This window comes from Populus alba, chromosome 7 (assembly GCF_005239225.2).
Source record: "Populus alba chromosome 7, ASM523922v2, whole genome shotgun sequence".
Lineage (NCBI taxonomy): Eukaryota > Viridiplantae > Streptophyta > Magnoliopsida > Malpighiales > Salicaceae > Populus > Populus alba.
In genome coordinates, this window is record NC_133290.1 from 4283482 (window position 1) to 4425804 (window position 142323).

A 142323-nucleotide genomic window follows, 5' to 3' on the forward strand; every position below is an offset into this window, starting at 1 on the left:
TAAATTAATTGTGTTTAATTAGTGAATAAAAATCACATTTAATTATTAAAATATTCTTTTTCTGTGGAGAAGGAATGTTTGGTGAAGGGTTCCATCTCTCAACATCAAACTCCATCTTGATTGCGCAAACAGAGAGCCCTCAATCATTGCCCACGCGCGGGTATAGCAGAAAACGTGGCCGCACGATGCTCAATGATTTTCCAAGGGAAATGATGGCAATCTGGGCTCTACCTGTGAAGGAAGGATAAAAAAAAAAAAAAAAAAAGGAAAAAAAGAGTCACAATCTTTGACCAGTGTCTCTAGCCTTTGTGTGCATGGTCTTTCTCTCCATTTTATTTGGCAGCAGCCAAGTGGATCTTGGAGGGCCTCTCTAAATCATGGTGTTTCTCGGAATAACACTCCTTGTCCTTCTCCTGGCTTAACGCAGGGCCATGCTGACATGACAAAGCTAAACATCTTAAGAACACTCAGTTATTGTAATGGTTGGGTCATTAAAGCACTCGAAATGGATCGTTTACTCTCGTTGTAATGCCTTAAACTTTAGCTAGTTCATGAGTTGACCCAAATACTTTAGGGTTGAGGTTTATTGCTGTGTAATGCTTAAATGGGACTCAAACTCAAGCCCTGTCTCTCTTGATTTGCAAGATTAAACAATGTGAAACCTTTATGAATTGTGTGGTAAATTAATGACCAAAGGGGTTGCAGGGAGTAATCGCATCTGTCACAGCTGTTCCATCTAGAGTACCAGACGTTGCCTGTGGTTTTAGATTGAACAGTCAGGACATGCACGTAACGGCTGCTTGCGCCAGTACTCAGGTGGCCACAGGCGGTGGAAGAACCTCCCTATAAGCTCATGTCGCGGTGATACAAGCAGCAAGTGAAAAACAACAATGGCTGGACGACATTTTCTTGGGAGGTTCAATAATATATAATAAAAGCAACGTCCATCCTGCTGGTTTGGCGGTGGCCTGAGAGTCACGTGGTGCTTGCTACCTTACCTTCTACTGGTCCAAAATGGTAGCTTTTCCTTTAGCAACTCGCAAGAACCAAGGAAACACAGGCCTCCAAAATGCGGCAGGCAAGAGAAGTCAAACAAGGGCAGCCCTGCCCAAGGGCAAGCAAATATTCTAGTGTGGCCTTCCAGGACAGTGAACGGCTTACAGAGTGATAAAATACTCCGACGTCTCACTTTCCAGTGTACCAAAAGCTAGCTTTCCTGAACATCGAAAGCGAAACATCTAAAGTTTTAACTTTGAACATAAAAGAACAGAACAAATCTAGCCATTTTTATTTGGCTGTGGAAAAACCCAGTAGGGCTCCCTTTCCTTTCGGCTTTCGGCCGTGTCGCATCAAGACAGCAATCACCCACCGACAAATGGTTGTTTAATGCGAAGCTGATATTTTCTTGCATCCAGGATTCTGCCAAGACAGAACCATGCATGCAAATCTTCACCTGTTCTTGTGTGATTCACATGGATGGCTAGAATCCACCATACATTGCATCACACAGCATCACTTGCCCTTAGCACAGCGACTGGATCAATTCATATTATGCCTAATCAATAATATTTTAGCACAGGAATTAAAGGCTTCCATGATGGCACAAGGACAAATGTGAACCTTAAAAAATACTTAAATTTTCCAATTATTTGAACTTAGTGGAAGAGCATTGATTGATTGGCCGAGAATATAGGCCTTTTAGGCAAAAGTGAGGATATATTGCCTTGTCTTATCAGCGAATAAAAGCGATTTTGCGGCAAATAAACCTAATTTGGATTGAAAAGATGACTCGTAGAACAGTGTTTTCCTCTTCTCTGGATAGGTCTCCAATCAACATCTCAAAACTGATAAGAGACTTGATAAAAGATAGAGAGACCCGGGGATTATATAAGATCAGCAGCATGTTTCCCGCAAAATCCTTCATCGCCTTTTTTCCCGGATCTGGGATTTTGTTGGCACGCGAATCTTGGATGCAAGTGTCAAAGAGGAAGGTTTAATGATATACGTGCCCTACAAATAATTCCTGAGGGCGTGCGTGGTTCATAGAAGCAGACTAATCCACGATTTTTGGAAAATCTAGACATCAAAACAAAACCCTAGCATGGTCACATTATTGCGCAAGCACAACTCCCTCACTTCCAACCAAATCATGGCCATCATTACCTGCCAGGCACACCTTAATCACTTCTTCTCACCGACTGCAACATTACATTATCTCAAAGCGGGGTGAAAAGGAAAGAAAAATCATCCATGTAATCTATAGTGGAAGAAACTGCGGTTCATGCAAACAGCATGTTTCACAAAGGTACTTTCTGGTTCCACTAACATCAACTTTTTGACAAACAGAACAGATCCCATGCGCCATTAGTATGCAGCAATGAAAGCTGACGGATCCTATCATAATGAGTCACTAGTATGCATAATATATTTATACCATTGACGACTACAATATCCTGCATTCAAAAGGTAACTCCTCGCTGCTTTTTATCCAAAAATGTGAGACCTAACCCACTCAGTTGACAAAGAGAAGCACAAAACCTGCCAGTTATCCAATCAGAATTATCACATGGTAACTCGAAGTTATGGCGGAGAGCAACTAGTGATGATCCACACTCCACGCTGTCTATTAAGCAACCTATGGTTAGAAAAATGAATAATAGACCCGATGAAACAATCAATCATTGATAGACATTATTGGGTAATTCAACTAAAAGCATTGTTACCTATGACAATACCGAGGAAACAGACCAGAATGGTCCCGCGGGGGACCATGAGAGCATTGGTTTGAAGACCACGAAAAACTATACAGGCACAGACACACCTACTTTATTCTTTCAATGCCAATTATGCTTCTTATATTCCATCTAGTTTTTGTTCAATTGATTTAAAAGAGAGCAAAAGGAGTTAATATTTATACAATATCATGTGACAGGATTGAATTGAGACAGTGGTTAATGGTCTAAGCACAAAAAATGCAGCATAATTAATAAATACAATATCATGTGACAGGATTGAATTGAGACAGTGGTTAATGGTCTAAGCACAAAAAATGTAGCATAATTAATAAAACTGACTCAAACGGTGAACATGGCTTTGAAGCAAAAGTATCGACGAGAGCACAAGGAGTTAATAATTATACAAAATCATGTGACAGGGTTGAATTGAGACAGTGGTTAAAGGTCTAAGCACAAAAAATGTAGCATAATTAATAAAACCGATTCAAACAGTAAACACGGCTTTGAAGCAAAAGTATCGACAGCATGTAAACCTAATACTTGGTAAACAATTCGATTTTTTTTGGCACAGCAAAAGCAAATGAAAACAATCAAAGTACCCAATATCTCACCTGTTCATTAAAAATCAGAAAAGAAGGTACCAAAGTTAATATGTTCCTTTGCACTTGCATTTGATAACAACATAAAACTTTTCAAACTGAAGGTACCATATTTACTAACATGGTCTAGACATTATCTTCCAAATTATAGAAAAAAAGTAATACCACATGAGCTGTATTCTACAAATTATCCTTATACATATGAATACTCAAAAGTCCCATGAATATATACAAAGGACTCTACTATCACTGCTTTAACACCTTTAGTTGGGCTTCTAACATTGCACCAAGTATTCCTCAAGTAGCATACTAGAAATGAAAGGGCTTTTGGGGTAGGGGGAGGTTCTGTCATAGGGAAAGGGAACAGCAAGAACACCAAAAATCCAACATGAAGAAGGATGCACAAACAGCATCAAGAAGTCGCTTCGCAAGATGAATTTTACCTATTATGGTTTTTTATTGGATCCCATCCTGAGGTTGCAGGTAACATCTGCCAGAGGTTTTTGGACAAATAAACCGCACTAAAACCTCCAATAAAATGGACACAGAACTGAAACAAGCTCTTGTCTGTAACAATGTGAACCCAGATTAAATTGGTAATAATCAGTTCAAAGTTCTATTTCCTTCCTAATCCAACAATTCCCTCCTTTTGCAATCCATTGACCCAAAAGCAATCAAAAACTTTTGAGTATCATCAACCATTCTTTTAACAATTTCCATGCAGATGCTAGAGTTTCCAGATTCTTATATTAATCTATCAGTTTCACTCCACAACCTTGACATAAAAACCAATATAAAAAAAAGGGATAATCATCTCGAGAGGAGGAGAGTACAAGATAGAGAAAATAGGAGGGAAAGACAATTAATAGTGGTCCTAATTGGCTGTTGATAAATAGACCTGCCACAATCTTGAAATGAGCATGAGAGGTGGGGGAGGGGGGGGGGGATTGATGGACAAGTCACATGAGTTGTCGCATAAGATGTCCACGACAGGTATCCAGTGTGCCACACTCATTATCATAAGGTTCAATCTGATATAAATTAAACACATGGCGTTAATTTAAGATAAAGGTAGGATTGCCCAATACGCCTACCCAAGAACTGACACAAGCTTAGAAAATACCAATCCCCCAAACTGAAGAACCAAGTTGCAGTCAGTCCAATTCAGATCAGTTTGGGTCCCAGTACCAACTTGCACCCATAGCTGCAAGTACCCAATGCCAGTTCCTCCCTCCTATTCGTTTGAAAGGCTAGGGCTTTGGCTTAAATAATAAAGCAAGGAACAGCCTTGGAGTATTCTAGATTCAAGCTTAATGACAATCTTGAAACGAGCAAGAGCGAGAGAGAGAGAGAGAGAGATAGTTCTATTAGCTTTTTCTATTATGTAAATAGCTTATTACAAAATCTTGACAGCATGCTGTGATAGTTTTTTCGAACAGGACTAAATTTACAATGTAACTACTCAAAAGATTAACAGGTAACTGCTCCTAAACTTTGCTCGGATGTATAGAGTTTCACATTTGTTAAAAAAAAGTGTTATGAAAAATCTCATAGCTTCTGTGTATGGTTATGAAGGATAAACAAAAGAATCATACCATCTATCTGAGAGGGCAGGACAAATCCGGGTTGACCAAGATCAGTGCTCGGAGTTTTATAATTTTTTCCAATAAGCCACAGAATCAAATGTGAACAATAAGTTCCAATTACAAAGCTCTATGGTTGAAATGCTTCAATGCCATAGCATGTTCACGTGGACAAAGGCAATACCAATCTTCTCTCCCTATTCTGGGCCCTTGAACTTCTCAGATGTACGGGAAGAAAAATTGCAAGACATATTATGAGAAACAAAAGCCAGAAATGTCAGAAATAAAGTGCCTTGTAAGATGATATGACAAGCATGCTTAATATCAAGGCCCAAAAGATTGCTACAGTGACATCAACCCTGCATGAAATTAAGGGAAGATTTTACACTTAATGTCAGCAACACACAGTGATATCTAATACACTTAGCAGCTAAAAGGAAACCAATAAGGTTGCAATCATAAGTTGTGATGACATATATAATTACAGAGTTCCTAAAAATTTTAAGTCCTCTGAATTCGCAGCAGAAACTTGAATGAAGGAGGCTGTAACAAATCAAAAAAATATTTACCCTGAAGAAGAATCTTGTTGCCTCTTACGCAGCCAATGATTATCAGGGTTTGTTTCATTTTAATTCCGTTTGGACTGGAGTTGTGTGGCTCAACAATATTTTATCACAGCATGTAACTGGATCAACTTTTGCCTAGTATTTATCTAATGGCTTGCCCCAGAGCCCTGAAACATGGCAAAAAAAAAAAAAAAAAAACCTTTAGGGATCATCTAAATTGATGGGATGTGGTCATGGAAAGAAATAATAAACGTGGAAACTTGCGAGATAGAAGACAATAAAACATAAGGACTTCTGTCTTAATTACAAAAGAGTAAAGGAAATAACCAACTTCTTGTAATGAAGACTATTCTTCCTTTCCAAGAAACAACACACGCAAGCATCACACAGAAACTCTGAGACCAAGTAGTTTCAGCCATGCTTTCATTCTTTAAGGAATAGTGCAAAGTCTTGTTCATTTTGAACAACAGTTTGATAACAAAAAATAGACAAGCAGAAAGCATCATACTACGAAAATGTATTATAACTAATTTCATACAATTTTCCTCCCTATGATATCTTCTGTGTGATCTTTGAATCTTTACAGCATGGAGCACGACAATTTCAACTTTTGAAGAGAAGTCAAAAGAATGAAAAATAACAACTTTGGTATCAAGAACACGATTCACTAATTCCATGATTTAGTAACTAAATCAAATACCATTTTTATACAAAAGATTCAGGTCTATTTGGATAGAACACAGCCTTCGCTCTCCACAAAATCAAAAGAAAAACTAAAAGCTGCTTCAATAAAAGTTGAAGACTTCTCAATTGTCGATTACAACTACATATTGCAAAAGCTTAAAATACAATTTTTCAAAATGCTCGATCTCGATATATATAACCCTGAAAAAGGGTTTTGCACACTTGACATACAATGTCTACAGTCTACACCATTATCAAAGCCTGTTCAGGTCTGTACTTCTCGACGAAATTGTTTCAAAACTAAAACTTGTCTCTATATTCAACTAATACACAGTGTAAATAAATTTCCAAAATTCTCTGTTTCACAATAATAGCAATACTAACTCTAAGAAACTACAAAGACTACAGTTTCCAATCAGTATTCTCCTAATGACAAATAATCATAATTTACAAATCCTAATTACTATTCCACTAAAAAAGCAAACTGGGGCATTAAAAATTAATCAAAAATATAAAAAGCTTAGACAATAATCATAAATATTTGGAAAAAAAGGGAATAAAGAGAGTAAATACCAGGAAGAGATGGGGGTTTAGGAGAAAAGATGATGAGAGAAGAACGCTTGTGTTGGGATCGGATCTGGCACCCCCCCCCCCCCCCCCCCCCCCCCACTCTCTCTCTCTTTTCTTGTTCATCAAAAATTTTCGAGTTCCCAATTCAATTACTGTTTCTTGTTTCGTTTAGCTGCTTTGTCAATCTTATAGTTCGAGTAAATTATAACTTAGTCACTATATTTTTAAGCAATAAATAAATTAGTTCCTCTAGTTCAAGCAACCCCATGTTTATTTTTTATATTTTCATACCCATTTATAATTTAGCCTCTCACACACTGCATGTTTTGCTTGATTGTCCTTGGACTTGAGCTCTTTTTGGCTCCGTTCTAGGTTCTGAAATAGTCCAAAGAGTTTTTTCATTGGAGCTTGGGGGAGCGGCTGAAGAGGAAAGTGTTTTTATCCTCTTATATTCTGTATCATATTCGGTGATTTTTTTGTATTTGATGGACGAAGAAATGATTAAGGATGAAATTATCTCAAACTGTTCACAACAATACCTATCATCTCCTTAACATATTCTGACCATCTCATGGAGTAAAAACAAACAGAAATCGAAATATTTTGGACCTTAAAATTTTAATTTTAATTTTAATAAATTTTCATAAAAAAAAACACAACTTTAATAACTCCAATTTCAACTTTAAAACACTTATAAACCAGTTCAAAAACTCAAAATTAAATCAAATCAAAATAAAATTTGAGGATTTCAATTATGGATAACAATTTAATACTAACTCGATGAATATTAATCCGACCTGAATGGATAAATATTTTTTTAATTATTACCTTACTTAAAAAAATAATTGATAAGATATGTATATTGTCAAACCTTGTCAAAAACTTGTCAAAAACCTAACCCAAAATATATATTTATATTATATAAATGTATTTGTAGAACATTTGCATTATTTTAATTCACTATGATACATATATATCTTAATATGGATATAAAACATGTATATACTTATAATATTTATCATTTTATCATTTAATATATATATATATATATATTTATATTTTAAATATATACTAATTATTTTATTTTTTATCAAATAATAAATAATAATAGATATTAGATATTTATATAAATATCTGAAACTCTAGCTTATAAATATTTAAATTTTTTACTCTAAGAATAGTAAGTAATGTCTGACTTACTGATATTCATTATCATCTAATTTCAATCTAGTTTTTTCAGCAGGGTCAATGAACAAAATCACACCAAGATCGGCTTCTTTTATGACTGGATTCCATTCTTCCAAAAAATTTGTCTCTCGTCTCTCAAGATTTAGGGATTGAAATACAATAAAAATGAAGTTTTGTACCTTTAATGCAAACACCTAAAACCAGAGGGATCTGAAGAAAAAAGCAAATATAAGGGGACTAAACCGTACATTTCTGTGCCCTATCAACAATAAGAAAACGCACTGTGGATGAACATTCAGTACACCATGTATGGGTGTGCAATGTTTCTGCACATGAAAAATCCGTTTTAGTTTTTTCTTATAATTGTAATTGTAATGATTTGGGACATGTGGCGTTGATCGAAATTTGAAGCCCAGTTTGGAGCCAGCAATTGTTTATTCGAGTCAGTTAAAACTCCCGCGTGTCTATGCAGGTTCTTAAGAAAGAGGACGCATTCTTTATTCTCTGCTTGCAAGAGAGAGGAGAATCAAGAGGAGAAAAAACAGAGAGAAATGACAACGAGAAACAGGGATCTTGAGCGTTTGAAACCCATTCAAGATCCTTATAAAAATGTTAAGAATATCACTACCAAAGGAGGAGGCTCTAATTCTTCCTCGGAATCTGCTTCTAAGACACTGTCTTAGAAAGAAATGGCATTGAATTTTCCCAGGCCACGTAAATGACAGTGTCTTAGAGATTTTCCGAGTGCATAGGCTAACTGTACTAACCATGGATATGACATTTGACTTAATTTGCAAAGACTGGCACTCAAGCAAGAATGCAGGGGACTAGACGAGATAAATTCGTGAGGGAAGACGAAGAAAGTAACCATATATATTCCAGATAGTTAAAGAATTAGCAGAATGGAAGACAAACATATTCCTTCCCGCCATATTAGACAGAATCCATGACTATCTCTGTGCATACATGTCATACTGTAAGCCTTCAACTGCAATCAAGAACTGTAGATATTAACGCTTCACATTATCACATGGTTCCGCGTGTTCTTTGGAGGTTTCTTGAAAAAGTTCATTAAGTTTTTATTTCCTTGGTGCATTTCAATAATTTGCTTTGCTTTGCTTTTGCAGTGCCATCCTGCTTCCTGTAGCCATCACAGTACGCATCACTTGGTGGTTTATTAGTCTTGTGGACGGGTTCTTCTCTCCGATCTATGCTCATTTTGGAGTCAATATATTTGGTTGGTGTCAACATTCCTTCACTCTATTACACAGTTTGCTTGCTTCTATCTTTCTGTTCTCTTAGATACCTGCATTTTTGAACATTTATTTAATGTTAAAGGCACAATCTGGACATAGTGGATGCTCTTTATATAAAGGGGGCAGTGCAATTTTCTCAAAACAATCAGTTGGAAGTATAGTGCCACCCCAGCTACTGGCAGTGGGATCATCTGTTTTGGCCCAGCTGCTAAAATACTCGGTGTCATTTCAGCCATGCAGAACCATAGCATCAGTTGAATAGATTTGAAGGATATTCAATTTGAGCTATTAGAATCAACTGTGCTCAGCAATGATTCTGTCATGGCTACTAGAGCATATTTCGTTTACTTAAATGAGTGAAATTATTGTGTTTTTTGTGATTCTTGTTGAGGATATAAATAAAGTAAAACCAGTCCACTGGTTTTATCTGTGTCCAAGCTGGCTAGAAATTCTAACTGTTGACATGGTACTATAGCAATTTAACATGGGCTGCGAAAGTAATTATTACTATATATGCCTTCTCTGTTCTGAAAAATACTTCTTTCTGACTAATTTGTAGGCCTTGGATTTGTGACCTCCATCTCTTTCATCTTCCTGATTAGTGTGTTCATGCCCCCATGGTTGGGAGAATGGTTTATCAGGACAATGCCTTTCGCTAGCTATACTTGATCTGCTTCTGAAAGAATTACTCCAGCAATATCCCCAGGTTTGGATAATCAACTCCCTTTCTGATATTAGGTTTCTCAAACATGGAGTTTAAAGAGAAACCTGGATTTTAGTTCAGAGCTCCAATGCCTTCAAGGAAGTGTCCATCATAAAGCATCCACATCATGGGGAACATGCATTTGGATTCATCATATTAACATTAATTAATTAAGTTCATTATTTGTTTTTTTATGGGTTATCCTAAATATTATTTGCAAGTTTAAAAAATTAACATAATTAATTTGATTTTTTTTAAAAAAATTATCATTCAATATTTTATTGAAGTTTCACATTTTATTTTAATTTGTTTTATACAAGATTATATCAGTCTAATAGCCTCAGTCACGAGTTTGACGAATATATTTTATTGATTAGAAATTAAGTTTTATAATTTATTTTATTTTATTTTTTTATGAATTATCTTAATTTCATGACCCCAATCTCATGTTTGGAAAATAACTTGGGTTGAATTGTGTTATTTTTTAAGGTTTTTTTAAATTGATGACAGGCAATATGACGTTAGCTACCAGAGTAGACGTTATCATTTAATATATCTAGAGTATTTATATTAATGAAAAACAGGTACGAACAAATAAACATTCCGTTGTCGTCCAGCGGTTAGGATATCTGGCTTTCACCCAGGAGACCCGGGCTCGATTCCCGGCAACGGAATTCCTTTTAGTTACATCAGTAATGGCGCCTTTTACTGATTTACCCCCGCTTGCTTGGATATTTGTTGCTATCTAGAGAAGTCCTAGAACAACTTCTAATTAACCTCACATTCTATTCACCAATAAAAGGCAATAGTCCAGGCGAAGCTCAGAATCAGCATTTTAGAGTGAAATCTTTCCTCGAGGAACTTCGTTACGAATTAAGGCACCTAAAATGGCCCTTTGAAAATTGTAATTGGTATCCTCCAGCAGCTGGACCCTCTCATGGCTGATTCGTTCTCAAATGTTCAGTCCATGAAATTAGAAACAAGAGATCAAATTATGCCATTGCTATTTGCAGCATTCATATGCTTTTACAGTTAATTTTGCGACTTGCAAGTTCACGTTGCATCCTACATAATCACCATTCATATAAAGTACGATGATGACATAATTAGAGGACAGATGCATCACTTGTTTTGAGCTTCTGAAATCGAATCAGAAGACGAGGATACATCTGTCTGATAATGAGACATTACAAAAACAGCCTCTTTCCAAGTGTTCCCAAAATGAAAGAGACCCATCCGAGAGCAACATGCTGCTCAAAGATAACAAGGGCAAATTCCGAGTAACCCCACCAAAAGCAAGACGTCCAGATATCATGGGCACGTCTGCACCGCATCCTACAAAGCAAACCGCTAGCTGTAAAGGGTGGAGAGCATGCCTCCATTTGCATTTGGTATTACCACCTCCCAGCCAGGCCCTTTCAGGGGAAATGAACCACTAGCAGCAATACTTTCTGTGTCATCATCTGATGTTCCTACAACCAAATCACTCCGATCCATGATCCTCTCTAAATCTTCATCACTGATATCTGTCTGTATCAACTTGTCTTCTGCAGTTTCTTCATCTCGAAGGAGCGCCAGTATATCCTCTTCCTGAAAGCACAAAGGAAATGAAACAAGATGTGCTAGTCATAAATGAGTCACATCCAGCATTACCTAACCACAGGTGCTCGGTCAACAATAAATCAAAATTTGCACTATTGCATCACAGAATTTTCAGTTTTTTAACATGCTGCGGTGGGTCAACGTATTAACAGCCATCTGGGTATTGCCAAAGGTCACTGTTTTCACCATTTAACACCAGATTAAAAGGATGTTCAAAAAGAGAGAAATAAATGAGGTGCAAGCCCCTGCTGAATTGCAATGAGCCAAGAAAGAAAGATGCCATTGCTACCTGTAAAGGCTAAGTGATAGAAGAGGTGAAATAAACAAAGAAGATTAAAAAACCTCCATGACTTCCGTGCCCTTAGACTTGGTTTGCTCTAGATGAAACTGCCCTTTCCCAATGACCACGTGCTCAAGCTTCAACTTACTAAAAGCCCTTTTCAAAATACGACCCTGTAAGCATATGATTTGTCAATGATCTAACAACCAAGCAAAGCATTAAATGAAAGCAAAGATCAATATTGAGATACCTCGATTGACTGAGCTGTTGCAAGCCTGTAAACATGAACAGGCTTGGTTTGCCCAATTCGGTGACATCTATCCATGGCTTGCAGATCCATTTGAGGGTTCTGAAAAACACAAGCATATCAATGAAATAGCACAAAACATCAAGAGTTTTAGTGGATTGAGGGTGGAATATGGAACACAAGATCAAGAAAATACCCAATCACTGTCATACAGTATACAGGTATCAGCTGAAGTGAGGTTTATACCCAGTCCACCAGCTCTTGTGCTGAGAAGAAATACCCTATACTGGCTGTTCTCATCATTGAATTCCTCGATCTGTTCAACATAAAACAAAGGCTTGTCAAGACTAGAATAATAACACACTTTAATCCTCGGATACATTGACTGGAAAAGAAACGAAGTGACGATAAAATTAGCCAAGATGCGAGCCTGATTATTAAAGACAGATAGTGGAAACAGGAGTACATTGCGTCTCCAAGATCTTGAAAGAAGCTTTCAAAAGTGCATAATCAAAACAAGCAGAAAGGCTTTGATGAAAAGCAGACACCAGGCATAAGTGAGATTATGTATGATTGGTCTAGCCGTACCAATTGACTCAAAGACAGTTGCAGAATCCAAAATTGGAAACAGATTCAATATTCATCAATAGCGAGCAACCTTTCTTACATGTTTAAACCTCAAAGCTGAAAATCAAAGTAAGGCGTAACAAACCTGTCTCTTCCTTTCATCCAACTTCACACTGCCATCAATTCTACAAACTTCAAATCCTTTCTCACTAAAATAGTAATCCATTATGTCCAAAACTTTAGTCCACTGAGAGAAAATCAGAACCTGTTTACAAAGCCAGCGGGAGATGAGCATGTAGCTAAAATAAAGTAGAAAGGGTAAAAACTCATGCATCATACTTTGTGCTTGAGTGCAAACAATCGATTCAACAATTTGTCCAGCAATCGGAATTTGCCGCACTGCTCAACTATCTGTTCCACGGGTGGATAGAAATCTGTCCCAAATATCAAAGGCATTAGTGAATCTGGCAAGCCACAAATTTACATTACATTAGTAAAATGTGCTGCAAGGCAGATACATGATCCATCAAAGGCAGACTCTAAGAGGTCGGGGTGGTAGCAATTTTTTCGAAGTTGAATCATCAAATTGGTAAGCCTTCCTTTCATACCACGTCCTGCAATATCAAAAGCCACAAGTCAATACAGGAAAATGCGTTGTGTGGCTATGTATTCTATTAGACCAGTGCTTGCTTACAATGCAAGACATGATGTATGGCTAAAGAAAAAATCACTTCTTTTTGCTATCAGGTAGAATAATCTAAAAAAGAACTACATAAGATTAAGCAAACAAAGAGTATGGCCAAGTGATATTTTGATTGAGCTTCTGTTCAAGAAGAAAAATTAATTATAACATGAACATTAATGGACCAGTGCTTCACAAATCATAGGAAAAACCACAGCCAGGATTAAGTCAAGGACCCGCAACCAAAATAGGGAGAAATGGACAATACTATGATCCAAAAGCAGATAATGTTCATTTTTAACTTCAATCAACTATTCAGGTTCTAGATTCACCATTTTCCTGTGACATCAAAAAGGCATAAAGATCCGTACAGCTAATTGATAAACAGCAAGTATCCTGAAATTCTCACTTGGAGCTGTCATACTTTGATAGCCAGCAGCACCAGTGCCCAACATCAGCCAGAAAAAATACCAGAATGTCCAGGAAAAAAATTGCATGAAATACAGCCTCTTTTCTTCATTTCAAGCCTGATTTAATATCAATAAAAAAAATCGATTGAAAATAATCTAATACCTGTATCCATCTTCTCTCGCAAATAGCCCTCCAGGGTCTTATTAATTAAATGATCCTGGAATTTCTTCTGATGCTCGGTCAGAGTAGCATATAAAATAATCTCCTTTTTCCGGGGGAGCATCTGCTCCACATCAGTCTTCAATCTTCGAAGGAGAAATGGGCGCAATATTGCATGGAGTTTGACTACAACCTGACATTGATTGAAAACCCAGTGTTGATACCATGCCATTTAGACTGTTTCGTAAAAAAGTACAATTACATCAGTAGGAAGGGTGCATACCTGAGCCCTTCGCCTTTCTTCTACTTCTTCCTTCATTGCTTCATTACTGCACTTTCCTGACAGATCAAACCTGAGAAAGAAAAAAAACATTGTTAGTTATAAAAGCTCAGGCAAAAGCAGTAAGCATCATCACAATAGGCTATGCACTTTCTTCTTTCTCTTGAACAAATCAAGATTTAAGCTAATTGGGGCCATGCAGATTGCACAAAAAAATAGAGGCTTAACCAAGTTTTATTGGATTCTCTTGGTTCAATCCAGCATCATATGCAACATCTACTGGTGTTTTTTTTTAAAAAAAAAAAAAATAGGCTTGAACAAATTCCTAAAGATGATATAACGAGCCATAAGAATTGAGAAGGAAAAAAACAAATAACATGCACATGAATTTAGAAGATTTGGCTCAAAACCTACATCAGTAGACAAATGAGCAGAGATTTCATTTGTGAACATAGGGGCACAACAGAAAGGACCAACAAATGGGAAGCTTTTATGTTTGTAAAGAAGAAAATGTTCAAGTGGTGTTTTCTTACCAATGAAACAAAACTTTAATCAACTATAATAAGCCAACCCATCCCAACAAACTGGTGGCACCTTCACTGACCATACTTAAGACAAACAAATGTTTATAATTTTCTTGTCATGAATGCGGAAAGAAACAAAATAGTTCACCCTAGACTGCCAAGTAACATATCAAACCAGAGAACAGATCAGATTTTTTTTCCCTGGCTAAATATATGTTGAAATGCATAAGGCAGTAATGTCAAGCATTGCAGCAAAACTACATGATTAAATTTACGATGCCATAATCACTGGAAAATACATGGGCAACTTCAAAAAACAAATGAAGTTGAAAGGTTACCAGGACTGCATAGTAAAAAAAACCACTAGACAAAGCATACTGACCAGGACTCAAATTCTTCATGGGATTGGAAAATATCAGGCAAAATGAAATTCAGCAATGACCAAAGCTCAGCCAAATTGTTTTGCAGGGGTGTCCCAGTTAATATGAGCTTATTGTCCACACATAAGTATTTCAACTCCTTCAGCAATTTGCATTTTGAATTTTTCAGCCGGTGCCCCTTCAGTAAGAAAGTTACAGTTTAGAATAGTTAGGTAAATCACTAGTCCTGCAAATTAAATATTGGCATGTGAAAGAAGAAGGGTCCAGATTATTAAAAGTGCAAAAAGCACAAACAAATGCAAAGGTATCTCGAATCCTATGTTCAAACACAAGCATGGACTAGAAAGCTTGTGTTTTCAAATTGCAGTTTAAATTATTAACAGAGTAATAAAAAAAATCTAAAAACTACCAAGATAGTAGTGCTTAGTCAGTTAGCTCAAAATATTAGAGCTTTGTGCAATTGCAAGATCCAAGAGACCATGGTTGCAAGCCTGCATGGCAAGTCTAAACTTCATAAATCCAAAAACAAACAAATGATACCTGTTATTTTCAGGTTCCTAAAAAAATGTATAAAGTGATCAAATCTAAAGTGTACCAGAAAAGACCACCAAAGGAAAGCAACTTTTAGAATTCCAGGCACTTGAGATCCTAAGTGTTTTCTTGCATATAATAAGAAAGTCTCGCGTGCAGTGCGGTTGATCTTGATAAATACAAACAACACTGAAATAGTTGAACCACTTGTAGTATAGCAGAAAACATTGAAGTGCATATGACCACCCCTAGGTGAATATTCTTTGTTTGGAAGGGAAAGAGTACTTCTCCCTTGTGGCTGCCTAACCTACAAACTACCTTGTTGAAACACTCACCTCATCAACCACAAGATACTTCCATGGGTAATGCCTCAAGTGCTTTTTCGCGTCATATAATGCAATCTCATAGGAAGTAACAATAATTGGAAATTTGGGGCCAATTGATTTGGGCATGTGCTTCCTCCTTATCTCATCCCTCTGTTTCTTGTTACCGTGGTATATAATTGCATCCATAGAAGGAACAAACCTATTAAAGGGAATTTACAGAGAATCAGATAGAAGTGTGGATTAAAAGATCAAGGTGGGCAGTTTACATGAAAAATCAAGTTAAAATTTTACCTTGAAACCTCATTCACCCAATTTGAGAGAGTGGAAAGAGGGGCAATAACCAAATAAGGCCCATTTAAGCCATTCCCTATTAAGTGTGCTAGGAAACCAATTGTTTGGATAGTCTTTCCAAGTCCCATTTGGTCGGCAAGGATCCCATTAAGCCCATTTTGCCAAAGAGAGATCAACCATTTCACACCTTTAATCTGATAGGATTTCAACCTGCCACCAGTCAACAAAGGTACAAGTTCTCTCTGCTCTTTCTCAACTCTTTCTTCTTCAGTCAAATTTGCATCCTCAGTGTTTTCAACTTCCTTAGACCTTGTAAGCATTGCAGTAACTGCTCTCTTGGCTTTCCTCTGAAGAAAAGTTATGGCAGGTTGTAAGTTTTTAAGGCAGTCTTAAAATGGCATCGTTTCACAGAGAAACACATACACTATCATTAGATACAAGAAGATTTAAGAGGTCGGGCACCAAAATTCCACCAGGTTTATTTATACATTCACTTTTTTTAATCAGTTCTCTTACATTTTCGTATTTTCATCATTTACAATTATCTCTGGCAGGTGGACTAAATGTTCCTTTATAATAATTTTTCCTATTAACAGCTCTATTGCATTAAGAGCTAACCATGGAATATATACGATGAAAAAATTATTGAAAATTAGTTTACTTCCTTCTGTTAGCTGAATAAACCATCTACTTCCCAACTGACTGTTAGAATTGCCATGATCTGCAACTAGTCAAGTCCCAATAAATTAACTTAACATTAAATTTTATAGAATAAAACAATGCCACCCACAGCAGCCATCCCTAACCTTAAATGCAAAATACTAATATTGATATAAAGGAAAACATGAAGAAAGTTCGAAGATTACAGAATTGTATAGTGCAGCAGCTTTTCTTTTTGATCCCCGACCTCTACTTTGCTTCGCAGGTTCATCCTCTTGCTCCACTCCATTCTAGCAATGCAGTTTAAATCATAAGTAAAGCAAATAAATAGATAGAAAGGAAAACAACCACCAACCAAACAAAATTCATTAAAAAAAAAGGCATTTGAGAAGATACAGTTGTGATTTGATCCATCTGTTCCAGCAAGAACTCCGAATAGAGCTGAGTTTGAGTTAAGAGGTCATCCAATCTCGTATATTGACTCTCATTCAAGCGAGCTGCCTCCTCCGGCACTGTTTCTTGCACCTCTTTTATCCGAGAATTCAAAAGTTTGTCTTCCTCCTCTGCCATAGATTTTGATATGAGAGACGAGTCCCCATTTTTTGCTTCTACAAATATCACTTCCTCCAATTTCACTTCCTCTTTGATCTTGCATTTCTCCTTCATGATTGTTTTTTAAAAAAAGAACAGAAACATAAAATCATTAAAAAAAAAGTCATTTTCAAGTGCTTTTCGCTCTTCATTTCTACTAAAATCCTTCATTTTCTCAAGAACCAAACAGACAAATAAAGTAAAAATTTACAATAATTTTTCAAGAAAAAAAATTAATCTAGAGAACTAAATAATACCTCATCTTCAAGAACCGAAGTAGGAGAATCAGCAGGAGCTTCATTTTCCACTTCGCTCCCCATTTCAAGCCATGAAAAAACAAACCAGCACAAAAATATCACCTTAAAAACGGCACAAATTTGTTGCTTTCACACAGCAGGAGCTCAGACATAATAAATGAGCTGGTTGATTAAAAGAAAAAAAAAAAACTAGGGCAATGAAAAAAATGGAATTACCGAGATCAATTGAACAAATCAACGATTTTAAAGTGATGTAAGAGTACGAACTGTAAAACGAAGAAGAAACCGGTGCTTACTGTGGGTGTTTCTGAGTGAAAATTGCAGGAACCGGACCGGAGGGCAGAAGAGCAGAGAGGATGGGAAGTTCTGAATTTGCAACAGCAAATAAAGTGTGTTTAGTAATTAAATAAATAAAAATGATATATTTATTATTTACATTTATTGTCTTCTTCGAGGTGCAATGGGCGGGAAATGAGTTTTAAATATGCTCAAGGATGCACGCATAATTACCTCGAGACCCTATGTGGTTAGGGTAATGTTTGTTAAGGCGGTAGTAGTTCTTTCATACATGCATGAATATAGTTTATTATTTTTATTTTAAAATAATTTTAAAAATATATAAAAAAAATCAAGCAAAAAATAATTCAAAAAATCATGAAACCGGTTTTCAACCACAAAAATAAACAGCCCATCAAGTTAGGTCAGATAGATTTTTTTGTAGTGCAGGGAGTTCCATAACTTTTATTTTTTTACATGTTTTTAAAAAAAATTTCACTTGAAAAATATTAAATAAATTATTTTTAATATTTTTATAGTTTTAATATATTAGTGTTAAAATTTTAAAAATTATTTTAATATATTTTCCAAATAAAAAATACTTTTAAAAATTATTATACAATTATTGTAGTAGTTTTTATAATTATAATTAGAATATGTTTACAAACGAAAGTGTTTTTGGGTATTTTATGAAACTATGATTAGAATCTAAAGGCATTAAATTGTTTTTTTTTTAGTGTTTTATAAAATTTTTGATGTGATGATGTTAAGAATAAAAAAAATATTTTAATGTATTTTCTTAGTCAAGGTTTCAATATAAAATTTTTAATGAGAAAAATACATAATAACGGTATGATAATTAGCCAAATGCTTTTAATATATGGTTAAAGCAAGACACAAATCGCACCATTTAAATAAATAGAGTCTTATAAACCCATTTTGGTATGTCAACTTGAAAACCTAATAACTGAGGCGAGTCAGTAAAAAAATATAATTTTTATTTTATCAAAATTACATAATTTTATAGAAAAAATCATTAAAGTTTAGGTTAATTTTGATCGTCTCACTTAACATGACCCCGGGACCAAGATTAAATCGAATAACTATAATAACTTGCTTGGTATCTAGTAATTTACTATAAACTACCATGCATGGCTTACACCCAAAACAAATTGTTAAGTAGATGTAACTAGTTTGTGTGCTATGCCTGCACTATTGCGTGGGAGATTTAAATTTTTTTAAACGTGAAAAAAAATCTAGATCTCAGAAAATTATTTGTATTTATTATTAAATATGAGAATACAATTGTTTCTATTTTTATTTTCATAAAATAAATCCATATTAACGTATTTCTCATTTATTTTGGTCAACATAATTTTTTAACTGGAAGCATTATTTTTAAACAAATATAATTGTTAAGGCAAGTTAAAAATAAATATTAAAACAGTATGTCTGTATTTTATATAATTAAAAATACAACTGTTTTAATTTTTTTTATAAAGATAAATTTTCATATCTATATATATCTCATTTATCTTAGCCAATACAATGTTTTTAATTGAAAGCTTTGTTTTTGTCTTCTTTTTTAAATATGATTGTTAAAGCAAGTTAAAAATAAATATTAAAATATTATATCCATATTTTGTGTGGTTAAAGGTTAAAAAGGTTATAAATTTTAAAACCTATCTAAACATTTTAATACTAAACAAACAATTTTAATTGAGTTTTAATAGAGACTTTACTGTTAGTAATGTTATTTTCAGATTAAATATATAATAACTGAAAAAAAAATATAATATTTAATGTTCATGTCAAAATTAAAATATAAAAAAAATTAAGTAAATATTTTTTAAAGTATAAAAAAATAAAAATAAAAAACCAGCCGAGAATAAAGCCTAACATCTAACCATGTTATCATCCTCGTAATTTATTTATACGTTTTAAAAGTGTTTTTAAAAAAAAAATAATTTTTTTTATTTAAAAATTAATATGTTTTTAGTGTTTTCAAATCATTTTGATGCGCTGATATCAAAAAACAATTTTTTTAAAATAAAAAAAAATATCATTTTGATGTATTTTAACATAATTTTTTTAAAAAAAAAATAACCACAATTATTTTTCCAGAAATACACCTCCCATCCCTTAAACATGAAACCTTTTGATTATTACACGTGTTAATTGACTAAGCCTTAGGCTCCGTTTGTTTGCAGGAAAGTGAATTGCGAGGAAAGTGAATTCCTGAAAAGTGAATTCCGAGAAAGTATTTTTCGATGTTTGGTAGTGTTATGGAAAATAAACTGGAAAACACTTTCTAGTGTTTGGTTATGTTATGGAAAATGAGCTGGAAAATAACTTATTAATATTTTATTTTTCTCAAGTTTATTAAAATAATGAGGAACAAATCTTACAATTTAAAAAGTTGAATGAGAATGAAATTGAAAAAAAGATATATAATTTTATAAATTATCTCAAATAAAACAAATAATAATCAAAATAATAGGGAAACTACTTTTCAGAAAACAAACAAGGCCTAAGATGCTTCAGTGATATATGAACCGGAAAGCATCACAAGAAATCTCATTTCTTATAGTGCTATAGGTTAAGCAATTACATCATATGTAAATTATATGTATTTTTATAGATTCAGTTAATAAAAACAGTAATTTTTACCTTGTTATAAATGTCTTGTATTAATTAAGCTGACGTGATAAAATAAATTTATTTAATTATTTTTTTTAAGGACGGGGTTGTGGCCTATGGGATGACTGGAGGAACACGGACGCTTTGTTCCATGCCACTTTTCTGGGAACAGCACGTTTTCTCTCTGGATCCCTTTCTGCTATCCAGAACTAAGAAAACATCTCCTGATTCCTTATGCTTTCATTACAGCGCACGCACCACCTGTGGTTTGATGGTTTTGTCGCATTGATGGTTTGAAAAAGATCAATTAAGTCCTTGATATCTGAGAACATAGTCAAATTAATACACTTAATGAAAATAATTTTATTTTATTTTTTACCGAGTCAAGTTTGTAAGTTTCACAAGTTAATTCAAATGTTTTTTTTAATAAAAAATAAAAATAATAATGGTTTAAATTGGAGATACAAAAACTAGCCCCAAATTTCAAAAACCAAATTTATTTTAATTTATCAAAATACTCTCGAGAATGAAATTACATCATCATCGTCTATAATTAAGCTAGAAATCAAAATAAATTAATCTCGGAACTAAAAACCTAACTAATTAAATCAACTCAATTATTGTAAAAATATGTTTAACCAACACCTTCTGATTAGTAACAAACATAGAATTTTAACTCCTAACAAATACTTCTTTGATTTTTCAGCTGAAATTCTAACATGAAAAATCAAATTATATTTAATTAATCATTTTGAAAAGTCTCCACAACTCAATTATTGTCAAAAATTGTTTAGAAAACACCTTTTGATTAGTAACAAACAGAGAATTTTGACTCGTAATAAACACTACCTCAGTTTTCCTACCAAAATTCTAGCATGAAAGATGAAATTACATTTAATTAATCACTTTGAAAAGTCCCCATAACCTTTGATTCCAAACTAATACATGGTTAAAGAAAAATGTAAAATATATAATACATGGCACATCCCAAATTCACGATAATTTTTACTTTATTCAAATGTTTATTTTACTAGTTTTATTTGACAATTTTTTTTTGAAAGTGGTGGGTATTTTCTATAAACATGCTTGGAAAAGAAAATCAAGTTTTGTTTTGATTTTTTGGATTTGGTTGATTTTGATTTTGTTGGGTGATTATAGAATACTTTGAGGTTATTATGTGATTTGGGACTTTTACAGTATTTATTATATATTTTTTTTTAGTAAAAATACACTGAAAACTAGGTTTTCTACCAAAAACAAAATAGTAACTCCATGATTTTTCAACCATATTATGAGCTGGGCAGTAGAAGTAAACTAGTATTTTTTGTATTTTATTTGAAAATGTGTAATCCATCATAGATGGAACATGTTTTTCTCTTTTTTCTTAAAACTATCATACATATTATCTCCAAGTACTATGCACGCTTCACTAATGAACAATTAATACTCTTTATAGTTAATAATTTTCTAAAAATGTGAATAGAAAAGATAATATATTTACTGTATCTAAATTGAAAGAAAAAGTTATTTATCAAACAAAATTGATTAATTAATCCTTATAATTCAAAAAATATTATTTAAACCTTCTATTTTTTAATCAGTCCTTTCACCAATTCCATTTTCTTTCTTTCTTTGAAATGAAAATACTAAAAGCTAAGTAGGCGAGAAAGGAATATTTTTTTTATCATGAAGGAATGTATTTTGAAAAAAAATAAAAACCTACTAGATTGAGAATTGCCAATGCTGACTAGAATCACTAGAGGACCATCCAATCATTTTTAATTATATATATACTAATTAATCAATTCCAATGAACTACAGGGATTAAGTTATAATTAATTTAAAAACTTTTGCCGTGCAGACGATGTGGGTACCAATATAGCACTTAAAAATCTCGTCGTTTCATGCCAAAAGCATTAGAGTGCAGCTGCCGCCGAGGAAAAAAGTGCAATTGCTTTTGATGGGGCATCATGGGAGAAATTACGGGATATGTGCAATCCGACAGCATTGCAATGTTAAAATATATTACATAGGCATGTGACAGACATAGTTTTGAAAGTGGATATTATTAAATATGTTCTGATTAAATACTAACAATATAGTTATTTACAACCAAAGTTATTAAATTTTTATTTACAAGAAAAACTTTATTTTTTTCTAAAAAAACTAGATTTTGATTAGATTATGAATCCTCATCGAGAAATTCTAGTTTATTTTTGTCACCTCACATATATTAGAAGTGGTCAAAAATACTGAAAAACCGATTAAACTAAGAAAACCGGATAAAAAAATAACAAAAAAAATAGAATCATGAAAAAAATTTATTAAACCGATTAAAATTTTGAAAAAATCAACTGATTCTGTTTTGATTTTATAAGCGAAAAAATCAAACCGAACCCAAACTGGAAAATCGAGCCGAACAAAAAAGCCGAGCCAAACTGGAAAACTGAGCCAAAACCGGTTTAAATAGATTTTTGCTATAAAAATTAAACCGAACTAAAACCAGTTTCGGTTTTTTATTAAAAAGATTTGGTTTGATTTTTTTTAAAAAAAATTGAACCAAGCAAAAAATGATTACCCTTAACGTATATTTCTAGAAATCTAAATCAAATTAAATCATAAATCAACACACTATACTAATTAGTTTTAATAACATTGTTATTAATAGAAAATATTAATATTATACTCATTTTTATTTGAAAAAAGCTTTAAATTTTCTTCTTCTTTTTTTCCTTCCAACTTCAATTTAGAATATTAGAGTTTCACTAGCTTCCCAAATTTTGGCATGGCGTCTAATAAAATTGGAAGAGTATGCAGGGGAGATTAGCACGGTCATGCATAAATAAATAAATAAATTGTTCAATTTTTTTTTTTATATAAAAAAATTATTTCTTCCCTCAAAAACAAAACTTCAAATCAAATTATTAGAGTTTCACGGGCTTCTGGACTCGCGCAAGATAATAACATCATGAAGTTTTATCTGAGAAGTTTTACAACAAAAAATACATGTCACTCTAAATAAATGTCCCGTGACATGTATATAAACCCATAATAATTTTTACTTGAAAATAATAAATGTAGAAATTGAAGACAACGTGGAGCTGATTGCCGGTGTGACGGCTGCCGAGAAATCCCACCGCTATTCTGCTACAGAACGTAGCTAAGATTGATAGCAAAGATTTTCAAACCCCATGTACTCATCATTCTCCAGCTTCTCAACCATGTTTGCTATGCCAACTCCACCTGCAGCAAAACAGTCATTGTGAATATTACCATCTTGCCCTTTTTTCTAGGGTAGGAAAAGAAATGAATCACAGGTTTCCTCTAAATCTTGAAAAGAAGAGGAGATTTGAGCACCTAGGCTGATTGCGCTCACAAAAATTGTCAAAGCCAGGATGAAGATGATTATTGATGCTCTTCCAAGAATTGCAATTATCCTCCTGATCACGTGCTGGCCAGCAAAGGCAGCAATTGTTGCGACTAAAACAAAGTAAGCAGCTGCAGCAAAGAAGCAGAAAACAGACGCAGAAGGTTAGCTGGGTGATTGGTGACAGCTGTCACTGCTGTAGAGTTGATATCCATGGACACTGCTGCTACATACCATATGGGACCGGGAATCGATTGAGGAGGTAATACTCTACTACTGACATTGAAGATGAGAATGCCATTGCAAAGGTTGATGTTGCACTTGCTACCTGCAAAAAAGGCACCGAGAATCTCTGATGAATCTTGAGGCTCTTCGAAAGATCACTTCACTGGTGCGTAGCAGGGCAGATTGTAACAAGAATTTAACATCATAGTTTGACCACTAATAGTATGTTTATGTGTGCCTCAAGATGCCTGTGACCGGACCGTTTCTTTCCTCTGCCTTTACTGGATTAATTCTGGATTTTTAGTGATTTTGTAGATGCATGAAAGAGGTTAAGTACATTACCTGAGGAGGGATTCCTAATTCAAGGAAAAGAGGTCCCAAGATGAAACCACCTCCTAGCCCAAGCAGTCCACCTACTATTCCAGCTATTATTCCACATGAACAGTAGAGGAGAACCTGGTGTAACTTCCAATTTGTGATTTCCTTCCCTTTGGATGCTATCACTCTGGTCCCCTTGCACAAGCATATGGCTTCGAAAAGCGTAACTGAGGCAGCAATTGGTACCTGTATAAAGTCAAACTATCATGGTCAACTGCTTCTACTCCCCAGAAGAGCAACACACAGTATGTTTCCAACAAGGGATCCTCAAACTTGCTAGGTTCAAGTTCCCCTTGGATTAGCTGTGCCTGTAAAATATGTGCGGATATGTGCCTCAACATTATATGGAAATCTATCAAAGATAGCAGATTATCAGTAGTGTTGCAATATTTCTAATCCATTTCATTTCATGGATTAGTTGTAAATAGATGAATTCTTGGTTCTCCTTGGATTGCCTATAGGCTCGAGGTAAGAAGCTAAATCTAGTTTTGGATTTTCTATAGCCATGTAGACTAGGATTATTCCATTTGAACGCATTTAAGCTAAAAATAGTTGTTGGATCATCTTGTGTGTGCTTGCTTGCGAATGTCAAAGGCAATTCTCTTTAAAAGATTATTCATGTTCTCATTTTACCTGCAATGAGTTCAGGATCCAGTACATGACTGAGCAGGTTGGAACATTTGTCTGCATAGAGATTCATAAAGATAACATATTTAGTAAATCTTTACCGCATAAATTTAATATCCAAGGTTACAACTCTTTAAGATTGTCCTAACAGTACAGAATTATGATTGCATGAAACTCTTCTAAGGCCTAGGAAAGACTAACTGAAATTCGATATATGGCCTCAGAATGGAGTATAATAGTTCACCTGAACAATTTGAACAACAAGAAAGGCCACCCAGACATAGACAAGCAGAGCTAACTCTTTCCAGCGAATGTTTTCCCGTAGAGATACCTGATTGTGAGAACAAACAGAAGAATAATGAAATTTAGACTTCTAGAGACAGCATTGCTGTTACAAAAAAGGTGACGTTCTTGATCTCACCTCATCGTCATGTAGAACAACTGGACCACTTGGAAGTGGCTGGTATTCTTCTTCAGCACCGTCTGCAAATTAATCAATTTTTACTCAAACTCTTTTCATTTGTACATTTCTTCAAAGACATTTTTCTCGGTAGGATTATGCGATTTACTGCCCTGATATTTGAAGGAGGAATTTACCTTTTTCTTTAGAAATGATATAAGACTCTTAGATTAAATGATAACTTCTGGTACAAATTGCAGTTTCTTGAAAAATAGGCTGTTGATCTAATAATAAGTTGGCATACAATATAAGAGACTATATGGTCTTAAGAGAAAGTTGTTCAAATCCATTGTTGACTGATTGTCATATGTTTTCTTCCAATGTGCTACGACTCAAGTGGACTTTCAACAATGAACATCAACTTATATCTGTTTTATAATCCTATTAAGACTATTATCTTTCCATAATATGAATCTTTACATGGAGGGGAAAGCACAAGCGCTAACCTCCTGGTTTGGACTCTGATTCTAGCTGCTTGGCTGCTTCCTGAGTGTCAATGAGAATCTCAAATTAGCCAGAAAAAAAAGAAGCCATTATAAGCTCGAGAATTAGTAAGTAGAAAACTTTACCTTTTTCATCACACTCTCTTTCTTCCATGTATCTATCCCTTTGAATAAAGCTTTGGTAGAAGTACCTGAAATTAGCAGTTTTTATGGTGGCTTGCATCGGTTTCATATATCAGAAGAAATAAACATCACCTTGTTAACAGGAAAGTTTCATTCTTTTTAATGTATGGGATTAGTTAAGAAGTAATCAAACGTTAACAGCCCTGAATTGCAAATGGAATGGGGATGCATTCTGAGTCGTGTTCTAATTCCTCTTTCTGAAATGAAACCTATCATGGAGATTGATTAACGTGAAGATGCTTCCTTCAGTATTTTCTTTACCTATGAAGAGGATAATAAGCAGAACGGTAACCATCCAATCAGCAAACATGACATTGAAGGCAACTCCGATGCTGATTCCAAGCATGAGCATAGGCTGAAAGAGCAAAGCCAGGTCATAGTCTATTATGGGCATGTCCAGTGTTGGGTGCCTAAGTCTCAGGTTGTAATATACAGTTGCTCCTGCTGCACCCATAATCATACCTACAATCACGAAATCATAATTATTAACATACTTGTTACTGAGCATTGATAGAGTTGGAAATAGCTGATGTCTATATACTTACATTTGGAAATGGCAGTGGAGGATTTCGGATCGAAACCGATGATCAAGGTGAGCATCGGTACAAAAATCCCACCGCCTCCAACTCCTCCGACGCTACCCAGAGCTGCACCAAAGAATCCTACTATTGTTCCAACCACAACTCTCCAATCAAACTTCATGTCCTGCACAACCAAATTCTCTACTGTCAAAACAAAGGATCATAGCATATAGAATATGATAATAATGTTTGACTACCAAAAAAAAAACCGTAACGATTCAATGATAACTCACAGGCCAAACAGGCTCATAAGAAGACTTCCCACCCTGAAATAAAAAATGAATCATTTTTACTATATAGCCAGGGCTCATTTCTTTCTTAACCAAGGTTTCTGCTTCTTTATCTTTCAGCAGTCTCTCTGCGCTGGCCATGTTGGTCATTAAGACTTGAACCAGAAATATCAAACATGTTAGCACTGCTATTGTTGCTAAAGCTCTCTGGCTCACCATAATTCTAGCCATCGAGGGAAGTCTAAGAAAGAGGAACCCTAAAGAAAGAGAGTGTTGATGACTTTATTTCAAAACAATCTGTGTGTTTTCTGGATTTGGTTGCTAAATTTCGCGTGTTTCTCTGCTATGAAAACAGTAACACACAGTTGAGGAAGCTTTGAAACAAATGAAGAGTGCACCTCTTGAGTACCTACCTGATGTCTACATATATACTCTCCCTTTTTTCCCTCTCTGTGGTCCACTAATATTGATTGCATTTCTTTATATATATTTTTTAAAAAAACTAAAATGGTTTTATGCATTTTATTCATTTCCCTGCTTTCACCATAATTTAGTAAACATATCTATTAAAATTCCCAGAAGGGAGAAAAGTAAATCTCAATTTGTTTTATCTTTGAAATTTATCGTACTCCTTTGGCCTCTTTCATGAATTTATCTTCATTCAGTAGTTGGATTCCCTTTTCAAATTACAGAAAAAATATGATTTGAAAGCAAGAAAACCTCTTGCTGGATCGAATCTTATGTGTCGACTCTATTCTCAGAACATGAATTGTACATTCGTCTAATGGCGCATGCTATCCTGTGCACAAGGTCAAAGCAGCTTATTCTCGGAGACTGAATTATTTGCATTTCAAACATTTTCTGTGCCATGCAATTTCGTGGAAGCTGAAGTTAAAACATAGGTTTGGCAAATGATGCTGAGTTCAAAACTCTAAAAGGGTTGCTACTGTGTTTAATTATGCCCCTTAAATCATGTTTATAAAATCTACCAGGTGAACCAGGGCAAAACTTGAATTACAGAAGTAGAAAATTAACCCTAACTAAAATTATATTGTTTTGATTTTTTTTTAAATTAATAAATATTAACTGGGTTAATTTAGATTTTTAATAAAATCAATTATATTTTTTTAACCCAAACTAGTTTAACCCGAGTCGGTCGATCCGGAATTTATAACCTTGTGATATCCGATTCCTAGAATTACACTAATCTCCGATCATGTCACTTCCATGACAAGTAAACATCTTTGATGATTGATACTCAATAACCTTGTACAAATCACATCTTTTCCTTTGTTGTTTCTAGCCTTATAACATCAGACATGAGGCAGGAAAAAACATGGAAACGGGATTCCTATGAAATTTCTCAGAACCAGCAAAAAGTTCAAAACAAAGCAGTACGGAGTTTTTTTGAGCTCTAGTGTAAGTTGCAAGAAACAAAGAGAGAGAGAGACTAAACTCAAGCCATTAATTTGACGAAGCCCCAAGAAGTTTCATGGCTCATGGATGTTTCTTGGTTTTTCCTTCACCAAATCTTATCCCTTGCACTTCCATACAAAATCATGGAACATCTCTCTCTCTCAAGCCATTATTAATTTTTCAATTTATAATAAGAGGCATTATGTGATGATTAATTTTTTGTTTAAGGATCAATGCATACGAGAAATTTTTTAAAAGCGTGGAGACAAACGATGTAGGTTTAGTAAGCACGATCTAGTTTTTGATGGATGGATTATTAGGATTTATTATTGTTATATATAGAAATATATACCAACCCAAATTAGCGTTTGAAACTTGGCACATGACAGCATTTGAAAAAGCGGATTAAACCTTTTTTTTTTTAATTTTTAGATTGTTTTAATATGTTGGTATTAAAAATAATAATTAAAAAATAAAAAAATATTATTTTAATATATTTTTAAACAAAAAATACTTTAAATTATAACTATTACTAAATTTCTAAACAAGTCTGAATTCATAGATTAATTAACATGTGTCATGTTCTTTTCGAATTGAGCATGTAAAGAAACTTAATTGACTTTGCAGGTAAATTTATAATATAGATAACTTAATATTTTGTTTTTTCAAAACAATATCATTAGTTCTTTTTTTTAAAAAAAACAAATTGTGTAATTGATCTTTTTTTTTTCTCTAGAGCAACGTTTAGTATTGCAGTAAGTGGTAATAATTGATTTTAAAATATTTTTTATTTAAAAATATATTAAAATAATATATATTTTTTATTTTTTTAAAATTTATTTTTAACATCAAAACACTCTAAAATATATAAAAAAATAATTTAAAATAAGAAAAAATATTAAATTTTTATTAAACAGTATTTTATCTGCATCCCAAAAACACGCTGCTCTAAAACTCCTTTGCCTGATTTCGAGCTTGTTTGACAGTGAGGTTGTGGTTGCTTTTCAAATAATTTTTCGTGTTAAAATACATGCCAATGATATTTTTTTTTTTTTTTTAAATTATTTTTGACATCAAGCACATCAAAATGATTTGAAAATACTAAAAAATATATGAATTTAAAGTTAATAAAAAAATAATTTTTTTTTAATTTTTTTAAAAACACTTTTAAATTACAGAAACAAAGATATACTTTTCATTTTCTAGCTTTTAACAACGAATGAACTTGTTTTATAATCAACCATGGTGGTAACTTTTGGGATACACACGCAACCGAAGGCGGTGCGATGTCATATCTTTAAGTTAGTTTTACCCCAATTTAATCCCAATAAAAGCTTGCCTATTACACTAATGGCGCTATTTCTTTTTTACTTAGTTTTTGTTCTTGTTCTTGCATGTTTCGCCTCCCAATCAATCGTTCAAGCTCCGTTGCTGGATCAAAACAATGTGACTTGTAGATGTATAGACTACACTAAGCTATCACTTTTTGTTTATTGTGATATTGAACCAACCAATTATTGGATTTAATTATCTTTTAACATATGATTGTCGAATTTCAAATCAATTAGACTATTGCTAGTCAGTCGCTACATGTTATGCTACGCTGTGAGATGGAGTAACTTTTTTTTTTTTAATGACAAAAAAAATATTTTGTATTTTCACTAACCACAACAAATTGAAAAAAAAAAAAAAAAAAAAAAAACTAAGACAGTGTTATTTTATTGAACCGAAAAAAGATCATGGATAAATACTCGATATCTAGTCAAGACGGTCCAACTTGGCTCCGGTGGGTGCGTTTTCTTCAAAAAAAATTCACCTTTATGGTTCTAATTTCGATAATTGGATGCCTGCGTTTTGATTTGATAAGCAAACCAATAATTACTCTGTCCATGGTCACAGCTAATAATCCGTTAGTTTAGACTTTTAAAAAATAGAGGGACACATGTCATATTTTTATTGATTCCTATTTCAAAAAAACAATATATATTTTTGCTAATTTTATATTTATTTATTGCTTTTTTTCTTTCAATTTTTTCACTCAAAAAAAAAAAAAAAAAATACACACACACTTCTGTTACCATAAATTAATTAGCTAATATATATTATAGTGATTATTTAAGCCTTGCAAATCATAAGATGATCGGATAATATTCAATAAGGAATAAGGTGATCGATATATTGATGAGATAAACTTGATGGTTGTAAATATATAGTTTTTCATAGACATGATTTCTGATTTAATTTGTAATGAAAGTTTTGATTTTATGTTCTAGCTGGTCTTTTATATATATATATATATATATATATATATAGAAAATTTATTTATTTTATAAGGTTCTTCATTGTGCTTTTAAAATAAAATTAAAAATTAACTAGAAAATAAAAATGAATCATCTATTTGACCTTTAAACTAAAGTAAAGGATTTTTTCCAAAACAAATAAAAATGAAAGAAAAAATATTTTCCATGGGTAAATAAATAAATAAAATAACAATTCTTTTTACTGTTTTTGACATTTTAAAATAAATTAAAATATTCTCTCCAGATGCAAATATACAATAGAAAATAAATAAAAAATTACCACAATTTTTAATAATTTTTTGTTTTAATTTTTCCTTTTCGAATTCCGACACATGTTCCTTTTCTCAAGTTAAAAAAAAAAAAAAATTACAAAAAACAAGAATGACTTGATCATAGATTTGAGGGAATGTTGCTGGCTAACGGACCCAGCCATTGGTATCGAGCTGATTTATAAAAAGGTGTATAAGAAATTGATTCATTTCAGAATGCAGCCAATGTGCAGTTAGTTTCCAGTACCCATTACTATAGTTAAAAATCCAACCTAAAGAGTCTATTATGAACTGCAGAGTCGTTAACAGCAAGAAATAGCCATCTATCTAGCTCACTGTAAGAGCTTGACCTTCAAGGGCTTGAGAACTGAAATACAAAATGCAGGATACAGATGTTCCGGCTTGTCTGCATATTTGAAACACAGATCAAAACAAGTGCAAATATCCTTGATTCATTTCAGATGCAGGCACAAAACTAACCAAACAAGAAAGTTACTTCTGTCCAAACTAGCACATGATAATGCAAATCCATCAGCGATACCAGATAGCACAGACAGCAAACTACTCAGAAAGTCGAACAAACACACTCATACAGTTCAAACCAAATAAGGGAGAAAACAAACGACTTCAGTTTGTGAGATAGAAAGGTTTCTAGAGACCTTGATGAAACCTCCCCCAGTAATGGCACGACAGACCTTCAACCAGACCACATTCTCAGTTGTCATAATCCCGGGAAACTGACCTCTCTGATCTTCTATATTCACGCTCCTTTTCACGTGACTCGGATGTTCCACGATCATAGTGGTAATCATCATCCTCCATTTGATCATACCGATCATGATCACGGTCTGGATATTGATCATAACGGTCCTGGTCACCTTGAACATCCATGGGATCGTACGGTCCCCTGCTTCTATGATGCTCATAGTGATCATAACGCGGGTCATTTTCTGCATCTGGCAGCCTTTGCCCCTGCTCAGGTTGTTCATACCAGCCACGATCATCCTCTGGCTCAGCATGATCATAGTCCCTTTCAACAAGTCGATCCCTCTCATGTTTTGACTCATCCCTATCATGGGAACGTCCACGGTCATGGTCACTGACTTCATAATCCCTCTCCCTGTCCCGGGTGCGATCACGATCCCGACCACGGTCTCTCTCTCGATCACGCTCATAGTCCCGACCACGGTCCCGACCTCGATCACGTGTCCTATCACGGTCACGGTCACGACCTCGTTCTCTCTCCTTGTCTCGGTCTCTCTCTCTTTCACGATCTCTATGATGCCTATCTTCTCTGTGGTCACGATCCCGTGGCTTGTCATGGGATCGCTCACGTGACTTCTCCCTGTCTCTTTCCTTGTCCCTTCCCCTTTCACGAGACACTTCCCTGTCCCTGGGATACATCATCCAAATAAATCAAACATATAACTTGCAAATATGTAAAATACTCATGAATGCCCTTGTGATGTTCCACATGTCCTCCATATAATCACTGTTATTTTCAGGTAAAAACAACAGTGTGATAAACATCATTTGAGCTTCCTCATCCAACCATCACCACAACATGGAAAACATATTATACCAGCATGAGAATTGTACTCTTTTGTTAATCCTCTTTCATACAACAAGTTATGCAACAGACTTAGAAAGTGTGGAAAACTTTTAAGGGTCATACCGTTCAGTTTGCCGATCTTCTCGTGTCCTTGGCTCCTCAGACCGAGAGGATCCTCCTGATTGCTGAACCTCTCTGAGAAAGGAAAGGAAAACATGTTGGATTGTCCAAAGTAACAATCATTAACTCCAAGAAGACCAGAAGCATTCAGCTTTTGAAGCTTAGCATTATTTTAAGTTATCAAAAACCCACAAGGTGAACAGAAGAAGCTAAAAAACAGTGTCATAAACAAAATAAGCAAAGCATGTCAAAAACAGACTATCCCAATGCACATGATAACTAAATATAACTATATAGCCCTGGCTCAAGCAGAACTTAAATAATTCCTTGCATTGAAATTTTATTTTAAACAATTGCCATCATTAGTCATCAATAAGCACAACAGGAAAGACATTTAATTAACAATATTTGGTGATAGAAAGATAAAAATATAAAGCCAAGATGTAAAATAGTTGAGATCAGGGAAATTACCTCCCAGAATGCTTCTGATTAACTTCTTCACCCCCGACTCTGGTAGTTCCAAGTCCACCACCAAGTCTGCGAGGTCGCCAATTTGGGACAGTCCTACCTCGTTCAACATCGACTAGTACCCTTCTTCCATCAAGCTTCCGCCCATCAGCTTGCTTATAGGCAGCTGGTCATGTTGACAAGCAGCAGTTAGAACCACATGACATGGAATGCATATTCAGTAAACAGTGCAAAACAACATATCAAACCTTTCATGTCTCGTGTATGCATGTATTCGATGAAAGCATATCCTCTAGGCTTATTTGTCACTTTATCAGCTACCATGCGAACCTGCAATTCTCAAAGCAGAAGAATAAATAAAATGCCACTACAGAGTCAGACCTTCAAACAATATCCATCATATCTTTACTGTTTATTTTCCATAACCAAGTGATAGCTCTACAAAAAGTTAAAGCAGTAAATCCTAAATGGCACGGCAGGCAGGCATTATGCCTAATTGGCCGTGCTCACCTTTTAATCATAGGGCTTCGAATCGCGAGATGCATCACCACCAGTGCTAGAGTTGCAGAAAAACTGATATATTGAGGCAAATTTACCAATTCTTGAACAGACTAGCATCCCCTTACCAGGGAATAAATTTTTTAAATTAAAAAAATAGTTATAGATAAAATAGGAAATACCAGAGCATCTTCTCAATTGCTGATATGTTTTGAGAAGCCTCTAAAGCCAAAAATAAATTTTTTAGCAGCAATGGAATGCATTATGAAAGATTCCAATGGAAAGAAAGAGATGCTAATACTCCCAACATATTTTACCCAGTTCAGGAAAAAGAACAGATGCCAGTCTCCTTTTGTTGCTCGAAAATAAAGGCCAAAAGGCACAGTGCATCAATGCTCTGCTCAACTTAAATCCAGCTTTGCCGGCAAGATCTTTGGAATTGGACAATAAGAAAATTGGGAGAGAGAATTTTCCATTTGTAGAATGATGTGAAAAGCCCCCTTACCAGGGATCTCTTTGTATGAAGAACTTTAATACTAAAACAATGCCTAGAAACTGGAACAACCTTACCAGGGCTCTCTTAGATGAACTTTAAACTAAAACAATATCTAGAACCTGGAACAATAACTGTTCCATTAATGATTTCTAAACCCAACTACATTGCAAGTAGAATTGTCAAGGGATCAGCAGAACAAACCTATGTCATTACCAGAAAATAGGCAGTGATACCTGTGCTATTAATTCCAATTTGCGCACTCCAACAATGTGATGGTGTTCTAGCTTTCTTTATTGCAATAGATGTGGAACAAAAGATGTGCCACAAATTCCTAACTACAGTTACCAAACAAGTGAAACTATGATGCATCACCACGTTCAAGTTCAGTTCAAAAGTAAAGAAAAGGTTAACACTGATTTATAGTACAACAAACAAATTAAATCAGCTACACAAAGGAGCACATGGGAGAAATTTTTTCATTCCCAGACATTTTTTTTTGTTCATTTAAAATTATTGAAATCAAAAACATAATCCACAAATTTTTAAAACATATATTTTTGAAAAGAATATACAGATTTTTTGCATGGCATGTTAAGGAGAAAGTTGTTGCATAACCTCTTACCAAACCTGCTTGGTTATACTCAAAAATACCTACCCGTTTTATTGGTCCATAAGATTCAAACTCCCTTTTAATTCTACTCTCGGTAGTCTCGTAATTCTGCAACAACAAAACAACAAAAACTAAGACACCAGTGCAGAAAGTAAATCATAAACCTTGAAATTTATAAAGGATGATACAAAATACTTACAAGCCTAGCAACGAACAATGTCTTGTATGGATCTCCCGACACATTTGGATCGTTAGTAGGATCATCTGCAAAAACAACAAGGATCCAAAAAATGTTAAAACCTGCATAGATCAAATCTTAACAATGGAATTACTACTAGCAAAGAAGGTAATCTAACATTTTTGGAGCTCCTCGGCAGCCTTTTCTGCACCCTTCTCTAGTCGTGCCGCATGAATCCTAGCCTTTCTTTCTGCCTGGAGCCATGGAAAATGCACCCACAAAGTTATAGAACATAAAAAAAACTGCTTAGGAAAAACAAAAAACAAAACCACAAGCCACAAGAAACAATCACAAAGCTTGCATAAACCTTAAAGAAATAAACATGTTTAACAGAAACTAAAGAATCTTAAATAGAAACCACAAAAAAAGAAAAAGATAAGTGAACAGGTATAGCAAGTAGATAACCCTACAGGAGTTTCAGCTTCCTTGATAGGAGGAGCATACTCTGCATCTCCAGGCTCCGCAAAGTGACTCACAAACTGAGCCATACCTGAAAAAAAAAATGAGGCATGAAACAAAACTCCTAACATCAATAAATAAACATCCAACAAAAGGAAACCCCTACAACAATAATATACCATAAACAGATACCTAAATATGGCGGGCATTTTCTCTTCTCAGGTGGGGGTTTAAATTCCAGAGGAGGTCGAGGCTCAAAGAGCTTCAAAAGATTTGCTGTTAAACCCGTCGGGTGACTTTGCCCAATCTGCAAAAGCCAGCATATCCAGTTCACTCCTAATATTAAAAAATCTCACAACTCGATAAATTTCACCACTCTTTAGCAAAAACCCATCAAAAATAGAAAAGCCTGCCCTTCTCAATTACTAGAAAACGAATTCTATTTTCTCCATCCCTTCAGCGATCAAAATTACACAAAATTTAACTCTTAATATTACAAAGAACCCCTAAAAGTGCCACAAAGTAAAAAGTTCTCATAGTTTATTAGAGCTAAATCAATACCAAAACGTGACACAATTAACGATCCTAAACCCTAAAATTAAAATTTATAATCGAAACTATAAATAAGGACAAATCCAAAGAAAAATTGAACAAATTTCAAAAGTTCAAAAACTAATAAAACCAATCGAGTCATTATAGGAAAAAAAAAACCCTAAAAAAACCCTTAAATCTTAAATTAAAATCAACTTGAAAAAACAAACAAAAAAGCTTGAATAGAATCGGACCAGTTTGAGCTGGAGAACGTTGGCACGGTTCTGTCCTTTAGCGCTGCCACGAACGGCGGCGTTCGGGTTGCGCATGAAGGCATCGTTGTAATCTCCCATGGTGGCGGGATAGAAGCTGCACCAGCTAACTAGGGTTTTCGTGATTTTATAGAGAAATCGAGGTTTTAACAAGAGAGCAAGAATAAATTAATAATAACGTGCATCGATTTGGATATACAATTTATTTAGATCGGGTTTTAGAAGTCCGATTAGAACCCGGAAGCGGCAGCAAGAAACACTGGAGAAATGTTTGGCTACCTTTTGTATTATATAGCCGAGTTGTGTGTTTGTTTGGTCAATGAATACGGTGCCGTTTCTACGCTAAGGATGAAAAAACAATTTCTCTCATAACCTTCTTTACTATTTTACCCAAAATAGTGGAATATATTCACCTGCTATCCATCCAAGCCATGATTAAGATTTGTGAAATCATTTATAATATGTTTGAACTTTTTGAATTGATTCCAATTTTTTAATATTAAAAAATCTAATATTTGAACTATTTTGAGTGTTAAGAATTGAATTCTAAATTAAATTTAATCTAAAAAATAATATAAAAATAAATTAGAGACTAATCTTTTTGATTTACAATTTTAATTAGAAGAAATTTAATGTTGAAACTAGTGTAAGATAAACTTTTGGTCCAAATTTGAATTCAAGTCAGCCCAAATCTAATCTAAATTAAACTAAATATATAAAAAAAAGTTGCAAGAGAATTATCTCTTTTCTAATTCTTGTACCTATCATGATCCTTTCCTCATGAAACTAAAAAATTTAGTATTTTATCTTGTGTGTTTTGCTTTAAAAAATATGAAAGTAACAAATAAATGGTTTTCTCTCCTATTATTTTGAATCATAAATTGTGTATGAAAGAATTAAAAAAAATATTAAGACTTATAAGAATTTGAAGTTAATATTGTTAAGATTTCTTTCTTCTTTGTATCTATCTCTGCTTTAGGAATAAACATAAATAGTTAATTAAAATTCAATAATTTTATAGAAGCTTAAAAAAAGGTACAATTTGGGAAGCAGAAACAAAACTATCATAATATTTAGCACAATATCAAAGGAGAAAACAGAATTTACAAAAAGAAGGCCCTTTGCATAACATTTTTACAGAATGTACAAACGAGGAAGAGGTAAAAAGCAGGAAAAAGAATTTAACAACACAGTACATTTTATAGCAGAACAATAACAAAGACAGCTCACACATACAACAGAAGCTAGAGTCCGCCCCATTACATGAAATCCATGCATGACCACCCTTACAATATCACATATGATGAGAGAAACAAATTCAATTAGTCAAAAAATTAGGGTTTCTTGGTGAGTGCCATCAACATTTTTCACATGGATAGCAAGAATCATTAGCACCACCTAAATACTTGGTCTTTCCTCTCTGAGTTAACCCTTGAAAAAGATACCAAGATCCTGTTTGTTTGCTGGAAAATAATTTTATTTTGAAAAGTGAATTCTAGGAAAATGAATTCCGAGAAAGTATTTTTTGATATTTGGTAATGTAATGGAAAATAAGTTGGAAAACACTTTCCAGTATTTGATTATATCATGAAAAATAAGCTGAAAAATAATCTATTAATATTTTATTTTTCTCAAGTTTATTAAAATAATGAGGAACAAATCTTACAAATTAAAAAGTTGAATGAGAATGAAATTGAAAAACAAATATAATTTCATAAATTATCTCAAAAAAAATAAATAATAATCAAAATAATAGAGATCAAATCTAAAAAATTAAAAAAAAAATTAAAAGATGAAGAAATTAAAATAATAATAATCAACATTTCATAAATTATTTCAAATAAAATAAGTAACAATCAAAATAATGATGACTAAATTTGATAGATAAAAAATTTCAATAAAAAAATGATAAGGATAAAGAAAATAACAATTATAAAAATAAGGACCAAAGTTAATATAAAAATTAAATTTTAAGAGATGAAATTAAAAAAATAAATATTCAAAACAAAATATATATAGCAATCAAAAGTTTGGACATCAAATTTGATATAATCAACAAATAATGACATTTCTAAATTTTCACAACTTCCAGAAAGTGTTTTCCGCCAAAAATTTTCAGGAAAACATTTTTCCTGAAAACTAAACCAAATTTTTCTTTAACTGAAAAGTATTTTTCGTTGACCAATTTTTCTAATGGCAAATAAACATAAGAAAGTTTGGAAAGTGATTTCCTAGAAACTACTTTTCGGAAAACAAACACAGTTAAAAGGGAAAACATTTTCCTGGAAATCTAGCTAAATTTTTCTTTAATTGAAAAATGTTTTTCGTTGACCAAAAAATATTTTTTGTTAATTAATTTTTCTAATGACAAATAAACATAAAAAAATTTAAAAAATAATTTTATGAAAACTAGGAAACAAACATGCCAAAATGACTAGTTTCAAATCAACAGAATCACTTGAAAGAAAAATAATGACCATTTAACTATATTTGTATGTCTGCGATCGTTGTCTGTTCTTGACCACCAAAAATGGCTCATAAATTGGCTTTTAAGCTTTTTGTACATTTTTGTGGCTAGTAATTGGACTGGCTGTTTCATCGATAATTCCTGTGGGTCCCTGAAGGGTCCGTTTCTCGGGAGTCATTGCTTGATGTTCCAAGCTCACTGCTCCCTAATTCCTGGCTACCTAACGCCACCTGCCTGAACCTTTTCATATCTGCATTATACAAATTTGTATCGTAGTCTGATGAGCTTCCGTTCGAGCTGGAAAACATCGGGCTCCGGCCAGTCCTTGTACCCTCATTCAAGACATCCAGTGATACATCTCCTTCTAATGCACGTACTATCTATTTTGCAGAAAAATTACAACATGTCAAATAGCGTCTCATGATAATTATTAGAAATTTACTTGTGGAAGTGAGGTTCTTTGGATACCTGGCTCATTTTTGGGCGCTTTCTAGCAGAATGGCGAATGCTGGCCGCAGCACAAGCTATCATTCTTTGCATCTCTTGATGGTTGTACTTGCTCTCCAACAATGGATCGACCAACTGGATGAAGTTGCCAGTCTCCAAAGCAGAAACCGTAAGCGGTCGAGCCTGTCCGTTACATGCACAAAAAAATATATTTACTTCCACAGAACAGCAGAAGATGGCAAGTATTTCAAAAACTTTGATGAAAGGTTTATACTGAAAAGCATTTTAGTCAAACTTGGATAAAAATAGAGAAGCCACAAACCCAGTCCACCAAGCTATCTTGCATTTCACTTGAAGGATCAACAGGTTTCTTCCCGGTTATGAGTTCCAAGAGCATGACTCCATACGAGAAAACATCAGATTTCTCAGTCAGCTTGCCGCTTGCTGCATACTCAGGAGCCAAATACCTGCATTAGCATCAAGGGAGTTTATTAGCAGCAACCTTTTCTAACTGCTCATCATTTTTGAATAAGAAAGTAGATGGTTAAGACCTTGCCATGCTATGGAAAGAACTTTGAAATTGATTCAAGTCCACCCTTATCTAACAAAAGAATGGCTTATCATAGCTTTACCCGAAAGTACCCATGACACGGGTAGATACATGCGTATAATTGTCAGAAGACAGCTTAGCCAATCCGAAATCAGCAACCTGAATAGGCAAAGGAGCGTGATCAATTAGCTTTGTCAACATCAGCAATATTGTTTTGATGGATCTACTGCTATGGGGGCCGGTATCATATATGTGTGTATGTATAGGATAAACTATAAATCTAGTTCCACCAAGAGAAGGTACCATGGCTTCAAAGTTGTTGTCAATAAGAATATTGGCAGCTTTAATATCACGGTGGATAACCCGAGGATGGCCTGCACATATTTTTCAATGAAGTAACATAAGTATGTGATCACTGCGTGCATGTGTGTGTGTGTGTGTGTGTGTGTGTTGGGGGGGATAGAAAGGAGGGGTAGAATATCTTACAATCTTCATGAAGGTAAGCAAGCCCTTTGGCAGAACCTAATGCAATACGGAGCCTAGTCGTCCACTCCAGGACTGGAAGACCTTTTCCTGCAACCGACAGTTTGAGGTTATCATCCTAAGTGGATTTTTTTGCTGAATTTTTATAATATAAGAGGTGGTGCTGGTGTGTATCAAGATGCCTTGAAGCTAGAATGCTTGACATAGTACTGTCTGTATGCATTCTTTTGACAAATCAAGATCTATCGATGGCTTAAGATTGGACAGACTTCTCTGTAATCTTAGAAAGTCTACAATTAAGGCACCATGACATTTCTTTTATCGTTCAACAAGAAACTTTACAATTGAGAGGTGCCTTAGAAAACGAAGCAGAAGCAGAAACAGAAACTTGCCACGAAGGTGATGTTCCAAGGTCTTGTTGGGAACAAACTCATAGACCAACATTCTTCGCTCTCCAGCAATACAATAACCAACAAGTGACACAAGATGGCGATGATGGACACGACTAATGATATCAACTTCAGCCTGGAATTCTCGTTCACCCTGTCCAGTACCTGCCTTTAAGCTCTTAACTGCAATCTCCTTCCCATTAGGCAACACACCTTTGTGCACATAACCGAACCCACCTTGACCTAATAAATTGGCTTGATCAAATCCACCTGTAGCTGCTGCTAGTTCATCATATGTGAAGGTACTTTTGTTGAAACCAAGAGCAATATTTGGCGACGGAGGCAGCAAGGGGGGGCGGTAAGGGCCAGAGTTAATGGAGCTCATATCATCACTGCTCCCCATCGGTGGAGGTGGAGGTTGTGCAGGGCAGGGAGACCCCATTGCACCTGGTGATTGGGATAGATTCACAGCATGTTCTTTTGGGGGACCATTTTGCCAGTTTGATTGCTGTGCGCTGTAGTAATAAGAAATTTGTTCGCTCCCTGCGCGTAAAAATAGAACATTATCAATGAAGGATCAAATTGATTTGGAATTGTTAAAAAAATGAATCACCTGGGATGCCAGATACAGAAACAAGATTCAGCAATAATCTCATAAGTATTCAACCTGAAATTTACTTGAACGCTCTTCAAAAATATTTAGCAGAGATATCAAGACATCTTTTCCGTCATTTTTATAACAGGTTCAAAATGAATTGAAGCAACAGAAGAAGCTTTTCTAGCATAACCAGTTTCTGAACATAAAATCAGACTAACGAAGTTACAATACAACTCCCTTCTCTCAAAACAGTGATTGAAGGAAAGAAATAGCTTGAACCATTCTGAAATCGGATGAACCATTTGAAATCTACTTAATTTCTAAGTTATATAAAAAGGAGGGCTTATACATTTTGTATTTGAAAAGAAGGTATACTATAACAAAACATGATATTTGTACATTAGTTGAGATAATGCAATCCAACCATGATGATCGGTGGTGTTATAATGTAATTGTTGGGTGCCCATATTAGAAGTAATTATCTTATACTTAGAGATGAACGGAAAAAAGAGGTCCTTTTATATATAAGATTGGCTCATGACTCAACATCTTTGTGTATAAGCTCCTTGACAAATTGGTATCAAAGATGATGGTTCGGATTGGGATGAGTGGCGATTGTGGTTAGACTCTCGCAGCTTTGTTTACTTCGCCGTGATTGAGCAAACGAGCTAAGCTCCAAGCTCTAGATTTCATACTTAGATGTCATGCCTGCGTGTTGTCGCAAGCTTGTAACATGTATGTATATTGTTGTGGATTTATAAAAAAAACATAAAAAAATTATATAGAGAAATATTATTGTAATTTATAATATTTTCAAAAAAAAATTATAAAAATAATTTTAGAAAAAAAACCATGTAGAGAAACACTATAGCAATCTATAGTGTTTCATAAGAAAATATATAGTTGTAATTCTCAACCAGCTCAATATTAAAAAAAAAAAAATTGATAAAGAAAATTTTGAAACAATTCATAACAAAAAAAATATATGAGGAATGACTATAGCAATCCACAGTATTTTAAAGAAAAAAAATATAAAGTAAAATTCTCAACCAGTTTAATATTAAAAAAATAAAAGCAACAAAGACAATTTTGAAAAAAATCATATAAAAAAAATCATAAAAAAAAAGAAAAAAGACCTATGTAGAAACACTATAGCAATCCACAACGTTTTGTAAGGAAAACTATATTTGTAATTCTCAACTAACTCAATATTAAAAAAAATAAAATAGACAAAGATAATTTTGAAAAATTCATAAAAAAACATAAAAACCATGTGAGGAAACACTGTAGCAATCCAAAATATTTTTTTTTAAAAAAACTATAAAGCTAAATTCTTAATCATTTCAATATTATAAAAATAAATTCAACAAAAATAATTTTAGAAAAAAAAATATGTGAAAAACACTATAGCAAAGCAAAAATCATGTGGAGAAATATTATAGTAATCGACAATGTTTTAAAGAAAAAAACTATAAAGCTAAATTCTCAATCAGTTTAATAATAAAAAAAATAAAATTGACAAAGATAATTTAAAAAAATATATATAAAAAAAGAGATAATTTTGGAGAAAAAAAAGCATGTGGGGAATGGAAAAAAAAAAAGAAAAAACATGCAGAAAATGAAAAAAAAAAAAAGCAAAAATAATTATGGAAAAAACTACGATACTTCTCCCCACCCCCCGTTTAAAAGTATTATTAATTAGGAACGTTAAATACTTCCACAAGAGGAGGAGTTGTGTTAGAAAGGGTCTGGCTTACATGTGAAGGTTTAGATACCTCCACAGGAGAGGGAGTTGTGTTAAATACTTCTACAAAGGAATGGGAAAAAAGAGATGCTTATCTTATATTATAAGATGGATTCATAATCCAATAGTCGAGGACCTAGGTTTTTGGATTGGAGATGAGTCTTGTTTTATGTGTAAGCTCTCATAGTGCAGACACAAACCCGACACAGATGCGAGAGCCCACACATCTCCTCAAACACAGACAACTCCCTAACAGTAATCAATGGTGATAGAAATGATTTACAAAAACATAAGGTTTGGTGAAACAACATATGTACCTCCTTGAGGATTTTCTCCATGATAATGCCTATTTTTTCTTTTCTTCTTGCGAGAACAGTATGCACAGATGAAAATCAAGGCAATAAGGAATATACCGAAACCAATTGCCACCCCAACTACAATTTTAATATGATTTGAAGTAAGTCCTCCACCATTATTTGATGAATCTGAAGGTGTTGGTTGTGAGTTTTCTGAACTTGGTGGAGGAGGGGGTGGAGATGGTGGAGGAGGAGATGGTGTATCTGGTGGTGGAGTATCCGATTGAGGTGGGGGTGCAGATGTTGGATTCTCAGGTGGTGGCGGCGCTGGTGGAATATCCGATTGAGGTGGGGGTGCAGATGTTGGATTCTCAGGTGGTGGCGGCGCTGGTGGAGTATCCGATTGATGGCGCTGGTGGAGTATCCGATTGAGGTGGGGGTGCAGATGTTGGATTCTCAGGTGGTGGCGGCGCTGGTGGAGTATCCGATTGAGGTGGGGGTGCAGATGTTGGATTCTCAGTTGGTGGTGGCGCTGGTGGAGGTGGTGGAATATCCGATTGAGGTGGGGGTGCAGATGTTGGATTCTCAGGTGGTGGAATATCCGATTGAATTGCGGGTGGAAGTATTAAACTCATAGGTGTTGGTGACGCTGGTGAAGGAGGGGGGGAGCCAGAATATGGCGAGGGAGCATCAGGGGTTGAAGACATTCTTCTTTTTTTCTTTATTTCATGAAGAACTTCCGGCCAAAAGGTTATTTAGCGTTACACGCCGGAAACTCCACGAAACCCCCAGACTGCTCGTCTCAAGATTTTAGGATCCCTGAAAATATTAATGACAGGATCAGAAGCAATCAAGAGATGAATCACAACATGTATTCTAACATAAGAACTATAACAAAACAGAACAAGGATGTTTATTTTTTGCAGTACAGTATTATTAGGCTGCTCCGACAAAGCATGATCATAAATATTCTCCTTCAAGCATGCACCTTCATGACTTCATAATTGTAATTTTCTCGTCAACCCTACTTGCATGTGCCATCACGATCATAAATTATCAATAATAATAAACTCGAAATAATTATAAATATTATCCTTATATATATATATATAAGTTAGAGACATTTTTGTTTTTATGGAAAGGTATTCTTGACTTGTTTTATTACATTTCAATATTAAATATATTTATTTTCAATTGAGTAAAAGATATACCATTTATATTATTAGAATGAGAAGACTAATCAATTTCTCTAGTTTTCTCCCTAATTATAATATACATCTGGTTTTTCAAGTCTAGGAATTTATTTCTTCAAATTAATGCATTAAACAAAATAAAAATATTTTTTTAAAATTAAAATAGTAGTAAAAGTAAATTTAGTTTTTGATTGAAGTGTAAACCAGTGGTAAATAAACAAAAAGAAACTTTATTGATTATCTAATGAGTACTTCTCCAACCAATATATATATATAACAGAGAAATTGTCGATAATATATCATTTTCTTATCTCTTGTATCATATCTTCCACAAATCTTAAGTAATGGACTTTTCTAGTGTGTGGCATTTTGATTTTTAAACACAACCAATAAGAATATTAAAAATAATATTTTTTTGGGTGCAACACACAAACCCGAATACCCATATTAATAATAATAAAAAAAACAAGCCATATTAAATTACACGACAACCAATTACCTTATCTTGTGAGAAAAAGATTTTAAAAAATATATATTTTCTTAGGTCTGTAATGATAGTCAATCTTTCACATTATAACATTTAATGACTTCATAATTATACTTTTCTCGTCAACCCTACTTGTATGGTGTCATCACTATCATAAATTATCAATAATAATAAACTTGAAATAATTATAAATCTTATCCTTGTGGATTGTGTGGCTACAATATTATATACAAAAACTTCAAATACATAACATAACATAACATACATATATATAATAATATATATCTCTTTCTTCTTTGGAATATAATAATTACATGATGCAAAACTTAAATCTGACATGTATATGATGATTAAATATGTTATTGATAAGATTAATGGATAGTGAGTTTAAGGCCACATTTATATGAGTATTGGTTGCATAAGAAAAAAAATCATAAAACTTGATAATAATTCATTAAATAACTCTAAATTATTCATCAAACCACTCTGAAAAGGCTAATATTACAACTAGGAACCAATCTAGATTTTTAAAGGTCAAATTAAAATTTTGTTAAATTAATAAAGGACCAAAATGAAAATGTCATAGTCATAACTATACTGGAATTTTACCCATAATTCTTTTTTAATTTTGTCCAGAATTTCAGATTATGCTTCAGGGACCAATCTGGAATTTTAGCAGATTTTTAAAAGTCAAATTGTAATTTTATCAAATTTGAGAACCAAAATAAAAATATCATAAATTAGTAACTATACTGGAATTTTGCCCATAATTCATCTTTAGTTCTGTCTAGAATTTAGGATTATGCACCAGGGACCAATCTATAATTTTTTCAAAGTTTGAGGATTAAACTGAAATTTTCACAAATTGAAGGACCAAACTAAAATTTTATCATCTTCAACCTTAAAAACCAGATTTTCCACATATCACCTACTAATATATCAAGATTTCTAACTCAAATTCATTATTTAAACAAACTATAACTCAAAATCCTCATCTTTACCTAAAATCTTCCAAAATCAACTAAATAACTCATTACTCATAACAATTAACTTTCTAAGTTATTTTTGCTTCTGCTTCTTCTTTTTTATAATAATTGAGTATTATATATTATAGAAAGGTGCTAGAGCCAAAATTAGAGGCTAGCTAGCATAAAAGAAAAACAGAGGTATATAGAAGACATGGGGAGGAAGTAATAACACACACACACACATATATATTAAAAAAAAACGTGAGTTAGCCCATCAAGTCTATGAACTTGGATCATGAGATTGGGATAAGAAAACTCAATATTAAAAAATAAAAAAAAAAAAAAATATAAAAACATATATGGTTTAAACAATATTAATCAATTATTAAAATCTTTCATTTTATATATATTAAAAATAAATATTAATAACTATTATATCAATTTGTAAAGAGTCTATGTATTCAATTTGCAGTGTGAGACTATATATTGCCATCGCAGTAACGTGGGATGGTCTATGAGACCATTGCTAGCAAGCATTTTTTCTACGAGATGGGTCCATGAGACCATTTCCCCGTAAGCTTGGGTTCGAATAATATGCTTTAATTTTCAATTTAGTTTAAAAAAATATATATATTAAATGCTTGAGCATAAAAAATAAATCTCAAGTGTTAGAATGCAACCACCAATTAATTAATGGACAAGGGACCTTGGATTAATATATGACACATCTTTCAATGAAAATATACATTTTCTCATTTTTTTTATATATGTATTTGTTTTCTGGTTATATTTACTTCTTTTTTCTTTCTAAAGTACATATTAGTCTTTTTTTTAACACAATCAACGAGTAAGATGATAGGAATTTACAAAGTGAGATGGGTCTCTGAGACTATTTCCATTTGCATTTTTTCCACCATATAGGCTAGTGGAATGGTCCATGCGACCATTGCTATCAAACGTTTTTTCTACATAAAATATAAAATAGGTTTAAATCTTGTGGTATATTTCTTGTCTTTAAGAGCCATGAATTTATATCTCAAAACTTGAAAACTATTATAAAGTTATTAAGTTATCATTGAGTGTGTGTGTATCCTTTTCAAAAACAAAAGGATGTTGATGGAGAGGGCATTGCAACAAATTATCCACCACGAGATGGGTCATTGATACCATTGCAATTTTTCCCACAAGATGGAGTCGTACGCTTGGGTTTCTAAAAGCTATGGTTTTTAATTTTATTATGTAATTTCTAGAATGGCAGGTGTGTGTATATATAATTTTTATTTCAATTTAAAAAATAAATAAATTAGAAGATATTTCATCTCGTTTAGAATCTTATTTCAATCCATGAATTTCACCTAAATTCTGGCCATAATATTTTGATTCTATTCCAGCCATTTTGTTATGGCCAAATAATATTTTGTTTTTTTTTTTTTATTAAAAATTAAGATTCATAATTTTTTTTTTTTAAGGTTATTATAGTCTCTTGACCCAGGTTATGGATTTAAAAAGTTAGCCAAGATTTACTTGAGTTAATCTAACATATTGTTGTCTCAATACTTTTTTTTAAAAAAATATATCATCTTGAACTTTTTTAAAGTAAAATTATATTTTTAGCAGTCATCCAGGGTATTTTTGAACTCATCGAATTAATTAGTTTATATCGATTCAACTTTAATTTTTTTACTTATATTTGAAATTTAAATTATATAATTTCAAGTTAGTTTATCTTTAAATTTAAATTTAAATTATATTTGTTAAATTAATATTTTGAGTTATATAGAACAATATAGTCACAATCAAAATAACACGTCAAAATACTCATAAACCAAAATATATTGTTACAAATTAAAATTTAATAAACACTAATTTATTTTTTTTTATTTTAAAAAAATATTCAAATAAAAAAATAAATTAAAATTAAAAAATGAAAAAAATTAAATAGATAAGATGTGGTATTTGAATAAAACACATAAAAGAATTGAATAAAATAAAAAGAGATGCAAGTAGAAATAAGAAAATAAATTTCCTTTTATTTTCAAAATAAAATATCTATGCAAAAGATTTAAAAAATAAGTGTAAATGTAGGTCCACATTAATTTTAAAAAATAAAAAATATTTTTTTTTCTTAAACAAAAAAAAAGTGAACAATGTCGTCCAAAGTAAAACTTGTGGGGTGAACCCGAACCATGAACTCAACCGAGTTTAATATTTTTCCCTTTAAATTTATAGCAAACCTAAAAAAAGTAAACGATGTCGTCCATGGTAAAACATGAGAGGGTGAATAATACAACTACACGGTGTTCACCTTACATATTGTTTTTCTTAAATTTATAGCAAAATAATAATAAAAAAAAAAACAATGACCAATGTTGTCCATAGTAAAACGTGAGGGGGTGAACAATGCATCTGCATAGTGTTCACCCTGCACGCCTTAGCTTATTTAGGGTGAACCCGAATCATGAACTTGACTGGGTTTAATATCCTCCCTTAAATTTATAGCAACCTAAAAAAAAAGGACGAACAATGTTGCCTATAATAAAACATGAGGGAATGAACAATACAGATGCACAATGTTCACCTTATATATTTTTCTTTTAAATTTATAATAAAACCTAATAAAAAAAAATAGTGAATAGTGTGTCCATTGTAAAACATGAGTGTTCACCCCACATATTTTAGATTATAAGTAACTAGTTTTCTATTAACGCTCCACAGCGGGATGATTAATTTTTTATAATTAAAAAAATTAATAAGCAGGCTATTACAATGCGCTTTTTAATGATGACAATATTTGTAGCAAAAATTTCAAAGGATTTAATACAAATCCAAGCCAAAATATTTTACTAGATTACTATCTTATTATCTTCTTAAAACTTGGGTTTGAGATTGTCATGTTGAATCATCTCTTCTAGAATCCTTTTTATCGTCTAATGACTGCCACTTATGTTTGTGCAATTTCTTATTTACTAGTAAAATTTTACAGACGGGGGCTTGAAGCTGTTAACTTTCCCTGGAATGGTTATATCATTTATTTATAGGTCTAATTGTATACGAAGTACTATTATTGAGGTGCGTTCGATAAAACTCTAGCCGATGCTGTTTAGGGGTGTGTAAAAAAATCAGAAAATCGAATAAACCAAGAAAATAAAAAAAAAATTAACCGAAAAAACCGAACCGAGAAAAAAACCCGATTATAATAGTTAGAAAAAATCCCGGTTTGGTTTGGTTTGGTTTTCGGTTTTGTAATGCAGGAATCGGTTAACCCGGACCGAACCGAACCGGTTCAAAAAAAACAATAGTACTATAAATACCTTCCAAACCCATCTACAGTTCTCATTTCAGTCTCTTCTTCTAAGTTTCTAACCTAGCCGCCGCCCCCCCTCACTCCCTCCTGATTAAATCTTCATCTCCTATATTCTCTCCCACCTTCAGTCTCTTCTTCTAACCTAACAAACCTAGCCGCCGCCCCCCTCACTCCCTCTTGATCAAATCTTCATCTCTATTCTCTCCCATCTACAGATCTGCTTTGTAGTTTCTTGTTCTAACCCTAGCAAATCTAGCCGCCGCCCCCCTCCCTTTTGTTCAATCTCTCGTTCAGATCTTCATCTCTCCCATATAAAGATCTACTTTTTAGTTTCTTCTTCCAACCCTAGCAAACCCAGCCGCCCCCCCCTCCCTCTTGTTCAATCTCTCAATCAAATCTTCATCTCTCAATTATCTGTCTCTAAATCAAAACTAGCAGTCGTTCCTTCAAGTTCTTTGTCTCTCCAAGTTGGATGAAAATTTTGATGCTTTCTATTCATTTTTTTTTTTTTTAGTTTTTATCAGTTTATATTAACCTATTTTGTTAAACTTTTCAGGTGAACTATTCAAGAGAACAAGATGCACTTTTAATGTCTATGCTTGCGCGCCTTAATAGTTGGTTTTTTTCTTTGCAGTTTCTTCTCACTTGGTTTCTGAGAAAATACAAGCAATAAAATGTTGAAGGCATTTGGTTTACTTAACAATAATATTAAAACAACAGTATCTTTCCTTTTGTTTTGTTTTTGTGAATGTTGTGAAAGAGATAGTTGATGCGTTTTATTTCAATTTCAAGGACTCCTGCAGATTGTATTTCTTTAATTTTATCAGAGGCATTGTTTTCTTGGTTTGTGTTATTTGATGTGTAATTTTATTTTGGATTTTGATTAGAGTTGATTGGTTTGAGAAAACCACTGGGTGCAAATTAAAAATATTTCTCCAGTCATTTGAGATAAATCCTGGTAAAGGAAAGTAAAACAATGAATATAGGTTTTTTATATCGATTATAAATTTACAAGCCTTTTAAATGACCCCATCAAAAGTCATAAAAAAGCCAAAAAAATTGAACTGGTTTTTCTGGTTTTTCTCTTTAATTAACCGAACCGAAAACTGGTCGGTTTGAACCGGTTTCGTTTCGGTTTTTTTTTTTAAAAAAAAATAAATTTAGTTTGGTTATTTTTTTAGAAGAAAACCGGACTGAACCGGAAATGCTCACCCTGTTGCTGCTACTGCTTTGCAGTTACAAAAAAAAGGTATAAACGAATTACATGTAAAGACAACCAGCCAATCTTTCAACTTTGAAGCCCACAGGAACTTCAGAAAACAATTTCAGGATAATCGCTGAACTTCCGTCAGGAAAATCTCTTAGCTTTCTTTTTGCGTTCTTTCTTTTTCTATCAAATAACAAAACTCAACGATTTGCAAAAGGGCATCATCAAAGATTAAGGCAATCAGTAACCATAACCCTTCACAACAGTGACAGCAGATCAAAATTGAAAATCATTTGCATCATTCAATCATGCTTTAAAAGCTCCAGCACAAGGTCAAAATATCCAACGGAAGAATTGGAATTCAAAAGGAAATTCTATGTTTAGCTTCCACCGTATTCTCGGTTTGAGCAGAAGTCATGTTTAATACTTCACAAGAACAGAAAGAATATTAATAGACGATAGTCCTGAGACATCCATCCTGGAATCAGCAATCCAGGTTCAGAAGGTCTTTGTGGAAATCTCACGGATACAAAGCTGTTTTGCGCATGAAAGGGCCCACGGGTGCAAGGCTGTTCACGTATGGCAAATACCTCACAAAACCATCAGTCCTGGCATCACTTACCCGTTCCATCTTATGTGCTCTTACATGATAAGCAATCACTTTCATCCCAAGAGCAATGATAATTGTGTCATCATTCACAAACGCCAAAGCCCGGCACTGTCCATCTACAAGATGACCCAAAACCTCAGAATGAAGAGGAATTACACGCCTCAGGCTCATGTCCATATTTCCGTAGACCTCAATTGACCATGCGTCATCATCTTTGTGAGGCAGAAGGTAGCACAACTCCCCCCGCAACTCTGTCAAAGCACCAGTCGGGTTGCTGCTAGGTGGGAGCCTGAGAATTCCATACTCTTCCTCTTTCAAATCGAAACCCAGAACTGCACCTGATTGGGTTTCCCAAAAGACAAATCCTCTGATGTAGAAACCATCGCCATTAAGAGGCAAAGCATCCAGCTCCAAGCACATAGCTGTGCATACTCTCCAAGAGTTTGTCCTTGAAGAGTATATTTCAAACAGAAGAGCTGCCCTATCTGGTAGAGTGACTGCACAGACAAGCTCATATTGCGCTCCAAATTTGAGTACATCAGGTTCAAAGGCAAGTGCTATGGCTGTTTCAGGTCCATGATATAAAGTTGGCTTTGGAACCACCCTCCATTCCTTAGTCACAGGGTTGCAAATGTAGTAAGCATCATCTCCAAGGCGGCTTTGGCAGCCAAGTAATCCATTGCAAGAGGTTCGGACGTCAATAGGTTCAGGCAAGAAACAGAGACTGGGGCTAGAAACGCCATAAGCAACTGGATTGAATGATATGAAGGAGGGACTCTCGCCAGGAAACTGACAGAAAAGACCAGAAACATGCTTGAAGTGGTTGGTCTGCTTGTGGGAAAAAAAAGGACTGTCTATCCACTTAAGCCACTCTTTAGAAACAGTTTTGAACCTGCATATTGACTTGGCTGGAAGGAAACAAAGAGCATACTGCCTAACAACATCTTCAATTTTTATGTCCTCCTGCTTTATGTGACCAGGAAATTGAGCACAGCTTTCTGAACTCTTGTAAAAACTGGACTTGTATGAACAACTTGGAATCTGCAAACAAAGAAAAGAACAGTTATGAAAGGATTTGCGAATGACGATGGAAAAGCTGAATTAATATCTAGTCTCCATAAAACCACCACAACGACAAGCAACATACAAAAGAAAGCCTTTTTTTTTTTTTTTTGTAACAATTAAGCATAAATGAAGAGACACATGTCAAGATCAGGAGGGACCACAAGGCTCAGGTAATGTAATCATACAAGAGTCGGGTGTTACTGTGCTTTTCATTTTTTTTTTCAAATTAATTTTTTTTTATGTTTTTAAATCGTTTTGGTTTTGATTGCTGATATTAAAAAAAAAAAATAAAAAAATTAATTTATTTTCAAGCAAAAAACATTTTAAAAAACAATTCACTATCACATTAACAAATACTATCTAATTATGACATGGAATGTAAAAATTAACTAAATTGATCACATGTCCAATTCCTTCTGACAGAAAAATAAGTTGAAACTCATTTTATGCCCGAATCGGAACATTCAAATATAAAAAGTTAGCAACGCTAGGAAGTTCAAACTACATGGATTGAAATGGAGCACTTATGAATCTATAGGGACTAAACAAAGCTTACTCTTTAGCCCCATCTCATAGCAGCAAATAAATACCCAAATAACCATGAGGGGTATAACCTAACTGGTCAGGTTCGAGGTTTGCTTTTTAAAGGTCATTAGTTCGAGTCCTACAAACCTCAAAGTCATTGAAGATTTACATGGTCATTAATTTTAGGGCTCGTGGGATTAGTCAAGGTGCGCATAAGTTGGTCCGAACACCTACTTTAATAAAAATAAATAATAAATACTCAATCGAACTTCATAATATTTCATGCACTTACCACATCTTTTACCACCTACTTAACTCCCATCAGTATGAAGTATGGTTTCTTAGCTCATCCTTCGATTTATAATGGAAAAATTTCCATGTATCATTAGTGAAGTGATGGAAAACAAAAGGCCCCAAATAACCATGAGGGGTATAGCCTAACTGGTCAGGTTCGAGGTTTGCTTCTTAAAGGTCACTAGTTTGAGTCCTACAAACCTCAGAGTCATTGAAGGTTTACATGGTCGTTAACTTTAGAGCTTGTGAGATTAGTCAAGGTGCGCATAAGCTGGTCCGAACACCTACTTTAATAAAAATAAATAATAAATACTCAATCGAACTTCATAATATTTCATGCACTTACCACATCTTTTACCACCTACTTAACTCCCATCAGTATGAAGTATGGTTTCTTAGCTCATCCTTCGATTTATAATGGAAAAATTTCCATGTATCATTAGTGAAGTGATGGAAAACAAAAGGCCTCAAACCAGGGCTTGATATTGAAAAATAATTTATGTTTATCTTTGTAGCCCAAGACAAAAAAAATTTGTGACTCCGCCCTTGATGACAATGACAATGCACTATTTCAAATCGATACTAAGCCCAAAATACTTGAGTCTGAAGTAAGCTACACTGTTTCAAACCATGTCTCCAAACTAGTTTAAAGGCCTTTTTTATCTCCACCTTCTAGCCAAGGCAATGTTAACTTTCTTAAGAAAACAGAAACCAAAAGAAAAGAGACACAACAGAAACCACGCAATTGTCATCAAGACATTACCATTACATCTAATAATAAGCTCAATGGAACATACCATGTCATGTGTGCCCTCATCATCTAGAAGGATGGGGTTATCATCGATTTCTTCCATGTGGTATTCCTCCAAATCAGCCATTATCTATGATCAAATGAAGCAGCCAATCAGTTCTACGAAAAAGGAAGAAACAAATAACATATACATTCAAAAATATAAACGATACCAAAAATATAAGAACTTTTCATTCTTCAATACAAAGATGGTCTAATTTCATAGGTTTTCGTGTTTTTTTCTCATCACAGCCAGACCTTGAGTTAAACATCATCAATAACTTGCTTACGAATTCCAAAACTTCCTTCTGAGTTGAGCATATCAAAAGACAGCAAATTTTAAAGAAATATTCAAACAGTGATGCACTTCAGAAGAACTTCTATTAGCATGACTTTAATTTAAAATCCCAAATAACAGTTTAGCAAATCATTGAAAAATAATTGAAAGAAAATAAGATCATCACAGTTGATCAGGGATTCTTGATTTTTGTTTCTTAATATAGAATAGAAAGGTGACGGAGAGGCAGCCGACATGACTCCAATTTTTTGCCTTTCATCACAACTAAGAAAAATAAAATAAGGAGAAAATGAATTTATCATCTTGAAGTACTATCAAGGAAACAAAATCAGTCAAAAAAGTGAAAAATAACTTCACATACATTCACAAATCATATCAAGAAACTCCTACGAATTATCACAGTTGCTTTCTTGAATCCCGAGATTCCTTTCATTGCTCAACTAATCACGTTACAGACACAAATTTCAATTTTTGTCATTTCTTTCCCGTTCACCTGTTTTCATTTCTTTGCTTTTCTTTTTTTTTCCCAGAATCCAAACAGATAATAACAAACAAAAAAAAAAATCAAGAAACAAAACCCACCATAAAAACCCTAAAACTCTAAAAAGAAAACCCGTAAAAGCAAAAAATCTGCAAAGGAAAGATAAAATAAGAAAAGAACAAAGCAAGTAAAACGCCAAAGAACAGAACTTGCCAAGTAAAGTAGTATTACAAAGTCTTTGAAACCCAAAAGAACAGTATCGATTAAACCCTTAATGTGTGTGTATCGCACTTTCACATTACACACCAATGAAAAAATAATCATAAACAAAAGAGTCGAACTGATCACAAACCAAAAACACCAAAGAAAAAGTAACGTTTTACGGGGGAAAAAAAAGAAACAGAGCATCTAGAACAAGAAAGAAGTCGCACACAAACTAGAATCTCAATAAAAGAAAACAGAAATCGATTTATTTCAAAACCCTAACACGAAACCACACACAAAATGGAAAAAGAGAATCGCATTTTTTTCACATTGTACACCATTCAAAAACAAGATCACTATTGAAAACGAGAACCAGAAAATAGTTAGTGTAAAATAGTAAAAAATAAAAAATAAAAGAAAAAAATATCATGATTTCTTTGAAACACTAAAAAAACCACACACAAAATCTAAAACAAAATTCACGAAAAATCACTAAAAAAATCACAAAACAAAGAAGATTGACCTTGGAAGCAAAGATGAATCGAGTTGATATAATTGTGGAAATAACAAAGAGAGAAGGATAGTTCTTACCTTTCAAAACCTTAAAAATGGCGAATTTGATTGCTCGGTTGACTTTTTATTTCTGTGAGAGAGAGAGCGGGAAGAGAGTGTCTCTGGAAAGGAAAAGTGGAAGTTGCCTGGAGTTTGCAGAGAAATTACGTGGTATTTGAGGGTTTATCGAAGGGAAAGAGTCTAATAGACACGTGGAATCTTTTGATTGACTCGAGTCAAGCTCTGGAGGTCGAGGTCGTACCTTGAACTACAAGTTTTCCAGCGTGGAGATGACGCCGTGAGAATTTGGATGGCGATAGCACAAAGGTCAACGTGGCTTCGGCCTCGAGATCATGCCACGTCAGGCTATTGTGTGGGGAATATGTGATTGTTCACAAAGCTAAAATAAAGAGTGTTTCGAGGGGCAACAATATTGCATGTAAAAGTTATATTAGCTAGCTATTATAGTTAATGGGTTTTACTAACTACAGAGCATGAATATGGTTGCTTTTACAACCTTTTTAAATGGTCGGTGGTTTAAATTGAAAAATTATTTTTGATATTTTTATATTAAAAATAATATTTTTAAAATAAAAAAAATATCATTTTAAAATAAAAATAACCGCTCTGTATTTATAAATATCATTTACAAGTGAGCTTATTGTTGTGTCATTTTATTTATTATAATAGGTATGCATAGCTAAAGACTTGTTTCATTTTGTAGTCAAAATACATTATTGAGTTTTTTTTAGCTCACATGGAGGCTTTTGGACTTGGAAAATTAAATAGAAACCTAAAACATTAAAAAAAAAACATTGTATCTATATGTCTTTAATTATTGTAGATTGTGATAATGAATTGAAAATTTTATTCTTTAAAAAACTCTTAATATAGCCTTTAAGGAGTAAAACAATCTTTTCTTTTGGTTCATTTTTCATTCTTGAATTGTTAAGGAATATCTTGTTTTTTCATTATTCTCCTACACCATAAAATGTTTTTGTCACCCTTAAAAGCAAATAATCATTTAACTATGGTCTATGCTCTTTTTTTTTTTTTTTTGGATATTTCACTTTTTTGCTATAATATAATTACTCCATTACCATTGGATTTAAATTTCAAAAGCATGACTTGAGGGGCTAATTTGTAATTTCAATATATATATATATATATATATATATATATATATATATATATTGTAATAATGTTTGGGTCTTAAGTATCGAGTGGGATTTAAAAAAACAAAAAAAAGTTGTTGACAAGCACAGTTGACTCCAACATCAATAAATTATATCACTACGTCATTCGATTTATCTTGGCTTTCTCTTTTTCCATGTGTGACGCATGTAATTGTTGGATCTTTGATATATCACCATAATTTTTTTTTCTCTTTCCTCCTAAAAATTCATGTTTGGCCCTCCATATTTTTTTATCAGCCTTTCAAGTTATTTTTCTTTTGATTTGGTCTCTTTTTTTTTTTTAATTCATTTCTCAAATTTTATTTTGTTTTCAACCACATCCTCCTTTAATTTATTTGTCAATCAAATATAATCCTCATTATTTTAATTTCTTTTTTTATTATTATTTCAGATAGTTTTTTTTTGTTTTTTTAATTTCACTTTTTCATTTTTTTTCTCCTTTCATATTTGATGTTTTCATTTTATTTTGTTTTTTTTTTCTTTGGTTAGTTTTTAAATTTGATTTTTTTTTTCAATTTTATCATTTAGCATTAAATTGGCTAACAACTGAAATTCTTAATTGAACTTGGGTTTTCAATTTCACATGTTTGAAATTTGAAATATTAAACTAGGTTTAAAAGATTCGTTTTGATCAATTAGTACGCGTTGAAGTAGTAAATCTACCGGTTTTTCCTATAATAACTTTCATACTCGCTCTCCTTTAATTATTATAAATTAGCCATTTTTTTAATTGATCGAGGTTAATGGTGTTTTTTTTTTTTAAGTTGCCATAATAACCAAAAATGCAAAACAACACTTAACTTTGGTCTAAGTTTTTTTTTTTTTTTTTAAATCACTTTTAAAGCTTGACTTCATGGGCTTAATCATCATCTTAGGGTCAATGTAGTCTTTTATTTAATGTTGATAATAATAAAAACATATTTTATATTAAATTGGTTCGGAAATAGATTTCATAAATGATTTTTTTCCATGCTTTGTCTAGAGTTATCATGATCTTGACCAAACATCTATTTCAAGATTGATGCTCAAAATTGCGAGCATCTAGTTTTTATCATATAATTAAGTAAAAAATATTTTTTTAAAAAAAGTTTATGAATTGAGTCATATGTAACTCATCCAATATATCATAGTCTCAATATTGTTTTTTAAAAAATTCTTCTTTGTTTTTTATAAGTTGATCCATGCATTTTCCGGTCATTTAGATTTCCTTTTAACCCATTAAATGTGCTTATTCACACTGGTTAGTTTTTATATTGTTTAATCAGAAACTTGTGCTAGGAAAAAAGCCGAGTAAATTTTTTTAAAAATTTACCAACTTGTCCAAGTCTAATAGTATTACCACAAGGTCCCTATACTCTTTCCATTATTTTTTTATATATTTTTTTATAAAAATAATTCAGCCCGCAGCAGGGCACTAGACAAGAAACCAGTGTGGTATGAATTTTGATCACCAAAAATTATGTGCTGGAAGCCAAAAATATGGCATGTGGAAGGTAAACAAATCTGAAACACATTTAACTAATTAAAGGTTCCTCATGTATTCATATTTAAATTGCATTTCATTACTATATCCGGATAAAATTGATGGAGACGATGAGATTTATGAGATATAGAAGAAATGTCTTTTTATACTTTATTCATTCCAAAAATATTTTAGAGAAGATTTATTTTGTATTTATCTATATCTTTATGATTAAACATGTTTTTGTGTCTTTATATCTTTTATCATACAACACTAACTAAATGCAATTTAAGAAATATTTTGAGCAAAAGTATACTAATTTGAAAATTAAAAGTCTACTTAGATTTGAGAATTGAAAGTTACTTATTTAAAAATCAGTAATTACTATATTGGTGTGCTGCGAATTGGACTGGGTAATTTTTTTCCAACATAAAAAAAAATATTGAGGAAATGTTAGCATGTTTTAAGAAGTAAGAAAACCTCGAAACCCATGTCATTGGCTCAAATTGGCTCAACAAACATGAATAATTTAATAATATAATTTTTTTTTAAAAAAAAAAAAGCAATTACAGTAAATAAACCAAACTAATATATATATATATATATATATAATGATCAACTCAAGAAATGAACGTTTGCCAATATTATAAAAATATATTTTTCTAATATTTTATGACAAAATAAAAATTTAATAAAAATGTAATAATCCCATAGAAAGCATGATGAAAAAAATCTCAAATCTCAATTCCTAACAAATCAAATGTTAAAGAATAAAATTAAAATAAATAATAATGATAAAAAAAAAAACAACAACTTGAATCAGCTTGCTAAATACATGACCTCACCATGAAAACAAGATAATCTTATAAAAAGTAAATTGAATAAAACAACGAAACTTAAATCTTAAGCAACCCAATGTTGTTGGGAAAAAATTAAAAAATAATAATAAAAAAAGCAACAAAAAAAAAAAACCAAGTCATTGCCTATTTATCTATTTTGGTCCCTAAACACTTATTTTTTTAATTAGAAAAATTTTATTCTATTTTGCAAAACAGTGTATCAACCAAACACCAAACGTTTCCTTAATACTGCAAGATTCTTGTGTCAAGAAAAAATAAAATAAAATACCAAGTCAAACTCTAAATAAAATCAATATAAAATGATAAAATTAAAAAAAAAGTTGAGGTATTAAAATAAAAAAGGTACATGAACTTCTTTTTAATGTGCAAATTAGTCCCTAATGTTGGGGGGGGGGATTGGATTTTTTTTTTCAAAGCCAAGAATTAACCGAGTGACATAACATTTCTTTGACATCTTAAGATCCCTATAGGAAGGCATAAAAAACAATTACTAAGAACAATCGTAAATCAAGGTAATTTTGAAAGACCAAATTAAAACACAATAAAATGTATCAAAGTGTAAAAAATTCCAGGAATAAAAAATAAAAAAAAAACATTGTTTGAATGAATAGTGCTTCTCCTCGTGATCTAGAGTAGGGGTGTTCACGGTTCGGTTCAGTTTAGACTAAAAAAACCAACTGAATCAAATTTTAATATTTTGGAGAAATATTAACCGAATCGGACCGAAAACCGGTTCAAACCGAGCCAGTCCGGTTCAGTTAAATCCGGTTTTTTTTTTGGAAAAAACTGTGAAACTTAATCCCTTCATTAAATCCGGTTTTTGTTTTTTTTAAAAAAAAACTGGGAAACCAAAATCCCTTCATTTATGGGTTTTTTTTCGGTTTTTTTTAAATTGACTTAGCCTTACAGTAAATTGAGTTTTAAAATTTATAGAAACCTAAATTAATTCACAGCTTGGCTGACTGCCATAAACGGGAATTCCCTACTGAACACTTATCTTTCAATATTCATGCAATGTGGAAGTGCCATCTGCAAGCCTTTCTTCTCCTAGTCACTCCGAACTTTTCTTCTCCTTTCAGGTTAAGGAATATGTAGGAAACTTCAAATTCAAAGGACATCCCAAGACTGATGACAAATAAATTTATTTTTCATGTCTTGTTTCCTGGTTTATAAGCCTGAAGTTGTTCAAATGGTTTACAGGCAGTGAACTATGCTGAGAAAATCATATATCCAAGGAATGTAAACCATTTAATTCTTCACATGAATTTAGACATGAAATAACAAACACTCTACATACAGAACAACCAGGGTTGTCCTTACAAAGACGAACAATGGTGGATGTAGGCAAGAGACGACCTTCGAGAATTACTGAATCAGATAAAGAACACGAGCAGAACTCAGAAATTCCTTATAGCCCGCTAATGTGTGACTCTTGACGAAGCTGAGAGTATCAAGAAGTAGAACTAGAGCATTCAGAAGTAAAAAATAGGACAAATATCTACCCAGAAAGACAAGGATACAAGATATGGGGATAAGAGCAGTATATGACTTATGTGGAGAGAGTCCTGCATACCTTGATATCTTCACGAGGAATTCCCCTGGCTGGAGCAATTAGATCTTTGGCAGCTTGCAAATTAATGACAAGTAAATCTAAAGCTAAGCCAAATTTGAACACAATTCTTCATCTTCTTGAAATACAAGTATTGGAACACGATTCAATGCTTGCAAATGTATATTCTCTGAAAAATCTATATGCATTAATGCGACCTGTTAACAACTTAATAGAGTTAAATTTGTATATCCAAAAAAAGAAACCATCCATTAGCAGAAGACAGGAAATAAGCACTCAGAAGCTAATATCACTCCCCACAGATCTACTACCAGTCTACCAGTCTCGTAGATTATAGAAAAATACATGCAGAAGGAAACTGAAACCTCACGAAGTTAAGATTATCATCATACAGTTTTTTGGAACTTCTATATCTAACAATATAAAGTATAAACAAATGAGAAGCAGGGGTCAGAGAAGCATCAAAGTTTGAAATAAAAAGTTGAACTTATAAGCAGTTAAGCACACGAAGATAAACTTATTACTTACCAATGGAGGAGCCTTGTCGTTCTACTGCAAGTGAAGAGAGAAGCCCAGAGGTTTTCTTCGGGCTAGAGAAAAGACAGATGCAGGGGACAAGACAGATGCTGAAGGGGGAAGAGAAAGGATGCAAATTGAAGGAAGAAACAGATGCGGAAGGGAGAAGAGGAAGGATGAAAATTAAAGGTGAAGGGCAAGACAGGTGCAGAAAGGAGAAGATGATAAATCGTCTTTGGCTCTTTGCTCTTTGGTATGGGCGGCGACTTCAGTTCAGAATGTCAATTAAGGTTAGGCTTAGTGAGTTACTGTGGTATTTATACTACCGGTTCGGTTCACCGGTTTAAGTGGTCAAACCGGAACCGAACTGAACTGGCAAGATTTTATGGTTTTAAAAATTGGTTTAATCGGTTTTCTATCTTGGTTCGGTTTTCTTAGTTTTTTCGGTTAATCGGTTTTTTTGAACACCCCTAATCTAGAGTGAAACATTAAGGGGGTTTAATTGTTTTTTTTTTTTTTGGCTATTTAACAAAAACTAAAAGAGATGTTGGTTTTATTATGCATCATCTCACAAAATACTATTAATTGTAATAATATTTTCTTTTTTCTCTAGTTTTTTTTATTTAATCTTTTAACATTTTATTTATTGGAAATTATACTTCTTGATTTTTTTTATTTGCTTTATATATGATTACCCCAATCTAATTACTCAGGTTATGGGCTTAGCATGTTATCTTGATTGGCTTTTTTTTTTTGGTATTTTTTTCATTGTTGTCTTTTTTTTTTTCATTTTCATCTTTTAACATTAAATTTATTGAGAATTAGGCTTCATAATTTGTTTTAATATTTTTTATGAGGTTATCATGGTTCTATGACCCGAGTCACAGATTTAAAAGATTAACAATAGTGGATACAACATGTTATTATCTTAATATTTTTTAAAAAATGATGTCATCTTGATTCATTTTAATCAAATCATATTTTTATCCGTTATTTGAGTTATTTTTAGATTTGTCAAGTCGATCAGGTTATCTCAAGTCGACCTTTACATAACTTTTTTTTACTAGAAAAATATAATTTTTATCCGTTATTTGAGTTATTTTTAGATTTGTCAAGTTGATCAAGTTATCTCAAGACAACCTTTACTTTTTTTTTTTTTTATTTGTTAACTAGAAAAACATATGCAATTTCTAAATAATTTTTTGACGCTAAGAAAAAATTGTCCAACCTGCATGCGAATAATCTAGATATTAGATATTAACTAGAGAGGAGGTAAACTCAATTGTAGTCGATTCCTATCATAACAATTGGCAAAAATAAAAGAAAGCGAATTGAAAAGCTAACATTCACCAACCGAATGTTTCACGCCACAAATCCGCAACCCTTCCAATGTAACCCATGACAGAAACACCCAGCCTCCAAAACGCAAAGGAGAAGATAAAGGACATGTCCAGCGAGTTGTGCACTGTGATGACATGCCCACGCACCCATCTAACAAATGAGCCATGCCCTAAGTGAAAAACAAGTAGGGTGATCATTTTCGATTGAATTTTTTTAAAAAATCAAAATTGAATGAAATCAGGTCAAATGACTGGTTTCGGTTCAATTTTTTAAAGCAAAAACCAGTTCAAACTGGTTTGGCTTGGGTTTTCTGATTTTCTCGGTTTTGGTTTGGTTTTTTCCGGTTTAAGCTCAATTTTTTTTGTTTTGGTTCGGTTCCTTTTTTTTTGGTTTTTTGCTTATAAAATCAAAACCGAATCGGCTGGTTTTTTTTAAATTTTAATCTGTTTTAATTATTTTTTTCAGTTCGGTTTTTTTAATTATTTTTTTCTAATTTTATCAGTTTAATCAGTTTTTTGATTTTTTTTCACCCGTTCAAAAAAGGTCTGGAGGCAGCAGATGAGCCTGAAATAAAAGAAGAGCCGAGCCACGAACAGCAAACATCAACAAATCCTCCTCGCCAGCTTTGATGAGAGGACGGCGCGCCTAGAAGACGACAATGCAAGTGGGAAAAAAGGTCATCAAACCTGAGCTTCACAGGCCCCGCTTGTTCAGCCAGCCAAACTGATGAGGAAACGAGCGAGAAGACAATGAATTTTTAACGTATACTTGAGAGTCCGCAATGAAATCAGACACAGGTTACAATGTTTCTCACTGATGAGATCTAGTTTTTTTAGTAAGCCTTTTAAGTTTTTTTTTTTAAATGTCAAATGTATTTTATGTAGGAATATTGTAAAAGCTTGCCATGTAAATGAAGAAGCACCCTTGGAAGGCAAGAGCCTTAACCATCACGCTAGCTAAATCCTCGACGACCAATTCACAGCTTTGTAAAGCCTCCCCTCGAGGGTTTTTGGGAGGCAAAAGCCTACTTCGCTGTGCTACATTGCAAAAAATTAAACACAAAGTCTGCATTTGAACTGCTGTGCTTTCGTTGGCAACACGAAAACAGTAGTTTATTATCAAATTTGACCATCAACAGTAACACAATCAGCAAGTGAAATCCAATGGACACCTGGATTGTGTGTTTGGTGGAGCGGCTGCCTGCATTTTTGTACCTAACAGCCAACGCAACCGCTCCCTACGGGCTCCAAGTCTAAGGATCCAAATGCAAGTGCCAGGCAATATGAAGAATTTTAAGATCTCATGGTGGAGTTTGGTTTCTTCCTGATTCCAATCACCAGAAAAGCCACTTCTGGAAGTCGAAAGTAATATTCATGTAATTATTCATTTATGAATACGATAAAAGACAATCAAATCGTTCCCGGAATTTTCAAATCCACACAGAAACCAGGAGAATACAAACCTGTTACTAGCACCCCACACAAATATGTCCATAAGAAATGAACAAGTCAAAGTTCCAAACCATGATCAACCTAACAAGAAAGGTAAGATTTAAAGTTATGGCCAAAAAGTACTAGAAATGACGATACAACTTAGAAGAGTGGCTAACTATATCTCAACAAGGCTATTCACATAGGGAACCATCCTGGAATAAGTATCCTCTTCAGTGAAGACTTCTGTGAATTCTTTAGTCTTCATGTTATAGGAAATAAGTTTTTTCTCAAACCGCATCACCACCATGTCACCACCTAAAAACAACACAGTTTCTTTATCGTAGGGACGGGGATACAGATCAGGTACTGGAAAGTTTAGAGTTACAGCATGCTTTGCCTGCCATGTTTTTGTACTGCTATTCATCTGCATTGTGTTTGTGTACACATTTGACAGCTCATTTACAGATAATTTCGAACCTTGCACACAAGCAGTATGAAGCTTCCCATTCACCGCACCTAAGGAACTACATCCATTGTTATAGATGAATGTTGATCGCTCACAAGAGAGATCAAAAGAAAATATCCGACCCATGCTAGAACTCCAATAAACAACACCATTGACATGAACACCTGTCCTCGGAAGGAGTTTCATCTTGCCAAAAGAAATCTCAGCAGAAATTCTCCAAAATCCATCTGTAGATGAATAGATCTCAAATTCAAATCCGTCAAGATCAGATGCAAAAGCAACAACCAGCTTGTATTCAGCAACAAAGTTCAGTAATGATGGCTCAAAGACTAGCACAACAGCAGGATCAGTCCCATGATTAGCAGTAGGTTCTGGGAGTTTCTTCCATTTTTGGGTAACAGGATTGCAGATGTAGTATGCCTGATATCCAGTGCGACCCTGGCAACAGAGTAGTCCATTGGAAGAACACCTGATATCAACTGGTTCAGGCAAAAACTTCAAAGAAGGGTCTGGAACACCATAGGCCATTCGATTGAGGGAAACAAATGACAGTGTGCCTGATGGGGATTGACAAAAGAAGCCTGATACATCACGGAAAGAAAATGACTGGTTGTGGGCAAAGAAAGGAGTCGAGATCTGAAGCTTCCACTCCCGACAGACACCAGTGCATCGATGAAGAGATTTGGCCGGAAGGAAAGGAAGGGCACTCTCCCTAATAATATCTTGTAAATCCATGTGGTTCTTGCTATACTTGTTTGCAAGGAGCTTACTTGATTTCTTTCCTCGATCCATTTTACCTGCAAACAGAAATTTAAATCCACTTAATGAACCATACAAAACCTCAAATTTTATCACACACACATATAAAAAATCCGTCATGGGCACGTAGGAGCGCGCACACAATTCAAATTGGCTTCCGTAAATTATGATCAACTAAAGGTTACTCAAGTTCACCCAACCATTCCATTCAGAATGACAAAAAAATACCGTTTCAGGTCAAATTTCAAAACACATTTACATCTCAGTTGCAAAATCCTGACAATGTAACCCTAGCTTTTTATTCATAGTTCAAAAAAAAAAACGATCACTCAAAAGTCAAAGCTAAAAAACCCACCAGCAATCGAAAATAGCAATAACAAAGAATTTCAATTTACTCTAAAATATTAAAGCAAACCCCATTAACCATGAAGCGAGAAAAATCCACTAAATCAAAAACTCAGCAAAGAAAAGACCAGAAAATCCAACACGATCGCGATGCTTACTACTTTAAAAGGCTCTGTTTTGTCACCAACATTTCTTAACAAAAAAAACCTCGAAATCTTCAATTTTCTCTCTCCACTTTCTCAGCAACCAAACAGATATTATGCGAGAGAGAGAAACACACAAAACTAATAAGCGCAATCATGATTCGTCTAGTTAATAAATGATCATAAAAGTAGTTTAAGAGTGTTGAGAATGATTAATTATGATTCAGTGCAGTAGTGCGGAGAGAAATCGTTACCAGTGTTACAGAGCGTAGAAACTTGTAAGAGGGTTTTTAATTTTTTGCTGGGGGCTATAAAAAAGGTTTGAAAAAGACTACAGCTTTCCTTGGAAGTTGTTGTGTTAAGGTGTGTGTTTGGGTAATTTGTTTGGTATTCTGCAGCAGAATAGCACTGTTCAGGAGCCTGTAATGAAGTTGGAAAAGGCACCCCCCCCCGGCGAGAAATCTCAACTTGAAAGTATAATTATAGTTATTCTTTAAAATATTTTTTATATTAAAATAATTTTATTTATTTATTTTAAATTATTTTTAAAATCAGCATATTAAAATAATCCAAAAATATATAAAAAATATTAACTTTTAATAAAAAAAAAAATTTTTTTTTTAAAGTGGTTTTAACAACATTTCCAAACGTTTAGAATCCATGAGTTAAAAGTTAAAAAAAAATCTAATTTTTGATTAAGATAAAAGTTATTTTTAATAAAAAACTTAAGACATTTCTTGGAAAAAAAAATTAAAATACAACTTAAATCAATTTTGCAAAAAAACAAACATGACCTCAATCTTTACCCATCTTAAATATGTACTTATAAATTAAATTAGTCAATGGGTGTTATATCTTAATTATGCTAAATTTTTTCTTAATTTGGATTCAAAATCAATATTTTTTATGCTAAAAAAAATCTGGTGGCTCAAATTACTTTAGATGAAATATTTTTGAGTTAAATCTTGTTTGTTTCATTTTTCAACTTGTTTTTAAAAATAATTTTAAAATTGTTTTTTGTTTGAAAAATACTAAAATAATAATTTTTAGGTGTTTATCAGTAATATTTTAATATATTTTTAATTAAAAAACATTCTGATTAAGTATTTTGAGTCTACTGAAAAAAAAAAAATTAGGTGTTAAATTTGGAGTAAAAACAGAGGAGACGTTTTCGTATCCAAAATTAATGGCATTTTATTGATCAATTTGTCAAAAAGAAGGCAAAAAAAGAAGTCAAAAGGAAATTGATTAATGGTTTAGAATATCTTATTTTAACTTTTAGGTGCTTCATAATTGATAGCATTTTCGTAATCCATTAATTTGAGGAGAAAAAATTGATACTTCAATCAAATATCATGCCTAAAATTTACTAAACTATAACATGATGGGAACCGTTCCAGAGAAAAAAAAAAAACCGCATGTGATTCTTCAATTGCTCTAGGCTAATGGTGTTTTTTTTTTTTTTTATATTGTTATGGTTGCTTTTTATTTAAAAATATACTAAAAGAATATATTTTTTATTTTTAAAAAATTATTTTAATATTAGTATATCAAAACAATTTAAAAATATTAAAAAAATATTAATTTTAAATAAAATTTTAGAAAACACTGTAACCCACAAGAGAATTGTTTTAGTCACCGGTAACAGGATGATCAAAACCCGATTGACTCAAACACCTAAAATGGATGTGGTTAAAAAAATATTTTGGGATTTGATTTAGTGTCACTCCATTAAAAACCTTGATTTATCATTGATCCGGTGAAACTTTGTTAATTAATTTTTTTAAATCAATAATATTTTGATCTTTCTAAATTTTTTAGATTTATTTTATATTTTAAAGTGTGGTTATGATTGCTTTTTAAAGTATTTTTTATCCCGAAATGTATAAAAAAAAATATTTTTTATTTTTTAAAAATTATTTTTTATATTAATATATTAAAATAATTTAAAACACATAAAAAAAATTATAATTTTTAATAAAAAAAATTATAATTTTTAAAAAACAGATCAACCCACATTTTCAACCGCTTTAGATTAGCTCCCATGATTCATAACCCAGATTTGAATAACCATGGTTGTATTTCGGACACCGTCCATGGAAGAGCAGTCAATCTTTTCTTGATCGAATTTTGAGCAGGGAAAATTTCTCTTTCTTTCTTTCTTTCTAACATTAACTGGGATTTAAACCCAGCGTAGATACGTATCAAAGATGGTGCCAAATCACATGTCACTTGAGCTAAATATCTAAAAAGGTAAGATCATCTATGGTGGAACAGAGCGATACGTGCTAGGGATTTGTCAGCTCTTATTTGGTGTTCTCCAATTCGCTGACCTATAATTTCCCCCCTCTACAGTCTATAAAAGTTACGATTATTTATACAGAGAAAAAGATAGAAAATACTACTATATGATGGTCGCAATTGAGCCAGCAAAATCACTATTCGTAAACATGTGTATATAGCAGAAACTCTAGAAGTCACTAAAAACGCACAGGTAGAGACAGATGCATGTGAATATACTGATCTGTGCCGGAAAAATATTGTTCAGAAATTCCAATGAACCATGGCCACGCACAGAAAGAACAAAGATAGAATTGTGGTGGCCCTAATTAACCACGTCATCCTCTAGAGGGAGTCCTCAACCAAAGCACTGATCACTTGGAAGAGGCCCTGGAATGGAACCCTTCTCAAAGAATTGCAATCCAAAGATGACTAAAATGGCAAGCAATGACAGGTATGACAGACCTTCTACAGCTCCCAACAACCCAAAAGGTCCGGTAGGCAGACCGGAGCCTGTTTTGGTCTTGGTGTACAAGGACCAGCCTATAATTCCGACAACAACCAGGTAACTTACACCTTCCAGTGCTCCTATTGAACCTCCTGGTCCGGGAGGGAGGCCACACCCTGTTGTCTTGAGGGTGTAGAGAGACCAGGCGATTACTGGGGTGGAGACTAACCCGCCGACTATTGCAGCTTTCTCTATGATGCCATTGCCACCATCTGTGGTCTCCTTTGCCATGCCGACAACCTTGAGTGGCCGCTGCGGTCTTGTACTTCTGTTGTTGACATGGTAGCTGCGACTTTGCGGTGACAATAGCGAGGCAGACGATGGTGATAAGAGCAACATGTTTGACGTCCAATTTGGAGCCTGTTTCTTGTTTTTTTTTTTTTCAGCTCAAATTCGGCAAAAGGCCAACCAATTAAACTTCCTTGTGAGAATAAGGGCAGGCTTGAGTTCAGGCTACCTTATCCGTATTTATGTCAACAACAAAGGATTTGAACCATTCGTTTGAAGTACCCTTTTGATCAGGACAACTGCACAAGAGATCTGGACCGTCAATGCTCTAATGGTAGTTTAAGGGAATTTTATAACTCATTCACTGAATTAAAAAAAAAGTCCCGGATATTCTTTTATTATTCTCTGATTTTTGAACTAAGTTAATTTGGGGAAAACCAACAAGATAGAGACATGTCCACTTCTTCACTGAGGGCCCGGAGCCGCAAGCCGGTCAAGTCTCTCAAAGCCTCAGCCTCGGCTTGGCCTGGGCTAAAAGCTAGAGAAAAACTTGGGTTGGCTGGCTCAATTACTTTCTCTACTACTAGTTGTTTGGGTTCACCTGTGTCCGAAGCACCCGATGCAAGCAAAATGACAGTCCAATCTCAAGAGAGAAGAGGAAGTGTCAAAAACTTTAGTACCGCCTGATCAGATTCACATGATGCACCTGCTCCTACTAGCCAAATAATATACCAGGTCCCACGTCACGTGATTCAAGGTGTTTCTTTTTTCCGTGCGCGCGCGCGCATTTTAGAGCTGGTGGTGAAGAGGATGCTGAATTGATTTCTTTGAGATTGAGCTCTCAAGTGGACACATGGCCTCCACACCTGCTGATAAATAAAAGCAAATGACAGGCCAATTACAAGGAGACAAGTAGCAAGGAGTAAAAAGAATTCTTCAAAAGCCCATCATTTGATTGAATGAAGCAGAGAGGGAAGAAGGAAGTCTATCTACAAGCGTTTCTACCAGGCAATTTTATAACAAGCTTTGGCCCAGGCAGAGGGGGGGGGGGGACATAGTCTTTCCCTCTTTTGTCCCTCCATTTAGTTCCCATTTAGAAACAGACCACTGGGAGGGAGGGAGATGAAGAATGGGCGGTGAAACCCTCCTTCATAACTGTCATTTGAATTAACAAAGACTAACGGCTATATAGGAAATGGGAAGAAGCGGGACGATGCTAACAACCTTTTGAATCTAACATGCCACCCAAGATATAAATTCCTTCACCTAAACATGTATGTCCACGCGGGAAATACCCAAAATCACTAGCAGACTACAACCAGTCTATCTAACAAGTTCCTTCACCTAACAAGTTCCTCTTTTTTCCATGCTTCACGACACAAACAAAACATCTTTACCCAGGAGATTGGAGAAGAGCTAACGGTGCTTCTTCGATGATGACTTTGTATATTCAACAACATCCTCATCATCATCATCCTCCTCCTCCTCACCATCCTCCTCCTCGTCTTCATCTCTCTTCCTCTTGAGGTGTGAGGATGATGGTAACATCTGCAATTCATCATCATCATCAACTTCTTCCTCCCCTTCAGGATCATCTTCCTCATTCCCTGGCTCCAAGTCACTGCCTCCAGTATCATGATGAACTTCTGCCTGCCCCACTGGTTGAACCAAGTACCCTTCATCCGAGTCTTCATCCTGCCATTGCAATAAGAAATTTTGTCAGAAAACAATAATATCACTACCAATATAGAAATTGGAAAAAGCATCCACATTTAAAACAACAAATCATACGAGTACTTGAAAATGCCAAGGAAATGTATTTGGACTCATTTTCAGGTTGTTTGAATAAAGATTAGTCCGAGTTCCAAATTACTGAAAAGGCTCTGGAAGAAAAATAATCTACAATCGCATACTCACACATACACACCAGAGCAAAACAAGATCAGAAGATGAACTAAAAGAATAATCCCTATTTAATATTTACCACTTAACAGAAATCAAGTAAAACACTTTATCTATACATTGTTATAACAAATAGGACATAATAAAGCAGGGGATGCAAGCTTAACAAAAAAAAAAAAATCATCAGTGACATACTAATCACATGCTATAAAAACCACACTTAGAGAACACAAACCAGCGGTTCAGTCCTACAACGAGTTAGGAAGGGTAAGAAATTCCACATGCCAAGTAACAGTCTTCCCAAATCAGTACCAAAGACCTGGCAATAGCATTTCCAACAGCAAGAAAAGAAAGCCACAAAAAATATAACTGGGGAACCATACCACAAACTAAAAGACCATCTTCACCTTTTCCCTCCTCCTTGCTAAACATTTGACAGTTTCTTTTATTCCTCTCAAGTCTTTCCTAAAAATACTCAGATCATAAAATATGACCTTATCCTCAAAAGATCACCGAATTCCCCAAAATATTGTGAACATGCCATTAAACAAAAAATCTAAATTTCCTGATGTCACTCAATTCATCTCTTGATGTATACAACCCCTGACATTAAAATTCAAGTTATAATCTGTTTTCCAGATTACCATCCGCCATATTGGCAAGGACTACGAATCTGCTGTCCTTGAAAACAAAGAAAAGTATCCTGACTACTGAGAAAATTCAAAAACCAGTAAAATAAAACATGATAGCAAATACATTTAAAACCCAGATTTTCTGCCTGAGGCAGATAAAAAACAGATAGTAAAGATCCCATAGACCAAAAAGTATCGACTCATGCATATATATGCAGTAAAATAAGGCTTTAGGCCTTCAACAGAGGTCATGCCTTTCCATCTTGTCTGCAAATTTATCACAATAGCAATCAAACAGTTAATCCTATCATGCAACACATATAAAGCAAATAAAGAAATAAGGTAAACATAAGATTCCAGAGCATCTCACCTCCTCCTCACCGTCTTCCTCACCGTCAAACTCTCCATCATCCTCAACAACTTGCTCCTCCTCACCAGTCTCTCCATTATCATCCTCTTCACCATCATCCTCCCCATGCTCATGCCCGTCAATCTCCCCTTCTGCACTCGTTAATCTTCCTGTACTCTCCGGCTCACCAAGATCCCCTTCATCATTATCCACCTCCTCCTCCTCCCCCTCTTCATCTTCTTCATCATCATCTTCGTTGTCATCATCATCGTCGTCCTCCTCCTCATACTCCACAGCATCAGCATCATCATCCTCGTCACTATCATCACCAATCTCATGCACTTCCACCACATCATCATCATCCTCATCAATTTCCTCTTCCCCAAACTCACTCCCTCCTCCTCCCTCCTGTCCACTACCTCAACCCGAAACCCATTCTGTCTAACCCCATTACCATCTCTCCCCGTCTCTGCCTCCTCCTCATCCGCCTCGCTCTCCTCTTCCTCATCCACATCAACAATCCCTTCCCCAACTTCACTATGCCCGTTATTCATCCCCAACGGCCTTTCCCCCTCCCCATCAACCTCACCACTCCCAGGATCCTCCTCCTCCTCCTCCTCTTCCTCCTCCTCATCATCAGACTCCGGTCTCTCATTCTCCTCAGCATCCATTTTATCCAAATACTTCAACGAACTAATCAGTCCAAAAACCCTAGCCCGATAATCCTCGACTCTCGTAACCGGACACTCATACAAATCAAGCGAAACCAACCTTAACTTAGCCAAAGGTGCTAGATCTTCAATATACTGAATCCTATTATTTGACAAATCCAAATCCCGAAGCGAATCGAGTCCAGCTTCCACAAGAAATTCTAATCCACCAGAGATTCTATTATCAGATAAAATTAATTTCTCTAGATTTCCAAGACGAGGAAATTGCTCTAACGTTGAAACGCCAATACTTGCAATAGATAGGTGTTGAAGATTCTCGAATTTTTCAAATAAACTTGGAGCTGCTGGTAATCTTCCTTGTATACACTTAACAGCACCGTCTAGGGTTAGGGCTCTTACCGCTAAGTTATCTGTTTGCCCCTCTAATGCTGTCTCCACTGCTCTTTCCCAGATCTCATCCATCAAAAATTTAACCACAATAATCACCAAATCTCCTTTTAATCTCAAACTAGTTTCATTCTAGATCAAAAGCGGATTCAGTAGCAACAAACCCTAAATTTTTTTTCTGAGGCTGTAGGATTTTCTTGCTGTGTAATATAGTTTTTTTTTTTTTTTTTGGGGGGGGTGTTAAAAGGGAAATAGAAAGCTAAAGGACTAACACTTGATTTTCTACTCTCTGTTTCTCTTCCTCTTCCTCTGTTTTTTGTTTTTAAAAGCAGCCGTGGACCTGTGGTTTTTTATTGGTTAAAAGAGAGGGAGGGTAGCTCGAGGGTTTGGGGCTAGGGCTCAGCCAGGGTTGGAGGGTTTGGGGTGGGTTAGGGCTAGTGTGAATTATTGGGAGGGTGTGGACCGTTAGATTGGAGTGGGTGAGGATTGATGACGTGGAAGAATGTGTGGTGGAGATCGGAGGTAGGTGTGTTTGTTTTCGAGAAGAGAGTGGAGGGTTTCCTGGTTGGTTTGGTCTCTACATGTTTGACACGTCCGTTCCTGTGTAAATATCGGGTCGGTCATAGAAAAGCCATTGAGGTTTAACATATTTTACGGGGTTGCCATGGAGTTTGATTACCATAGCATTACGACATCGTGAATTGTCGTTTCGCTTCTTAAAAATAAATAAATTAAGGACGCGTTTGGTGAAAAAATAGTGAAACTAGAATAATCGAATTTTAGGCTTTTTAGTTTTGCACGTTAAAAACACGTTTAGAGTAATGTACAATTAGACGAACCAAAGCCTACTGTGTCAGCGAAATTCCTGCTTGCACGTGTTTAAAGGAGATATTTGTCATTTGACCATCAAAGTACAAAAAAATCACTCCTTTTTCTCAAATAAAAGCAACACAAGGTGCAAAAATTTGTGGAACTGATTTGGAAATTGGGGTTCAAATCATTGTCTTAAACCCAAGTCTAAATCACAAGTAAAAACACTCATCTCGATTGATTTTATAATTTTTTTATAAAAAAATTATAATAACATTGTTTTAATTAAAAAAATCAACTAATTTTAATTTGGATTTTACCTGATTACAGGTCAATCAAAGTTTTTAACCAATTTATATTAAGTCAAATTTTTTTTTTTCCAATTTTTTCTTCAATCCATAATAGTTTATTCCTTGAGCCGACTAGATCCCATGTCAACTTGCTTGAGTTGTATGACACTAGTTTAAGGTAGTGTTTGGGGCTGTGTTTCTACCTGTGTTTTGCAAAATTTTAAAATTTTTTTTTTTTTGCTAAAATTAAGTGCGGTTTGTACTTTTTAGATCGTTTTGATATGCTGATGTCAAAAAAAAATTTTAAAAAAATAAAAAAAAACATCATTGGTATGTATTTCAACATGAAAAGTTATTTGAAAAACAACCGCTACCACACTGCCAAAGAGACTCTAAATGTTTCAAATTACAAAAAGATATTCATAATTAAAAAAAAAAAATCTAAAAGTCAACCCGCTAGCCCTGCTTAGGTTTTATAATACCGGTTCAAATGGCATAAAGGGAAAAGTCTCAAGTACTGGCCTGGTTTTATAACACCGGTTCAAATCTTCAAATTCAAAGGACTGACATTAAGGGCGAAAAAAAATTAATGGATTAAGATGACCATGGATAGATTACATGAGTATTTGAGAGCAAAACCTATGAGAATTCAAAATGTTTTTTATAAAAGATATATTAAAATTATTTTTTTATTTTAAAAAAATTATTTTTAATATTAACATATCAAAACAATTTAAAAATATAAAACAATTTAAATTTACAGCCCGTTTGGCATTGCTGCCAAACGTGTTTTGATAAAATTCAAAAAAAAAAAATTTTTTCGCTAAAAATTGAGTTACCGGTTGTACCTTTTGGACAGTTTTAATACACTATTTCTTAAAACACCTCTTATGTTTTACTGTATGGCGTATACTCCGGGGAATGATGGGGATGGGCCCTACCTAAGTTTAAGACAAACCTGATTGCAATTGCACACGAAAAGCGCATCTAAGAGATGCCATTGAAAAAACAATCAGTATCAGTTTTAGATTTTGTACAGGCAGGAACACAGCTCATTTTCAGAAGTTTTCGCAACCTTCCACATGCAGAGGTAGGCTGCTAGTACATCGCAAATTCTAGCGAAGAACAGGTTCACTGAATACAAAGCAAAGTTCAACACAAACCAGATACAGGCATATGCAAACCCGGAACAATGTATAGACAATCCAACAAAATATCACTGCGAGGACCTCTTAAAAATACATTTCCTAACTTCATGCTACGGGAACGGGAAGAAATGAAGTTTCACGATGAAGCATTTCCAGTATTCTCCGTAAATCTTCACTAAGCTGTCCAATATCAACTAGTTTTTCGCATCTTAGGCCTTAAGGAATGCAAGACGCACTGATATTGGGTCAAGATATCATCATCCAACCTGTGGAAAAAGACTGTCGGGAAAATGTTTCATGATCATCTAGCTGTGAAGAAAAAATAAAAGGTGCCCTTTTCAAGTCACGAATCACTTCACATGTTGCCTTTAAAAGCAGCATAGGTTGTTGTCCTCCTCCCAAGTTTCTTTAAATATCCCTAACATTCCATAAATGAGAAGGTTCACAGGCTTCGAAAGGGTAGGCCACTAAGCTGTTCTTTTGTTGGGGCTACTAGTAATGGCTAAAACATAGAAACTAGAGGGACAGACAGGTCCCTTGAAATTCTTACCCAATGTCACCATCCATTCCTATTCAAGTGCCTCAAGCAGTGCAAGTCCATCAAAATGCTACTGTTGACTTCCTTGATGGTCCTTGCAAGAATTTCTATTTGCAAGTTGCTTGATGCTTGTTGGAGTTGAGAATGATCAAGCCCTGACATATCATACCGAAACGCAAATTATAAATTGCAAGACCTTGAATCCGTCCATCCATAGAAGATAGCATAAGACTCTATTAATGGAATAACTAATTTCTGTTCTGATATGAAAATGCTAAAGAAGCTAGATGCTTTATGATACATAAAATGAACAGTAAAATAAAAACCACAGAATTTAATCAGCAGGGAAACTTGTAACTGCATCTTTTGGTGCTGTACAACAATGTATACCTGAAAAGGGAGGATCCAATTCGTGTCGTGTTACTTGTTATCACCACTATTATTGCCAGTTTTACCTCCATTTTGACTGCCAATACCTTTTAGCTCAGCATAACCTGGTGTTAGCTTGGGTGGTGGCTGTACTATTGGAGAAGACCCTGATGAAGGTGCTGTCCGAAATGGCCAGGAGATTGTGCTCGCACCTGAAGCTGGGGAACTAGATAATTGGTTTGGCCATGCTGAAGCTGTTGGATCTTTATCCACTTTCTGCTTGTCTGCCTTCTCTTCGAACTCCTGACGACCAGGCTGCGACTCATTGATATCCACTCGAGCTAAGTTCTGATTTGTATCTCCCACCATCCGAACTCCAGAAGTTACAAGCTGTAGCCAGGGCTGCCTGAAATTCTGCCATGAAGGTCGGACTCCACGGGAATTACCATTATTTTCAGTGTCCTCTTTGCCTCTGGCCAACTCACTTGGCTTATTTGATTTACTCTCTAGTTGTTTATCTTTTTCCGAAGATGAAGTTATTAATTCAACTGGATCAATTTTAGGTGCAGAAGATCGGCCTGAGGCAATTGTAGTTGTGGGAAATGCCTTCTCGGGAGGGACAGCAGGAGTATAATTTTTTGGAAGCAGATCACCCCAATTCTCCAAAAGCTCCTTGTAGACTTTACGGAGGGTGACTTCTGTGAGACCTGTCACCTTACAAATCTCTGCCTGTGTCTTTCTTTTATCTTCTAGTTGGCATGCCAGATATATAGCAGCTGCAGAGATGCTAATGGGATTCCGACGGGTGCAAAAGCATTTGTTGATAACAACTTCTCCGATGTGAGTTGCCAGTTCCTTTAGTTAAATCAATTAGTTGCTCAATTTGATCAAGTGAAAAGCAAATGGTCAAGAGAAAATCCAAAAGCTCGAGAAGTAAAGAGTCTATTTATATGTTTAGCACTTTTAGTGTGATCACACTTTAAGCTGGTAAATACTTGTACACAGCCACTTCAATGAGCAAAACAAGTGTCAAATTATCCACAATATCATTTATAAGCCAAACCAAAAATTTTGTATATGACTCCATTAACAACTATTTCTTTTTGGTAATAGGAATCCATCGAATTTTTATGTACACGAATTGCTTGTGATTTGCAAAACATAAAAATTTTGAAAATGTCAAGTGAACAACTACCGAGGTTATTATCACCGAACTCGTTTTTTGGGGCCAACAGCAACTTGGAATCTTTGCAACAGTTTGACATTAAAAAGTAGTGAAATATTAATTTTAGTACAGTAGATTTTCAAGAGTTCTATTTGTCCCCTAAGAAGGCTACAATTTTCCTGTTCAAAATTTCTTTTCCTTTTTCTATTTGATCTTCTTAACACTTCCAATCGTTTGAATACAATTTCTCAAAGTTTATTAACTACATTCTAACTTTTCCAGCTTGACAAGTCAGCTGCTTCTACATTACAAAGTACCTGGGCAGATTTGTTCAGTTGGAGGAGAGTGCAGAATCTAGGCATATGCACTGAAATTGAATTGCTGTTAATTGGTTGACTTAGTTGCAAAGCTTCTCCCAGTATCTTGATGTACTTCCCAATCTCCTTTTGAGGTACATTGGCAGCAATCGAGATCTCCTGTTAATATAACCCAGTCATTCAAGTTAGAAATGATCAAAGCCGAAAGATGCCAAGACCAATGCAACTACTTGCACACAACACCCAGGAGCACTTGATCATACTAGGCAAGCATCAAATCTCAAGGACAGGAATAACAGCGGCACCAGTATGTAAAGGTACCCTTAAAGCAAATCGTTTCGGTCATTAAAAAACAAGGTACTCATTAGAGAAGCCTCTAACTTATCCCTTATCCTCATTTCCCCTCATTTTGACCTTAACAAGGTCATACTTTTCACTTGCTAGGAGACATAATCCAGTCAGTGTAAAAACATAAGCATAAGCGTCTACATTGAAGAATGCATCAGCTTTCAATCAAAGCAACAAAAAATGCAATAAGCCCATCTTCCTTATCTAAAAATTACCTCTCCATTTACAAGGGACCGTACCTGATTCTCAAAATATAATTACACAAAGCCAGCATCATATACAATTCAAATTAGCCGGTTCGAAATTATCCTTTCTAACGCAGCACTTCAAAAATACAGTAATGCTAATTACAATTAGTTAACTCTAAATTAAAAACATCTGCTTAGGTTTCACTGTTTAATACCTGGAGGGTTCTGGGTTCTTGGGCTTCTCTAATAGCCTGAACAAGAGCAGCTGTAGCAAGAGCTTCGACACTCCGATTCCTCAAACAAGTAGCTGAACAACAATCTCTAAACAACTGGAACGCATGATCTGATATATCACAATCCAAGCCCAAAATCGAAGCCACATCAATAATCTGCATATACGCTCTCAGATTATCCACCACGACATTCGAACTTGAAGCCGGTGTAGAAGCACTTAGTTCAATTGTCCGTTCAAGTTCTGCAAGGTGACCGGAGAAAGAGAGAGAAGAACGGAGGGAGACTGGGTTGGGTTCGAGAGACCAAGTGGAGAAGGAGGTTATAAACCCGGTGGGCTCAAATGGGTCTTCTTCATTTTGGTGGTGGTGGTGAAGGGTCGGGAGATCGGAGGTTACGAGACAAAGAGGGGTGTCTTGTGCACGGAGGTGGAAGAGGTGGTGAGGGTGAAATTGGCGTTCTTCTACAACACGGCCGCAAGATGTGCACTCGGTTATGCAGCGGTTTGTGGTTGTTGTTGTGGCGCAGCGGCCTTGTGTGGCGGAGCAGTAGGGGCACTTCATTGTTTGGTGGTGGTGAATTTGGGGATTCTGGTGGTGTTTTGCCTTTTGTGGGACGGGATTGATTTCCTCAAAGATGGTAGAGCTTTCGAATGAGCTTTTAGGCAAAGCTCGTTTTATTCCTGCTTTTTAAAAGATTATTTTTAAAAAACATTTATTTTTTTTTATTTTAAATTAATATTTTTTTTATTTTCAAGTTATTGTAATATAATAATATTAAAAATAGTTTTTAAAAAATAAAAAAATATATATTATTTTAATAATATTTTTAAATAAAAAATACTTTAAAAATTCAATTATAATCACAATTTAATACTGCCCATGTTCCTATACAAATTGCGGTGATGTTACATATTCATTTATTTTTACCGCCCATATTCATCTCAACACTTGAGAGCTGTTTCGAAGAAACATGACCGTTATAAAGGGCGGGGGGGGAGGGAGGGACCGAGGGAGGGAGGACTCTTTTCTAGAATGTGCCGTGGATAGTGTTGATTTGAGGTCGGAAAAGAGGTATACTTACTTCTATCCTCCACTTTGTCGGCGATGGGGGAAGAGGCTCGAAAGTTGATGGATTTCTTAGCAAATGAAAATTTGTCTACGTTAGCAATTTGATCTCCCATTGAAATGAAAGAGCAGTCGGGCCACCCAGAGAGCCCAGCAAACAGCCTAGCACTTTCTTCGAATTTCACATGCGAAGGCAAAGAATAACAGCGACATAGATCGACAGATTAGCTTATTAACTTGTAAATTGCAATGTAGAATTTCGAATATTCTTTCAACTTAATACAGTAGACGACATCTTTACCAAAATTTCTTACTGGAGAGATCTATCCAAAAAGTTGTTCAAATCCACTCATATTACGAAGATTGTGAAAGCAAAAGGTACAAAGAATGATAACCTATTTAAATACATTGTTTATCCCTAATATGAAAACAATGAACTTAAAGAGTATGGTTCACCCATAACCACCGCTCACAAACTCCGGGCAGCAGCACATGGAGCAATGAGGCACGAAGGTGGATTTGAAGCCTCGGGTGCTAAACTTTCTCCACATCAATGACCACTCCCTTTTGAAGCCACTGCAGCTAGCTTCAGACTCTTACTTAATTCCCGTGCTCTCTGAAAGCAAACATAAGAAATGCAGGAAAGATATGGTTAACATGTCTGTCTCACTCAAATTAATTCAGCACATCGAGCAATATGAGGCTTTTATACTTCCAAGCTCAATGATTCAATGATATGTGTTGGCCATGAGAGCAGCAAATCATTAAAGGTGTAGCAAATGAGAGAAACACTTTTCCAACACAATCTGGGATAGCAATGATAGATCTCTGAACTCAGGATTAGTGAGCAAAGAAGAGAGGCACAACAAGGGGCAGAACAACAAATTAATACCTACTCCAACACAATCACAAGATTGCATAAATTCAAAATAGGATTTGAATTTAGATATCAGTTAACAGTCCTACAATGTTTCTATTCCCTCTTCTTTTTATTTCTCTGGTTCATGAAACATAAAGCAATAATAAATTTAACAGATGAATACCTACTCAAGCAGTACAAATAGGGAGATGGAAGCCCACTCTACCCCTGAGGAGTGAAGAAGTTCTACTGGGTCCTCACCACAACCCCTACCTTAACCCAAAACTTGCTTTCACTTCAAAATATCATGCAACTTAGAAACTTCCTGATCAAGCATTTGCTGTTGTGGACATTGTGATAGAATGATCTGAACTTGTCCTCACTACATTGCATACTAGGTTTTCACAGATCCACCTCATGATTGCACTAAACAATGGCATAAATATAAAAGGAAGTCCAAGATAACTGGAATCCAGTTTGTCAGATTGAAGGCATGGCCAAAGGTGACTTATAGGATTCATCTACATTAATGAACTACACATTGAATCTCAGTAACAGGGATCATAATTAGCCTGGTGAGAAATTGTATAGAAGATTTATTCTTAGAAGCTATACCAACTCCAGGCCTCCTATAATCACAATTCAAAATTTCCACCCACGCAGCACAAGGATACCCATGCACCGAGGATCTCGTCAGGAACTAATTCAACAAGTTCACCAACCAAATACCAACTTATGGTTAAGTTTATGTGAGCACACAACATCAAACGGAGCTTGACCACTCTAGCTATCAGATAGGAAAAGCTGCTAAACATCTAGACCTAGCGTTTGTAGCTTCTGTTGATAAAACATTGAAAATGTCCAGCTGAGATGACTATCATCTAAAGTAGGCTACCTTGAACAAATTTTCAGCTGGGAAATATTTTGCTCAAGAAAAAGAGGCTTCCGCAGAACTATCCAAACAGAATAAACTAGCAAAAGTCTGTATCAAAGGATAGCACACAAACAAAAACCTTAATAATTTCCTCAAGTACAATGGTAAAAGAATTGAATAAAATTTGGAAAAAGCAGGCAAAACAAAAGGTATTGTCACATTGAAACTCTTGCCACCAGCAATACACTGACAATTTATGTAGAACCAAAATTCAATGAAAATGGACAGAACTAATGCTCCCTGTGGTCCCTAATATGATTCCATTTTGAGTTTCACACATTCATTTAGCAATTGTTAAAAAGATAGTCAAGTATTGCAATTATCAAATTTGCCCCTAACTTCAAAGGATGCACACCTTTTGATGCAATGCAATATTTGGCGTGTTAAGGGATACAATGGGGTATTAACAGACAACAATCCATTGTCTATTTTTGAATGGCTAAAAGTTTGCCAGTGATTTCAAACCATACCACCTATCATCCTGAGCTTAAGCCAACATTACCATTACTGTTTTGAACAGAGTGTTCCGATAACTAGGTTTTCTCTCAGCATTCAAAATTATAAAAATGTTTTTGCTAATTTAAACAGCGAACAAATCAAGATTTCAATTAACTGAACAATTAATAAGGATTAAAAGCAGTTTCACAAAAACCTAAGAAAATAAATCACCGCCATTGATTGGATAGGAGGTAGATCCACTGAGATCAATAGACCAAAAAGACATCTTAGCAATCTTAGACCACACTCAATTTTATCTCATGAAATTTACCCGAGTTTATTATTACTATCAGGACCAGCCTTTCTTTTCACACCATTCCCAATGAGTCTCTACATTTCTTCAATTACAGATCTGCCATTCTTTGCTCTGCTTCCCTCATATGAGTTTCTTTTGCATGTCTTTGTATACGATATTACACTTATTTCCTTCCTCGCAACTATATCTGTGGCCACTGAATCTTGTTCCTATCTTTCTTTCAACAAATCACTTCTTTATTTAAAATAAAAAAATAAATAACATATTATTTACACTAGCCTATCAAAATTCTTCCTAAATGAACAATGAGCTGGATTAAGCCCACTGTTTCTAAAATATACTAATCCAAACTCCAAGTCTAACTTCGGTAAGGATTTCTATCACATCACTCAGACTTTTCCACACCCAGACTTTGACCAACAAGTAAAATCACAAAGCAAGCCCACCTCCTAACCCCGAATCAACCACCGACAACATGCTTCCGTTTTCAATTGAAATCAAAATCAATAATCACAAGATCAATGTCAACACTACCCTGGCTACTTTGTATACAGTTTCAATCAACAAAAAAAAAAGTTCTTTTGCGGAAACTAAACATTAAAATGCAAAATCACAAGAACCTTAAAAAAGGAAAAAAGAAGTCCTCACCGTAGATTGAACCGGAAGCGGATCAAGATCAATAGACCGAATAGACATCTTAGCGATCTCAGCAATGGCAGCCTCTTTAACATCTGGTGTGTCACTAGTCAACTCTTCATAAGCGGCCTCAAATGCCTCTTGCCAAAATTTTGGTAATCTGATCCGACGGCTATTCGTGTATATATCCCACATATGCTTCACCACTTTCTCTCTGTCCTCCATTTCCTACAGTTATTTACAATTCACCAATCAAAATAAATTCATATAATCAAAATTTTAAAAAAAAAAAAAAATAAAAACCCAGCAATAGTTCTGTGCACTGACTAGGACATCGAGATCGTCGCGAATTGGAGAGTCGATGTCGTCGACAAGGCTGTTGAGATTGCCGGCAGACCAACGGAGAGTGACGGTGCCAGTGAGCATCGACCAGAATGCTAATAACAAAATGGCTGCTAGAGCCCAGAACTTGTAACGGCCTTTGCCGAATAGAACGGAATCGGAGGTTTCCTTTTTCACGCTTAGTGCTGTTGTCGTTGGAAGCGAATCATCATCCTTCATCTCGATTTATTTTTATTCTACTCTAGGGGTTTCCTTTCCTTTTTATTATTATTATTTTTATATTGAAATAGCTTGTTTCGGTGTGTGTTTTCAGTGGGAGAGATGGAGGTAGATTCAGGAAGGAAGAGCGTGTTTTTTTCAATCGATCGATGCAATGGAGAGGGACTTCGTTATAGGAAAGGGAGGGTTACAGGGGTAAATACCTGCTTGGGTTAAATACAATGTTAGTCCCCCAACTATTATGATGGCTTCACATTGGTAATCAAACTCTTTAGTGCCTGTTTGGCATTGAGGTGCAACCTGCTTTTGGGAAAAATTCAATTTTTTTTTTTTTTTGCTAAAATTGAGTGCGGTTTGTACTTTTTAGATCGTTTTGATGTGTTGATATCAAAAATGATTTTTAAAAAATAAAAAAACATTATTGGCATGTTTTTCAGTACGAAAAGCTATTTGAAAAGCAACCGCTACCACATTAACACTCTCGATACAGCAAATTAACCATTCCACCTATAGACGAGCACTACAGTTTAGAAAATTAAAATAATTCTTTACTTGTTTCATTTACTGCTAGCAATTTTAGAGTAAATGTGATCTTGATTTTTTTTTAATAAATTACATATTAAAAGATATATATATAATGCAATTTTGAGTATTTAACAAGAAAAATCCAATTCCTATCGTCTATCAAATAAATTGTTAATCAAGTACCAATCCACCCATAAGCAGAGAGGCAGTGAGAAGTGGTAAGTTACAGTCTCCTCTTCTCCGATGATAAGAGTTGAAATTTGTATTTATTTATTTATTTTTTTAGAAAATAATATAAATCATAGCATGGTGATAGTTTAAGCTATCGGGGTGGGATGATTTTTTGACATTATATTAATGCTTGATGACTAAATAGTCATGAGTTCGAATCTCACCATTTTCATTTATTTTATAAAAATTATGCATAAAATAACGTGGACTTGTACAAAGTTTCAAGTCTAATGACTTTTCACTTAATGAGATTTGTTAAAGAATAATATAAAATATATTTTAGGACCTCTCCTAAACTTAAGTTATTGGATTGAAATAATTTTTTGATAATTAAAAAAAAAGAGTTGAAATTTTTCTCAACATGCATGTATGGCTAGATGTAATGAATCATGGAATATAATGGTTCATTTGTATATTTAATTCATTTATTACATAAAAAATATATTATGTAATTAACATTATATAATGAAGAGTTGTCTTGCACGAACCTGAATGTAAAGAAATGTTCATCATTAGACTAGATTGTAAATTTTATATAGCACAAGGACAAAAATAAATTTCAAATAAAGACCACTTTATAACTATAAATAAAATATAGGGACTAATATTGTTTTGAAAATTACTAGAAATAGAATGAACTTTTATGAATGTCTCCATTACATTACTAAATATTTTGTAACAAAATAAATGCAATGAATGATTTTATTTTATTGCATGTTGTAGCTTTTTTTATTCACCTCAAGTTTTTATATTTATATATTATTTATTATTCATTGAGTAAAAATTTTAAAATGAAAGTGAATATTTTTTGTTTGATTTGGTTTTAGGCTAAAAAAACTAAATAAATCAAAATTTATATATTTAAAATTATAAACCAAACCAAACCGATAAACCAGTTCAAACTAATTTAAAAAACCTAATAACACTTCTTTAAGCTCACAAACATATATAGAAAGATTAAAAGCCATTCCAAGTAAAAAACAAAAAAAATATATATCCATAAGAGTTTCTTCTTATAGAGACTAATTTTTTTTTTCTTATAAATATTTTTAGAACCTTGAAAATGTAACCGGAATTTATGCTAGGTAAGTAACAATTTAGTGGTGGTAGAATTGCAAAAGAATTGTCATTTTGTGCTGATGTAAAATCAATCACATAATTAAGGGACTCATTTGTAGATAACAGTTTCTGTACGTTTCGTGTATCCCCACACTGGATTGACACTCAGTGATGGTGTCGTGGCGGGGATTTACTGGCCGTTGATTTATTGAGGAGTCAACCTTTTTGGAAAGGGTTTGTTACGGAGCCTCAACTTAGGCAACCGACAAAGGACGACACCGTTCGATTGCTTTCTGCATCTGGAGTGGGCGTTGCCTTATTGGGCGATATTATTTATGTGCATGGACCCATCCAAAAATTTCCCTCTCTCGTCGTCGTTGTCGTCGGTGTGGAATGGAAGGAGTGTCTTTGCTCACGTTTCAAAGGAAAGATTCTTTTGCTTCCAATTCATGAAATTGAAAGTTAGGGATAACTAGGAATTACTTTAAAAAGCTTAGGAGGACAAAATACAGTAAGCACTGCTTTTGCTAATAAAATAAAATAAAATTACAGTGTTGTAGTGTTTTTCTTTTGAGTTTGATGTTAAAAATATTTTAAGTTTAGATATTTTATTAGTTATTTTTTAAATATATTTTTAAAAAAATAGATAAAAATATTATGTAAATATATTTTCATTATTTTTTGTGAGCCATGATTTTTATTCACTCCCTTCTTTTTGTTTATTTTTTTATTCAATATAAATTTAGACAGGATGTTACAAACTATTCGTATAAAATTTTTCCTAAGACTAAATTTTTTATCAAATAATCTTAATTGTATTTCCTATATTTTTACAATGTATTTAAGAAAATTATTAAATTTCCATAAAGATGGTTTCAAAGTTGAAAACCAAGAAATCAAGGGGAAAAAAAAACTTAACCATTAGACTAACTCCTCAAATCAATCCTTAAATGTTATTAGAATATTAATAAATTCATAAAACATATATTTTTATGATCTTTATTTGATATTGCGTTTTCAACTATGTTTAGTTGTGTTTGCCTTGAAAAAAAATAAAATTATGGTTTTTTAGTGCTTTCTAATGATTTTGAGATACTAATGTAAAAAAAAAAAAAATTAATTCATCAGAGTATATCTATTCTATCAAATCATTTTTATTCTTAACACCATAGTCATTAATTATTTGAACAAGATCTGAAATTCTTTTCAAATCTCATTCCGCACCTTATGCAAATATTTGCAATCAATACTATTTAAGAATAGATGAAATATTTTTTCAAATTCACCTAAAGTGATTAATCATTCCTTGATTATTTAAATACCTTCATATAATTCATATTATATATAATATCTTCTTGTTTGTCACTTTTCATTAGGACAATATGTAGTAGAATCAAAATATAATATATATTTTTTTACATAAAATGACTTAGTGATTTCAAGTTTAAAAATTACTTATATAATTATTATATAAGCATTTTCATAGACATAAATGATCTCTTATATAGAATTCTCATACGGATTGGTTCAGTGTACATCTTATCTGACAAGCAACTACATATTAGTTATATGTATTTTTCATATCTCAACCTATAAGAACAATTAATTCATTTCATAAAAGAAATACCATATATATATATATATATATCAATCTTAACGACTTTAATTAATATTTATTTTTAATAGAGTATTAATTATGAACATTTAGAAACAATACTGTGATGTAATTGAAATCTCATAATTACAGTAACTTTATAATTTTTTTATGATATATTTTTTATTTTTATGATTTTATATTTACTCTAGATTTATGAATCATATATTTGATGAATACTAAAAATAAATAATTTTTTATTAATAATTAAATATATTTATAAATAAAGTAAATACCAATTAAGTATAATAATTATATAGCATATATATACTAACACGAATAAGCTTAATGATCGATTAAAACTTTAAACCTATGCCTTTTATGGGCCTTGCCTCTAGTCCTGTGACGTGGAGAGTTGAACCATTAATTTCAAATTGCATGGAGCAATTATGAGCAATCTAAACATAGGTCATGGGTATAAGAATAAACTTCATTCTCCATTAAAACTTCAAGGTTATACCTTTTATGGGCCTTAACTTCAAGGATGAATTCAGGTATTCTAGAGAATGATTAATATTTAATTAAGCATTATGATTAGGATTAATAATATTTGCATCAAGACATTATGGATCTTGTGCTTCATAAATTTTGCTTATTTCCACTGGCTAAATTAAGGATTAAATGGACAGAACTAGTTATCCCATTTTCCCTGCTAACCTTCTTACAAAAACGAAACTTTTTCTGCAGATTAATACGTATGTTATCAGCTTCTGCATTTCCTTGTGCCAATACAATTCTTTTTTCTCACTTTGCTGGTGGTCTTTACACAATTATTTGTTTACTCATTTCTTCTCATAAACAACAAACAAGAATCTCACTTCAACTTGTAATGTTCAGCCATTGTTTCTCATAATTCAAGGTCTGAAGGAGGTAGAAACTGCTCTGTTGTCAAACCCCATATGTTGAAATCTACCTCATCAATCTTCCAGTGTTCTTCCATTTCTCTCTTGTGGTTTGCAGATTGCTCTCCGTATCTGAAGACCGTGACACGAGTCTGACCGCTATGTGCTATGTTGACACCGTCGACGTACCTGTAATCATCCATTATCGACTCTGCGCTCGTCTCCCAAAATATATCCTCGCCGTCTTTCGTTCTCAATCCTATCAGCCTTGAGTCCTCAAACTGAATCAAGAGGCCTGACCTCTGGCTAAAGTATCCCCACATTGTATGATGAATTATCTCGAAGTTAGGACCACTTTGTGCCTCCCGAATTGCTGGACTTGTCTCTAGCTTGAGTATAAAGCAGTCCTCATCTGTTACTAGTTTCTCTCCAATGCAGGTTGCATCTATAAATAAGTTTGCTGTGGACCTGGGATCCAATCCCTGCCATAACTTATTGTGTTAGAACTAATTAATCGGACGAAATCAGAGGACAGAAAATTCTAATGCATACATTCTACATAAACTTTCAGAGTCTAGTATATGATTGATGCTACAAAATGTAAATCAAAGTAAAGATCATAACCTGCAAGAACCGGCGCAAGGGTCTAGGAGGACCCTTTGAAATCGGCTTTCGTTGATTCGAAGAATGCCTCCATGAAATCTTGCCATTGCTTCCACATATCATCTTACATCCCGACACAAGAAGCTCTAACATCCACAAGTCCGGATCTTTCTGCCAAAGCACAAATCCACCTGTTTCCTCGCTGCCTTTCACGTTTATGGTCTGCTCCCCTTCATGAAATTCTGATGCCTTAATTTTCACCTCACCAGTTACGCACATGCTGTGCACTGCGTTTAATGCTGCCTGTCCTCCTGTAGCTGCAATGTATTGTTGCACAATATATTTGGCTGTTGAAGCTTGCTGCCAAAAAACATTGTAACACTGTCATTTTCTTAGAAAAATCATGGCAATACTCAATAATTCTGGTGTAAAATAAAAATTTCAGAGAGATATGGATGTTTCTATAAAACCCTCTCACAATTGAACAATCTTTGACAGGTTTGTGAACCGAATGGCCAACTTGCACTTGAAGAGGAATAAGAGGAGATCCAACCATGTAAAGAAGGAATCTTAGCTCATTAATTCGCGCTGCAATAACCGGCTGTGACAATTTGTCGGAAGTTTGAGCCCTCATCCATGTAAGCATATTTTGCCAGCGCAATTCGGCATTGCTACCCATGTTAGTGTACATTTCCTCGGGTATTGGGATCTCAAGAACAGTCTCAAGGCCATCTTCTCTATCAATATTTGGACAGAGTTTCCTCATGATGAAAAGTACAGGAATAGAGAGGTTGGAGAATGATAAAATGTTGGTTAGAGAGTCAAGAGAAAGAGGGAGGAAGAAGGATATTGAGAGTCAAATGTTATACGTTCTCTCTTTTCTCATGCATTTACCAGGGACGGTAAACAGGAAAAAATGCGAGGACAATTGGTAAAAAGAGACTTCCCTAAAGGCTGGCCTTGCTTGTAGGTGTCATGTGGTCATGATCAATAGCAGATTTTGATTGTTTACAAGTTTCTATTTTAGGGGACCAAACCCCATAAATATTGCTGAAGAATTGTTTTTAGAGGAGCAATCCACAATGATGCTGCCAAATTTTCTCCTGGGCTAGAGGCAAAAATATTTCGTTGAACAAGGGTAGAACTTGAAAGATGAAAAACGTTTCGTGGACCATTCTTGCCAGTTCTTGGATTTCCCACTAAAAATAGAAAGCTAGCTGACATTACTTGCCGTACGTCCATATACAAAACACCCAAGCAACAGTGATGAAGCAGATCGAGGAATGTGAGAAGCTTGTTGTTTTTCTCATGTATGCTTCTGTCAGATCATAAGCTGCAGCGATCCCCGTCTACCGCTAGCTAGGCTCCTCCATATTGACATACGAGGGATGACGCAAACTTCATGTCACTTGTAGAATGGAGACCAAAGCATGCCAAGGATGAAAATCATAGTCGAGACAAAAGAAAGCGAAAAGAAAAGAAAAAGTTTTCTCGTTACTTATGATCATGTTATTCGAATTTTGAGTTTTTTTTTTTTCTAGTGAGATAAAATATTTCCCAAGCTAGCATTGAAAAAATAATTTCCAAACCTAACACAGATGTTCGATAATAACTAGGTGTGTTACACATCTAGATATGTTGGGCATGTAGCATCTAGTAACTCAAATTTTCCTTATCCAACAAGTTAATTGATACTCTCAAAAGTCATCATTCATATTTTGAATCAATAACTATAAAGTGAAAAAATAATCATTAGATGCTTATAAAAAAGATGATATGGCATAAAAAGACAAGGAATGAAAAAAAAAAAAAAAAAAAAAATGATGTGTTGCAAACATGCTAAAATTTCAATACTATCATAAATATATTAACGAGTGAAATTCAAAGCTATTATAAAAAATCAACTTTAAAGTTGGCGATGAGATACCAACAAATAAACATATCATTATTTTTAAGTGATACGTGTGAGTTATTACAATCTTTGAAATTTGCTTTTCATTATATCTATTAATTCATCTTATAAATATATAATTTCTGATAATAATGAGAGTGTTATCATCAAAGTTTTAGTATTTTTTTTTTCTTCCTCTCTCATCTCTTGTCTTTTTGTGCAATGTCATCCTTTTTATGGCAATTGAATTATATTTTTCTTCGTTACTTAAAATTTTAATTTATTTTATTTCTAAATAGTAATCAAGAGCAATTATGGTATTAAAAGGTGGGGGGGCGCTTGAGAAATGTTAAGACCTTTTCAGGTTGATTGTAATTCTATAATACCTCGTGGAGGTTATTGTAATTTAACAAGTAATATATAACAGCAATAACATAGCAAGTTTTTGCCTGTTTAATTTGCTCTAAAGATTACTAACTTAGGCTACACTGCTTTATTACCACGCTACATATCACTCTTTACAGCCTCAGCTCTACCACTTATACCCTTGCTAAACAGCTCTTCTATGTCTTCCAAGGACCTTCCTTTGGTCTCTGGGAATAGGAAATAGAAGAAAAACCAGGCAAGCACAGCGATGCCAGCAAACAAGAAGAAGGCTCCTCCAATGGTGATTGCTTCATAGAGCGAAATAAAACTCATGGAAATAGTGGCATTCATGAGTCTATTCACAGCAACCCCAATGCTATACCCTTGTGCTCTTAGCTTCAGGGGGAATATCTCCGAGCTGTACACCCATGTCACAGGCGCAAGTCCAATATTGAAGAAAGCTACAAACGTATAAGTAGAAATAATGCAGAGGCTTAGTGCCCACACCAGCTGCCCTCCATGGTGATGCTCCACTATAGTCAAGCAAGCTCCTAACACTGCCAGGGCTGCTATGATGCCCGCTGTGCTTACAAGAAGAAGGCGCCTTCTCCCCACTCTATCCACCAGAAAAGTGGAAATGAATACAAAGACGAACTTTGTAAGCCCCACGCCAACACTTGCACGCAAGAGCTTTTCCTTGCCAACGATACCGGCTTTCTTAAAGATTCTAGGACTGTATAAAATGACTGCTTCGATTCCGACTGCATGCTCAAAGAAATGGATTCCGACGGCGGCGATCAGTATCCAACGGACTGCTGGTGTTGGCCTTATAATTAGCTCTTTCCAGACCCCCTCCCCGTGAGTTTTCTTCAGGGGATCGGGCTTGACAAAGTCATCGTTGCAATTCACATCAATCCCGGCTACTTCTTTTATGTCGCGAAGACGGGTTTCAGCTTCTTCTTCTGAGTTGGATACTCTGCTCAAGATTTTCTTGGCTTCTCCTAGACGACCTTGCATTACTAACCACCTCGGAGACTCTGGCATTTTTAGGATGCCGAAGGCCAAGGCGAGTGAAGGAATAGCTGCAATACCAAGCATTATCCTCCAACCAAGCTTCAGGCTCAATCCTCCGAAAGCAACATTCGATATGTAGCCAAGTAAAACACCAATACTTATTCCAAGCTCCGGTAGAGATGTCAAAAAGCCTCGGTACGATGGCGAGGAAACTTCTGCAGAATATACAGGAGCAATCATCAGAGCAAAGCCTACACCAATCCCAGCAGTGCATCTCCCTGTCATCAGGACACCATAATTCGGAGCGTACCCCATCAGGATTGAACCAAGCATGAAGATGATGCAGGCTGCAAAAATTGTGTACCGCCTGCCAATATAATCAGAAGTTCTTCCAGCAAGAAGAGAACCGAACAGGGCACATATGTTTAAGATTCCAGCAAGGATTTCCACTTCCGTGTCATGGATTTTCAGTTCATCTTTTATGAATATCATGGCTCCACTCATTACTCCAGTGTCTGAAAAAAGAAGAAGAAGAAAAAACCTTTGAATTATGGCATATTCTACAACACCCAAATATAAGAAAAAGGTTTTAATAATCAAGGATAACATGAATTATATATGAATGGTTAGAATGTTATGATCCTACGACATTTTCCAGTACCAGAAAACACTGTTTAAAGCCAGAGAACGAGAGCTCTACATGGGATCCAAGAGGGAAAGGAAATCGAATTAAGGAACTCACCATATCCAAATATAATGGATATCATCGAAGCAACTATAGAACATCCAGCAGCATACATGTTCAATTTTTGCTGGTTTTGTCCACCACCACCCTCTATTGACACCATGCTGCTTAATTGCTCTCCCTGTCTCCTTGAACCTAATCAGAAACTAAAAATCTTAGCAGATAACTATAGATGTGTGTAGGAGAACATAGTTTTCTCACAATTCCTCCGGTAACCAAAGCTGACCTCCGTCTCTAATTATATAGGGAAGCGATGTCACTAAAACGTGTCAAAAAGTGAACTCCGAATGTCTTGTGGCGCCCACGTTCACAGGTAATCTTACAGGCAGAAATCTTCAAATTTTGTCACTTTGTAGCCGACTGATGAAGGTCATTAGGCCTCGCCAACCCGATAAGTTTGGTTAGACAACTTCATTTTGGCAATGAAAAACTTGGGATTGATCAAAATATGCACGTCAGGATCGATTTGCATCAAACCACCACCCTCTTTTTATTTAGGATATTGTATTTTATTTAGCATGTGATTTTAGTTTATTTGTCTGTGGATTTTCTATAAATAACATCATAATATAAAAATAACTAAATAAGGGCCCAATAATGGTGATCTTTCATCGTCTTCGTTGAAATTCGTAGCAGTCACTGTCTTCGTGGTCCAATTTGCTAGGAAATTCCAGTTGAGATTTATTAACTTATTTTTGGATAAGATTTGCCAGGCAATCCAATCTGTATAGTCAACTAAACCGCGGCTCCTTGTAAGCCACTGACTTCGTATCCTCGATCGGGCTTGCAAGACGCCATTATAATAAATAATAATAAATCGTTTTCTGATACGATAAACCAGTGCTAATTACAAAATTGTAGGTATTTTATTTTTTATTTTTATCTGGATATCTTTATATCTTTTTAAAAAATAAGACTAGTTTCATTTATGATTTGTGATTATCTCTTCTAATAAATATGCTTTCTTAAAATTAAATTTGTATTTTTATATTTGCAAGAATATAGTAATACTTTCTTAAAATTAAATAAGACTAGTTTCATTAATGTTTTCTTATTATTTTGATGTATTAATGTTAAAAATATATTTAAAAAATAAAAAAATATTTTTTTTCAAACCAAAATTATTTAAAAAAAATAATTGCTATTACACCACTTAACTGAACGGGCTTATAATATTATAATATGACGTTCAGAATAAAAATGTCTTTTTGTAAGAGTCAAATTCTTACTAACCCCCCAACTTCAAAATGGATAATATGAATCTACTAAATTATAAAAGTTTATTTGACTTTGTTGTGCTTACAACTTTACAAGTACTCTCGCGCTCTCTTTAGTATGTTATTACAAAAAAAAAATTAAAGATTCTTACTAAATATTTTTACTTTTGAAAGTTTAATTAAAAGATATTTAACTTATAGCCAGAAGCCTTACTTTTTGGTATTGTATTTGCTTCCCTATTTTTAAAGTACTTTTTATTTTATTTTTTGTGTTGAAAAAATATTAAATTAATTTTTTACATGTTTTTTAAAGTTGTGATATATTAATGTCAAAAATTAAAAAAAATATTATTTTAATTAAAAAATATTTTAAAAAAATACTTTCAAGCTATCAAAGTTTTAGAGTGCAAAAACTCAAAGTTTGAATTTTTAAAAAAGATAATGAATTTTAATTTTGTTATGGGAAATTACTTTTGGTAATAAAATGAGATACTATTTTGACATACAAAAATAAGATCATTTAATGCATCAGATGTACATAATAAAAAAAATGTCATGAAAACTGTTAAAAATGCTAGAAATATTATTTTTGTTCAATGGGGTGTTTGGGGTTGTGATATGATTTTTTTTAAAAAATTAAAATTAATTTTTTAAATATTTTTAAATTATTTTAATATCTTAATATAAAAAAAAATAATTTAAATTTCAGAAAAAATACAGTATCATTATTCATTTCGAATGGATGGTTATGGCTGTTGCACCCAAGTGGATGCTCTATACAGAAAAGTGGGTCACTGGTTTTCTGGTTCCACTAAATCAACGAGTCATTGGTCAAATATGTCACCCATTGGCTAGATGCGATGGCCAACTTTTACCGCCATCCACGAGCACTTTATCTTGTCTTTTTTTTTTTTTTTCCGAGCCACTACGCCCTTTCTGATCTTGATGCATACCAGGAAAATGTTGGTGGGTTGACGCCTCGTATAGGTGCCACGTATGCTTAAAGAAAGAAGATATTTATGTAGTAATAAGAACTTGATTTAGGGTAATTGAATAGTTCACCATGGTAAATCTAATTTTTTATTTTTTAATAAAAAATCTCAAAACAATATTATTTTTAAAAAAAAAAAACTGAGTTATTCTTTAACCTGACTTGGGCTAGAATGGAATTCATTTGTCGGCATGTGCAATCACGTAACTACGGATATTTAATTATCTTCACCTTCAATGAAAAAAGCAACAATTTAGATATAAATAATCTACTTGGGAAAAAATATCATGTAAAAGCTAGAAAAAGGAATCACTTTACAGAAGAATAACAAACATAGACCATGTTGGATTAATTAATTGGTATTCTAGTTAAACTATGTGTACTTTACAGTCCATCTGGTCTCATTCTTTGTTTATTTAGCTGTGATTCGTTATAGTAAATGATTAGATTTTGAGTTTGTTTTTTAATAATTATAAGTTTAGATTTTTTAAAAATATTAGAGGTTATATAATTATTAATTTTAGAGTTTATAAAATTAATTAAATTATGTATAAGCTGTTTAAACACGCGTATTAATTTAAAACAAAATGCACAGCTCGAGCATCATACAGCAGGTCATGCATATTCAAGAGTCAAAATATGCAAATTGACGAGTCAACTCATTGTGTGAAGAAGACAGAGGAGCATGTAGCCCATTGCAAGTCTCAGTCGTGCAACCTTTCATAATTTTCAACGTAATTAATCTATTATTTCTGTCATTTTTCGATGGCCGAACGCTTGTTTTCTTCCATTAATGCAATGTGGCCCTCTCCCCATCCTGAGAGAGACAGGTGACGGAACTAAGCAGACAATCTGTCTTTAATGGCAACTTGGGTGTTAGAATATTGTCAATAATTCAAGGGCTTAATTAATTTCCATTATTATAATATTATTTAATCTATTCTATTCAATAAATATCTAACAATGTTTGGCAGGCAAAGGGCAGACAAACTAGTTATTATACGTACACTAATTTGGTTCAGGATCCGTAAAGGTTGGCAAATTGAATTGAAACATATTTTTAATTTTTTATAGTGAGGAGGAGGGAGGGGGGATTGCATTTGAATATCATCACATCTAGCAGAAGATCGGCCGTCTATTCCCACCGTCTCCGTCCAAGATATTATACACGTGTAAAATCATGCCACCTTGGTCTTTGTGCGTCATTGCTTCGAAAATTGAGGGGGTGTCATATATTCGTATTTTATCCCATATAAAGATACCCTACTATCACCATAAGAAAAATAAATAAAGAAACCTAAAAGACTGAGATTTTAACGTTAAGAAAAATAAAAAAGCTCCAAAAAATAAATATGATATAAAAAACTTGGAAATTATAAAAATTATGTAAAACACTAGTATCTTTGGTGTGTGTGTGATTTAAAAAAAGAGAGAGGAAATTATCATTTTAATTAAAGAAATGAACCCTGCAAAAAGAAACTATACTTTTGGCACCCTATCTTGTTTAAAAAACATAGCAATCCTTTTAAATTAGCATTTATTTTAATTTCAAAACAAAACGAATATTTAAAAAAATATTATCTTTAAACCAAGATAATTAAAAATAGTTATGCTTTAAAATACATAATATCACACTTCATGGTTGACTTTTTAATGAATGAGCTGGTGCTTGAAGGTGTTGTTTTTTAGAAAATGATGATCGGTTTATATTTGCATCTGCATCTAACACGTGCGATTTTAACTAGTCTGATAAAAAGTCCACAAAACGATATCCGTCTAATTCTTCTCCTGGAAAAAAAAGAAAAAGAAAAGAAGAGCAAGTAAAGATGCTTTTAACTTGCTAGCTAGCTAGCATCAGAGGATTGCATGCTTGTGACATTTTACAATACGAGAAAAGAAAATTTGACGTCAACGGAGAAGAAAACAAAGGAAGAGAAGTCTGTTTGAATTTCTTAATATTAAAAAATAATATAAATTATATTTTAGTATTTTATCTAATTATTTTTGATATAATATTAGAATTTTGATAATAAAATAATTATTAATTTAAATCTTATTATCTTCATTCATTTTTTAATTAAAATTAATTGATAATATAAAATAACATGACATTGTACATATTAAAAATAAATTATTGTGTAGAGTTGTCAAGTCATATTTAAAACATGTTTAAAAAAGTAGTTATGATTATTTTTTAAAATATTTTTTATTTAAAAATATATTAAAATAATATTTTTTTTATTTTTTTAAAAATTATTTTTGATATCAACACATCAAAATTATCTAAAATTATTAAAAATATATTTAAAATAAAAAATTAATAAAATTTAAAAACTAAAAACTAAAACGTAAAAATAAATAGTGCCACGGTAGACCTATCCTCGAGATTCACGAGCCACCCAGCTTTCTTTAATCCTCAGATCCTTGTCTCTATGATCTGTGGGCAAAGTACACGTCAAGTGTTTGAGCACCAACATAATTATGCCAAGTGGTAAAGTAAAAAAAATAAATATCAAGGTTTTTTCTAAACATTATTGTATTAGGGTTTTTAGCTTTCTTTTTCTGTTGGTTAAGTTGCTAACATAAGTCCTCGAACTTCTAATTTGTCACTAAATTTGATCCTTTTATGAGAATTTTACAATTTCGTTAGAGCATCAACGGTCATCGCACTACATTGCTTATAACTAAAGGATTAGGACGTCATTATAAGAAATTAAAAGGTTGGAGGGCTTATATTAAAGCATAACTTTCGAGAAGGGCCAAAAGTTAACTCTCAAACAATTATCACAGTTCTTGTGTTCGAGAAATTATTGGGTAAACTTATTGACTACGTACTTCCTTTATATACCATTGTCTTCCGTCTTGTGATGATAGATGTCCCTGATAATCTCTCTTGTCCAATCTTAACTTCTTAAAAGAGGCCCAATTAAGCTAAGCCCATTTAGGCATTTGGGCTTTATAAAAACAAAAAAACATGACATGTGGAGGGGCAAGCAAAACCACTGTTTCTATTTTTTAAAGTTTTTTTTATTTAAAAATGTATTAAAAAGAATTTTTAATATTAATATATTATAAAAAACTAATTAAAAAAAAAAACTCAATTTTTTTTGAAAAAAGAACTTTTCTATTAGCAAAACAAACGAGGCACAACCATGCTGGGGACAATATTGAGTGCAAAGAGAAGCTTTAAGCTTCGCCAATGACCATGTGTCCCCCAAGAGGGCAGGGAATAAAGGGAAAGAGACACTAGCATGCAAACATCATTTTGTTTCCTTGGATCCCCACCATGTTTTTGAGAAGAGGAGCTTCGTTGTATTGACTTTTTTTTTCCCCCTTTTCCATTGATAAATTTGTTTAATCCTAACATAAAAAAAGCCAGGCTCCTTTTGTCTTCCCTGTGCTCTAGAAGTGATACAGCATAATGCTAATTAAAAAACATGGAGATGACAGGAGCTGCTTTTGGTTCCTTTTCCACTGCTATATGAATTAACTCGATGACATCACCGTTCATGAGGTAAAGCCTGAATCTGATCGTGTAGAAGCCTTTCAGAGATGAAAGCATGTTTCACTGCGACTGCTACACCATTGAGGTCTGTGCATGCCTTGAGCAATCCACTTTACTTGCCTATCACAGACAAGAACGCAAGATCTTCCCTGGATTTGAATTTACAGGGCTCGATCTCTCGCTGTAGAATTTGCATGATCATTCATCATTGATGCGGGGCAAGATCAGAGGATGAGAGGCTGATTAAAGTGCTTGATCACATAAAGAGCGGTCAATGATTAGCCAATGGCTCCTCGACGGAGAAGTTTTCTAAGGTCATGATTTCAAAATGCATTGATATCCATGTAAATGTATGCAATCCTACTTTGAGATACGAATTTTGTCTTTGCTTTTTTGACTTCCTAGCCACCGAAAGGAATTTAAATAATTTAAAAATATTAAATAATCTATTTACTACCAGAAAGGCTAGTGCTTTTATAGATTAAATTGAATTTAGGTAAAAAGGAGGAGGCTCCATGTGTAGAATTAATTCCATACCATAAGAGTTCCCGACGCTAAAGAATCCGTCAGTGTACGGTTGGATACACCGGATCAACATGATTATAGTCTCCATTTTTGAGAAATTCTCTCCTGGGATAGACGTAGCTAGCTAGCTTCCCTCCAAGAATTATTCAAGAACACATGGAAAATGATTTGAATTTTTGGGAAATTCTCTCCTGGGATCAACATGATTGGAGTCTCCGTTTAGAACGCAATACCAACCTGGAGATAGGTTTAATAAGTATAAATTACTCCGTTTTTCCTTTTCAAATCATCAACCCCACTATTTAACCCTTTTTATTTAACAAAAACAAGTCAGTCTCCATTTCCCCAGCCCATGAAAACCAACAGAAGTACCTGCTTGGTAGAAAAGGTCCAATATATACGTCTCTTACATTGATTGCTTGGGACATGCATGTGTATTTTCTCTTTTTCTTTTTTCCAAAAAAGGATTGCTAATTACTTTTCCAAATTATCGTGGTCAACATATATTAATGTTCGTGTAGACGGTTGTTATGCACATTTTCACCCTCTTCTTTCCTAATCATTGAAAAAAGAAAAAAGAAAAAGAAAAAAGAAAAAGAAAATTCATTCCACCCCTATATAAACCTTTCAGCTTCCTCATACAAACAGTTTAATGCTTTGACACTAACAAAGCACTTGAGCCCAAAAGCCGAAAACATTAACAATGGCTAAACGTTTCAGGCTCAAATTCTCTCGAGTGATCTCCTTTCAATCTTGCCGTTCCAAAGACCCTTCTACTCTCCCTTCAAATCCTGTCCCTTCGTTTCTTAGACTCTCTCCAGTCAACCACAACTCCATCATCATCAACAACCTCCATCTCCCACCCTCACAACCACCTCCTTCCAAAACTCCCCATCACTCTTCCATCAGGCGACATGTGTCCTCGGCATTCACATCAATGGGCTGTGGGTTTAGATCTAAACACTCCACACATTACCTCTCTGAAACCGACCACACCAAATCCTCTCCACCAACTGAAAATTTCCACTGGGAAGAGGAAGAAAAATATCACGTTGTGGCCAAGCTCTTTGACGACGATTCAACACCCCGCCGCAAGATTTACAACTCTTCAGCCTCTGAGGACTCCAAAAACCACGACGTTTTTCTCCCTTCAACTAAAATCGAGAAGAAAAAACGACGAGTCAAAAAGAAGAAAACGGCATCAAGAATCCGCATCAGCACTTCCTCAGCTGATAGCGGGATATTTTTTAGCGGCGACGAGCATGTCATAAACGACGAAGAAACAGAAACTCTAGTCTCTTCTTCGAGGAGCTTCTCCACTGATTCTTCCTCGGAATTCAATCCCCACTTAGAAACAATACGTGAATCCCCATTTTCACGTAAAAAGAGAGCTAAGAAGGCTAAAGGGCGTTGTGTTTTAAAGAATGGAGTGAAAGGAACGACAAGAAGAGGACGAAAGGAAAGAAATAGCCGCGATGGTTCTTTGTCGCCTGCAAGATTGTCGAGATTTCAGTGGCTGATACCGTGCACGGTGGAGGGGAAGGTAAGAGAGAGCTTTGCGGTGGTGAAGAGATCAGAGGACCCATATGAGGATTTTAAGAGATCAATGATGGAAATGATACTAGAAAAGGAAATGTTTGAAGAGAAAGATTTAGAGCAGTTGTTGCATTGTTTCTTGTCTTTGAATTCAAGGGAGCATCATGGGGTTATTGTTCAAGCTTTTACTGAGATTTGGGAGACTTTGTTTTGCAGAAGAAGATCTATTTCTTATAGGGTTTCAGCTGTTTAATTTCTTGTTTTTTTTTTTTTTTTGGTTAGAGCTCTTTGAATGTGTAGCGGTAAATTAAGGGTAATAAAAATAAAAATTAGTACTATAATCAGAAAGATTGCTCGTGTTAATCTACCGTGACACTGGATTATCGTCCGTTTTCTTAACCGGCCGGACATGGAGGATATTTCAATGTGTATTTTTATATAAAAAAATTTAAAATGTAAATTAAAAAATTTATGCAATATTACGATATTTTATAAAATAAAATAAAACATATATATTCTATTGTGTTTAATGAATTTATTTATTTAAATAAATAATCAACACACTAAAAAAACTCACTACATACCTTAAAAAACCTATGACTAGAGATATACAAAAATAAAATTGATTAAATAAATTCATACCATAAAAAAATATTATACAAAGCTAAAACATCGGTAATATAATTGAAAAAAATATATTTTTATTTTAAGAAATACATTTCATTTGTATAAAAAAAAACATTATAAATGAATTGAAATTATACCTTTAAATATTAAAAAATAAAATTAAAAAAAAATAATAATTGCACAAAAGGTGAAAAGATAATTTTGTTTTGAATACCCCGTTCAAAAGATTTTACAATTAAAGAGTAAATTCATTATTATTATAATAAATAGTATTCTACAAGAAGGTTCACAATAATTTATTAAAAAGATTTAATTTTTTTATTAATGTTTATACAATTTTATATCCAATAATTATATTGAATGAAGGTTTCGGTTATAGTATAACATGAGAGTTACTTTCATTGTATAGATCATGAAGTAATATTCTAAAATATGTGAGGAAAGTTTTTTTTTTCATTTTGTTTTCTCTTTATATATATATATATATATGTTTTTTTTAACATTATCTTTATCAATTTTTTTTTTTAATATTAAACTAGTTTAAAATTTAGTTCTGTAGTTTTTTTCTTTAAAATATTATGGATTATTATAATGTTTCTGTACATGGTTTTTTTTTTATGAATTTTTTTTTTAAAATGATCTTTGTTGATTTTATTTTTTCATATTGAGCAGGTGTCGAATTTTGCTTTGTATTTTTTTTCTTTAAAACATTGTAAATTGCTACAATGTTTCCCCACATGTTTTTTTTTTAAATTATATATTTATCAATTTATTTTTTAATATTGAGTTGGTTGATAATTTAGCTTTAGCTTTCCCCACATGTTTTTTTTTTTCATTTTTTCCCATTGTTTTTGCTTTTTTATTTCCCCCAAAATTGTCTCTTTTTTTTTTTCTATTTTCTTTCTATTTTTTGTGTTTTTTTTTCAGAATTGTTTTTGTTGATTTTTTTTTATATGGAGCTAGTTGAGAATTTAGTTTTATAGTTTTTTTCTTTAAAACATTGTGGATTACTACAATGTTTCCTCATATGATTTTTTTTTTGTTATGATTTTTTTTAAAATTATTTTTATCAATTTTATTATTTTTAATATTAAGCTGATTAATAATTACAACTGTAGATTTTCTCATGAAATACTATATATTGCTATAGTGTTTCCCTGTATTTTTTTTATGATTTTTTTTCAAAATTTTCTTTGTCAATTTTTTTTTTTTTAATACTGAGCTGGTTAAAAATTTAGTTTTATAGTTATTTCTTTGAAAATATTGTGGATTGCAACAGTTTTTCTTCTCATATATATATATATATATATATATATAATTTTTTTTTCATAAATTCACAAGAACACACAAATATGCGACAAGCTCGCGGCATAACGCGGGCACGGCATCTAGTTGATAACTAAGGTTAATTGAGATTATCTTTGGTTGCAGATTACCTCCTCCTTTTCTAATGTCTTGGAGACGATTTGTCTGCTAAATTTACTAAAGAGGTTGATGGAAACCACCTCTGGATCCATCAGCGACATCAATAGCTAATTCACGATAGTAACACACAGAGATAAGATAATATAGATACTAAATTTGGTTTAATTTGATTAGTTCACTTGACAAATTTATGATTTGAAATTTAAATTGAATTGGTTTTTAATTTAAATCAATTTTGATATTAATTTGAGTGACTTGATAGAGATATTCATTATTCAGATTCAAATCTATTCAGGTTAAAATTAATAATTTTTTTTTTAAAAGAAACAACACACCTTTTATCCAATAACTACGTCAAATTATCATATCTCGTGAGGAAGTCTTTATCCATATATGAACATTCCGTGCTCCAAGCTATCAAGCGATGGGGTTTCTGGCTATATAGCCTGTGAATATTTCTCATGACTTCAATGGCTTTCATGTCAACTCCATTAAAATGTGTCATGGCTAGAAAACCAAAACAGAGGAAAAACTTGCTCCATGGAGGATAAATCAAATCGGGAGGGAGAGGTGCAGAATGCTGCTGTAATTTGCTCAACTATTGCTAGCTATCTAGCTAGCTAGCTTCACTGTACTCGTTCATGCCCTTCACGGACGATCTCGATTTTCATGTTCTTACAGAATCACAGTAATTGCTTGCTTGCTAGCTAGCTCCTAGCTAGGTGATTGCTACACACACACACAGATATATATATATATATATATATATATATATATATATATATGCTGACCCATGAAACAAATATGAACTGTATCACTGTATCTCAACAAGTACTCATTAATGTGAACTCGTGATTATGAACATCTCGGGGACCAGAATTGGATTGACCAAAGGGAATATCAAAAGACAAGAATGATGCTGGAATATGGAAGGAGGGTAAAGCTTGCGCGGTTTATTATGATTGGGTTGCACATGGAATTCTTCCAAGTATGCATGGCCCATACGCTCCCACTTGTTTGACAACTATCATCATGTTCATCGTTAATGTGATTCCCATTTAATTCTAGCCACTTTTTGATCCATTTTGACCCCATTTCATGAGACAATCCATTAGATATTTCTTGAAAAAAGGGCATTTATATACAATCTTATAGCACATTAAATAGTTCTCCACTAAAAAAGGTATACATTTTTCCACGTACGTAGATCTTCGCACCAGTTATATTTGTAGCAGGCATTGTTATAAGCATGCATAAATTCCAACCATGGCCGCTTCCTGAAAGATGGCATGGAATGAATAGAGAATAATATAAATTATATCTTGAAATCTCATTTAATAACTTAAATTTTTGAGTTGAGTTGATTCTTTAACACGATATCAGAACTTTAATGATCAAGCGATCATGAGTTCGAATCTTACTATCTTTATTTATTTGATAAAAATTAAGCATAAGATAATATGGACCTGAATAAGTTTCAAGATTAAATGATTTTTATTTAAAGAAGTGTGTTAAAGAATAATATAAATTATATTTTTAAAATTTTATTTAACAATTTAAATTTTTTAAATTGAATTAAATTAAAAAACACAAGAAAATATTGTAGCTGCGATTATCAGGTTAGGTAGCTAGCTAGATTCATCTCACGGCATGCCTGAGGCCACTTTACTCGAGTCCTTGTGCACTGTGCCAATTACATCTACCACTCTCCTTTTCCCTGTAAATGTCCCTGAAAAACATAGCTAGGGCTTTACGTGGCTTGCCTTGCGCAGGAGTAAATGTAAATGCCCCTGATAGGCTGATGCTATCACTGGCCAATGACAAATGCCATAGCTATAGATTGTATCGTGAATGGCACGGCAATTAAAGGGTCCCCAGAAGTTTATTAGTCTCGTACAAAGAGAGATGAGTTTTAACTGTAAGTGGTAATAATTCAGTGAGCCTAGAAAACACACGGTATCAGAGATTCTTTGCCCGTCTCTAGAAAGCAACAGCTTTTTACAGTGTCCATGTCCATTAAACATGAGAGATTAGATCTTTCGAATCCAACATTTCAGGATCCGTAGCATGCTTGCTTGTTTGCCACTGTTTCATCACCACATTCATCTTATTGTTTCTGTCCGTCCCCTTCCGTGTTTTGGATAGTACTTTTGTGCGTATTAAAAGGACATCTGACATGTTTGCCGGTCGGCATAAATATTATTTTTTTAAAATATATTAAATTAAAACTTATTTTTAACACCAAAACAATCTAAAAATATATATATAAATAATTTAAAACGAAATTTTTCAATAAAAAATCAGTGCAGCTGCAGCCCCAAACTGTTCCAGTCCTTCAAATATTAGTTTCCTTCATCATTATAGCCCAATAATCACTTTCTAGTCTCGAATCTAATCTTGTTCTGTTTTCATACATGGGCTTATAATTAATGGATGGGCTTCCATGAAAGTCCAAGAGTTTTTTTTGTTTTTTTTCCAAATTAAAGTGCTCTAAATTTTCTTTACAAAAATGAGGCATTTATAATCATATTTATTAAGTGAAGGCATTTTTCTGCCATGGAAGCTCAATTATCCATGTCATTTTATGATGATCATTTTTCAATAAAAAAATAATAATCAATAAAAATAGTAAAAATCATGGAAGTAAAAAACCGTATTTGTATATCTAAATTTAGAGTGTAATAGATTTTCAATCTATTAATTTTTTTCTTTCTCCTTCCTTTTCTCTTTTGCTCTCTATCCATATTTAGGATTCTTATCTAAATTTAGAGTGTAATAGATTTTTTAAACCCCTGAATTTATTAATATTCCTTAATTTATCGTACCGTTCTAAAGTTAATGTAAATATACCAATTAACATTATTTGTATTAAATATCCTGATAAAGTTAATATTGCTTTCTACCATTCTAAAGATAATATAAATTTATCGATTGTTGTAACCCATTTTTGGGTCCCCATGAAAAATAAAATAAATAGCCAAAAGAGGTTAGAAAAATAGCAGGAGGCAGAAACGCTCGGAAAATAGTCAGAAAATTGATCAAGAAATTCAAAAATACAAGGATTAAAATTTTTTTACAGTATATTCTTGAAGGATGAGAGCCCTATTGAGAAGGAAAATTTGAATTTTGAGGAGAAAAGCCCAAATTTGGATGTTTATGGACTTAATTGGATTTTTATGGATTTAATTGGATTTTTATGGACTTAATTGGATTTTTATTTGAATTTATAAAGGATTTGATTGCAAGAAAATTGATTTTTAAGTCAATTTGGGCTTTAATTTGGAGAAATTTAAGTTCTGGGGCCAAAATATATTTTTTAGGAATTTATTGGGTCAAATCAGGGGCTCAATTGCATAAATATTGAAGTTTAAGGGCCAATTAGGGACTTAATTGTAAAAATCCAAAATCAGGGACCAATTTAAAGAAGGCACAAAGATTTATTATTGCTTTTAGTATTCTACCGCCACCATTCTTTTAGGCATTCATTTTTTTTTAATATTATATTATTGGTATTACTCTATAATCTATTACTTTACCATCACTACCACCAACTCCTCCTTTTCCATCACCACAATTATATCTCTATCATTTTTTTATAATTATTATTTTACTACCATCATTCTCCTTGGCATTAATTTATTTTAAAAATATATTATTAATATTACTTTATCACTTATAACTTTACCATAACCACCACCTGCACTTTCTTCTTCACCAGTATCACCTACTATGAGTGTGTTTGGTATTGTGGTAGCTATTGTGGTTGTGGTTTGAAAAAAGTAGTTTCATAAAAAGTGCTTTTAATTGTGGTTGGTCTGAAAAAATAGGTGTTTGGTTAAAACTGTTGTTCAAATTGTGGTTGAAAAAAAAGTTGTTTAACATGTTTGGTTACAAATTGTGGTTCAATTTTATTTTATTGTATAATTACTTAAAAGGACTTAGGGACTGCTTGCCCTGTTTCATCCGATTCACCATCCTCTCTTCAAAACAGAAACAAAAACAAAAACGGACAAGAAGGTCGTGATTCGATTGGTCAATTCAGTTAATAAAGAAAGTGCCACCATCCAAGTCATGATTTCTAGTTATATCAGCACAATTCTTGAATTGTGTAGGAGGGTTTTTTTAATGCATGATGGCAGCTACACAGAGTGGCAAAAAAAATTAAAAAAATCATTGAAAGAGTATCCACGTATCACATATCCTTTTTGTTCTACTTATAACACTAACCAGGTGGATTTTTTTTTTTACTTTTCCTTCTTCTGAAGTTCTTAATTCATAATATTAAAGTAATATTACAACATATAAATTTTTGCAAATAGACATAAACATATTTGAGCAATAATTTATAATTGTGTCATTAAACTTGCAGCAATCCCATCACGTACATAATCCATTCGCGAAGGCCTCTGGTGGCCTTGGCTTTGTGAACGTGGAGCCACATCAGTTAGAAAATCATCGGGTACAAAATCAGGATGGCGATCGAACTCCATAAATGCCACATCTTGCATTGAAGTTCTTCTAATGTAATTATGAATTGCCATGGATGCGACAACAATTTGAACTTGTGCCTTGTAATTATAAGATGGCATATTCTGTAGGATTCACCATCTTTTTTTCCAAACTCCAAATGTTCGTTCTATCACACAACGTAATGAAGAGTGCATACGATTGAAAATTTCTTCACGAGTTTGTGGTTGTCCTCGCCTCCTAAATTCTTGCAAATGATATCTCTGACCTCTATATGGACCTAAAAATCCATATTCATTAGGATATCCCGAATCAACCAAGTAGTATTTCCCTGGAAAACCATATAATTGTTTTAAACTGAAAATTGCAAAAAAAATAAAAATAAATAACATTAATTATCATATATACACACCCACATACACATATTACTACCTTCCGGTGGCTTAGGAAATTTTATACGTGGATTGTCAATTGCCTCGAGAAAAATTCGTGTATCATGTGCACTTCCTTCCCAACCCGCCCAAACAAATGTGAATTGCATGTCAAAGCTACATGCAGCCATAACATTCTGGGTCGGCACACCTTTTCGGCCGATAAATGGGATTTGCTTTTCAAAAGAAACACATGCACGAACATGTGTACCGTCAATAGCTCCAACACAATTCTAATATACGATAAACAAGCAAAATAACATCAATTTGAGCTAATGAAAAAATTAAATTTCATAAATTCATGAAATACGAATCACCATTAACAAATACGATTAACGAAATTACCTTGAAATGTGGCATATACCTCGGATTGTTCACAATTTCCCTCGGTGTGTTTACGAACCTAGGATCTGCAGGTTGAATTAAATCTGTAGCGAGCAAACAAACTGATCTAAGAACCTCATTAAAGTACCTACTAATTGTTTCTCCTGAATGCTGGAATCTCTCCTGAACTTCCCTGTTGGAAGCACCCAAAGCTATTGTATAAAGAAATATTCCAACTTTTTCAAAAACACATATTCTTCTAGATGCCTTTAACCCATATTGGTTTTCAAGTTTAACGCACAAACTTTGAAATGTTGTTGCATCCATCCTAAACATGTTTACACAACGCGTCCAATGTCCATGTAATATTTCTATCAACCATTGCATTCCGGTGTTGTACGAATCCATACAAGGCTCCTTATATATATAAGTAGTATAATATAAAGTTATGGCACCTGCCGTGCATAAAATCAATTTCTCATCATCGAACTCCCTTTCCCAAAACAACTCACCCTCTTCATCTGAATCATCATTGTCATCGTCGTCGTCGTCGTCGTCATTATCAGAACTGTGATTACCACTGCAATCTCCATCGTTTACAGAAGAATTGCCATAATTAACATAATCGGCAACATTATTCAGCACATCATCATAATCCCCATCAAAAAGTGATGAAAACCAGTGTGGATCCATATCTATCATGCCATAAAGATTTTTTTGTGAATAATTGGAAATTGTATGACTTGTTACCAAAAAAAAAAAAACAAATGGATAATGCATTCTTGCAAATAAGTGTTATTGTTCACTTTCCCCACGTTTAATGAAATTTTGCTCGGCTTGTAAAATTTATAATGCTATATTTATTTGCAATTCAATCATTTACCTCCTTTGAAAGTGACATTGAATTTCTGTTTCCAAAATGCCTGTTATCTATAATCAAAATTTATAATTCCACTTGCTATACACAACATAAATAATAGAATTTCAACATATCAAAATTGGAATTCTAGAAACAATGAACAAATAGCAGGAAATAGCTATTAGTCATCAAAAGGTTAACTCAGACTATAAAATTACTATTGACATCCTTAACAGCCCCCCTGAAACTCAACTCCAAAACAACACCAGAAGTTGCCAACATCATAGTCCTTATAGCAAACTTAACCACAACAACTCCATTGAGTGACAAATCACAATTTTTAGGTAGAAAAAAGGGACCAAAGACAAGTTCTTTTTATCAGCAATTTATTTCCCATAGATTATTGGAACAAGTAAAAGACTAATAAATTCATAACAGCAGGCCCTCCAATGTTCTAGCATGAAACACATTAGGGTACTGAATGATGCAAGCATTAAAAGGTTGCACTTCCAACGCCACATTTATTTCCCTTCCAATCAAGGTCCAGTTGTGAACCTTAACTGTGTCAGAAGATACAAATAAAACTGCATGCTATCCAAGCATTAAGAATTCCCCCCCTTCCACAACATAAAATCACCGCACTAGGATTGTATAAGATAAAATGTTTATGTTAATATTTCTAGCACAAGCATGCTTGTGCCTCTACACAAGGAAGACATCAACCGTACACAAGAAGCTATGCTGGAGGCATGCTTGTGCCTATTAAATGGAACTTACCTATTATAGATGTATAAATAGCAGCAATCAGCAACACCAGCAATTAGAAACAACCACTCTTCTGCAGAAATTGACATTGACAGCATGCAAACCCATAACTTCCCATACTTACTGGTTTTTATATACAAATACATAGGAATGGAAGTAATATTTCAAAATCTGTTACCTAACTTTCAAAAGCTACCATTCAAGAGCAAGATACCAAACATTCAAATGTGGCATACACCAACTGAAAATTTCAAAATTAGCAACCTAGACCTACCATTCAAGATCAACTAACCAAACATTCAAAGTATAATACAAACATTCAGTAGTATCAGTTGCACAACTTATTATCACCAACCATTCAACTTCAAAGGAATACTTTAACAAGCTAAACATAACATTCACAGTTAAGCATTCACATATTTAAGGTACCATTGAAAGATAAGCATCCAGCATCCACATAATTAAGGTCTACATTTTAGAAATTAACATCCATGAAATTCCAACCCAACATCACTATTTAGTCATATATATATAACAAAACATACATGGTAGTGGGTTCCAAAAACTTAGCTATGAAAATACACCAAAACATGGGCAACTCCTTCTAATTCCAGCAACATTTACAGCATAGGAAGTCTGCAAAACCAGTGAGAAATATTTCAGACAGCTAAATATGTTACTTGTCTACATAATTCAATATAAATACAAAGACATGAATAGGGTAAAAAGCTAAAAACTGACCTTGTCCATCTAAGTTTGTCTGTGTTGGTCAAACATTATTTTCAGCCATGACATTTTTCTGTCAATACAACCCATTGCAGCCCACATCTCCCTCTTGCTCCTCGCACAGAAGAATTTAGTTGCAAAGGTATGCAGTGCACTACCAAAGGCAACTCCATCAATAGAGTGCAGTTCTTCCATTACCTCTTCAATGCTACAACCTTTTTTTATCTCTACAAGGAGCTGTGATCCCTCTAGGCATGGAGACAGTCTCAAAAATTTTATCCATACGTGCAACTAGTGTTGCTCCCATTCCAGTTCCCCTTTTCTTTTTTCGCAATTGAGGTTTAGTTTGATGTGGACTCTTTCTCTTTGAACTGCTGGGGTTGCTGCTACTATTTGCGACATTGCTTCCACCAACCATGTTGCTAACATCCTGACTGAAATCAGGGATTGCATCTTCTTCAGAGTCGCCACTTCCTTCTTCCATGTTAGTATCCTCATTGGTTGTATTTCTCATTCCAGCCGCCACATTATCTTCATCTGATAAAAGTCCTTGTGAGGGAGTCCAAGCATATTCTCCCGTGGCCACTATGTTAGTAAACATGATATCGTACTTGGCACACAACGAGGGCTCTATGCCGACATGCCTAAACTTCTTTGCTCCTCTCATTTCCTGTGCAATGACAGCTGGATGTAATTAGGAATGCTAATAGATGAATAAATAATACAACATGATAAAAAAATTATGGTGCTATTGCAAATCAGCAACTTAACCTGAATTTTTGATTGCCACCATTCATCAGTTGCTGAGATGGTCTCAAGTTCAGAAGACCAACCAACTCCAGTTTCAGTTATTAATTTTTTCCATACCCTCCAGTCCTTTTTAATCCCATCCCATTTGTTTTTAAGCTGAGATTTTGATAATGAAAGGCCTGTCTGATCTTTGAACGACTTTACGACAAATTTCCAGCCAGCTTTGTCAAAATGTGTGTTTGGTCTCATGCCTCTCTCAATAGCTGTAATGCAAATGTCGCAAAACGTGTGCAACATTGCCTTGCTCCAAGAAGCTTTATCATGTGTGTCAGACCCATCCATTGCTTATGGTTGACAATGCAATGAAAAAATAAACAAACAATTAACTAATGAACAAGAGATTGAATGCTGATAAGGCCATAATACAATAGTAACAGAACAGTAAATTACATGTGCAGCAAAAGGTATACCAAAGAATAACAAAAGGTTGAATGTTGACAAGGAATGAAAACATAAATAAAGAAACTAAAGAACTAATTCAAAAAAAAGATTGAATGATGTAAAGTGTGAACTAAAAAACTCTTTTATTTTGTTGATAAATGAAAACAGCTCTTTTGCCTAAATGGATGACAATTAGAATCTGAAACAACGAAGTTTGAAAGTTTCTGTCAAAAATAAACAACACATATCTCCAGCATACTACAATATAACTCCATTTAAATCGTTTCTAAATAAAAAATCAAAAACATTGAAAATCAAATTTTCTCAAATCACCAATAAATTAAAGAATGGATACAAATTGAAAGAACAAAAAGAAATACAAGTGAATTAAGTCTGCCACGGCTGCAAAGCACGTGAACAAAAGATCCACTCCAATGTAAAAGCAATAGAGAAAAGCAGAGAAGAAGAACCAAGACAAGAAGGTGCGTTATTTTGTAAATTACTACTGCAATGGAATGATGCTTCATTTCCAAATTCAATCATCTATGAATTATGATACATTAATGTTGTATCAGGTAATATATATATATATATATATATATAAAGGATTATCATATGCGCATGTAAATGTCTAGTTTTTTTGGCTAAGCTGAGATTTCTTTCAGGTGGAGGTTACTAATCATAATTAAATTCTTTGAAAAGCTTAATAAATTTGTGTTCCATGATATTTAATCACCTCGGGTTATCTGAGTATCCATGTCAAAACTAGAAAATCATGAGAATTTTGTTATTTTATTTCCAGTTTCATTAGAAGAGAATACATCTACTTAACCATCAAAGCTACCCCTCAAGTTAATCATCATAGAATTTCCAATAAACAAACAATCACCTTGCAAACCAAGGAGAAAATAAAATATTAATCCGAGCTTTCATATTTCACAGGGGAGAAAAAGAAAAAGTCATGACATGCATTAGTTATAGAAACTAGAAAATACTTCAATCATCCCCTGAAAACAGCTTTATAGAGTAGTCTTGTTATCATTTGCCTTCACGAAAAAGCACTACGAGCATGCTGTGCAGTGGCACGCTGTCATCAACATCGACGGCGTCTTGCCTAATCAGATTTACAATCGCTCTTGTGACATGCTATCTTTCCCCTCTTTATTTCCAAGTAAAGGGTGAGTCCCATGCGTCACATGAGGATAGGCTCTCCAGGCTCATTCATAAGGACAAGGCCGGAGACTCTTTAGAGAGAGAGGTGTGATCAGAGACTGATTAGAATTCATTTTTCTTCTAAGTTACAGAGATTGTCGCCTTGGTTACTTTCCTATTGAAGGGTCAATTGAGAGACCGGGCTTCAGAGCCTATCCTCCTTCACCTCTTTCATGAATTGGAGGGCCTAGTCCGTCCAACCAACGGGATTTGGATATTATTGAAAGGCTAAGTGTGCTTATGAACATAGGATTTCACCGGTTCCAGAGAACCAGATAGGAAGAAAAGACCCAGAGGATTCTTTTGAAGCAGCATGACTAGACTCACGGATTTGTCTTGAAAACTTTTTATCTCACGCACATGAGAAGGCCAACCGAATTCTTCCTAGTAACTATTTCAGCAGTAATGGTTGACGAGAGTAACAAAAAGGGCATAATCATTTCATTTTCATTGCAATGAACAAAAATAAATTAAAATTGCTAAGGGGACCAGTGACACAGTACCTGTTGGAAATTGCAACTGAGATATATGTGGTGGGGTTGTCGCTTGCAAGAACATTGGTTGCTCTTCGTCTTCTTGTTCTTTTAATAAGGAGAAACGAAGGAAAATTTAGCATATAAACAAACAAAAGGGGAAACAGATCTGTGCTAGAATAAATAAAAAGTAACTTAAAATTTCTGTAAGAACAAACCAGTGAACTCACCTTTTGAAAATATGAGCTCTGGTGCTTGAATCACGCTCGATCTATATACATATTTCGGGGCTGTTGCAAGTTGTTCTTCATTTCCTTTTATTAAAGAGAAATGACTGATAATTGAACGTGCACTCATACATGAAGCCATTAATATTTTAGGTGCTCCAGCAGTAATGGTTACTGTGGAGTTGTTGTGTGCAATTAGGGCTGATGTGAAGGGAAATCAATGCAAATGGAAGAACAAAGAGAATGAGAATGAGAAAGATGACCGAACGAGAACAGTTGTGTGTTTTTGGTAATTCGCACATTAATATCTCTAGAAAGTTCAACCACATGTTGAATCTCGAAAAAAAGCAATATTTTACTGCTTTCAAAAAATTGTGGTGCTGCCGCAATTAAAGGGTGGGACCCACGTTTTAAATTTTCAAGCAATCTGTAACCAAACGCCAACTTAGTGCGTTTTTAATGAAACGCGAACTCAAACGCGTTGCCAAACGGACCCTATATCTTTTTTATCACCATTATCACAATCATCTTTATTAATTATTATTTTTACTATAATAGTTCATGATTTTTTTTTGAATTATTTATTTTTTTATTTAAAAAATTAGGCATTAAAAAAACTTATATTTTATTTACTACATGGATATTATTACGAAAAGGAAATGACATGAATTTTTCTTACGTGGAGCTTAAGTGACAAAATAAACTATTTAGGAAAAAAAATTAAATTAGATTTATTTTTTCTTAAATAAGGATCCTTTTAAAACTTATTTGCCTAAATAAGGTAGTTTAAAACTTATTTATCAAAATAAGATACTGTTTGCCACATAAATCAGCAATTCACTGATGTCACATGAAAATAGGGGAAAATACAAAAAAAAAATTGTAAAACCTAAAAGACTTTCTCCTAAATAACTTTTTACTTTCTGTAATTCTTATTTGTCTATTCCCTCAAATACAAACTAATACAAGAATTTTTTTTTTTTGAAAGAAAATACATGTTGTTAAGGATTGGAGGTCAGTTTTTAGCTGGTGATCAAATGTAGAGGTAAGTAAAAAAACTAAAAACCCGAGAAAATAAAAAAAAAATAACTGAAAAAACTGAACCGTGAAAAAAAACCGATTAAATCGTTTTAAATTTTGAACAAACTAACCGGTCGGTTTTATAAGTCTAAAACCAAAAAAAACCAAACCGAACCCAAACTAAAAAAAATGAAAAAAACCGTTCTAAACCGAAAAAATCAAGTCGAACCGGTTTTTATCCTAAAAAATCAAATCGAACTGAATGATTTGAACCAATTTTCTTTTTTTAAAAAAAATTTTAATTTAATTATTTTTTTTAATAAAAACTGAACTGAATGGAAAATAACCATTCTTGATCCAATGTCAGTAACAATAGTGGTTTCAATTAGGAGTTTGAAGTATTAAACTGCAAAAGTAATTAAACTGAGACAAGTTAAATCTCTAAAGTAATTCTAATCGGTTGTTAAATATAATAATATTTTTTTTTATAAATTAATATGCCCCTTTTCATATTGCTAATGTGGTTTTTATTCGGGGACTTAATTTTCAACCACAGATTTAGTTCAAAAGATTGTTTATGTTTTTTCAAAAGAAATTGCTCAAGGAAAATACATCCCGATCATTTGGGGAAAAGCCTCTGTATAATATATCAGCACCTTCTTGAGATGATAATCTGTATATTTCCTTAAAAAGGCACAGTTTCGATGTTGAAGTGAGTTGAACCGCGTGTTCTTACGATCAAGTCATGAGAGAATGCCTCAAAATCCGCTACCGAACATGGCTTCAGGCTGTCGGACCGGACGTTTCATCGTCCAATTCGATGTTAAATCAGTGCCTTAATTTGGATGTCTTCAAAGACATTCGATGTTGACCTGAACGGTAACCAAAGTCTTGCACTTTATGTCTGCCTCTTGAATGGTAAAGCCATCGAAGTCTTTGGTTTTTAACATGATGGATTGGTCATGAAGTTGACTAAGGGGTACTCTTTTTTTTCTTTTTTTTCCTTGAGTTTACCTTATTTCACAGATTTACAGTCTTGCCGTTTAATTCAATTAGTTGAAAGACGTGTGAATTTCTTTTTCATTAAAAAATAAATACATCCCAACAATTAGTTAGAATGAAACATCAGTGAACCGCGCTTTCTTTTTCCAAACAAATTGAATTGATACAAATTAAAGTTCATATCTATACTTTTAACATCTGGATCAATTGCTTCTGCCACTTACACCGTGTCCACTATTAAAAAAATTAATAAATATAAATAAAAAATATAGATAGAATGTTAGCGATGAAAAATATTTCCTTGGTATATACTGAGGGAATTACAATGAAAAAAAAATAAATTAAACAAAGCCAAAAAAATATGGAATATTCTATCGATAAAATCCGTTGATAAACTTGTTGGTAATTGCTCACATCTCTTTGACATTGTTCATCATGGTCAATTACCAACGTTTACATCTCAATTGCACTGTTAATTATTGTTTTTTATAGATAAAATCACTGACGAATTGAACAGTCATTGGTGATATTTAACAGTTTCTGAAATTTTTTATTAAATTAAATATTACAGATGAAATCACTAACAGAATAATTAAAAAAATAATAATATTTCATTATTTTGTCGATAAAACCGTCGGTAAAATGTTCAAATAAAAACACTAAAATCTCTCATTTCACAATATATAAACCTCCTCCTCCTCCTCTTCTTCCTCTCATGTAAAAAACATCAACATTCATTTCTCTTTTCTTATCTTTTCTCTCATCAACTCTTTCTGTTATTCTCCACGCTCAGGCTTGTCTTCTTCTCTTTTCTTCATTTCATTTCTCGGTTTTTTTTTTTAATTAACATACTTCATGAAATTTTTTTTTCTCTTCTTAGCTTCACTCACAACTATATTTTTGTGTTTTTTTACAAATACCAACAAAAAATTCTACCGATAAATATAAGATCTCTGGTAGAGATCGATTTTAGCAAAAAATCATTGAACTAGGTTCTAAACCTTTTGTTGTGACCTTTTCTACCTCGATCAATGGGCTTTGTTGCTCTAGTTGTGGAGTTCTTTAATGGCATGGTGGAACGAAGATACAAACCTAATCTACAATGGTAAGTACTTTAAAATTAGAGAAACCACTGTAGCTGCTAGATTGCTCAAGAAAATGGACAAGGCAGGTTGTTATTATTGAATGTGATGATCGAGCATGGGATCGGATGAATGGAGTTCCTGGTTTTTTTAATCGTGACAATGTACCTGTTATTTCATAATTTTGCTCTTAAGATATATATTTTACTTATTTGACATTTAGTATATTTATCAAGGTTGTCTAAATCGCGATTCAACTCGTAAAATTGTATATTTTTACGAGTTGATATAGGCTTTACGTGCTAAATCGCTTGTAAAACTACGAAAAATAAATAAAATCGGGTCAAAATTAGATAAAATCGTTTAAAAATCAGATAAAAATCGTTAAAATATTTTAAGTCCAACATGGCTTTTTTATGCTATATCGGTTACAAAATAACTTTCATTGTAAATATTTAGCAAATCTTTTAGTGTTAGCATCATCTTTGTAACCATATTAAGTTTGACTCTTATCATCATCATATATAAGTATACAAATCTTCTCCATCTGACTCATACTTCCCTTGTCGTTTAGGGTTCTAGCTCATATTTACCCTTCAATTCGTATTAATGGTTTGGCGTGGAGGTTATTTAGTTTGTTCATTTCAGCTTGCTTTTCTAAAGTGTTGTCAGGTTTAGTAGCATTTTGTCTTACTAGAGTTAGCTTTGACAGATGTGTTGCCTTTTTCTTATAAGTATGATCAAATTTGTATGCCTTATATACCTCTTACTAGAATGATCAAATATGTTACTTCTAAAATCAACATGACAAAAAAATCGGATTTAAAAACATGAATTACACCGGGTAATATTATTCATTACACCGGTTTTATGATCAGGTGACAAAAAAAACAATGGAAACAAGTTTTAAAAGTCTCATCAATTTTTTGAGAGTGAAAGTATTTTATTTAAAAATATATTAAAATAATATTTTTTTTATTTTTTAAAAAATTATTTTTAAAATCAACACATTAAAAAATGATATAAACACAAAAAAAAAATATTTTATTTAAAACAAAACAAAAATAAATTTTTTTACAAATATTTTTAAAACACAAACAAAACTAACACTACTTATATGTCTAACAATTTATTTATTTTTATCTCTGTTTCAATGTATCTTACCTTTCACTCATCGGATTCTGCTCACATCAGATCTGAAAGAGAATAGGGATTAAGAAATGGGGCTATGTATCCCTTTTCTTTGTAGAAAAAACACTGAAAAAGAAACAAAAAATGTCCAGCTTCAGAAATCACAAGCGCATTGTCTTCGCTTTATAGTAGTTAATAATTTTAATAATTGAGGGTTTTAGGATCGAAACAGTCGATCCCTTCAATTATCACAATAGTTATGGAATGACATCATAGTTAAAATTCAGGATTACAGTAATTAAGGCCCCAGTTACTAGCTAGTGATTGACATGGGGGTGTACAATAATTATGGAATGACATCATATATAGTTGGGAAAAAAAAAAAAGGGAAGAGAGACAATTTTGGTTGAATAGGTTTAACAAAAAGAACCCTAGTTTTTTAATTTTATTTCTCCGGAATAAAAAGTGTGAAATATTCTGTTTTTCTAAGAGGCTTTTATAAATTTTTAAAGAGGTTAAAAATCAATATTACAAGGTAAGAAAATTAAAATCATAGAATAATAAGAATCCTAAATTTAAGGAAAAAAAATTAAGGAAAGAATAATACATTTGACTCAAACAACATCTTCATGACTTATTTTAAGAGTTTTCCTGGTTAGTTATAAAATTAGTCATGTAGAATTATTTGGAAAAAGTTAAGCGTGATTGGTCAGTTAAATAAAAAGTTATGATTCTTTCATGTTAAGTTATTGGTTTGACATGACTATATATCTTTTTACGCTTAGCTTTAACTTACTAGTTTATAAATAAATTTGTTTAGTGTTTTTACGTTGATTTATTAATGAAAAATCCCTATTTAAAAGTTTAAACACCTTCCAAACTCTTCTTAACACACTTGCATCACAAAACCGCTTGCTACACATGGATGCTACTCTTGGTAAAATCCGATCTACTCACTACCAAATACAGGACAAAAATGTCACATACATAAAACAAAAAAAGAGGAAAAAAAAAGAAGAAGAAGCATATCACTTGGCCATGTATCATCTAGATATTAATCTTATTATCATTATCAACAATATACAGCCCGTAAGAGCTAGAATTAGTGCAACTTTTACAGAGGCCCATTGTTGCTCTAGGGCTTTGTTCTTGTGTAGTTCAAAATTATAGGATCATTTTATCTTTCATGGACACAACTAATAAGATTTCAAGCTATAAATCAGCTTTGAACTCAAGGGAAGCAATTTTCTTCTTCATAAGAAAACTTTATTCAACACACACATAACACAACCTCTTAGACTTTTTTCCTTGATTATTAAAGCCAGCTTAAGCATCAAAGAGTCCCTAAACTCACAAAAAGAAATTAACTTGTTTTTGCAAGTGTTCCAATTGTCCTAGCTCAGCTTTCTATGCCTCCCAGCTCATTGCAGACTTGGAAAGACCAATCTTTGGGAGTTTTTAGCGATCTCATCAGTTAGGAATCAAGCATCTCAAGTTACAGGGGTTGTCTGTTGAACTCGGTTTCAATACTTTAGATTCTAACTCATTAATTGCTGTACAATTTCAATTCATGAACACGAAGAAATTTCTAGACAAACCGTTGGATATTAATTACACGCACGCAGAGAGTAAAAATTGGACCATGTTGGATGGGACATTAGTTCTCAATCCAGCTAATAAGTTATCAGCGTATCATGGTTTTGATTATGGAAAGTGAAAATTGAAATACTGCTTTGCTCACCAGGGAGGGACCACCACTGAGCCTGGATATGAGTTTGGAATGACTTCTTGGAACATTGCAGCATCACAGAGGTTTTGTGATGATAATGTGTTAAGAGTTTCTTATGAGAAGTGGAGAACTGAGTTGGGATCGGAGTGGTCTAGGGATTCCAAGTCTATACAAGGTAAAAGTATAGTTCAAATGGTATCAGATTCCATATTGTTAAAGGTCTAGTGTTAGCCTCGCTTGTAATTAATTTGTATGGCAGATTAAGCTTCTGCATTGGACACGAGTTTACTGACATGGTTTTCACAGCATTGTTAAAAAGCACCATTCGAGCGTCCATTGGCATTGATGGAGAATACTGATCCATTAATGCATTGATCGTAGAGTAAAGGTCCTTCTACGTACGTTCTACATGCCTTCAACTATTTGTTTTCAGAATGGTTTCACATGATTGTATGTGTTTTATATTAGAATTACTTGAGAATACATGTCTAGAATATGCCTAAAAGAGTGTTTGTAATTGTATCTTGCTTCTATGGAGGGATTTTTGTGAAACTTGAGTCTTTTAGGAGCACTAACAATAATAAGAACAATATTGGTTCATTGAACAAAAAGTAACATTTCTGTTGTGATGGAAGTATGAATGTTGAAGGGTTCTGTCTTTGTCGTTTTAACTGTAATTAGTTGACAAGGTTGACTGGTGTGTGCAAAGTGTCCAATTTGATATCAAATTGATGTGAGATTTTCCGAGGGAGATTGATGCGGGCTTGTAACAAAAAAGTCCTAGCTCGATAACATGTTTCGGATTTCGGACGCATCAAACGATATATATATATATATATTATATATTAACAAAAAAGGCTATAATCTTCTTTATATCTTTAATGCGGGATGGACTAAAAAAATTTCAAAAATCTTGTTTCCTTACAAGTTTTTAGAAGACAGCTCACTTGGTTAAGGAACGGGAATTTCTTTATTTTTTTTACTGTATTTGGATTTTTTTATTTATTTAGATTAGTATTTCAATTTAATAAAATTTTTACTAATTAGATTATATTTTTTTTTTGCAGTTTAAGAAAACTTTGTAGGGATTTTTTGTCCATAAGAATGATGCTAAAATATACGTAGATTTTTCTCTATTTTTCTCGTAATTAAAGGGTCATAAATTCTTAAGCGTTTGCAGACATAAATTTTCTTTCTTTTCAATTTAATTAAGGGCTATACAATTTTAAGGATCGAGGAGCTCTATCAAACCACTTATAAGCTGCGTCAGAGATGCATATTAAGGCGACCTTTGTTGATTCGTGGACTTCTGTTTAGTTGTAAATTTTAGAAATATTAATTTTGTTCCCATTAAAAGCTATTAAACAGCAAGTCTTTTGGTGCCGGTCATCTGATAAGACTAATAAACTAATCCTTCCTTAATTTTGAAGTGTAGTTTCTTCAAACTATCTGAGAGACCAAATATTTAGAAATACATTGCTATTGTGTGCTCTTCCGAAGCAACTTTGTCTTAAAATTGCTCACTACTGAAAGACAGACCTATCCTTCCTTTTGAAGTGTACTTCTTCCTTCTAATTTGAGGTTAGGCAATAACCTATCACAAAATTTACAATATGCAATCCTTAATGCAGATGGTAATTTATGAGAAAATTCTAACGTGGTACATTTACACACAGATTCTTTAGATTCTTTGGCACTGTTATTGAGAACCTTTAAATTTTACCATGCTGTTTTTTGCTTTCTGACTGCATCTTAAGCTTTAGATATATAGTTGATAAGTTTTTCTAGCAAGCCTTGCTCCATGAGTAAAAGCTTGTTCCACTTGATGTTTGATCGAGTCCTCGAATTCACTTTCCTACTTGGATGGTATCTAGAAGTGTTAGGGATTATTGATTTTTTTCCAGAATGATGCTCCTGTTACACTTTACACTGTCCATGCAACATGGTGCACGTTATGAGAATCTGGAATCATTCATGGCATGTTTTTTCCTGCAAAATCTTGGCTGCACAGAAGACCTATGCATCTGAACGTAGGATGCATTATTTGTTACAGTAGGTACTGGTATTTTTTTAGATGCTCAGCTTTAGAACATAGACCTTTTGGCTAGGTTGTTCGGTTCTGCTTTTTATTTTTCATGGCATTGTCAATTTCTTCAGCGTTATCCTGTACCAGCTGAAAAATAGATGGCCAACTTGAGAACATAGACCAGTGACTGGCCTATCAAGCTTCTTTCGTAACTCTAGTATCAAATTTGAGTTTAAAACCCATTAATTAATAAAAATCTAACAAAAAAACTTAGATTAAAGTATAAAAATAAAACTAAAAAACTTTGGGTTCAGATGTGTCCAATCTCTCAACCCGAAAAATAATAGGTTGAGATTATACTCAATCATCTTTGTTCATACACCGGTGTAATGTTAAATATCAGCAGGATTTTCTATAGAAAATTATAGAGGCTAAAGTCTTTTAATATAGACTAAGATTTTGTAGGGATTTAAAATTAAAAAAGAACTTTAAACAAAACTTAGAGATTAGTTTTGTTTTAGAATTTGATATATTCTAGAATTTGTCTTTTTTTCTAACTTTTTTATTATTTGTGTAGCTTTGTTTAGGACTGTTGCAAAATATAATATAATACCTTATAAAAAGCTTGCAATATTCAATACTTGATTAATAAAGATGTTTGGATTGAGAGTTTTTGTGTGATGACTCTGTTTAATTAGATAATTCTAATCCTTTCTTTGGTACTGTGTTGTCTCTCTTGTATTGTTTTCCTTCACGTCAACATTTGATTGCTTTCTGGTGTGAACATTTCCAACTCCGTTACGTAAATAGTCCATCATTCAGGTAGGCCTGGATATATATGAGGTGCGAACGTGGTTCACCTCATGCCATTTTAAAACCATTTCTTAGGTCTGTTCTGGAGCTACAAGTAGCTAGTCTAGGTGGTTCTCGAACTAGATGCTTGCGTCTTGACACGATTTGAGGCTGATCATCGTCAGACAATTTCACGATAGAATTTGAAGCTTGGCTTTAATTTTAGTGATTTTAGAAATACCTTTTCTCTTTCAAATGCTATGAATTCTGTCAGTGCCATTTAATTTGATAGTTGCATTTACCACTGTTTTTCCACGTTTTCCCCCCCGTCGTCTTCGATAACTTTCTGTAAGTTGAAACAGTCTTGTCAACTTGGAATAAGAAGCTTAAATATTTGGGGCTTCGGGAACAAGACACTAAGCACCGGTAACAATTGTTTTGTCTCTTCCTCGTGAGTGCAAGATGTTGTTTCATCATAGATTTGCTGGATCAGTATGGAACCAGATTAACAATTGAACTTTTTAAGGGATTGGCTACCCTGGAACTTTAAAATGACACGATAAGCTATGCTGCTATAGAAGCTATCCAGATTTACCATGAGTCTGCTTTCAAAACCATTACTTCTAATAAAAACAAATTGCTGTTGTGATGTGAACTTGTCGAAAGAAAGTCTTAAGGAGGTGCAGAAGAAAGATCAAGAGTGGTGGCTTACGGTTTTTTTTTAATTGAAGGTGTTTGATGGTATATTACAACAATAAGCCTTTCGATGATTAAACTTTTGTAGTAAATTTTTGCAATCACAAGTTCATCGCATTGTGCAAGTGGACATTATATTTATCAAGTTCTCAAAAGAATTATAAGATATCAAGGGCAACACATTGAACTATGGTAATACAAAAATTTTCATCTTTAGAACTTTATGCTTCATAGTTATTTCAATTATAACTGAACGGGATATGCAAATGATATGAAAAGTACTCCAAGTTATTATTTTAGATCATGAATGTTTTTTTGGTGTTAAAAAAAAAACAAGATGTTGTTGCTCAAAGAACTTGAAGCTAAATATATAGTGGTTAGTGCTGCTGTAAATCAAGAAGTACTTGTGAATTTGCATATAAATCAACTTGAGTTAATATACATTTATGTTAACAATCATATTGCAGTTTTAATTGCAAATAATTTTATTTTTCATGGCAAGACTAAGCACTTTAAAATCAAATTATATTTTTAAAGAGAAGTCCAAAAGAAAAATAAAGTTATTCTGTTTTATTGCAAAACTAATGATCAGTTAACCAAAGCTCTTTAAAAAGCAAATTTTGAAGATAAGCAAACTATTTGGCATAAAGTTGATCCACAATGTAGATTGTATATGCTTTTTAATATAGAAATCTAATGCTTTTGCTTTCCAGATTAGTTCATGGGATTTGTGGGGGTGATGTTAAGGCACGCTTAAATCAAATATCATATAGCCTTGATCAGGTTTAACCTATATTTGAGCCTTACAATTCAGCTTTATATATTTAAAAAATTCGATGGGATTTGTGATTCCCGAAGGCTGGACTGGTGGGTTAAATTTTTTTTATTATTATTATTAAAATAATATTGTTTGAGTTATTTTACAGAACTTGTCTTTCATTTTTTTACGTTTTGTTCTGCACTATGTGATGTTTTGTATTAAAGGGATAGGAAAAGCCTAGAAACCCCTTAAAGGCTTAGATGTAGGAATAAATTAAATGAGGGGTATAGTAGTAATTGGATAAATAGTGATAAATATAAATAGGAAGTAAAAAAAAAAAAATAGAAATTCTGATTTTGAGAGGAAGAGAATCGGCAGAAGTGAGAAAGGAAAGAGAAGAAGAAAAGAGGGAAATAAGGGAAAAGGGAAGAGAATTGGAGGAAATAAGTGAAAAGGTAAGATTTAGGTTGTTAATGTGTATAAATGTTAATTAAGCTTTAATTTTAGTTTTGATAAAATGTTAGGGTTTTGAGAATTTGTGTTTTGGGTTTAATTGATGAATTAATTGAAGGTTAGGGGTTGATTGTGTGGTAATTGATTATTAAGTTGATTTTGGAAGATTATGATGATTTTGAGTTATGATTTGTTTAAATGGTGAATTTGTGTTAGAATCAGGGGATAACAGTAGGTGATCTGTTGAAATTCTGGGTTTGAGGTTGAAGATGAAAAAATTCAATTTGGTCCTCAATTTCTGAAAATTACAGTTTAGTCCCCGAACTTTGAAAATTACAAATTGGTCCCTGGAGTATATTCCGAGATTCTGAACAGAATAACATAATGAATTATGGACCAGAATTACTGTATAGATAAGATAATTTAACACTTTCAATTTAGTCCTCCAATTTGACAAAAAGTACGGTTTGACCTAAAAATTTAGTAAAATTCCAGAATGATCCCTGGAGCATAGTGATACATCCTGGACAGAATTGAGGATTAATTGAGGTCAGAATTTCAGTATATTCATGGATTTATGACAAATTTCAGTTTGGTCCTCCATTTGATAAAAGTTACAATTTGGCCTAAAAATATGGAAAATTACAGATTAGTCCCTAGCTGCAATATTAGCTTTTGCAGATTATTTTGATGAATAATTAAGGGTTACTTAGTGATTATTACCAATTTTATTAGTTGTTTTTATTATGGATTAGATTTTGGGAAAAAAACCGTTAGATTTTGGGTTTTTGAGAAAAGTGACTAGTTAGTTTAAAAACATATAGGATTACGGAATACACACTTATTTAAGTGTATTAAATAGGTTAAATGTTCTTTCGAGTCGTTCTTGAATATGTCTCCATTTGTATTCAGATAATCCTGATATTCTACCGAACAGGACGTCAGTAGGATTTTTTCAGTGTCTGCTTTTGGCTTCTGTTTGCTTTTGAGTCAGGTGAGTGGATAATTTTCCATATGCATGAGAAATATTATAAATATTTGATTTTGTTAATATGAATTGGATCATGCTTCTTGATAATATATATTGATTATTATCCTTGTTATGATAAAGCATGATCAATTATTGAATCTGAATTCTTGATATGAACCAGTCTGTATTTTGAAGTGAATTCTGAATTGATAGCTCCTCATTTGATTGATGTCATGAGTTGAGCTTTGAGATATGAATATGTTAGTTTGATTATGATTATGAACCTATGGTATGTCAGTCAGAATACCCAGCTAACAGGGTAGTGTTAGTCTTTGTGCACATCGTATCTGAACCCTAGTTGGTCGGGGGAGACACCAACCTGTGTGGACTGATCATCCAACAGTACGGAGCCTCATGGCTCATTGCATTTTTGATTTTCTGACGAGTTTTACATATGATATTCTTGTTATGGCCTATTTGATAAACCTTCGTATAAGAACTAAAGCCATACTTTTGTATATATATTTCTCATTGCTATATTACCCTCGTGTGTGTATATTGAACGTTATCTACTCACTGAGTTGTTGAACTCACCCTCTCATTATTTATTCTTTTCAGGCTTATAGCTTGATAGCGGGTTACTTTTGTTGAAACCTTCCGAACCTGCTTTTGATTGTAATTTGTATCTTTCTTTTTATGTCAAGTTAGTGCTCCAAAACTATGAAATTATATTAACTCTTGTATTAAGACAATTACATTATATTATGAAGTTGGTTGTTGTTAATGCTGCGTTAAACTCTGATTGAGTTGTTTAAAGAATTGTATGTAAGTTTGGGTTCGTATAGGTTTGGAACCTTGGAGGGGAACCTTGCCTATGTGCCGGTCATGGATCCGGGATTCGGGTCGTGACAAACTTGGTATCAGAGCTTTAGGTTAAAGAAACAATAATATAATTAATTTCATAATAAGTGGAGCATTAGGATCTGTATCGTCTTGTTTGTTGTTTTATAAATTTTGAATCCTCATCAAGTATGTCTTCTTCCTTGTGATAGATATGCTTTCCTATAATTCTGTGATAATCATCATGCTATTGTTCTAGCATGACTTAAGTGCTCTCACTTTTATTTGTGGAAATGTCGAGGAATAGACGAACAACTGTTAGGGTAGATGATGATCAAGATGATGTCCCTATTATGCAGTTGATAACTGCAAGGCAGAGAAGGAGGCGTGGTGCACCCGTGCCTCAACATGTTGATGAGGTACCTCCACCAGTGGAGGAAGAGCCTCAGGAAATAGAAGAGGAAGATATGTTGATGAAACAGGTGGGGTAGCTGACCCTGAGTCCTGTTACAGATGTTCAACAACTTAAGCCAGGTTGTGCAGACTTGGATAGAGTTTACTATGGAGAGAGACAGAATGAGGGATAGAGATGTACCCTCGACATCCCACACTGTTCAGGGAGTTAATGTGCCATTGGATGCTTTTTATGAAGTTGGCACCTCCTATTTTTACTGGGATAGACAGTTTTAGAGGATCCTCAGAGGTTCCTAGATGACATTTGGCGACGATGTAAAGCTTGGGATGTACAGACCACCGAGCTGTGAGTTTAGCATCGTTCAGGTTGGAAGGAGATGTGGCAATCTCTTGGTTTGAGTCTAGGGAAAGAGCAAGACCAGTAGATACTCAGTGGACATGGAAGGAGTTTAGCTCCATGTTCTTAGACAGGTTTCTCCCTCAGAGCATCAGGGATGCTCGACTTTATGAGTTTAAGAGGCTATCTCAGGGGAGCATGATAGTGGATGAGTATGATTTGAAGTTCACTCAGCTGTCTAGGTATGCAGAACATCTTCTACCCACTAAGGAGTGGAGGGTGAAGAGATTCATTAGAGGACTCAAATCCTCTATATATATGGTATTGGCGCCACAAGTGTTTCCATCCTACTCCTCAGCTGTTGATAGTGCCAGATTGCTAGAGACGCGTGAAATAAAGGACATGACTGCTGGCCAGTATAAGAGGCCTAGAGATGAGGGTCAATCTTTTAGGCAACATGGATTGAGTGCATGTCCATCTAGGGGACGAAGTGGCCGTCAGGGCTCATGGGTTCAGAGGAGGTTTAGATAAAGACCGTCAGGTAGTGGCTCAAGCAGTCAGAGTGGCAGTAGTGGTACCCAGAATTTAGTTCATACTGCACCTCGCAGTTCATTTGTTTCACCCGAGGATAGGTTTTCATGTCAGCACTGTGGAGGAGGTCATAACAGTGCAGAGTGCTACAGAAGGACTGAGGCTTGTTTTAGTTGTGGCCAGATAGGTCATAAGATTAGAGAGTGCCCGAGGAGACAGTTGTCCACTTCAGGGTTATTTTGCTTCAGTCCAACATCCTATTCAGGCACCATCGACGAGCCAGTCTGTGGCTCATGGGGGTAGAGGTTTTGGTGGCCGTGGTCAGAAAGGTCGGGGTGTAAGTGATAGAGGTCAGATACAGCAGGGTCAAGGGCATACTAGAGTTTTTGCCTTGACTCAGCAGGATGCTCAGGCATCCAACACAGTTGTTTCAGGTATTCTTCATGTTTGCTCTTTTGAAGCAAAAGTTTTGTTTGATACGGGTGCAACTCATTCGTTTGTGTCCCCATATTTTTCCATGAGGTTAGATAAACAACCAACCTTGTTAAAATCCCCCATTTCAGTCTCCACTCCCTTAGATGAGTTAATATTAGTAAAGTATGTGTATCTGGATTGTGAAATAGAGATTGGAGATAAGATCTTTATGGGAGACTTAAATGTCTTAGATATGGTTGATTTTGATGTGATTTTAGGAATGGATTGGTTGGCTAAGCATAGGGCTTCGGTAAATTGTTGGGGTAAGAAAATAATGTTTGATCTAGATCAAGAAGTTGGGTTGGTATTTCAAGGAGATAAGATTGGGTCTCCATCAATTTTGTTGTCGGCTATCTCGAGGAAAATGGCCCGGAAAAGGGTACAGTGCTACCTAGCATATATTGTGGATGTAGAGAAAGAAGTTCCCCAATTAGAGGAAGTCCCTATAGTAAGAGAGTTTATCGATGTATTTCCCGATGACTTACCTGGATTGCCTCCGTATAGGGAGATTGAGTTTTGTATTGATTTGGTTCTGATAACTGAACCAATATCAATGGCACATATAGAATGGCGCCAGCAGAATTGAGGGAGTTAAAGGAGCAGGTGCAGGATTTATTGGATAAAAAGTTCATCGAGCAAGTGTGTCTCCTTGGGGAGCTCCGGTGTTGTTTGTGAAGAAAAAAGATGGGTCATTGAGGTTGTGTATAGATTATAGGCAATTGAATCTGGTGACAGTTCGAAATAGATACCCACTCCCTCGTAAAGATGATTTGTTTGATCAGTTACAGGGAGCTCAATTCTTTTCTAAGATCGATCTTCGATTGGGTATCATCAGTTGAGGATTAGGGAGGCAGACATTTCAAAGACAGCTTTTTAGAACTCGGTATGGTCATTATGAGCTTTTTAGTGATGTCTTTTGAGTTGACGAATGCAACCAGCAGCTTTTATGGACTTGATGAATAGAGTGTTTGGCCAATTATTGATCGATTTGTGATAGTTTTTATTGATGATATTTTGGTGTATTCCGAGGTCTAGAGAGGAGCATTAGCAGCATTTGAGAATGGTGGCTTCAAACTCTGCGAGATCATCAGTTGTATGGCAAGTTCTCAAAGAGTGAGTTTTGGTTGGAGAGTGTAGCATTTCTTCGGCATGTAGTGTCAAAGGAATGGGATTGAGGTTGATCCTCAAAAGATTGAGGCAGTTAAGCAGTGGCTTAGGCCTACTTTGACGACAGAGATTAGAAGTTTCTTAGGTTTGGCCGGCTACTATCGGGGGTTTGTGGAGAACTTTTCTTGAATTTCTGCACCATTAACTAAGTTAACGCAGAAAAATGTTAAGTTTCAGTGGTCTGAAAGCTTGTGAGAAAATTTTTCTTAGAGTTGAAAGAAAGATTGACTACAGCGCCTATTCTAACAGTACCATCAGGTTCTGGTGTTACACGTGTATTGTGATGCTTCGAGAGTGGGGTTAGGATGTGTTCTAATACAGCATGGCAAGGTTATTGTATATGCTTCACGACAGCTGAAGAAGCATGAACAGAACTATCCTACACATGATTTAGAGATGGCGGCTGTAATTTTTGCTTTGAAGATTTGGAGGCACTACTTGTATGGTGAAACTTGTGAGATCTTTACAGATCACAAGAGCTTGAAATACATCTTTCAGCAGAGGGATCTAAACCTGAGGCAGAGGAGATGGATGGAACTACTAAAGGATTATGATTGTACCATACAGTACCACCTGGGTAGGGCAAATGTAGTTGCCGATGCTTTGAGTAGAAAATCATCAGGGGGCTTAGCTCATATTCAGGAAGTACGAAGACCTCTGATCAGGGAGCTGCATGAGTTAGTGGATGAAGGAGTCAGATTTGATCTTAGTGAAGCTGGAGCAATGATTGCTCATTTTCAGGTTAAGTCAGATTTATTTGATAAGATAAAAGCAGCTCAGAAGAAAGATGATTCACTACTCAGGATTAGAAATGAGGTTGAGCAGGGTAAGGATGTAGGTTTTGTGATTGGTGATGATGATGTTCTAAGATATAGGGATAGGCTTGTGTACCTGATGTTGATGATCTGAGGAGAGAATTAATGATAGAGGCACATCAGACAGTTTACACAATGCATCCAGGTTTCCACCAAGATGTATAAAGACCTTAAGGTGTGTTATTGGTGGAATAGGATGAAGGCTGATGTAGCAGATTTTGTTTCTAGGTGTTTGACATTCAGAGGGTAAAGGGTGAACACCAGAAACCTCCTGGATTATTACAACCATTGTTGATTCTAGAATGGAAGTGGGAAAGGATCACAATGGACTTTGTGACAGGATTGCCTAGGAGTCAGGAGGGTATGATTCGATATGGGTGATTGTTGATAGGTTGATAAAATCAGCCCATTTTCTGCCAGTTAAGATTACTTATGGATATGAAAAGTTGGCGGAATTGTTTATTAGTGAGATTGTACGGTTGTATGGAGTGTCAATCTCGATAGTGTCTGATAGAGGTCCACAGTTTTGGGTGAAATTTCAAGAAGTTATGGGTACTAAAGTGCAGTTGAGTACAGCTTTCCACCCTCAGACAGATGGTCAGTCTGAGAGGACTATTCAGACCTTGGAGGATATGTTAAGGGCTTGTGTTATGGATTTTGGAGTTGGTTGGAGTAAGTTCCTACCATTAGTGGAATTTGCTTACAACAACAGTTATCAGGCTAGCATAGAGATGGCACCTTATGAGGCTTTGTATGGTCGGAAGTGTAGATCACCAGTTTATTGGTTTGAGGTTGGTGAGAAAAGGCTAATGGGACCGGAGTTGATTCAGATTACCTCAGAGAAGATTGAGGTAATTAGAAAGAAGCTTCAAACAGCTCAGAGTAGACAGAAAAGTTATGCGGATAGAAGAAGGCGTGACTTAGAGTTTTCAGTGGGTGATTGTGTGTTCTTAAAAGTATCACCTACAAAAGGAGTATTCAGGTTTGGGAAGAAAGGCAAGTTGAGTCCTCGATTCATTGGACCGTATGAGATTCTGGAGAGAGTTGGGGCAGTTGCTTATCGGTTAGCATTACAACCAAACTTGTCTGCTATTCATCCGGTATTTCATGTTTCCATGTTAAGGAAATATATGTCAGATCCATCACATGTATTAGAGGTTCATCCCATTGACTTGAGGGATGATATGGTTTATGAGGTGCAACTGGAAGTATAGTCGACCGACAAGTGAGGAAGCTTAGGTCGAAGGACATAACTTCAGTGAAAAAGTGAAATGGAAAGGCCATTCACGTGAGGAAGCGACATGGGAGCTTGAGGATAAGATGCGTGAGGAGTATCCTCATCTTTTCGATAATCTCGGTAAGTATTCAATCTTTTCTATTAAGTTTCGAGGACGAAACTTTTATAAGGTGGGAGATTGTGATGTTTTGTATTAAAGGGATAGGAAAAGCCTAGAAACCCCTTAAAGGCTTAGATGTAGGAATAAAATAATTAAATGAGGGGTATAGTAGTAATTGGATAAATAGTTTGATAAATATAAATAGGAAGTAAAAAAAAATAATAGAAATCTGATTTTGAGAGGAAGAGAATCGGCAGAAGTGAGAAAGGAAAGAAGAAGAAGAGAAAAGAGGGGAAATAAGGGAAAGGGAAGAGAATTGGAGGAAATAAGTGAAAAAGGTAAGATTTAGGTTGTTTAATGTGTATAATATGTTAATTAAGCTTTAATTTTAGTTTTTGATAATGTTAGGGTTTTGAGAATTTGTGTTTTGGGTTTAATTGATGAATTAAATTGAAGGTTAGGGGTTGATTGTTGTGGGTAATTGATTATTAAGTTGATTTTGGAAGATTATGATGATTTTTGAGTTATGATTTTTGTTTAAATGGTGAATTTGTGTTAGAAAATCAGGGGATAACAGTAGGTGATCTGTTGAAATTCTGGGGTTTGAGGTTGAAGATGACGAAAATTCAATTTGGTCCCTCAATTTCTGAAAATTAAGTTTAGTCCCCGAACTTTGGAAAATTACAAATTGGTCCCTGGAGTATATTCCGAGATTCTGAACAGAATAACATATGAATTATGGACAGAATTACTGTATAGATAAGATAATTTAACACTTTCAATTTAGTCTCCAATTTGACAAAAAGTACGGTTTGACCCTAAAAATTTAGTAAAATTCCAGAATGATCCCTGGAGCATAGTGATACATCCTGGACAGAATTGAGGATTAATTGAGGTCAGAATTTCAAGTATATTCATGGATTTATGACAAATTTCAGTTTGGTCCTCCTTTGATAAAAGTTTACAATTTGGCCCTAAAAATATGGAAAATTACAGATTAGTCCCTAGCTGCAATATTAGCTTTTGCAGATTATTTTGATGAATAATTAAGGGTTACTTAGTGAATTATTACCAATTTTATTAGTTGTTTTTATTATGGATTAGATTTTGGGAAAAACCGTTAGATTTTGGGTTTTTGAGAAAAGTGACTAGTTAGTTTAAAAACATATAGGATTACGGAATACACACTTATTTAAGTGTATTAAATAGGTTAAATGTTCTTTCGAGTCGTTCTTGAATATGTCTCATTTGTATTCAGATAATCCTGATATTCTACCGACAGGACGTCAGTAGGATTTTTTTCAGTGTCTGCTTTTGGCTTCTGTTTGCTTTTTGAGTCAGGTGAGTGGATAATTTTCCATATGCATGAGAAATATTATAAATATTTGATTTGTTAATATGAATTGGATCATGCTTCTTGATAATATATATTGATTATTATCCTTGTTATGATTAAAGCATGATCAATTATTGAATCTGAATTCTTGATATGAACCAGTCTGTATTTTGAAGTGAATTCTGAATTGATAGCTCCTCATTTGATTGATGTCATGAGTTGAGCTTTGAGATATGAATATGTTAGTTTGATTATGATTATGAACCTATGGTATGTCAGTCAGAATACCCATGCTAACAGGGTAGTGTTAGTCTTTGTGCACATCGTATCTGAACCCTAGTTGGTCGGGGGGAGACACCAACCTGTGTGGACTGATCATCCAACAGTACGGAGCCTCATGCTCATTGCATTTTGATTTCTGACGGAGTTTTACCATATGATATTCTTGTTATGGCTATTTGATAAACCTTCGTATAAGAACTAAAGCCATACTTGTATATATATTTCTCATTGCTATATTACCTCGTGTGTGTATATTGAACGTTATCTACTCACTGAGTTGTTGAACTCACCCTCTCATTATTTATTCTTTTCAGGCTTATAGCTTGATAGCGGGTTACTTTTGTTGAACCTTCCGAACCTGCTTTTGATTGTAATTTGTATCTTTCTTTTTTATGTCAAGTTAGTGCTCCAAAACTATGAAATTATATTAACTCTTGTATTAAGACAATTACATTATATTATGAAGTTGGTTGTTGTTAATGCTGCGTTAAACTCTGATTGAGTTGTTTAAAGAATTGTATGTAAGTTTGGGTTCGTATAGGTTTGGAACCTTGGAGGGGAACCTTGCCTATGTGCCGGTCATGGATCCGGGATTCGGGTCGTGACAAACTTGGTATCAGAGCTTTAGGTTAAAGAAAAAATAATATAATTAATTTCATAATAAGTGGAGCATTAGGATCTGTATCGTCTTGTTTGTTGTTTTATAAATTTTGAATCCTCATCAAGTATGTCTTCTTCCTTGTGATAGATATGCTTTCCTATAATTCTGTGATAATCATCATGCTATTGTTCTAGCATGACTTAAGTGCTCTCACTTTTATTTGTGGAAATGTCGAGGAATAGACGAACAACTTGTTAGGGTAGATGATGATCAAGATGATGTCCTATTATGCAGTTGATAACTGCAAGGCAGAGAAGGAGGCGTGGTGCACCCGTGCCTCAACATGTTGATGAGGTACCTCCACCAGTGGAGGAAGAGCCTCAGGAAATAGAAGAGGAAGATATGGTTGATGAAACAGGTGTGGGGGTAGCTGACCCTGAGCCTGTTACAGATGTTCAACAACTTAGCCAGGTTGTGCAGACTTGGATAGAGTTTACTATGGAGAGAGACAAAATGAGGGATAGAGATGTACCCTCGACATCCCACACTGTTCAGGGAGTTAATGTGCCATTGGATGCTTTTATGAAGTTGGCACCTCCTATTTTTACTGGGATAGACAGTTTAGAGGATCCTCAGAGGTTCCTAGATGACATTTGGCGACGATGTAAAGCTTTGGGATGTACAGACCACCGAGCTGTGAGTTTAGCATCGTTCAGGTTGGAAGGAGATGTGGCAATCTCTTGGTTTGAGTCTAGGGAAAGAGCAAGACCAGTAGATACTCAGTGGACATGGAAGGAGTTTAGCTCCATGTTCTTAGACAGGTTTCTCCCTCAGAGCATCAGGGATGCTCGACTTTATGAGTTTAAGAGGCTATCTCAGGGGAGCATGATAGTGGATGAGTATGATTTGAAGTTCACTCAGCTGTCTAGGTATGCAGAACATCTTCTACCCACTGAGGAGTGGAGGGTGAAGAGATTCATTAGAGGACTCAAATCCTCTATATATATGGTATTGGCGCCACAAGTGTTTCCATCCTACTCCTCAGATGTTGATAGTGCCAGATTGCTAGAGACGCGTGAAATAAAGGACATGACTGCTGGCCAGTATAAGAGGCCTAGAGATGAGGGTCAATCTTTTAGGCAACATGGATTGAGTGCATGTCCATCTAGGGGACGAAGTGGCCGTCAGGGCTCATGGGTTCAGAGGAGGTTTAGATAAAGACCGTCAGGTAGTGGCTCAAGCAGTCAGAGTGGCAGTAGTGGTACCCAGAATTTAGTTCAGACTGCACCTCGCAGTTCATTTGTTTCACCCGGGGATAGGTTTTCATGTCAGCACTGTGGAGGAGGTCATAACAGTGCAGAGTGCTACAGAAGGACTGAGGCTTGTTTTAGTTGTGGCCAGATAGGTCATAAGATTAGAGAGTGCCCGAGGAGACAGTTGTCCACTTCAGGGTTATTTTGCTTCAGTCCAACATCCTATTCAGGCACCATCGACGAGCCAGTCTGTGGCTCATGGGGGTAGAGGTTTTGGTGGCCGTGGTCAGAAAGGTCGGGGTGTAAGTGATAGAGGTCAGATACAGCAGGGTCAAGGGCATACTAGAGTTATTTTTTTTTTGCCTTGACTCAGCAGGATGCTCAGGCATCCAACACAGTTGTTTCAGGTATTCTTCATGTTTGTCTTTTTGAAGCAAAAGTTTTGTTTGATACGGGTGCAACTCATTCGTTTGTGTCCCCATATTTTTCCATGAGGTTAGATAAACAACCAACCTTGTTAAAATCCCCCATTTCAGTCTCCACTCCCTTAGATGAGTTAATATTAGTAAAGTATGTGTATCTGGATTGTGAAATAGAGATTGGAGATAAGATCTTTATGGGAGACTTAAATGTCTTAGATATGGTTGATTTTGATGTGATTTTAGGAATGGATTGGTTGGCTAAGCATAGGGCTTCGGTAAATTGTTGGGGTAAGAAAATAATGTTTGATCTAGATCAAGAAGTTGGGTTGGTATTTCAAGGAGATAAGATTGGGTCTCCATCAATTTTGTTGTCGGCTATCTCGAGGAAAATGGCCCGGAAAAGGGTACAGTGCTACCTAGCATATATTGTGGATGTAGAGAAAGAAGTTCCCCAATTAGAGGAAGTCCCTATAGTAAGAGAGTTTATCGATGTATTTCCCGATGACTTACCTGGATTGCCTCCGTATAGGGAGATTGAGTTTTGTATTGATTTGGTTCCTGATACTGAACCAATATCAATGGCACCATATAGAATGGCGCCAGCAGAATTGAGGGAGTTAAAGGAGCAGGTGCAGGATTTATTGGATAAAAAGTTCATCCGAGCAAGTGTGTCTCCTTGGGGAGCTCCGGTGTTGTTTGTGAAGAAAAAAGATGGGTCATTGAGGTTGTGTATAGATTATAGGCAATTGAATCTGGTGACAGTTCGAAATAGATACCCACTCCCTCGTAAAGATGATTTGTTTGATCAGTTACAGGGAGCTCAATTCTTTTCTAAGATCGATCTTCGATCTGGGTATCATCAGTTGAGGATTAGGGAGGCAGACATTTCAAAGACAGCTTTTAGAACTCGGTATGGTCATTATGAGTTTTTAGTGATGTCTTTTGAGTTGACGAATGCACCAGCAGCTTTTATGGACTTGATGAATAGAGTGTTTGGCCAATTTATTGATCGATTTGTGATAGTTTTTATTGATGATATTTTGGTGTATTCGAGGTCTAGAGAGGAGCATTAGCAGCATTTGAGAATGGTGCTTCAAACTCTGCGAGATCATCAGTTGTATGGCAAGTTCTCAAAGAGTGAGTTTTGGTTGGAGAGTGTAGCATTTCTTCGGCATGTAGTGTCAAGGAATGGGATTGAGGTTGATCCTCAAAAGATTGAGGCAGTTAAGCAGTGGCTTAGGCCTACTTTGACGACAGAGATTAGAAGTTTCTTAGGTTTGGCCGGCTACTATCGGGGGTTTGTGGAGAACTTTTCTTGAATTTCTGCACCATTAACTAAGTTAATGCAGAAAAATGTTAAGTTTCAGTGGTCTGAAGCTTGTGAGAAAATTTTCTTAGAGTTGAAAGAAAGATTGACTACAGCGCCTATTCTAACAGTACCATCAGGTTCTGGTGGTTACACAGTGTATTGTGATGCTTCGAGAGTGGGGTTAGGATGTGTTCTAATACAGCATGGCAAGGTTATTGTATATGCTTCACGACAGCTGAAGAAGCATGAACAGAACTATCCTACACATGATTTAGAGATGGCGGCTGTAATTTTTGCTTTGAAGATTTGGAGGCACTACTTGTATGGTGAAACTTGTGAGATCTTTACAGATCACAAGAGCTTGAAATACATCTTTCAGCAGAGGGATCTAAACCTGAGGCAGAGGAGATGGATGGAACTACTAAAGGATTATGATTGTACCATACAGTACCACCTGGGTAGGGCAAATGTAGTTGCCGATGCTTTGAGTAGAAAATCATCAGGGGGCTTAGCTCATATTCAGGAAGTACGAAGACCTCTGATCAGGGAGCTGCATGAGTTAGTGGATGAAGGAGTCAGATTTGATCTTAGTGAAGCTGGAGCAATGATTGCTCATTTTCAGGTTAAGTCAGATTTATTTGATAAGATAAAAGCAGCTCAGAAGAAAGATGATTCACTACTCAGGATTAGAAATGAGGTTGAGCAGGGTAAGGATGTAGGTTTTGTGATTGGTGATGATGATGTTCTAAGATATAGGGATAGGCTTTGTGTACCTGATGTTGATGATCTGAGGAGAGAATTAATGATAGAGGCACATCAGACAGTTTACACAATGCATCCAGGTTCCACCAAGATGTATAAAGACCTTAAGGTGTGTTATTGGTGGAATAGGATGAAGGCTGATGTAGCAGATTTTGTTTCTAGGTGTTTGACATGTCAGAGGGTAAAGGGTGAACACCAGAAACCTCCTGGATTATTACAACCATTGTTGATTCTAGAATGGAAGTGGGAAAGGATCACAATGGACTTTGTGACAGGATTGCCTAGGAGTCAGGAGGGTTATGATTCGATATGGGTGATTGTTGATAGGTTGATAAAATCAGCCCATTTTCTGCCAGTTAAGATTACTTATGGATATGAAAAGTTGGCGGAATTGTTTATTAGTGAGATTGTACGGTTGTATGGAGTGTCAATCTCGATAGTGTCTGATAGAGGTCCACAGTTTTGGGTGAAATTTCAAGAAGTTATGGGTACTAAAGTGCAGTTGAGTACAGCTTTCCACCCTCAGACAGATGGTCAGTCTGAGAGGACTATTCAGACCTTGGAGGATATGTTAAGGGCTTGTGTTATGGATTTTGGAGTTGGTTGGAGTAAGTTCCTACCATTAGTGGAATTTGCTTACAACAACAGTTATCAGGCTAGCATAGAGATGGCACCTTATGAGGCTTTGTATGGTCGGAAGTGTAGATCACCAGTTTATTGGTTTGAGGTTGGTGAGAAAAGGCTAATGGGACCGGAGTTGATTCAGATTACCTCAGAGAAGATTGAGGTAATTAGAAAGAAGCTTCAAACAGCTCAGAGTAGACAGAAAAGTTATGCGGATAGAAGAAGGCGTGACTTAGAGTTTTCAGTGGGTGATTGTGTGTTCTTAAAAGTATCACCTACAAAAGGAGTATTCAGGTTTGGGAAGAAAGGCAAGTTGAGTCCTCGATTCATTGGACCGTATGAGATTCTGGAGAGAGTTGGGGCAGTTGCTTATCGGTTAGCATTACAACCAAACTTGTCTGCTATTCATCCGGTATTTCATGTTTCCATGTTAAGGAAATATATGTCAGATCCATCACATGTATTAGAGGTTCATCCCATTGACTTGAGGGATGATATGGTTTATGAGGTGCAACTGGAAGCTATAGTCGACCGACAAGTGAGGAAGCTTAGGTCGAAGGACATAACTTCAGTAAAAGTGAAATGGAAAGGCCATTCACGTGAGGAAGCGACATGGGAGCTTGAGGATAAGATGCGTGAGGAGTATCCTCATCTTTTCGATAATCTCGGTAAGTATTCAATCTTTTCTATTAAGTTTCGAGGACGAAACTTTTATAAGGTGGGGAGATTGTGATGTTTTGTATTAAAGGGATAGGAAAAGCCTAGAAACCCCTTAAAGGCTTAGATGTAGGAATAAATTAAATGAGGGGTATAGTAGTAATTGGATAAATAGTTGATAAATATAAATAGGAAGTAAAAAAAAAATAATAGAAATCTGATTTTGAGAGGAAGAGAATCGGCAGAAGTGAGAAAGGAAAGAAGAAGAAGAGAAAAGAGGGGAAAATAAGGGAAAAGGGAAGAGAATTGGAGGAAATAAGTGAAAAAGGTAAGATTTAGGTTGTTTAATGTGTATAATATGTTAATTAAGCTTTAATTTTAGTTTTGATAAATGTTAGGGTTTTGAGAATTTGTGTTTTGGGTTTAATTGATGAATTAAATTGAAGGTTAGGGGTTGATTGTTGTGGGTAATTGATTATTAAGTTGATTTTGGAAGATTATGATGATTTTGAGTTATGATTTTGTTTAAATGGTGAATTTGTGTTAGAAATCAGGGGATAACAGTAGGTGATCTGTTGAAATTCTGGGTTTGAGGTTGAAGATGACGAAAATTCAATTTGGTCCCTCAATTTCTGAAAATTACAGTTTAGTCCCCGAACTTTGGAAAATTACAAATTGGTCCCTGGAGTATATTCCGAGATTCTGAACAGAATAACATATGAATTATGGACAGAATTACTGTATAGATAAGATAATTTAACACTTTCAATTTAGTCCTCCAATTTGACAAAAAGTACGGTTTGACCCTAAAAATTTAGTAAAATTCCAGAATGATCCCTGGAGCATAGTGATACATCCTGGACAGAATTGAGGATTAATTGAGGTCAGAATTTCAGTATATTCATGGATTTATGACAAATTTCAGTTTGGTCCTCCATTTGATAAAAGTTACAATTTGGCCCTAAAAATATGGAAAATTACAGATTAGTCCCTAGCTGCAATATTAGCTTTTGCAGATTATTTTGATGAATAATTAAGGGTTACTTAGTGAATTATTACCAATTTTATTAGTTGTTTTTATTATGGATTAGATTTTGGGAAAAACCGTTAGATTTTGGGTTTTTGAGAAAAGTGACTAGTTAGTTTAAAAACATATAGGATTACGGAATACACACTTATTTAAGTGTATTAAATAGGTTAAATGTTCTTTCGAGTCGTTCTTGAATATGTCTCATTTGTATTCAGATAATCCTGATATTCTACCGACAGGACGTCAGTAGGATTTTCTTCAGTGTCTGCTTTTGGCTTCTGTTTGCTTTTGAGTCAGGTGAGTGGATAATTTTCCATATGCATGAGAAATATTATAAATATTTGATTTGTTAATATGAATTGGATCATGCTTCTTGATAATATATATTGATTATTATCCTTGTTATGATAAAGCATGATCAATTATTGAATCTGAATTCTTGATATGAACCAGTCTGTATTTTGAAGTGAATTCTGAATTGATAGCTCCTCATTTGATTGATGTCATGAGTTGAGCTTTGAGATATGAATATGTTAGTTTGATTATGATTATGAACCTATGGTATGTCAGTCAGAATACCCATGCTAACAGGGTAGTGTTAGTCTTTGTGCACATCGTATCTGAACCCTAGTTGGTCGGGGGAGACACCAACCTGTGTGGACTGATCATCCAACAGTACGGAGCCTCATGCTCATTGCATTTTGATTTTCTGACGAGTTTTACCATATGATATTCTTGTTATGGCCTATTTGATAAACCTTCGTATAAGAACTAAAGCCATACTTGTATATATATTTCTCATTGTTATATTACCTCGTGTGTGTATATTGAACGTTATCTACTCACTGAGTTGTTGAACTCACCCTCTCATTATTTATTCTTTTCAGGCTTATAGCTTGATAGCGGGTTACTTTTGTTGAACCTTCCGAACCTGCTTTTGATTGTAATTTGTATCTTTCTTTTTATGTCAAGTTAGTGCTCCAAAACTATGAAATTATATTAACTCTTGTATTAAGACAATTACATTATATTATGAAGTTGGTTGTTGTTAATGCTGCGTTAAACTCTGATTGAGTTGTTTAAAGAATTGTATGTAAGTTTGGGTTCGTATAGGTTTGGAACCTTGGAGGGGAACCTTGCCTATGTGCCGGTCATGGATCCGGGATTCGGGTCGTGACATACTATCTGTATATATAGTTATCAAGAGAACTTGGCATCTTCTGCTCTTAATTCTGACACTCCGTGTAGCAATCAATGAGTGACATATTCGACTTGGAGATTAAAGAATTATGCATCAGCCTGGCATGTCTGAGCTCCCCAGTCCCGACATTCTACAGGAACTGTTAGTTGTTTTTCGTATTAGTACAGACAGAGACCCAAGCCAATTGCTGAAGGAACTTCTCCATGTCACTTTCCACAAGCTGATCGTTCAGGTACATTTATGTCCAGCCTGCTCTCTCTCCCTCTCCCTCTCTCTAATATTTATGTGAGACATACTGCCTTGGATGACATTGTACGTACATTGCTCGAGTCGTCTTCCCTGATTAGCTTTCCAATACGATAGCTTTGCACAATAAATATGTGGGACCTTCTTTCTTAGACGTTTTAATTGCCTAATAAGCTGCATGGTTCTGAGTTAGGGAAGTGGTTTTCAGATTGAAGTAAGCATTTTTCACAGTTGCTCGAGCTCAGCAACACTCACCTTGTTTTTATCCTGCGTGGTAGAGTCGTCTTGTCCATATCTTTTTGCCTCGTTTATTGACTAACATAGAGGGTTCCCTACCGTTGGTTTTTGTAGAGTTTTAGAAGGGAGACGTTAGTAGGGTTTGCTCTGAATTAGTCGCTAGAGACTCGACAGATGGCGATGTCTTTGTCTGGAATTAATTTCTGAACTGCTTACATCAAGGATGGATAAGTGTGACACGCATACCCTCTACTGCAATAGGTTTGGATTCAGTCACTTGCTTCTAGGGTAGGAGACATGTTACTCAGAGCAAGAGAAGGTTCACTCACCGCAATATCTCTTGTCTTTACTTGTGGTTTTTATTACATGGTCAAAACCCCATTCCGTCAGCCATTAGATCTTGATTCCTGAGTAGTAATGTTACTCTAATTTTGTTATTGTAATTAATCTTTTTTTTCCCTCAAACTAATTGTTCTCCTTCATTAAGCCTTCTTCTGCTTCAAGTTTCTGTTAGTATCATCTCCTTTGAACTTTCATCGGTGATTTATCTAGAGTATCTAATCAGTGGATGATTGGTCTGGACATAGAATTCGTAAAATATAATTTTCATTTCTTCTTTTATGAATGATTGGTATGGTTTTGTTACCAGAAGCCTAATAAAGCAATGATATACCTTTAAATTATCGGCAGTACTTGTGGACTGGACCTGGACCATGGAATCTGGAATGTTGTGGCGTTCTTTTCATGGTAGGTCATGTAGGTTGGTTAGAGGAAAAATTATTAATACTCGTTTGATTGTTTGGATTTGTTGGTAGTTAGGTTTTTTTAGATAGTTTAGGATTTACTATAAATACATGCTATGTAACTATATTTCAGCATAATAAAAATAAAAAATAAAATTATTTCTATAAATGCAAGTATATTATCAAACCACGTTGAATTTTATATTTTTTCTAGTTTTTGTTATATTGCAATATTTATCGATAATTACTGCAAGTTTTTCACAGCAACTACTGATATATAAGCATGCTATTAATCGCGTAGCCGAAATATATAGCCTTAAAAGCTTTCTAGAACTTGGTGGAGCCAATACACTAATGTTATTTTTATTTCTTGATCATTTCACCTCATAAGAAATACAAGAGAGAGAAATCACAGTCAAGAACAGAAAGAGGTTTACCCATCTAATTCATTAAAAACATTAATTTTCTTATAACCATCAGGATAGGAAGCAGGGGAGCGAAAGGAGATGAGCATTATGATAGTCGTTGTGGATTTATATGATATATTCTCTTTTCTTGAAGAAAAATCTTTATCTACATGGTAGGGTCAAGCTCTATGTGATGTGATAGCAGATGTTAGGAATGGAAGCTTAACAAACAACTCTTTGCGACTAAGCACTGCATCACATCATGTAGAAAGCAATCAAACAAGAAATACTAACTTCTCAGACACTTCCCAGTAATTGCACTCCTCAAGCACTGAGAACACATTTTTCCTGTGCTGTTGATACTCGACATAAACCCTAAACAGCACGTTAAACTGTGAATAAATAAACCACATATATAAGTTCTGGTCATGACTCGACTCGCAAATGCTTTGTCTCAGAGTTCCATTGTCTTGCAATATCTTCTGCTACTCTTTGTGCATCAATGGATGAACCCAACAATCCTCTCCTGGTAAAACCAACACTGTAAAGTCCATTCTTGCCTTTCCAGTTGTCGGGGAATGGATTTCTTGGATAACCGTCCTTCTCGTTGAAGAAGTTGTCCTCCTTTTGGTGTCAAAAAAGAAAAGCATAGGAGTTAACAAGCATAGACAGAACTCTCAAACGAAAATTATCTGCCCCAAGGTATTTGAACCTCGAGAGTATCAACCTATATGTAAATGTAATGAACTTCTTCTATATACCTTGAGCCATGATGTTACGTTGCTTCTATAACCTGTTGCTAAGATTACTGAATCAAAATTCTCTACATGTCCATCCACAAACTCTGCGCCGCTGGCTGTAAATCTTTGAACACCGCAAACCACCTAAAAGGTCCATGAATGTTATGAATAAAAATGTATTCGTTTAATGTAGACAAGAAGTAAGAGGGAAAGTACTATTAACCTTGATTTTTCCTGATTTAATTTTAGAGAAAGCTCCAACATCCAGCACCGGGGTTTTCCCAGTAGATTTTTTTTGTTCAAGGGGTCCAATTTTGGGTCTTCGTATGCCCATTTTATGAGTGTCGCCTAGAATTAATTGTGAGCAGATGAGGAGGAACCAGTCAACTAATTTTACTGGGAACCAATTCAACAACCACATCGAAAGAGAGAAGGTTGATCTGCCAAGGACCTCTCTAGGCAAGATGTGTAACTGCAAGAATTTAGAACTACATGAATAATTCACCGTAAAAAGAAAAGAAACTGACAAGTCAAAAAACATTAAACAGGTGAAATTTCAACATGCCACCTCATTCTGACAATGCTAAAAAAAAGACATTTTACTTATCTATATGTCAAAATAAGGCATCATTGGATATGTAATAATCAATGTAACAGTTTGTAATGTACTGTTGGAACATGAAATTGATTTTCTCGGTTTTTTTAGGTAAAACTGATCGAAGATTTTGAGCAACTAGCAAATCATATGTGAATCATGGGGTCTATATATTCTATAGTTGGGAGTTCATCAAGTTCAGAACAAATATAGATCATATGTATCTATACATTAGATCCATACATGTTTCAGTAGAAGTTGAAAGAGAAGAACAAATAGGATGATACACATTTGGAGCAAGAGAGCCTGGATCAGAACATTTTACCTTATCTCTCACTGCCAGAGAAACTTGAGCATCATTATTACATAGATCTAAGCTAATCTCCATGCCTGAGTTTCCACAGC

General features: G+C 34.2%; 14 protein-coding genes, 1 long non-coding RNA gene, 1 other non-coding gene and 2 pseudogenes across 17 annotated transcripts in view; 2 read left to right on the forward strand and 16 right to left on the reverse strand.

Moving 5' to 3' along the window:
- Positions 1 to 4841: 4841 nt before the first annotated feature.
- On the reverse strand, positions 4842 to 6829 carry LOC118063290 (uncharacterized). Its single transcript, XR_004689891.2, has 3 exons — positions 6741 to 6829; positions 5487 to 5650; positions 4842 to 5276 (listed from the first exon to the last, which is right to left on the reverse strand). It is a non-coding gene; the product is annotated as an uncharacterized lncRNA (long non-coding RNA).
- Positions 6830 to 10486: 3657 nt separating this feature from the next.
- Positions 10487 to 10558, forward strand: TRNAE-UUC (transfer RNA glutamic acid (anticodon UUC)). The gene has a single exon. It is a non-coding gene; the product is annotated as a tRNA-Glu (tRNA).
- A 299-nt stretch (positions 10559 to 10857) lies between these two features.
- On the reverse strand, positions 10858 to 18106 carry LOC118063289 (ATP-dependent DNA helicase DDM1). Its single transcript, XM_073410301.1, has 16 exons — positions 17968 to 18106; positions 17673 to 17742; positions 17221 to 17484; positions 17031 to 17114; positions 16165 to 16511; positions 15883 to 16072; positions 15019 to 15194; positions 14116 to 14185; positions 13836 to 14025; positions 13099 to 13194; positions 12920 to 13014; positions 12726 to 12845; positions 12210 to 12329; positions 12017 to 12115; positions 11829 to 11939; positions 10858 to 11474 (listed from the first exon to the last, which is right to left on the reverse strand). Exons 2-16 carry the CDS (start codon positions 17733 to 17735, stop codon positions 11235 to 11237), a joined length of 2265 nt encoding a protein of 754 aa, XP_073266402.1. The 5' UTR covers positions 17736 to 17742; positions 17968 to 18106; the 3' UTR covers positions 10858 to 11234.
- A 5432-nt stretch (positions 18107 to 23538) lies between these two features.
- On the reverse strand, positions 23539 to 27513 carry LOC118063288 (sulfite exporter TauE/SafE family protein 3). The gene is made up of 12 exons (XM_035077300.2): positions 27086 to 27513; positions 26817 to 26976; positions 26533 to 26733; positions 26215 to 26279; positions 26092 to 26131; positions 25607 to 25668; positions 25430 to 25516; positions 25192 to 25242; positions 24523 to 24744; positions 24190 to 24283; positions 23946 to 24086; positions 23539 to 23831 (listed from the first exon to the last, which is right to left on the reverse strand). Exons 1-12 carry the CDS (start codon positions 27311 to 27313, stop codon positions 23749 to 23751), a joined length of 1434 nt encoding a protein of 477 aa, XP_034933191.1. The 5' UTR covers positions 27314 to 27513; the 3' UTR covers positions 23539 to 23748.
- A 3982-nt stretch (positions 27514 to 31495) lies between these two features.
- LOC118063287 (U1 small nuclear ribonucleoprotein 70 kDa) lies at positions 31496 to 36519 on the reverse strand. The gene is made up of 10 exons (XM_035077299.2): positions 36234 to 36519; positions 35641 to 35755; positions 35460 to 35539; positions 35168 to 35243; positions 35011 to 35075; positions 34857 to 34919; positions 33456 to 33537; positions 33211 to 33373; positions 32743 to 32814; positions 31496 to 32460 (listed from the first exon to the last, which is right to left on the reverse strand). Exons 1-10 carry the CDS (start codon positions 36330 to 36332, stop codon positions 31782 to 31784), a joined length of 1494 nt encoding a protein of 497 aa, XP_034933190.1. The 5' UTR covers positions 36333 to 36519; the 3' UTR covers positions 31496 to 31781.
- Positions 36520 to 38709: 2190 nt separating this feature from the next.
- LOC118063286 (proline-rich receptor-like protein kinase PERK15) lies at positions 38710 to 44182 on the reverse strand. The gene is given in 9 exon segments (XM_073410329.1): positions 38710 to 39098; positions 39187 to 39348; positions 39488 to 39632; positions 39798 to 39874; positions 40019 to 40089; positions 40202 to 40288; positions 40591 to 41130; positions 43247 to 43628; positions 43630 to 44182. Coding segments are annotated over 9 exon segments (2019 nt in total). The 5' UTR covers positions 43933 to 44182; the 3' UTR covers positions 38710 to 38846.
- Positions 44183 to 50655: 6473 nt separating this feature from the next.
- LOC118063285 (F-box protein At5g49610) lies at positions 50656 to 55379 on the reverse strand. 2 transcript variants are annotated; one of them, XM_035077294.2, is made up of 3 exons: positions 55243 to 55379; positions 53676 to 53759; positions 50656 to 52035 (listed from the first exon to the last, which is right to left on the reverse strand). In XM_035077294.2, exons 2-3 carry the CDS (start codon positions 53754 to 53756, stop codon positions 50905 to 50907), a joined length of 1212 nt encoding a protein of 403 aa, XP_034933185.1. In that variant the 5' UTR covers positions 53757 to 53759; positions 55243 to 55379; the 3' UTR covers positions 50656 to 50904. The 2 variants fall into 2 exon arrangements, with proteins under 2 accessions (XP_034933185.1, XP_034933188.1); XM_035077297.2 differs by lacking the exon at positions 55243 to 55379 and adding an exon at positions 54328 to 55110.
- An 8129-nt stretch (positions 55380 to 63508) lies between these two features.
- LOC118063284 (F-box protein At5g49610) lies at positions 63509 to 65742 on the reverse strand. The gene is made up of 2 exons (XM_035077293.2): positions 65549 to 65742; positions 63509 to 64844 (listed from the first exon to the last, which is right to left on the reverse strand). Exon 2 carries the CDS (start codon positions 64837 to 64839, stop codon positions 63757 to 63759), a length of 1083 nt encoding a protein of 360 aa, XP_034933184.1. The 5' UTR covers positions 64840 to 64844; positions 65549 to 65742; the 3' UTR covers positions 63509 to 63756.
- Positions 65743 to 67651: 1909 nt separating this feature from the next.
- Positions 67652 to 69176, reverse strand: LOC118063283 (uncharacterized). Its single transcript, XM_035077292.2, has one exon. The coding sequence runs from the start codon at positions 68419 to 68421 to the stop codon at positions 67933 to 67935; it is 489 nt and encodes a 162-aa protein (XP_034933183.1). The 5' UTR covers positions 68422 to 69176; the 3' UTR covers positions 67652 to 67932.
- A 66-nt stretch (positions 69177 to 69242) lies between these two features.
- On the reverse strand, positions 69243 to 72637 carry LOC118063282 (acidic leucine-rich nuclear phosphoprotein 32-related protein-like; annotated as a pseudogene).
- Positions 72638 to 75068: 2431 nt separating this feature from the next.
- LOC118063281 (plant-specific TFIIB-related protein 1) lies at positions 75069 to 78323 on the reverse strand. Its single transcript, XM_035077289.2, has 4 exons — positions 77640 to 78323; positions 76889 to 77047; positions 75428 to 76261; positions 75069 to 75192 (listed from the first exon to the last, which is right to left on the reverse strand). Exons 1-3 carry the CDS (start codon positions 78216 to 78218, stop codon positions 75458 to 75460), a joined length of 1542 nt encoding a protein of 513 aa, XP_034933180.1. The 5' UTR covers positions 78219 to 78323; the 3' UTR covers positions 75069 to 75192; positions 75428 to 75457.
- A 623-nt stretch (positions 78324 to 78946) lies between these two features.
- On the reverse strand, positions 78947 to 82635 carry LOC118063279 (uncharacterized). Its single transcript, XM_035077286.2, has 3 exons — positions 82233 to 82635; positions 81918 to 82133; positions 78947 to 79338 (listed from the first exon to the last, which is right to left on the reverse strand). The coding sequence occupies exons 1-3, from the start codon at positions 82464 to 82466 to the stop codon at positions 79273 to 79275; spliced, it is 516 nt and encodes a 171-aa protein (XP_034933177.1). The 5' UTR covers positions 82467 to 82635; the 3' UTR covers positions 78947 to 79272.
- A 3848-nt stretch (positions 82636 to 86483) lies between these two features.
- On the reverse strand, positions 86484 to 88863 carry LOC118063280 (uncharacterized). The gene is made up of 3 exons (XM_035077288.2): positions 87859 to 88863; positions 87402 to 87740; positions 86484 to 87259 (listed from the first exon to the last, which is right to left on the reverse strand). Exons 1-3 carry the CDS (start codon positions 88144 to 88146, stop codon positions 86783 to 86785), a joined length of 1104 nt encoding a protein of 367 aa, XP_034933179.1. The 5' UTR covers positions 88147 to 88863; the 3' UTR covers positions 86484 to 86782.
- Positions 88864 to 89616: 753 nt separating this feature from the next.
- LOC118063278 (probable polyol transporter 3) lies at positions 89617 to 91749 on the reverse strand. The gene is made up of 2 exons (XM_035077285.2): positions 91394 to 91749; positions 89617 to 91166 (listed from the first exon to the last, which is right to left on the reverse strand). The coding sequence occupies exons 1-2, from the start codon at positions 91497 to 91499 to the stop codon at positions 89776 to 89778; spliced, it is 1497 nt and encodes a 498-aa protein (XP_034933176.1). The 5' UTR covers positions 91500 to 91749; the 3' UTR covers positions 89617 to 89775.
- A 6480-nt stretch (positions 91750 to 98229) lies between these two features.
- On the forward strand, positions 98230 to 99532 carry LOC118063277 (transcription repressor OFP7). Its single transcript, XM_035077284.2, has one exon. The coding sequence runs from the start codon at positions 98338 to 98340 to the stop codon at positions 99421 to 99423; it is 1086 nt and encodes a 361-aa protein (XP_034933175.1). The 5' UTR covers positions 98230 to 98337; the 3' UTR covers positions 99424 to 99532.
- A 5843-nt stretch (positions 99533 to 105375) lies between these two features.
- Positions 105376 to 108184, reverse strand: LOC118063276 (uncharacterized). The gene is made up of 4 exons (XM_035077283.1): positions 108081 to 108184; positions 106466 to 107139; positions 106122 to 106353; positions 105376 to 106020 (listed from the first exon to the last, which is right to left on the reverse strand). Exons 2-4 carry the CDS (start codon positions 107135 to 107137, stop codon positions 105824 to 105826), a joined length of 1101 nt encoding a protein of 366 aa, XP_034933174.1. The 5' UTR covers positions 107138 to 107139; positions 108081 to 108184; the 3' UTR covers positions 105376 to 105823.
- Positions 108185 to 108472: 288 nt separating this feature from the next.
- LOC118063275 (uncharacterized) lies at positions 108473 to 112183 on the reverse strand (annotated as a pseudogene).
- Positions 112184 to 140552: 28369 nt separating this feature from the next.
- Positions 140553 to 142323, reverse strand: part of LOC118063274 (probable indole-3-pyruvate monooxygenase YUCCA7) — a 2796-nt gene continuing 1025 nt past the window's right edge. The window contains exons 1-4 of the mRNA XM_035077282.2: positions 142244 to 142323; positions 141547 to 141795; positions 141345 to 141467; positions 140553 to 141207 (exon numbers count right to left, since the gene is read on the reverse strand). The exon at positions 142244 to 142323 is cut by the window's right edge and continues 1025 nt beyond it. Coding sequence (XP_034933173.1) covers positions 141010 to 141207; positions 141345 to 141467; positions 141547 to 141795; positions 142244 to 142323 — 650 coding nt within the window. The 3' untranslated portion in view covers positions 140553 to 141009. The remainder of the gene's footprint in view (positions 141208 to 141344; positions 141468 to 141546; positions 141796 to 142243) is intronic.

Coding starts and splice junctions, on each gene's coding strand:
- LOC118063285 (XM_035077294.2), bottom strand. CDS start 53,756: ATGGCTGATTTGGAGGAATACCACATGGAAGAAATCGATGATAACCCC. Junction 52,036..53,675: donor ATGAGGGCACACATGACATG/GTATGTTCCATT, acceptor CTTTGTTTGCAG/ATTCCAAGTTGTTCATACAA.
- LOC118063289 (XM_073410301.1), bottom strand. CDS start 17,735: ATGGGGAGCGAAGTGGAAAATGAAGCTCCTGCTGATTCTCCTACTTCG. Junction 16,512..17,030: donor CTGCTGCACTATACAATTCT/GTAATCTTCGAA, acceptor ACTTTTCTTCAG/AGGAAAGCCAAGAGAGCAGT. Junction 12,330..12,725: donor TGGATGAAAGGAAGAGACAG/GTTTGTTACGCC, acceptor TATGTTGAACAG/ATCGAGGAATTCAATGATGA.
- LOC118063284 (XM_035077293.2), bottom strand. CDS start 64,839: ATGGATCGAGGAAAGAAATCAAGTAAGCTCCTTGCAAACAAGTATAGC.
- LOC118063276 (XM_035077283.1), bottom strand. CDS start 107,137: ATGGATCCACACTGGTTTTCATCACTTTTTGATGGGGATTATGATGAT. Junction 106,354..106,465: donor GGTATATGCCACATTTCAAG/GTAATTTCGTTA, acceptor ATCGTATATTAG/AATTGTGTTGGAGCTATTGA. Junction 106,021..106,121: donor ATTTCCTAAGCCACCGGAAG/GTAGTAATATGT, acceptor ATGGTTTTCCAG/GGAAATACTACTTGGTTGAT.
- LOC118063288 (XM_035077300.2), bottom strand. CDS start 27,313: ATGGCTAGAATTATGGTGAGCCAGAGAGCTTTAGCAACAATAGCAGTG. Junction 24,284..24,522: donor AATTAGGAATCCCTCCTCAG/GTAATGTACTTA, acceptor CCTTTTTTGCAG/GTAGCAAGTGCAACATCAAC. Junction 23,832..23,945: donor TGTGAGCGCAATCAGCCTAG/GTGCTCAAATCT, acceptor GTTTTGCTGCAG/GTGGAGTTGGCATAGCAAAC.
- LOC118063283 (XM_035077292.2), bottom strand. CDS start 68,421: ATGTTGCTCTTATCACCATCGTCTGCCTCGCTATTGTCACCGCAAAGT.
- LOC118063281 (XM_035077289.2), bottom strand. CDS start 78,218: ATGAAGTGCCCCTACTGCTCCGCCACACAAGGCCGCTGCGCCACAACA. Junction 77,048..77,639: donor AAGAACCCAGAACCCTCCAG/GTATTAAACAGT, acceptor TTATATTAACAG/GAGATCTCGATTGCTGCCAA. Junction 76,262..76,888: donor AACTGAACAAATCTGCCCAG/GTACTTTGTAAT, acceptor ATTTAACTAAAG/GAACTGGCAACTCACATCGG.
- LOC118063280 (XM_035077288.2), bottom strand. CDS start 88,146: ATGAGGAAACTCTGTCCAAATATTGATAGAGAAGATGGCCTTGAGACT. Junction 87,741..87,858: donor CTGTCAAAGATTGTTCAATT/GTGAGAGGGTTT, acceptor GTTTTTTGGCAG/CAAGCTTCAACAGCCAAATA. Junction 87,260..87,401: donor CCTTGCGCCGGTTCTTGCAG/GTTATGATCTTT, acceptor AAGTTATGGCAG/GGATTGGATCCCAGGTCCAC.
- LOC118063277 (XM_035077284.2), top strand. CDS start 98,338: ATGGCTAAACGTTTCAGGCTCAAATTCTCTCGAGTGATCTCCTTTCAA.
- LOC118063279 (XM_035077286.2), bottom strand. CDS start 82,466: ATGAAGGATGATGATTCGCTTCCAACGACAACAGCACTAAGCGTGAAA. Junction 82,134..82,232: donor GCGACGATCTCGATGTCCTA/GTCAGTGCACAG, acceptor AAATAACTGTAG/GAAATGGAGGACAGAGAGAA. Junction 79,339..81,917: donor CGCTTCCGGTTCAATCTACG/GTGAGGACTTCT, acceptor GTTTGCTTTCAG/AGAGCACGGGAATTAAGTAA.
- LOC118063278 (XM_035077285.2), bottom strand. CDS start 91,499: ATGGTGTCAATAGAGGGTGGTGGTGGACAAAACCAGCAAAAATTGAAC. Junction 91,167..91,393: donor ATCCATTATATTTGGATATG/GTGAGTTCCTTA, acceptor TTCTTTTTTCAG/ACACTGGAGTAATGAGTGGA.
- LOC118063287 (XM_035077299.2), bottom strand. CDS start 36,332: ATGGGAGATTACAACGATGCCTTCATGCGCAACCCGAACGCCGCCGTT. Junction 35,076..35,167: donor TGCCGAGGAGCTCCAAAAAT/GTTAGATTACCT, acceptor TTGTTTTTGCAG/ATGATCCTACTAACGATCCA. Junction 33,538..34,856: donor CTTATGGACCAATAAAACGG/GTAGGTATTTTT, acceptor TGAGAATTGCAG/GTTCGCATGGTAGCTGATAA.